We start from the raw sequence: 141,739 nt of genomic DNA, 5'->3' as shown, positions 1-141,739 counted from the left end.
TATAATAAAACTAGATAAAAGCCATTAGTTATTTGGAATTGAAGCAGATCTACTTGGGCCATCATGAGTGGAAGTAGGAAGGCCAATAAGAGATCTATAAAAAAAACCTTCATTGAGGAAGGAGAGAATCCAACTAAGATGAGTAGAAGGAGTAGAAAGACTTATGGAAAGAAAACTCCACGCCGAACCCTTGGGGGCGGAAAGGAGGCGACACTCAATCAATTGTTGCTCGCTCTATATTCTACTAGGTTACAATCGCTTAGAGGGACTAGAAAGACAACTCAACCATACCTTAATCACTCCACAAAATGAGCAACCATAAATAAAAAGGTCGTTTGGTCAAAATTCATAGTAAAATCCTAAGTTTCATTAAGTTCAAAGGAAAACATACCAAAAGCCCAATTTGCTCTAAATTTATTCAAGCATGAATCCCATGAGACTAAGATAGACTGGAAATCATCTTTCGCCCGGTCCTAAGACAATCATATGTGAAGATGAGACCTACTCTTGCCTATGTTGATCCAATATTTGTACTGTGTACATCATTCTAAATTCATATAAATGAATATGAAATCGTCTTACTGATATCTACAAAATGCCACTAAAGTTTAATGAGTAAACATTCTATTAGACTCAGTCCATCCAATAGTCTTCAGAAATCGCCCATTAATCAGAATCTAGTGGTGGAGCTTCTATCCTCCCAAACCTTTTTTACAAACACCTTTATCCCACTTTCATAAGATAGTTGAATTTACTTGAAACACCGTTTGGTATGTTAATATTTAATAACATCATCATCAATAAAGCAAATGTTGGCACAAAAACATCATTAACATCATGAAAGTGCTGGGTAGGGTTCTCAAGTTCCAGGTAGGCAGAACTTGAGCAAAGCATATATGTATCAGAGTATTAATCAATTGAGCTAATATAAATTACGATTAATTAATTCACTGCATATACATGCCAAATTAACTTGCAACTTATACAGTTGAGTCATGATGCATCACGATCATAGCATGTTTGAAAATCATTCTAAAATTGATTCTGAAGGGAAAATCATTTGTGGGGAGAAACTCCTGTTAGTAACTCCCAGTGTCAGAATTAATTCAAAAATAAGTTGTTCCAAACATGCTATGAATGAAAGTTGAGGATGCTTGAAGGAGTCAAGTTTTGCAGCCAGGGACTGTTCAAGTGAGCCCAAAATGTATCTTGGGTTAGCTGGGTGGTCCAGTCAGTAACCATTGGCAACTGAAGCTCTGGTAGCTTGTCATTCCCCAAGGGCAATTGAAGAGATGAACCACCACCACCACAAGTGCTTTTGTTGCTGTCGTTGAAAACCAATTGAGTCTGTGATTTTTCTTGCTTTGGCACTGACATTGACATAGATAGCATCATTTCTTCATTTTCAGCTTCAGCTTCAGATTCTTTCTTAAGAACAACGTCTTGGAACAAAGGAAGGGACATAATGTTTTGGTCTTCATGTGTAAAGGACATGGTGTCTGTGGATGAAGGAGGGGATGCAGGGGAAGAACCAAATTGCTTCATCTCTTCCTCCAGTGCTGCCCTCTGCTCCAGCACTTTCAAGGAAGTTGCCTTTCTATATATCTTGCATAGCACTATGTCCTGCATTCACACAAGTACAACAAATTATTAATATTTGATTATAGTACCCCCACTAATTTTAATATAATGTTTATTTGGAATTTAGAGACATGTCATAAGTTGCAAGTCTTTATTATTTTCTAGTTAATCAAACAAGAGTTTTGTCGGGTTAATAGAGCCGTCAATTTGGCTTGCAACCCGCAAGCCAACTCGGTCCAACTTGGCTTGCGAGCGAGTTGGGCCGGTCAAAATTCAGCTTGCACACACCCCAAATTGTGTATATACCTTAGGTAGTCGGCAATTGTCAGGCAAACGGTACTCATTCATGACCCAATCGGTTTTGGATCCCCTTGGAGCTCTTCCCTGGTAGAAAACCAGGGTCTTCCTCAACCCGATTATACGCTTCGGATCAGACAAGGTCACGATTTTCCGGTCTGAACCGGTTGCTTTCCAGAACCCTTTTTCTGTTGTGCGGTTAGGCCTTCCTCCACTTCCATGTTTTTTGTCCCTTGGTACAAAGAAGTACCATTCTCTTTCCCCAACCTTTGACAGACCTATATCATAGAAAAAATACACGTTAATGACAATAGATTGCAATATCATGTTTATTTTCACAAAATAACTTTTGGAGTAACAATCTGTTAAATTCTATGTAAATATGAATTAATATTGTCAAATGTGTATGAACTAACATGACATAGTATAGCAGAAAACATAAATTGAGTAGACAGAGACAGAGTAATTGAGCTATGTTTAACTAATAAGAAAATTCATTACCAGGCAAGTCCCAAGGATCATGATGATAGATGTTGAGGAAGCCAATGACGTCGAAACGAAGTTTCTTGCCAGCAACCATGTTTTTGAGATAGAAATCAAGGAGTTCTTCTTCTGTGGGGTGAAATCTGAAGCCTGGAAGTGCTGTTTCCTCAGTGATGTTGTTCATGTCTTCCATGGATGCCATGTTTCATCAATTTGCTTCCTTAATTATGACTAGGAACTGTTTAATTAGCTACTGCAAACTCACTTCACCTATTTTTTCAGTTTTCTTTTTTTTTCTTTTCCTGCAAAGAAACACAAAGAGACACTTGGAAAATCCTGTCTGTTGTGTTGAATAAAGTTGTGATGGGAGGGAATGTATTTATAAGGAATGGTTTGGTTGGGTGATTGGTGCATATGCTGAGGTTATAAGTGATTTTAATATTTAATAACAGAGCTTGTGTTATGACTTGGTCATGACAGGGATTGGATAGTACTCTTAGTTTTGGAAAGTGCATATGAATCAGAAGGTTGGTAAATTTTTATTTATGCTCATAAACTTTACTATTTTGAATTTATGGATGATAATGCCCGATCAGTCACATATCTCTAATTAGGATGGAACTTCCTGCTCTTAAAAATGGGCAATTGATCCCAAGTGAAAAAAAAAATCCTTAAATGAATTGTTTTGAATGTTGTAGTTTCCTTCATAAAATTCCTATCCTGCATAATGTAATTGGTCATTATAGATTTTGCTGAATATGTGATGGTTTAATTTAACTTCTTTTAAACATTTTTCTTGTACATTTCATTTTTTCTCATTTTTTTAATTTTGCTTAAATTATAATGTGACATGCAAAAAAACCAAAATCTGAAAATCAGAGCGGAACTTTAACATGTGTAAGTTTACAAAGCAAATAAAATTAGAGTTTAATTCATATAATTATTAAACTATTTTTTTTGGTTGTCTAAATGACCCATGATAAAGTTAGGGTTAAATAACTCACCATCCAATCACATTGGAGATAAATGAGTTGGAAATAAATTACTAAATAAAATATAGAAATTTCAACTCATTTATCTCAAATGTGATTGGATGATGAATTATTTAACCCTAACTTTATTATGGATTAATTGGACAAAATTCTTTTTACATAAAATTATTAAATATATCGATTGATAGAGAATGGACTCATAAATTGTGAGTTTTGTTTGTGTGGGAGGAGACTAGAGAGCAGGGACCCACGCGGCTTGACGAAAGTCTGAAGAACCTAGTTAATTGATGTGTGGGGACTATAACTCTTGAAGGAGACAGGGACATTTACATGTACATGTTTATGCCTTGACCTCATTTTTTCTTTTCATTGTGGACTTTTACCCGGAAATTCCTCCTACTGATTCATCATTCATGCCCATTCATGCTGTTCAGTAATTTCCTTGTGGGCCTGTAAAAAGAAATGCTCAGTACAAATTTTACTTTGCCAAAAACTATCTTCACTTTTTAGTAGAGGGGATTGGTTGTAGTATTTTGGAGGAAATTCATTGATCTCAATGTGTTTGGTAGTCGGATTCCATTACTGAATGCCAGAGATAGGGAGCTACTGCTTTGGAGATGAACACAATCATCTCATGCCAATCAAACCTGTTTCCAATCATGACCATCACCACTCTTGTTCAGCTGACGATGTCTTTCCCGTTTCCCGCGGCCGATCACCAAATTGTGGATGTTTATGTCACTTCCATACATCACATCAAGTAATTAATGGACTAACAATTAATAAGATAAGGGCACAGAGCTTGAGAATGTACTAAGCACTCATAACTACTTCGAACGTGAGCCAACTTCTATAAAAGAAAAGCTCAAGAAAACACAAGATACACACAACCTCTCCATAGCTTTTATATTGTTTCTCACCCATGTTTGAATTTAGTATCAAAGTGCTTTTGCAGGTTCCATCCACAGTTGATAGAGGAATTGCTCGTTTCTCTTCTCACAACACTTATCTGAGTGGTTGGTCGGATTTGTCCGATCACAATATAAAGAACGAAAGAAAACATATTTTACAGGAGGAAGAGGATGAAAAACAAGAAGAAAACAAAAAGTGACCTAATGCACTACGAGATTTGAACCGTGCTTCATATCTCCCTCGATCTCTCATTGGTTCGGTTCCCCGTGTCGAGATTACTTTGATCATGAGCTTCTCGATTTGCTTTTTCTTAATTGTTGAAGGGTCTTGACATCAGAGAAGTGGTTGACTTCCATGGTGAAGAAATCTTCGACCTTTATCGCCTCTTGTTAAGAGGCGAACGAGCGAGGTTGATCAGCGGTTCATGGAGGAGAAGCGTGAAGAAAACTTATATTTTTATATCTTGGAGTGACTTACCATTACCTCTGGTGGAGAAAACAAAAAAATGGGGATAAACTAGTTACTGGAGGTTCTTGGAGAGAAGCGATGAAGAAAGCGAACAAGCAAGGTTGAACCGATGGTTCGTAAAGGAGAAGTGAATGGTAAGTCAGCTCACTCTTGTGTCGGGCGAGAATGATAACGAAGAGAATTGGTGTGGCAACGATCGACGATGAAGAGGGTGAGAGGTAATGTGGTTGTCATTGACTACAGAGAAAATGGTGGGGCGGAAGTTAATGATGAAGAAGGTAAGAAGTAGAGCGGTACAACCGAGATGGTGGGAGACTATTTTCAACTAGAACCATCATTAATGTTTTACTTTGAAAACTTTAATATATTTTTACTTATCATGGTTAATTATCAACATAACCTTAATTACACCGATGAACCAAAATATAAACGGTCCACTGTAGTCTTCACTGTGATAAAAAGCACATCAATATAAATAATGAAGCATCAACAATGATTGTAATTTTGGAAAAAGCAAATCGCTTTTTATTTTCAATAATTGTTTATTTTTTGAGATAAACAATTTACGTCAATTTGTTTACATATATTTGAAGTACTTAAATTAGAGTGATCACATCACACACCACACACTCATTTAGCTTAGGGTAATTTACTTGACGATTGATAATACCAATCGAATGTGTGGGATCTAACTCTAAATTTTAATTTTTACACACTATTCTTGGATGAGGATGAAATTTTTTGATTGGGACTAAATCTTGAATTCATAATAATTAGCATATGAACATTGAATGGATAGGAAAATGAATTTTTCACACCCTATATCAAACTCTACAAAGAGATATAAGTAATGTAACAAGTGATAGAAAATGCATAGAGTAATATGGAAAATATAAGTGAATTAAAATGAAAGAGAAATAAAAATGCGGAAGAATCATTACTTGATAGTTGATTGGATATAAAGTTGTTTACAAAAAAATATGACAACACCACAAAGAGTACAAAGACTTGATTTTCAATTCAAAAGCATCTCCGCGTTTTTGCATTACTTTCAATCTTTCATGTACTACGTGGTACTCTCTCTCTCTTTCTTGCAAAAAATCAAAGGCTACAAATAAACGAAAATTTCTTTTAATGGCTATGATATTTGGCTTTGACTTGGAAGTCTCCTGCAAAGACCTTAAGAAATCATATTCTATAGGTTTTCAAGTAAAAGATGATAAACATCAGAAACATTTTCTGATTAATTACTTCTAGTACCCCTATTGAATCTTGATAGCTATTAGTCTATTACCATTTCAAACTCCTAATTAGTTGAAATTTTTGTTCCATCACACAAAAAACCAAAAGCAACTTCGGTGCTCTTTCCTCGAATTTTCTCGATTCTTGGCTGAAATGTTCCTTTTCTTATTTTGCCAAACAAGATAAATTATAAGTTTTGTCACATGCAGGGTCATGTAAGAGGTTGAATTGCAATTAAGAAAACAACAAATAAAGTAAAGGGAGTGTGCTAACTAGCATCACTTTACAAGCCATATATGTTTTGAAAGAAATTACAACTGAAGGCCAAAGACATATATATGTATATATTATCATCAAGATCTCAATCAGCTGCTACTTAATTTTATATACCGGAAAGATTCAAGTTCGGACTAAGATTCTTAGGAGGAAAGGAAGTTTCGTGGTAAAGCAATTCCAAAATAGACTCATAAAAATAAAATCCACTTTTATTTTCTTATGGTACTTAATTGCTGCATCTCGATTCTCTAGCTAAGATTATCGATCTATTTTATTATATGAAATACGTAAATCGACTGATAGGAGCTTGTTAATATATTATGCATTGTTATAAATCAAAACTCATCAATCAATATGTTGTGTGATGAGCGTTTGTTGATGGTGTTTGATAAATTTTCTCAAGTCTATAGGTAAATTGGCATAAATGTTTAAGTAGTACAATAGCTATGTAATTTAAGACATTACGAATGCAACATATTTGGATGGAAAATGAAATTGAGAGTTTTGGATCGAAGAATATTAGAGTGAAGATTAAATTTGCTTAATTATAATGAGTATTTTTGTTGTAGTTATGATGGAATATAAAAAAGTGAAATTTTTATTGAGTATTTGTGTTTATACATTGATTGTGTGGATTTGAGGGTGAATTTCACTCAAGATGTGAGAAGAGAATAAAGAAAAGTTTGAAGCTGGTTATGAGAAAAGTTTTTCTAACCTCTGTGTGATATCTGATTGTCTTAGAGTGATGCGAGCTATAACCAAGAGTGATTGATTAAATTGTTTTTCTCATATCTTTTGTTTCATTTTTTTTTTCACCATATGAATAGAAAGACAAATATTAGCTCATGATTTAGTTAAGTATTATGTTTCTCATTCGGGCACTGTTAGGTTTGTTGACGTTTCGTCTTGTTTTATCTCTTGTATTCGCTCACACATTTTACATTCCCTACTCCAATGAATTTACACTTTTACGTTAAAAAATAGAATAAAAATAAAGACTTTTAAATTCTTATCTTAAACTATTTTAACATTGATCATTTATGATTAGATTTAACGGACATGATTTATTTTTATATTCTCATAAAATACATCATTATCTTATATTTGAAATATGAAATATAAGGTGTTACCCCTCACATTATATTTTCAAAATTCAACATATATTTTCCACTTTTAGATGTCACTTTCTATATGACAACCCATTGTTAATTGCCACCACAAACCGGAAGCTGACTGACTTCCATTATATGGCACATTGGCACTAGATCAAATTGAGAATGAGTCAAACCGTGATAATTTTTTTCAATTAGTGCATAATTACTAATTAGGGTCCGTTAAATATGTGCTATGGGTACGAGGTTCGTTCTTACAAAAAAAATGAACTCCTTTCATTAGTATATTTTTTCTCAAGTTGTTTTTTTTGCCAAAGGTGCTTGGAGTAATACCCAAATGGCCTTATATTTTCGAGGCATTTATTGAACGAAATATTCCAATAGTTTTTTTTTTCAAAGAAATATCCAATAAGTAAAGTATCAACAAAAAGGACCAAATTACGTCCAACTTCTTGGACGCCCAGACGGGATGGCCTTAAAACTTTTGTTAATGGGCTCCTCACAATAAAAGATGATGTATGTTTTGATTTTGGAAGGTGTTTTTTTATACATCAGAAATAAAAAAACAGACACGAAAAAAAGAGAAAATAGCATGTAGGTGGATTCTAAAGTTTTTGGGAATGTTTAGAGTCTCTCACATACTATCTCCAATTTTCGCATATTACAATTTTCATTAAAATTTAACTAATAACTACTATTATTCTATTTCTATAATATAATTAAACTTTAAATATGTGTGTTTTAGTCAAATTTTATATTAATTAATGAGTTCTTAAACTGTATGCAATATCTTTTAACAATAATCATTTTGCAATTGAGGGAGTTTTTTTTTTTATAAGCATTGAGGGAGTAATAAACAAATTTATAAAACACATCTAATTTAACATATAAACTTATAAATTCAACTAGTTTAAATGGCAAGCTAAACATTATCTTCTATGAAAGGTTTTTGTTCTCCAAATTATGTTGGAAGCAATCTTCTGGTCACACCATCAGAATGCCATACTAGTTTTATGCCGAGAAGCATGAAGGACGAAAACAAGTGATTGAATTTGAGAGGTAATAACTTAGTTGGATAAGAACAACCAAAACCGCCCATAGAAACCACTCCATATCAAAGTGAATTAAACGTAACAAAATTTGTTTTGAGAGTAATTCATATTTCATACACAATGCGTTTGTTTTTGTTAGTTACAAACTCCCCAATGTGGTTCTAAGATTTTGATTAATGAAGGCTAAACATTCAAGGTATCTATGAAAACACAAAGAGGCTCACACTTTAAGATAAAAAGCTAATAAGAACATTTCCATTTTGTTCTAACTTATGACTAGCTTCCTTTTGTGAGAAATTTTTTTCACCCACGAGATTTGAACCCGAGGCTTATGTAAGGAAAACCAAATATGTACTACGTCTACTTGAACCAATCAGTTAGTTTTTAGTCTTGAGTTAACATATATTATTAAAAAAGAAAGAAAGAAAGAATATATGGTCACTGAGTTTTTTTTTTTGAACTTAGATTATTAAGTTGAGTAGCTACAAATGAGATTGCATTTGAAATTTACTAAGCTACTCCATGATTCCTTGGTCTTATGAGTTGGTTTCTGAGCCTCAAATATGGTGTTAATAAAATAAAAGCCTATTTGTTTATGTATACATGGGTCATTGCTCTCTTAAGTACTAGCTTGTCATGAATCATCATCACCAGGTTCCATCATCACAGGGGAAACAACCTTCTTGTGCAATTTCTGTTATCTTCACACCAGAGTCATATATCACTCCATTTTTCCAGTCAAGAGGAAGAACCTTCTGGGCCCAAACCCATTTTCCGTCATACCCTGCTGTTACCACTAGCCTGAATTGCAATGGACCTTGAGGGACCCTGCTTGTGTCCCACACTGCCCCATGGTTTCTGCTCATGAACCTCCAGTTTGAAGATCCCACCTATTAACAAAATTTTATTCAATCAATAACAAATAAAACTGTTTGAAATAATGTTCCATTAATGTTGGTGTTATGTAACTTTGCGGTTATATGTTCATGTTGTGTAATTAGTCTCTTGTGAAAATACAAAGTAAAACTGTCTACATTGATCCGGTCTTTCCCTGGACCTCACACATTAAAAAAGATTCATAGCACCGTGTTTGCTTTTTTTGTTTTTTAATGTTTTTAGTAAGGCACACATAAGGTATAGCATACCTGAGCTACATCAACACCTACTATCTCTGTTTGTCCCCCTTGATACAAAAATTTGATTGCTAAGTAATCTGGTTTTTTGCTTGATTCTTCTACTCGAACAGCCAAGTTCTGATTTTTGAATTCACATGCTACTCTGTTCCATTAAACAGAAAAAATCAGTATTCAGCAGCAAGACTAATATATATAAATGTAAAAATGTTCTACACTATGCATGTCTATGCATAACCATTTCAAACCTGACATTATTAAATTAGTTCCACTGAGCTAAAACCATAATAAAATCAACATTGACTTTTCATCTGATGCTTAATTGCACAGTTGCAGGGACATTTCACATTAAATATCTGACGTTATACATTACATTATTAGATTGATATACATATTAGACCGTTACTGTCATTTATGTCTACATGATTTCCTTAGGGTTCATAATATTTAAATATTGGTCCATATTGGTATTCTCTTTTTGGTGGTGGCAGGTGGCAAGGATTCGGTTTCAATCCTGTATTCAAGGGACCTGAATACTTGATTAAAATCGGTCGGTTCTGAATTCTGATACTTCATCACTAGATATAAGTTAAAAATCTAAGCCGATTAAGAGGGATCTTAATCGAATGATTCAAATTACATAACTATTCATGACTGCATGAAGGGAATGTGTAACCAGGATAATAATCCAAATTCCAGAGGCTGGTAAGTGGTAAGTGGGGACAAGCCAAAACCACTGGCTTGACAAGAACACAGAAAGTGGACCAATAAATGAAGCAATAAAGCAGAAAAAAACAAATGCTAACAACAGAAAAATAATTTGAAACTTATCTAAAACATGAGAACAACAAAAGTGATTTAATTTTAAGCCTACCGCTTGTATTCAATGTCAACAATGCCAAGCTTCAAAATCTGTTGGCCTTTACCATCCTGAGCCATGGCCACAAAGGCTCTGCTGCTGAGGACAAACTCAGTTTGATTATTGGGATTAAGATCAGTCAATACCACTCTGGCACCTTCTTTTTTGCACAGAGTTGGGTTCTTGCATCTTAGCTGCAGAAAATTTTCCATTAATTACACAAAATGTTCATATATACTTCATAACATTAACAAATTAATATTTGTATTTGGATAGGCACCTGATAGCAAGCACCACAGCCAGCCCCACTTTTGAAGAGGGAAGGAACACCAGCTGCAAGGTGTCCACCACTCAAGCCCAGTGCCAAAGAGTCATATCCACATGCCCCAGCTGCATATATAAAATTTCACATAACAAATTAGAAAAATATTTATAAATTAGCTTAATTTTTCTCAAAATTAATTCCGACATCTTCGAGCTTCTCACATAATTTTTTTTGTCATTATTGATTTTAACTATAAAATTAACTATAGAAAGATTTTCAAACATGACAATAATAAGTAATAACTAGTGTGATTAGTTCTTCGGTGGAAAACTCTATAATCACTTATCGCAAGAACTTATAAAGTTTAGCTCTGCTTTGGATTGTGTGTAACCATCAATCCAAACATGCTAATTCTATTTCGTCAGAATCAATTCTAAAAAAGCTAATTTTAGCTTTGGAATCAGTTGTAGAAGAATTTTCAAACATGCACGATGAATGATTGATAGGACTTACATGAAAGAGCAGAAGCTTTGGAGAAATAGGCAGCCTTGGATTGATGCGAGCAGCGATCACAAGCAGAGGCAGATGATGAAGCAAGAAGGAAGAAGAAGAAGCAGAGAAAGAAAGCCATGTTTGTTGTTGTTCTGTTTTGAAGGTAATCAATTAGCTAATGTTGTTCACATTGGAAGGAGGAGAAGCTGAGGTGTATATATATAGCAATAACATGTTACAGGTCAGCATTTTTAATATTAGATAGATAAGAATGAAAGGGACACGCACTCTATGAAGTGAACGCGGCTGTAAAAGAAACTGAATGGGGACACACACTCACCGACTCTGCATAATTTTATTAAGGTATTCTCACCATGGTCGATGTTAAATTTTCGAGATTCGATGATCATGTTAAGTGGGTAAATTTTTTTAACAAACCATCTTTTATACACATTTTTTAGAAATCAGACTATAAATTGAATGGTTAAGGAGATCAGTTATCTATATTATATGCGCTCTTATTTCTACAACTAATTGACTATGAGCTAATATTCTAAACAGCTGTGTGCAGATTGTGAAAACGTGTTTGTTTCTTGTAGCTGTGGCTGTATGGGATTGGAAGACATTCTAGTGATTTTTTTGTGTAATGAATAAAAGTGCCAGCTTAGTATTCTATTTTCTAAGATTGAGACAGACCTTGATTACGAGGGGATGATAATGTTTTTGGTGCAAAAACTTTTTCACACTCTGGGAAGTTTCTGTCCCACTTCAATTTCCTTTACTCTAGTGTCAAATTACTTTATTTTGTTCCTTCACCAATGCCCCAACCCCTTTGAAAAATTGTTCCTTCCAACAAATAATTTCTTTTAGTATAAATTTAGGGTCAAATTACTAATATAGCATGACATTTCTGGTTTTAAAAATGCTTTAGAATTATTTTTGGTTAGAAGTTAAAGTCTTAATTTGATGTTGAAAAGAAGAATTACTTTTAATTAAAAGCTACAAGCATGAACATAGAACCTGAAAAAATGGGTAAGAGTTGCGAAAATTTAACAAATTATGAGGATAAAATTAAAATTCCAATACTAATATATTAAGGAAATTTTATCTCTAGAGGGAGTGATTATCCCATTTTACCCCTAAGTAAATGTGGATTTTGTTCAAACAGTTAAATTAAAGACTATTTTTTTTTGAAAAGAATTAAAGACTAATTTAACTTTTAAATAAATGTGTGTTAAAATCTTAGATTATGTGTAAATTGTAAAATTAAATATGCACTCAAGCTAAAGTAAACTTTTTTTAACTATCTGGTATCCGATCACTTTTCAAATGCTAATTATTTCGAATTAAAGATATAGTGATCACAATTTCAAAAAAAAAAAGATATAGTGATCACAATTAAGACTTTGAATTTCTTCTCCATAATATTCTGGAATATTGTTAGTGAAACTAAAGTATGAACTATGAAGAAAATAAATACTTATTTATGGGAAGTGATCGTGAAAGATATTAAAATGCCAATTAGGTTTGGTCACCTATATATATGCCCGTTGTCAATTAAAATGGCACTTTTGTGAAGGGAACAATATCTTGGTGTTTGTATTTTGTATACTCCACTACAGCTGTATATCTTCACTCTGAAGTGAGGACCATCAAGATACTAGTGCATTTAAAAAATTGATCATATTGAAAAAAATAATACAAATAAAAAGAAGTGATTTGGCATGTTTGTTTGTTGATTTTTTTAAAGTTGCTTCCGCGTATGGTTCCCCAAAACAAAAAGGAAAGAAGCTTTGAGATGGTGGGAATAAGGAAATGATTGCTTGCTAAGCTTGTTGTTGAGTGGAAATGTAAGAACAGAGCTTACAACTCATATCTCCCATTTGCAAAATTATAGAATGCAATCCATTTCAATCATACCTCTGATTTGCTATGATGTGTTTTAAATTTGATCCTCTCAACTTCCAATCTTTTATTTAGTCATAATTAATTATTGACGGAAACCTTGAGCTATATTCCTAACTTTTCTTGATCATCAGTACTATCGGTATGTTTTAACTTTGCTTTCATTGGAGCATGCTTCTCCTCTCAAAATTCCTTTTGATGATCATAATCTAGCTCATTTGTTTTTTTTTTTTGAAAGCATAATCTAGCTCATTTGTACTGCAATGAAACGTGACGAGAGTTTGTAATAAAAGGTATCAGAACCACTTTCACTTTCAGCAGAGATCTTAGTTCCTGTAGAAGTAACTCATGATTTCTCTTCCTCTGCACCAATTCAATTTCAAGGGTCCTGTTTTCAATCAAGTGTTGTTTACGATCTACTAAACTTAAATTCAATTACTTAAAACAAATAATTAACCTGTAATACGAATGCATAAGCCAACAATATGCATTAATAGGCACAAGAAATGCCAAAAAAGAACCAAGTACAGCAAGAAACAAAAAATACCCAGGTGACAGCTCACTTGGCACAATATATGTTTACAAATTAAATGTTGGTTAAATAGCTACATTACATACTTCATTTTCCTTAAATAAGGTTTAGTGTACATGAAAAAAACCCTATTGAGATTTGAGAGTTAGATGTACAAGAATGTGAAGACTTGAAAGTGATGAACTCCTCTGAAAGATATATTTACGTGAACTAAATATTTGGATGTAAAACCGCCGTTAAATGTAAAGAGTAAAAAAAACGTTTAGCAAGGGTTTTGAAACCCTGAAAAAAGCCCAATTTCGTGGCGGTTAAGATAGTGGTTCAAAGCCATCAAAAAATGTTTTTTTTTTCATTTTTAATATAACTTGCAGATTGTGGCAGTTTTTGGCTTTCTGCTTATATTAATGGGTGGTCGGTGGTGTGTTTGGGCCAAAAATCAATTTTCATATCATATCTATTAGATTGAACCCAAATCAATTGGTAAATCTTATGTAAATTGGAAATTAAAAACTAAAGCATATTAAATTTTGAACTATTTTTTATGTTAAAGTTTTCTTATCTATGACACAATTTGTATATTTTAAGATGTGTAAATTTTCTCATGTTCCCTACTAAAAAAACTCAATTTCCGGTAACATTTTCATGTAATATGAGAATCTAATCCATATTTTAGAATATGAAATAAATGTAGAGGTAATGCTTAGTTGTTTTTCCACAAAGTATTACTAAATACTAAGGTGACAGCATGTGAGTATTCTCGCGAGGCTCATATATATTAAGTGAACATTTTTCTCTCAACAAATTTTTCTCTATATATATTCATAGTTAAACTCTTGATTAAATATTTAATGAGCTCAACTGACTGGTTGCTCGCATAAGTTAGTCTTTGGATACACGGCATTGCAATCGATATCAAGAATAACTGTCCAATTGATAATGAATTCCAGCATTGCAGTATTTGGTAACTTAATCAGTGCTCCAGAAAAGTTATATGGAGCTTGGATGCTCAAACTGTTGGTAGTCCTTGATCAACCGCGGAATAAAATCAGAATCATAGGAAAGCTAGAGTTGAAGCCTTGACTTGAAGGCCAATCTATGCGCGTAACGCGTCTATGGAGTACATGAACATTGGATGTGAAAAAGTTCACAGCACTTGTACTGCAAATCTTCATCCACACGGCCACACCACACATTCTCCTGTTTACCTTTGAGAACCAATCATCCATTCCAATATGGTTCAAACAATTCAGGAGCACATTGAAAAGTTCTCAACTACTCCACTGCAAGGAAACTAACCTTAAAAGGAAGTAAGCTAGATGCTAGTTAGCTAGACACCATCACACACCACTATTACAATACTTGATACTTGTAATCTAAACAATTCAGTTCAGTGCCTTTAATTTTCATTGCATCCAGCTGTCTTTAGTAACTACTCCACCATAGTGCATTGCTGCCAAACATTCCCACAATCCCACTCATCCAATCCCTTTCTCTCCATTTATCATTTCTTTTTCTATTTTGGGTTAAATAGACTCCCTCATCGATCTTCTTCCTCTTGATTTAAGAGTGTACATGTTCACAAGAATTTACAAATGCTAGCTACTTTTCTCAATTCCCATGCCAACACGCAAGCTTCACTTCTTAGGAATATTGCCAAGTCGATCAAGCTATATGACAATTCAGATGCATGCATTCATTCTCAAAACATAGCACAGTCCCACATCTATTTTGTAGAGCTGGAATACATGTCCCAAACTTGGGCTTTCTTCTTCATTTTTCTTGGGCCTGATTTTTTGGTTTAATTGATACTTTGGTTTGGATACAAACAAGTTGGTACTTTCACATAAGATAAGCCTTTTTGACTTGCACATTGACAAAAAAAAATGATGTTAATGGGGGATGTCCCAACTCCCAACAAAGCTCTACATTCACACAAACATCTTTTTTTTTATAGATATTGTTTTCTGTTTGGAAACGTTTGCACGTTTCTCCAACAAATGTCTTTTTTTAATTCGAATTTGTACTACCATCTTTATGTGATTCAGTTTGCTTACTATTAGACCAATACTTTGTTGGTAACCTCAACACACGCTAATGAAACAATAAATTTTAATTTAAAACTAAAATTAGCTATGAAAAAAATAAAATAAAAAATAATAATTAATAATTTTTTTTTTGAAATGGTATGGAATATTAATTAATAATGTAACATCTAACTCAATTCAAATAAACATTTTACATATTTTATAAATCTTAATTATAAAATGAAACGAACCTTGTGACTTTTGAGCATAGCACAAGATGTGTACCATAGTACTTAGATTGACATACATACCCAGGAATTTGTACCATAGTACGTGGGTACAAATACTTAGAAAAACAATTATGACATGATGGGAAGTCATACTTGAGAAAAACAATTAGCCATATACTATATGAACATGTTAGATTTAATGCATAAATACTTAAATAGTCTTTCATAATTTTGTACAACCGACATATAAGTACTGTTTGAACTTCTGTACTTTTGTTTACATTGACACATCACACAAAATTATTTCAATAGATAGGTATTATCCATTAATTAGAATTTGCAATTATTTAGGTATGTATTACTTAGGCCTAAAGCCCTCTTGAAGGTCTTAGCTGTTGTTGGGGCCAACATGTTAATGTATGGTTTTTGTCCTGCTGGGAAGAAAGAGATTGACCATCTTTAGCATTTATGGCACAATAATATTTTGTAAACACCTCAACACACCCACCCAAATTAGAAGGAGAGTTGTTCTCTCTAAACTCTATGGTTCGGAATCAATGATAAACACACACTCTAGCCCTCTGTTCTGGTATTAGAGTGCATGAATTTCTATTATATTTCTATTATATTTTTATTAAGCTTTTATTACACTTGATATTGTCTCTTTCGCTTTTAGGCTGCCATCAGGGGTAGCTCGATAGACACACAACTCTCAATATTCTTAACCATTTATTTTTATTGGGTTATTAGGTCGGACTACCATGAGTTATAGCTCGGCAAACACAAGAGTGAAAGGAATAAAAGATAAAAGAAGCATAAATGTGATACAAAGATTAGGATAAAAAAAAAAGAATGAGGTGCAAGTTTGTGTGTTTAAATATCAGAATGAATTAATAATGATTTTTGGACATTTTAATAATGAAGACACTCATTCGACACATGTAATTTGTGGCGGTTGAAATTGTCGGTCATCCTTTCTACAGGATCAAACATATATAAAATTAATTTGGGTAATATATTTTTATTTCTGGCCGCCACAAATTGTCAGAAATAAAAATTCGATCCCACCAATTCCAGGATGTAATTTTTAAAAATTGTGTACTTCGAATAAATATCACACACGGTGTATGTCTATTTTTTTTTTTTTTTGAAATTGGTGTATGTCTATATCTATTGGAATTGTTTATGTCAGGAAAGTTCAAAGGAACATATGGCCTACAATGAGACTTAGTTAGTTATCGTGCCTCAGACCAAACACACACATCGCTCCCAACCTCATTCCTGTTATGTGGTTTGTGAATGACTCCACATGGCCATGCACCATATCAGCAAAACATTAGCATATAGTGCTGTCTAATTTCATCAATATATATATATATATATATATATATATATATATATATATATATATATATATATACCTCCACAACCATAGAACACACATTCAACCCCACATTCAACACAGCCTCAATCACAATTTGCACCAACTAGTACTCAGATATTCATTTTTCAACCATGATCAATGCAAAAAGGCTAATGGAAATGGCAAGAAAGTGGCAGAAAATGGCAGCAGGGAAACGCAAGAGAATTTCATACCCGAGACACGAAGTGAACACGCATTCTAATTCAGCAACAAACAAGGGTCACTTTGTTGTTTACAGCATCGATCACAAGCGATTTGTTGTTCCCCTAAAGTTTCTTAGCACAAAAATCTTCAGAGAGCTTCTAAAATGGTCAGAGGAAGAGTTTGGATTACCTGCAAATGGACCTATCATGTTACCGTGTGATGGTGTTTTCTTGGACTATGTGATTTCTTTAGTTCAAGAATGCATCCCTGAAGATGTGGAGAAGGCTTTGATCACATTCATGGCTGCATGTCACAATGACGCATCATCATCTTCTAATTGTATTGGGCAAAATGATGAAAGAATAATTATCTATGGCTTTTGAAGAAGTATATATATAGATCATAGAGATAGCTTTTGAAAATCAGTTTTGTAATTAATTGGGAGAAGGAAACGACCAATTTTTTTTTTACTATTTTAAATGAACTCATTATAGTTCATATATTTACGATACTCTGCTTTTAGCATTTATATTTGAGACATGTCAATTGCATAAATAACATTTTTTACCCACAAATGATTTAGTCTCAATCATTTTATTTTTAAAGTGAAATTGGAACATATTATGTGAACAGGTTGAAATTGGAAAGATCCTCTCAGTAAAAACTATAAAAAAGAAAGAAAAAAAAAACTGGCATTGTCAAATTTCACCATCTAACCATTAATTTAATTTTCTGTTATTTTTGTAATTATTAAATACACATAACCTAATGGTTAGACAGTGAAACTTAAGATGGTTAAGTTTTTTTTGTTAAATATGTTTTTAATCAATGTAAAATATGAGCGAATTAGATTTAATCACTCTAAAAAAAATTCATAGCCTTTAGTACTCATCATTCCTGAAATAGGTGAAATTTATCACCTGGTTCATTTTTTGACGGTTTAATCCGCCTCTGAAATAAAAATAAATAATTTGTGGCCGTTATAAATCGTCACTATTACACAAAAACCGCCAAACAAAAGTACGATAAGGATTAACTTCACTTATTTCAATAATGTTGGTAGCTAAAATATATGAATTTTTTTGGAGGATCCAAATTACAATTTTACGGGGACTAAAACCATATTTAATCTATGAAGTTGCAGCATTTTTGTACGTTTCTCGTGTGCTAAAATCATGCAAGAGAAAGTCTTAGAAAATGTTACTAACTTACTAGAGATGATGAACTCAGATCTTCTACTCCAAAATTATTTTTAACTCCTCTCCAGCCTTACTAAAAAATTACAATTCACTATCAATTATCTAATTTTATAAAATAAAAAAAGATAAATATTGTAAAGATCTTGGGTTTCTGAGAATTGAAATATTGAATGTCTTTCCAAGCACATGAGGCATTATGAATCCGTTCAATTGACTTCAAAATTGAAGTGAAATAGAATTCTAGATCCTAGCTTGAAAAGTTCATGGTTGTTATTATTGGTCATGAATACTGGAACAAGTGGATACAAATCTGACTATATCTGAATAATTATTTTTAGGCTATTGCCACGAAATTCTTGTGTTTGGGTCCAACATTCCGTGTTTTCCTACACTTTTAATTAATTGGCCCATTACCATAATCCATAAGTCGGTGAGTGGCAACAAAGTTCTCAATTAAAAGCATGTTCTCCTGCTCAATTTTGTTCCCACTTCACCCTTAATTGTTCAATAAACTTTTTTTTTGTTATGGTTGTTGCCCACCATATATGTTCCTCACTGAAAACTTCAAATTGTTGGATCAACTTACACATAAATAATTCTAAAATATAATTTGAGTTTAATTATGAGTACTTAAAGATTTCTACATTGTGAACTTATCCGTTTTTAAAATGTGTCACATCAATTAATTAAATTAAATGTAAAAAGCTTCCTATATTTTTATAAGTGTTAATTAAGTTTCACATTTGATAGATAAACAAATGTTGAGCAATTTATGAGCGGAAAGACACACATGTTGCCTTAAGGTTTTATAGTGAATATGAGTAAATAACGTCTAAATTGTGTCATTCTAGCACTTTTAAATTTAATTAGTTTATCACAGTTGAAACTCTTCATTTTTTCTTGAGTATATTGTGCGGAAATTAAACATGATTATTAACTTACGATACACTCCCTTTTTTCTTTTTGATAAGTTTACGATACACTCCATGCGTTACAAACTGAATCATATAACAAGTGGGTATTTCCCAAATGCACCGGACACCTTTAATTTCCATATACCAAGTTGATTTGAGACAAACTCCATATATAAGCCCATTCCCTCAACAAATCTATATCTATATATATATAAAGCTCACTTGAGCTTTATGTATTAAAAGCATTAAATAAAGAAGTTAAATAATTTAAATTTCTATTCAACTTTCAATACAATGTAACTTTTGAAATATGTCAAGCTTTTTGTTTTTTTTTTACTTTACACATGCCAATATAATGTAACCTTTGAATTATAAATTATATGAAATAATTTTTTTATTAAATACATTAAATATAAAGATTGAAAACTGAAAGAAATTAACTAGAGACTATTTAGCTAACCATGCTAAATACAAATAAAATTATAAACTAAATTTTGAATTTTTTTTACATTACTCATTTACTATATATTTATTTCAGGAAAAAAATAATGAATTGTAAAAAAACTACACTAAATCATATGGGAGTACTATATATTAAATAGTAAAAATAAAAAATAGAATAAATAATAAAAAACTCACGTTCGTATCAATTGTATTAAGTATTAATTATAAATTTAAGTTACTTATAAAAAAACAGTTTATTCAGTATTAGTTAAAAAAAGTTAGAATATTAATTATCAATCATAAATTGAAGGGGAGAAAGTTAAAATAAAACTAAGTAATATTTGCATATACAAAAAATATTGAGAGTTAAAATTAATTATAGTAAATTAATATTTATTAAAAAATAATTAAAAAAATGTAGTCTTTAAATAAAAAGTGGCGCTCTATAAGTATTTACCATTAACTATAATATGTGTGCATTCGTTGAAAAAATTCTTTAAATATAATTTTTGATCTATTATATATAAGTAGAAATGACTTGAGAATGAATAACAGATTAAAATAATTATGACCAAATTTGAATTAATTTAAATTTAACAAATAATTTTTTACTCTAATAAAAACATTTTTTATTATGATGTTAAAAGTAAAAATTAATTTATTGTGGATATAAAGTGTAAAAAATATGTCATTATAATTTATTTATGATATTAAAAACTTATTACTTGATTTAATATATTTCTAACTCACATAATAATTTTCTATATTTTTAAACGAAAAAGAATTAAGACTACTTAAGCGCTAATGATTTAATATCTATTACTAGAGAGAAATGCATGCAGTGTTTAATAACAAAGCTGTTTCTGTTGAACATATATGAAACTATTACTTGGTTTGTACGTTTTGGTGAGTCAAAGGGAAGTAGAATGATTGTCCATATGATTTGGAACAATTTGCTAGAGGCTTTGAGCGTATTGAATGGCCACAAAAATAAAAGATGTCACAAACAATGTATTAGGAGCGACCGCCAGCCACTGTTTTGAAGTTTAATGTGGATAAGGAGTCGAAAGGAAACTCAGTGGTGAGTGGTATTGGTGGGTTTTTAGGGATCAAGGAGGGGGGTGTTAGGTTAGTTTGCAAAAGGACCTGGAATGTTGTGGGCTTTTGACGAATGTTCAAGTAGTGTTACACGCTTTGTTGTTTATTTAGCAATTTAATTTTTCAAATGTGGTGATTGAAAGTGATTCATCCTTAGTGGTTGGGTGAGTGTCTAGGGGAGATAGAAGGTCATGGAAATTGGAACATGTATTTAATCATATAGATCATCTGATGCCTATAATTCAATGTGTTAGTGTGGTGCATGTATTGCGTGAGAGAAACATTGTAAACAATTTTTTGTCAAATCAAGGGTGTGGTAAGGAACAACAGATATCGGTTTGTTGTGATCCAATGTCATTATCTAAGTGAGAAGGTTGTTCTCATTTTTATTGCGTTTCAATAAAGTTTTTTTTTAAATATCAATTATTAAATTTGAGTAATAGTAATTATTTAGATCTAAAGAACTCTAATTCTATTCAATCAAATGTCTCACATCCATTATTATTTAATTTATTATATTTTATAATTAAATATGTTTTAATATTTGTATATATTTTTTATAATTTGGAGTCCTAGAGGCCCATAATATTTATATTTATTAAAATTATGATAATCATATATAATTTTAAAAATATTATCAATAAACCCGTGCAACGCACGGGTACCATTTCTAGTATATATGTAAAGCTCACTTGAGCTATAACTATTCAATGCATTAAAGAATGAAAGTTAAACAAATTTCTATTCAACTTTCAATACACATCCACTTATTATTAATTATTACTTAGTGATTTTTAAACTTTTCAATTTCTCATATTTTAAATTAAATATTAATATTATTTTAATTTCAATTATTAATTACTACATGAGGGAAATTTTAAGTAATAATAATAACTGAAATTGACTAACTTTACATTAATAAAAATATTGGATTTATTTATGCTTCCTAAATTTGTTTATTTCTGCTTCCTAAAAAAATAATATTAGATAGTTAATAGTAATTTTTTATACTTCTTTTTAATTGTAAAACTTTCTAATTTGTTATATATTAAAATTAAAATTAATTTTTATAATAATTATTCATCATAGGTTGAGGAATTTTAAAAAAATAATAAATAAAACTTATTACTATTTTTTACACTACCTACTAAAATATAAAAATTACTTTGAACCTTTGTATTAAGATTTTCCTTACAAAAACTAATATTTAAAAAAAAAAATTAGTCATAGTCATTTATTTTTTTTAATTTAATTAAATATATCAAACAGTAAAATCTTCCTACATTTGCATTAAAATAAAGGAAGCAATAACAAATTTCTTTGTAATTAATATACTAAATAATAAAATAAAAAACTGAAAGAAATGATATTGTCAAAAGTAATTCAACTACCAAAATTGAATAATAATATTCATAAGCATAAAAATTGACTTGAATTTTGCATTAGGAAAAAATAACTAAAATTGAAGTTGATTAATGACAAAATAATGTGGCAATAAATAATTTAGATAAAATTGGATTGGGGTATCGGATTTGGAGATTGAAAAACCGATCAATCCGAACCAACCCAATGAATTAAGAATTTTTTTACATTAAGCTCAAACACTTTCAGCCCATTATATTACATATTTATATTTGTATTAGAGATGTTAGTTTTATTTAGATTATATGGATTATGTATTTATCGAATGTTCTGTTCTTTAAAAATGTTAGATTTTTTTTATAATTTTTCACATTTTTAGAATAATTTTCGTGCATATTTTCAAATAAATTTTTTTCTTTTCAAATCCGACCATCCGAACCGAACCAATCCGTTTGAGATCGGGTTGGTTTGGTTCGGGTTTAGAAGGAAAAACTATGAAATTCGAACCAACCCAAACCGAACATGTTTGATTGGTTCGGACATTTAAACACTCTAAATCCGATCAAATATGGTCCGATTACACCCTTAATATTTATTGTAAGTCTTTTTTTTTGGAAATGATTGAAATGTTGAACACAATTATTATTATTTATTTTAAAATAAAAAATATTTTAATATTTATGTAATAATTTAAACTATAATCATTATTATTTAATGTAAAAAATGTTGTAAAGAAACTCATGCAACACATATATGTAAAGCACGCTTGAATCATTATATTAAATAATACATTAGTAAAGATTGTACACTCATGATATTAAAATTGTGAAAAGCTTTGTATCAAACACTTATCTTACTATTTATATCTTAATTATTTTTGTCTTTTTAAGGTACACTAGGCAATGAAGCTCAACAAAAGGCTATTTAACTTAGTATTTCCTACGAGCTTTCATAACCTGCATTCTGTAAAAAAGGCTATTTAATATATGTAAAAAGGCTCCAACGAAGACAAGGATTCACCATGTATTAAACATTTATGAAAAAAAAGCTATCAAATTAAAGGATACATTTTCTAGAACATGATGTGAACAATTAACCATTTGGTAACTAAGGCTATTCAACTTAATAATTAAAGGATGTACATTTCTAGAACACAGAATCTGAATCATTTCCTAACAGTTTTCGTAATTAAGGCTATTCATCTATTAAAAAAATAACCTTCATTATATCATTATCTGGCAGTAGTGCTACTTCAAAAACTGATTAAAATTGCTTAATGTTTAAAGACTATTCAGCTACCTACATTAAATATAAAAAATACCATGTACTAAATTAAACTATGTATCTATTGTACATCTCTATATAAACAAATCACTCACACACTCAAGTTATACAAATCTTAGACTTCATTAGAGAATGACAAAAAATTGAAAATTGTCACTAGCTATTTCAACAAGTATGTCACTTTTTAATACATTAGTTGATTGAAATTGAGAAGGTTTTGATCAAGAATGGTAAGTAGTATCTTATTGACTTTAATGGAATGCCATTACCAGAAAACGTATGCATAGAAGCCTTGGACAATAGACTTATTAGAGAAGAGTTTAATAATTATAATATTCACGAATTAGAAGAGAGGCATGAAAGATGTCACCAATTACTGAATAAGCAGCAAAGAGAAAAATACAATCATGTTATACTATAGGAGAATCATTGCAAGGCTGGGGGAGTGAAAAAAATCGTGTTTGCTAATGCTTCATCAGGTAATAAACTACTTTAGAGTCTATCTTATGCTTTTCTATACTATTTTGTTCAATCAATTGAATCATCCTTACATATACTACACCTGCTAAATTTAAGTATCACAAACCCGTGCAACGCACGGGTTTAATTTCTAGTATAATGTAAATTCTACTCCAATGCATACGTATATATGTCACTTGGTTTTGCTTCCAACATTAAAATCTGGCACAATTTAAGCACCATTGAAGAAATTGTCCGCGTGGGCCGCTGATTATATAAGGAACCAACTCTTTAGCTTCCCTTACCAAAACCTCAGGTTTTCAAATATCTTGTTCTTCTTGGTTGTCCTCAATTCCTCACTATCAAAATCAACCTTCTCAATAGTCTTTACTAGCTAGCTATAGTTCATCATCAAAGGTAATTGAAAGAATGATTATTAGTACCAATAATATCATCCAAATAGCTAGGAAATGGCAGAGGCAGTGGGGAAAGACAGAGAAGGGTCAGTTTGTTGTGTACAGCATGGATAAGAAGCGCTTTGTGCTTCCATTGGTGTATTTGAAGAACAACATCTTCAGAGAGCTCTTCAAATTGGCAGAAGAAGAGTTTGGTCACTCTAGCAATGTGCCCCTCACGTTGCCTTGTGATGCCACGGTGATTAAGTATGTGATTACATTGATCCAGAGAAATGTAGCTAAGGATGTGGAGGAAGCAATGTTAATTTCCATTGCTACTTGTCGGTGCCAATCATATTTGCAGGATCTTTATCAAGAAGGAACTAGTTAATTATGATCATTTACTCTGCAGCCTCTGAAGCATTTTTGTAACTATTTTTTTATTTCTTTTTGCTAACCTATTCATTCAATAGATTTGTGTGGTGAGTCATAGAATTAAGTCTACACTGACATTCAGAAACGGTACTACATTACGGGGAGTTTCTTTCAAGTTTTTTATTTAAAGAATTTTTTTTTTAATTAATGATTTATTCACATTTTACTTTCTCTTATATTTCATTTCCAATCGTTATGTTTTTCTTTTCATCTCATTCTATTTCTTATTACTTCACATATCATATAACTCATTTTCCTATCTTTTATTTATATCTATCTTTAAAAGAGTGGGGTAAAACTATGAATAAAATATTTTTGTATTTTGTTAGGTTACTTCGACATACCTTTGGCAAATAATTGCTCTCTCCTTTATTCCTCTTTTAAGTGTGTTGGCATTAAAACATTGAGCGGCGGAGGTGGTGAAGGAAACCCAAATCTTGAGGAAAGTCATCGCTTAGTGGTGGAAATTGGAAAGATGTCGTGGAAAGATTTTAATATTTTACGGTGTAATGCATGGCGGTTCCATAAACTACTGTTGGTGCCGACGCTTAATATAGCGGCAGTTGGGAAACCGCTAGTACCTATTTCTTGCGGAGGTTTTAACCGCCGCCGGTCCTACTTATAACTACCGCTAACACCCTTTTTAATTTCTTGTAGCGATGGAAAAGGTTTCCATACATCAACACGCCAAGTTCACATTTGAGAAAGAAAAAAAAAAAAGAGAAATCTCTTTTTTATTTTTTTTTTCACTTTTAGATGTCTATATACTATATCATTGGATGTCTACCAAATCTTTCCATGGGAATTGGCAAATCCATGAATATTCCGTTTGCACAGTGGGTTCAATGCATTTGTAGAAGAGGTTGTGCAGGTAATTATGATTTGCGCACATCATGAGCATGGATTTAAATCATTTCATATGAAATTATATTATTATATGATATATATGCCTAATGTGACGATCGATCTACATTTTTTTTCTTCACATAGTGCATACAAATCGAATCAGGCTCCTTAGTTGTGATTTGTGAATTGCGAGTCGTGAGCGGTGACGCTTTGCAAGACATAAACTTGTGTACGTACTCTACTTTGTTAAAATAAAATTTTAGAATAAAAAAATAATCATGCCAACATTAACATAATCAAAGTCCAAAATATTCATCCATAATTATTATTCCAATATCCGAAGTTAAAGCCACCAGGTTACATTCAACTCTCACTTTTCCTATACATCAAGGGTTTGAATTCCCTAAAATTAGTAAAATCTAGTTGATAAACAACCCTCCTTGAGAAAATCTCCCGACACTCCTACTTAAGAGTGAGACACTGCTATCCTCCTGACATGCCACCGATGCCCTCCCCAATAGTATAGAGTTGTTTTATAAAAAAAAAAAATTGAAGTCAAAGTAATCTAAATATTCAACAATACAATCATCATAACATGAAGTCTAAATGTCAATAAGATATACGGATGTGCTGATGACATATAGTTCCTCCGTTGATATACAAAGTTGATTGTCGTCCTTTACATCGCAGAGTCTAAGACCCTCTGTAATATAGCTTAGCACTTGTCCTCCATATGGAGGCGCATCATTTGCTGCTACAGTCTCTTTCAACCACTCCTTCATTGGCTGGGTTGTAAAAATTACCAACAAGCTTTTTTTTTCTTACAAAATTACAACCAACAAAGGTTAAAAAGTTAATTGAGAAAGTAAAATATTACAATCTAACGGAAACAAGATAAAAACATAAAATAGTGCAGAAGGACGTGTTTATATATTTATAATACAATTTTAATTTTTTCTACATAAAAAATACATTTAATTTTAGAGTTTAATTATTGAGAAAAAAAATAATACACCAACGGTCTAAAGTTATTTTACACAATCTACAAATCATATTTTAAGGATGAGTCACGTCAACTAATAAATTAAATAATTAAAAAAAAAAATTTCTCATGTCATTGATTGGCTGAATGTGTAATTTTTTTTATAAAGTTACAATATAATATATTATATTGGGGATGGTGTCTCTGTGAATTTCTTGGAACGTATGTGGCTTGGGGTGAAAGGAAAAAATATTTAAAATCGAGTGCTGCAAGTAAAATCAAGTGTTCTATTACTTCAGGAAAATAACTGGATGTGTCGCGGGAGAAGCAATTGGGGAGTTGGGCACGGATAATGAAGTTGTTCTTTTCGGTTGTATCGGCGATTGGCACGACGGGTGGGTCAGTGTTTGTGTGGAAGGATAGCAAATTATTAGTGACAAGAGTGTGCAGGTGGAGGCATGGTTTGTTGCGGTGATGGTTTCAAGGCATGAAGGGGGCTTCCAAGTTTGTTGCGTTGCAGGTGTTTCGTGGGAAGGCATGATAGTGGATTTTGTTGTTAAGGCTTCTGTATTGTTTCGGTACTGATGTGCTTTAAAATTTAGGATATGTGGGGTGGTTTTATGTGCTTTTGATATTGCTAATTTGTTTTTGTTGTTGGGTGGAAGGTTTTTTGGATTTGGTTTGTTGACATGCTTGTGATCATGGTACTCTTTTTCCTTCACTAGGGTTTTTCTTAGTAAGGTTTTGATGAGACTCATTCACTTGTTATGTTCATCAATTGGGAGGTTTTGGGTTTAGGTTCTACTTCTGTGAGAGGTTTGTTTTCGGGAAGTTCTTGTTCTTTTTGTCAATAAATTTATACTTTCCAAAAAAAAAAAAGTTACAATATAATATAATAGATTCCATCAATTGTCATCATGATTAATGTTGATTTTAAATTAATTTAAAATAAAAAATGATGAGATTATTTTTGGTAAATACGTGAAACTATTTCAGTGTAAGTACATATAAATTAAATCTTTAATTATATCAATGTAAAATTATTTGAACTTTTTGTAGTATATCGAGCTTGGTGCCGGGTATATAGTCTTAAGAACCACGATTAAGGTTTTTAGAGTTGCAATAGGGTTTCTAAACTTAATTCATTGTGCTCACGTACGGTTCACTACTAGCAATATTATGGGGGAATATTAACAAAGAGAATCTACTACGAGCACTAGCCATTACTCCATAGATGATAGATCCATGTTGTTTCCATTAAGTTTGACAAAGATTGGTGGAAGAGCAAATTGTCTCATAATTTAGATTTTATGCGCACGTTTTTTAGGAAATTTGGATTTTATACACTTTTTGTAATATTTAAAATTAACACTTAATTACTCTTTAAAATTAAGAACTAAAAACAATAGATCGTGTATGATAGCAATGAACTTTGTAAAGAAAACTTGATCATGTTAAATTTTATCATTTCACCATTAATTGATTTTTTTTAATTTATTTCCTAAATTATTAAACACATAAAAATCAAGGGCGAGCAGAGACAGATTCACTAGTAAGGTAAGGGAGCAAATGCCCCACAATAATTTTTTTTTTAGTAATACGTACTACTATACTAGCTAGTACGTGAAATTATGATATAAAATATTTAATTATATCCTCACATAAAATAAACGCCCTCATAACTTCACAATTTTACTTTCAATGTCACTAAAATTTAGCTTTGTTTGCTTAATTTTAATCTGATTTCTTGACCCACTATTTGTTTCCTTACCCCGTAGATAGACCAACTTGAGTATCCACTTCACCATTGCATTAACCCCACCCCTTTTTGTGTTCAACTATTACACTCCCTTAAGCCTTTTATTTTTCTTCAATAACCTTCACAGAATTCACACTGTCTAACATGAGAAAAGATTTTTAGAATTTGATCACGAAAAGCTTCCTAATAAATAATAATCACCCTTGTTTAAAATCAAGAATTTCACATTATCACCTAGCTAGGCTAGCTAGTATATGAAATTAAGATATATAATCTTAAAAATGGTCGTTGTCAACCAAGAAGTACTATTCTTTTTCCACGAGACTGTTTGGAAAGACAATTTAAGAGAGTTTTCTTTACTATGAACATTATAAAAAATCAGATATATATGGGAGATGATAATTAATTAAATAATTGCTGAGTCACTTATATAGAGATTGACATAATAAAATAATTTATACTCCAACTTATTACACACCCACACAGTTTCTGTTTCCACGTGATGATTTAATGTTTTGCTTAAAAACATGATTAGTGTGTGACTAATTTACCTGTACCGTGCTTAGTCTCTGTCATGCAATATACTCCAAACACGCAGCCAACCTTGTTAGAATTCAATAATCAAAATTAAACTGTCCTTTTTATTATATTTAATGGTTGGTCAACAAAATTGCATAAAACTCTCCTAACTACTAAGTTGGAAGCTGTTGGGGAGCTTCACCGACGACGGACTAATAAACTACAATCACGAGTCATTCCAATCAGTCTCTTTTTTTTTTTTTTTGACTTGTTGCTTTTTTATTTCGAAATCAAGTAAATTTCAAATTGACTTCATTTTTCGCCATTGCGTGGAATGGAAAATTTTAATTTTCAAATTTTCCCGTTAGTGTTAAGTGAATTCACATTTGGGTGGTCATAACTTTAAAACAAGGGTTCTCTAAATACTGTATGACGACAATAGAAGAAGCTCGAGTAATCATTGACGAGGATCAATGACGGATCCATTTACTGAAAATTAAATATATATATATATATGTAGGGGCGGGTGGAGCCAGGAATTTCAGAAGGGGGACTGAGATCTTTGTAAGAAAATTTCAATTTTTATTAAATAAAAATTGCCAAAATTGGGTAAGCGAAAAAAAAACTAGTGAGAACAAAAAATTAGTTTGAATGCAAGAGATATTTTATATAAGCATAAGAAATATCATATTAGTTTGGGTGCAAAGATACTAACCGGCTCATAAGTATTCTGGTGAGAACAAAAAAAGACTATCTTATAGATAATTGAAGAGAAGAACCACAAAATATCTCTTCCGCACCAAAAAATTATCAACACAAAAGTCCACTAAACCTTAAAGGAGACTTTTTACAAATAGTAGATGTGCATAATTTTTATCACTTCTTTTTCACAAAACACAAACACCACAAATTCAATTTCATATAATCAGACCAATTAAGCAACAAAAAAGAGAATTGAATCAAGAAATTCAAGTTTGAACTCATGAAAATTTGAATATCCATAAAAAGTCATGCATGAGAAAGTGAAGAGTAAGAGAGAAAATTGAGAGGTTCTAAAATATTGTACTAGCTAAGCAAAATCTCATTCTTTTTCTTTTTTTTCTTTAATTAAACAAATCCAAACAAGGCAATAAGTTTTCTTCTCTTTGCCTTGTTTTTTCATTTCTCCTGCTTCTGTTTCCTTCCATTAGAAAAACACGGCTTCACTACTATCTTAATGTTATGTTTTTCAAATATTATAACTTTGAATGTGTGGGTCCCATTCCATGTGTGATTTATTAAAAAAGAAAAGAAAAAGAGGAGCTGTCGGGGTGCTGTGTGTGTAAACGGTGGTGCTCACACACTATTAAAGCATCTCCAATAGTGAGATCTTATTTTGGGACTTAATTCACTTTTTGTGGACCTAGATTGCCACATAGGATTTAAGACACTCATAAGGTCTCTATGCACATTTCACTCTAGTGGTTGAGATCTTATTTTACTTTTGACTGGACCCACAGTACCAAATATATTTATATTATTTATTTCTCTCCCTATTTTTCACTTTGATTTTTATATTGAACGAGAGAGAAAAAAAATATTATTTTATTTAAGATCCCATATTTGAGAGTACATGAGCTAAGGCACAAATCTTAGCAAAAACTAAGATCTCATGTCACCTAAGATAGCTCAAATGGTGGGATCTAATAAGATCCGGATCTTATTTTAAGATTCCAAAATAAGGACTTCATTGGAGATGCTCTTACTCTCTCTGCCTCTTGCCTAGTTACCTTTAAATGCTTTGCTTAAAAAAAATTTCTTTAGAAATTTCAAGAAGCGAAGGGTGACTAAGCTGGAAAGTCACCCCGTGCTTCCGCCACTATATATATATATATATATATATATATATATATATATATATGTAAAAAATGAAATTATAGCCCTCACAAAATTTTTATATTTTAAAATTACCTATTCAAGTTTATTGGGTGTATATATATTGTTCCCACAATTTAAATATTTTGAATTCGTCACTGATTGATATATAAGTTGGGTGGGGAAAAAGAAAGAAACATGTTACCGAAAAGGTTGGTGTAAATGTTAAATTTTTTAACAAAAAATAGTACAACCTTTTACAATAGGTCATGTTTAGTGATCCAAAAAAATTAGAGTCTAATTTAGGGATATATATTAGGTAAATCCTATTTTGAATTTAATCTGATTTTAGAAAATTATAATACTCTCTTTTTGTGCATAAAAGTGGTAATAATTTTTAATTTTATAATCGCATACAAACTATTTAAACCACTCACCACTAGTTTAATCCTAGAGACTAAATTTTGATGATATGATGCATAATAATATACTATTACTAATTTTAACATCTTTTGAATTATCCAATATATTAAATCATCTAACACCACATCATTATAAAAAAATTTCCTTAACCAAATTATGCCACAAACACAAACACAAACAGCAATAACGCTTACCAATATTTTTTTGTTCTATTCATAATAGTTAAGAAACCAATGCTCAATGATCACTTGCTAGCTAAAGGGTCAGAAATGATTGGATAAGAAAATGATATGATAAGAGAATATACTCTTATACCTCTTATCATACCTTACTCTTATGGAATGGTTGCTAATATGTCTAGTATGATATGATGTTATCATATATTGCTTGCGCAACAAACTAAATTTTACAACAGGATAAAATTACTGTTATTCTATCCGAACCGCTTATCTTTTCATCAAACGAGCCCTATATGTTAAATCATTAACTAGAAATATATCAAATGACCTTGTCATTTTGGTCAATATATATATAGAAATATCCTAGCTGTCAAAAATATATAATATAGAAATATTAAAATTTGTGTTATATATTAGAGTAGCAACAATGATATATACATACATCATTTTTTAAACACTTCATTTTCACCTCTTTTTGTTTCTACCTCTCTCATCTTATCATCTATCACATCTCATATTTTCTCTCTCTTACTTTTTCTTTTATTTCTATTTCTCTCCTCATTTCACCTCTTCCACCTCAAATGAGAGGTGCGTAAGTAACATTATTCGTTAGAGTAGCAATGAGATCAGCAAGATGATGTCATTGTTTGTTTTAGAGTGGAATCCACGCGTTAGAAGTTGAATTGAATCATCACTGCATACGAGCAAATTGCTAGAGTCTCAAGCTTCATTTCTTCTTTCCTCTTCAACCTTCAATAGCAGCCTCCATTATATTAAATATCAATATCAGTAGTATATATTATAAGATTCACATGCCAATATTCGCAACAGACCACATCACCTTCCTCTATTTCCTCTGCTCCAATTTCTCCCAAGTTTAATTGTTCTCTCCAGTCTCCACCATTATATATCATCAATTAGAAATTACTCAAAGAAGGCACATTAATTAACATGGGAGAAGAAGCTCATGAACATTTCAAATCAGAAAATGCTCTGCTTCTCTACTCTGATGCAACCTTCAAGCCCCCACTTTCTCCTCCTATGTTCATAAACATTAGTTTTCATTCACAGTCACACACATCACAAGATCACAACCCTTCTGCTTTTGAATCTCATCCTTCATCCTCAACCTCACCAATTAATGTCCTCCAGCATCAGCATCCTAAAGATGCGTGGCTTCCTCTCACAGAATCAAGAAATGGCAATGCTTACTCTGCAGCTTTCCATATCCTCTCTTCCAACATTGGATTTCAAGCTCTCATGCTTCCTGTTGCTTTCGCCACTCTTGGATGGTACGTATCTTATTAATTAACATTATGCTGATGAATCTAATTAATTAAGCCATAATTATAAGTAATCTCTCATTACAATTGTATTTTTGACACTCAAAAAGTGTAGCTAGAAACTTCACATTTACTTCAATTTTCTGTTTGTAATTCTTTTTCTATCACGTCACGTTCTATATCATGCATGTTTAGCATTTTTCTACCTTTAATTCCCTTTTCCCTCTTCCCACTACCCAATTCCTTCCGTGTACGCTTATATTATACTCCGTCATTTATGGATTTTTGTCATTGAAAAGGTGAACCATTATTTACTTTGTTGAGGAAAACAAGATATCTCAGCTTTTTAACCAAACTTTTCTTTCATTTTCACTTTTATTCAGTTACTTTGTTAATAATTCCAACTGGCAGCTGTCCAATTACACGTTTTAACAAAACTTTGGGACTCTGATCAACATTGGAGGCACACTGACCAATTCTACAAAAATTTATATGCTGAGAAAATATTGAAATACAATATAGTGTAGATATACAATAGACACTACATTTTTTCGCTATTTTTTTCTTTTATCATATGTCACATTCATTTATTTTCTATCTTCTCTATTTCTTTCTTATTCCAAATATTTATTGGATGTTTGCACTACTTGAATATCTACAAATCATTTTTTCACTTTTTAAAAAGTCATAACTATTAAATAATATAATGCTTACAATATTAAACTGTAAAAATGGTACTGAATGACTCACATTTAATTAGTTTATATTTTGCATAATCTTTATAATAATCTTAATTAATTAATTACTTGCAGGGCATGGGGGGCCATATGCTTGTCATTAGCATTTGTTTGGCAGCTCTACACCATATTTCTTCTTGTTCAACTTCATGAATCTGTCCCTGGAACTCGTCACAGTAGATACCTCTTCCTTGCCATCACTGCATTCGGTAAGAAAACACAAATTAAAACTTTCCTTTTAATTAATTTCATTGTTATGTTAATTAAACCAAGTCTGTCTATCACAACTGAAAATCGCCTACGCCTCCAACATCTTCACATATATATAGTACATGTTCATTTCTCTATTTGCACTAATACAAATATAAGGCAGATTTTGTAACTCTCAGTTCAATCTGAATTTATGTGTTAAGGTTAACTGAAATTCAAGCACTTCCATTCCATAGTACGGATTTAAACATTTGGAGTGAAATAGAAAAGAGAGTAGAAATAAGTAATAAATATGAGATATAATAGAAGAAGAGAAAGAGAGGTATTGATCAGTTATATGTCTACACTATTTGTATGTGTAAAAATCTGCACTTTAGTAAGTGACATCTCATCAAAAATTGAAACCATATCATAGATGCAATGACACTAGACATTATTTTTCTTACATTACATGCACCCTTGCGATACACTTAATCAAATTGAGTAGGCCCTATTATGTTCTCATCATGTGCATCACTGAGGCAGCAGTTTCACTTCCTGCTATGCTTTTTCACCTCATCACCATGTCTTTTCTACAACCCAATTGGACTAAAATATAGTGATACAAACACTCATAAATCCTCTAACATTAAAATTTCAACTTTAATTTATTTGATTAGATATCTAACTTCAACACTCAGCTTTGAGTTTTGACAACCTAACACTAACCATAATTTCTTATCATGTGACATATCCACCACAAGTTGTCAAAACAGAAGTTGGAGTTGAGTGGTTTTCATTGTCTGAGAGACATTATTTGTTCATGAAAGAGACTTACAATATAATGATTGTGCATATTATGAATTTGTGTAGGTTCAAGGCTTGGAAAGTTAGCAGCATTATTCCCAGTAATGTACCTCTCAGGAGGAACATGCGTGATGTTCATCATCACCGGTGGTAGGACCCTCAAGCTCCTATTCAACACACTCTGCGACAACGATTGCGACGCGCACTCGCTCACTGGCGTGGAGTGGTTCTTGGTGTTCACTTGCGTGGCCATTCTCATCGCTCAGTTGCCAAACCTCCACTCACTCACCGCTGTCTCTCTCGTCGGTGCCGTCACTGCCATAACCTACTGCACCCTCTTCTGGTTCCTCTCTGTTAAGAAGGGTAGGCCCCACGGTGTTTCCTACACTTCGTCGTTGAGCCATGGTTCTGCTGTGGATAAGATCAGTGATGTTTTGAATGCCATTGGAATCATTGTCCTCGCTTTCAGAGGTCACAATGTTTTGCTTGAGATACAGGTAACCATGCATCCCAAGTGTTTGTCAAATGTTCCAATGAAATTTCATTAGCTTTCACACACTTTTTGTTCACTGTTTTCTATCGTGTATACAAACATGAACGAGTGTTTTATTACATGCATAGGCTCTCTCTTATGGATTTCAATTTGCAGGGAACGTTACCTTCAAATATCGTGGAAACTTCGAAAGGACCGATGCGAAGAGGAGTGAGCATTTCCTATATACTCATTGCCATGTGCGTGTTCCCTCTCGCGATTGCAGGATTCTGGGCTTATGGGAACCAGGCAAGCATGCAATACTCTTTGCAAAATCATCATTTCATTTCATCTAGTTAATATTATTTTCATGAATTGGATAACCAATGATCTTTAATCTTGAATTCGTTAACTAATTGTAAAATTGTATGCATGTTGCAGATACCAGATGGAGGGTTGTTAACTGCATTCCCGCAATTTCACAGGGAGCAAGTAACGAAATTCTCAATGGGGGCAATGTATCTTTTGATAATAATACACTGTTTGAGCAGCTTCCAAGTCTATGCCATGCCTGTTTTCGACAACCTTGAGCTGAGATACACGAGCATGAAGGACAAGAAGTGTCCACGGTGGGTGAGAACATGCCTCCGTTTATTCTTCGGTGGGTTCACGTTCTTCATGGCAGTCACGTTCCCGTTCCTGCCAAGCCTATCAGCATTGCTTGGAGGGTTCACCCTGGTGCCAGTTACATATGCTTACCCCTGTTTCATGTGGTTATCCATTAAGAAACCTCGCGTAAAGGGTGTGGTGTGGTGGTTCAACCTTGCACTTGGATGCTTAGGGATGTTTCTCAGTGTTCTTTTGGTGGCTGCTGCTATCAAGGCTCTAGCTGATAAAGGCCTACACGCTAACTTCTACAAACCGTGATGATGATTTGGAGTTATAACAAGCAACTACAACCAATTACTTACTTAGTACTTGGTAGCAGTAATTACTAATTAACTTATTTTTCTATTCCAATTTTTCTGCTTGGGCCGCCTGCGAGCAGATAAGTTAATTTTTCATGTATACATAATATTAAATTGAAAATGTAAATATTCTGAGGTTTGAGCTATACTGATGTTGATTGATAATTTTACATCTACTGTAATTATCATTTTTCTCAAGTTTTATTAGCTTATAGCTGGATGAGATAGGCAACTCTGATTTCACCTGTGTAAGTAGTGAAAAAATAATAGACACATTAAGCCCCTAGAACTGCAGAAATTAACAACATTTACATTAGAATTGGCATTTATATACTTAAGAAGGCTCATGAGTATCCATAGCAGACGAGACATTCTAGTACCAAAAAGAACCCAATGGAAACATATAAAGAAGTGCGTCCTAGGAGACGATGTGTGGCAACAAACAACAAGCAAAAATTGTAGTAGCAGCTATCTTTACACGTAAAGGGGACATAAATAATCAATTAATTATCACTTGTAGACACATGAATCCTTCAAATGAAGAGGCTTTCCAAGCTTGTTCCCATGCAAAGTGACAGAGCATCTGATTCTTCGATAGAATTTAGACTTAACCAATCTTCCCAAGATGAAAGCCCTTGATCTCACTACAAATGTCAGGTTCAGCGGCAACGCGACTCTGTCCAAGTGCTCTTTAATATTTCCAAGTTCTGAGACACCACCATACAGTGGAACCTGGTGTCCCGTCACCACTACTGTTAAATTCCGGTGACTGTTCCTTCTTTGATAGAACTCCTTCATCTAATTGCCGATTTGCACCAGTGAACACAAAAGGCAGTCTAAGTTATTTGCATGAATAAGTTGATGATGCAAATGCAGATGCAGAATGTACTATCCCAGAGTGTCTAAGAAAACGAACAAATAAAGAATCTGAGGAGTTAACAAGAAAATCTAGGATAAGACTCGGCTCCATTTCATGATCATATGCCATGTTTCACTTTTGAAGGAAAAGAAAGCATGAAGAAATGCATTGGACATGACTTGATTGATTCATAGCTTGTAATTCAATACAATATAATACTTCATCCACACCCCCAATTCCAGCCACATCTTGAGAGAGATATGAAGATTATAGAGAGAAATGAAAGATATAATCAATAATGTGATAGAAAACACAAAGAGAAGATAAAAGGAAAAAAATGTGCAGAAATAAAAGAGAAAAATAAACAAGTGTGAATAAATCAAAACCAGATTTTCATATACTAAATACTAATGAATTTGTTACTACACCCAACCAATAGGATGAATTATGAAAAACAAAATTGTGTTTAATGAATATGCAATGTCATGTATAACAATTTAACACCAACAACCAATTAGAACATGCCACATAAGAAGAATAATAACATTCATTTTAAATTTTAATTTAAACAAAAATATAGAGAAGACTTTCATTATAAATGTGACAATGAGCATATTAGGACGTAGAATAAAAAAGACCTTTTAGAGCTTATTAAACGTTTTTTCTAGTATATAAGCTTCAATATATGATAATTAGTAAGTATTCAATAAGGGTCTGAGAGTGTTTGTATTTCTGTTAACACACATTTTAAAGTGCTTTTAATCAACCCATATCTTGAGTCGTTGTAGTGAATGTGCTTTTAAGTAATTACAAACACACACTAATATTGTTGTAAGACCGCTAAAATAGTAAAATCTTATTTCATTCCCAATTCTTATGAACAGAATAAAAAACTCATTGATTAGTTATCTATCACTTAGTATACTGATCGTAGGACGAAAGATGTAATGACAAAATCATTTTAGTAATTTGGTAGTTAAACAAGACTAAAAAAGTTAGTGTGTTTTTTTTTTGGGTCAATGTTAGTCTGTTGCTTAGGTTCACATATTGGGCTAGGCAAAATTGTTATTTGACTAGGCCAAAGTTTGGGCCTGTTAGTTTGAGAGTTGATCCACGCATTTTTCACTAATCCTTTACCCCGATGCAATAAAAATTCTGTGAAAACCACGTGAGAGGTACTCTGAGTGCCTGCCAATTACGATGAGCATGGCCTGTAACTTCATCAAAAGTCTGTGGGAATCCATCAAAAGCATCATCATCATCAATTCTCTGTACCAAAAGGGGAACGCTAACCAAGTAGGCACCGGGTTGAAGGTTGAAACTTTGAAAAGTACTCTCTCCCGTCCCTAATTATAAGCTAACATTGAGACTTTTTTTGTGTCACTAAATATAAGCTAACCTTGCAAAAGTTAATATTTCTTTCCATATTCACCCTTGCATTTATTGGTAGTGGAGCACCACCATTAGTAGTACAATGATGAAAAAGTGTTATCATAAATAGGGGTAAACATAGAAAGTTGTACATTTTTTTTGAAAACCAATGCATCAATTAAGGCTTTCTTAATAAGTGTGATTTTTACAACTTTAGCTTATAATTAGGGACGGAGGGAATAGTTACTAACTTACTATTGAACATTTTTTTTTTGTGGTTACAAGAGGAAGAGAATTGTTCTATTGAACATATTTAACAATAGATAATTATAATGTAATATTTAATCTTTTTAATCCCTTAAAAAATGCCATGATTTTTCAAACAGTAGTATAAAAGTTTTTGATGGGCCCGAGAAGTAGGGTGATATAGAGAGCATGGGTAGACGCAGCTTTTAGAGTTTTAGACATGCACCCCAATAAAGAGGACCAATCAAATTGAAGTTGCTGAGCATGTCTCAGGTTCCCACAGACTCTCCAATCAATGCACAATTTTGTCCCCAACCCTTGGACAATGCGAAACCTCTTTTCTGAACCAGCATTCTTCTTCCTAATCCTACCCTTTCCAAACCCTCAATTTTCACTACCACCATTTTCTTTGATTTTCAAGTTTCAAAATGCATACAACACACCACATAAGAGTCAAGTCAAACTCCCTAAAGTTACCTAACATTAATGAATTCATAAAATTGTAGTATTCTTTAATTCATAAAATTTAAAAACATGGGAGGATGAATGGAATTAATAAATGTACCTGGCCTGAGGCAACTGTGAGCTGGAAATAGCTCAGCTGAAAAGGGGTTGAAGTGACATGAACACCAAAGAAAGTACCACGATTCCTGTAAGACATCCTCACCGTTGATTTCAACGACAACATATCTGTTTGTACCCCTGACCCATCGCTCCCCGATTGTACATTCAAATTCTCAAACACTATGCTCTGCAAATTCCCAACCCCCATTTTTTATTCATTAATTTCACAAAAATCAAACAAGTAACAAAAATTCAGAATTAGAAGAACAACAACAAGGATCAGTGTGAGGTCCCACATTATGAATGAAAGGTTGAAACATTTGAAACTGAAAACCCCAAAATGCACAAGCAAGGAACATACAAACATAACTCGCTCACTTGGAAACCATCATTCCTAATCAGTTCTGACTAGGAATGACGGTTTCTAAGTGAGCGAGTTAGATCAAAATTAGTAACAAGCACTAGATACATGTGTTCGGTGAGAGTGAAAAACTGAATGTAACGTTACCTTGATGATTACACGAGGCTTGTAGCTCTTGCTTGCACCCCACAGGATCAACGAGAATGTGGTGAAGAGAAGCACGAAGAGCAAGAAGAAGCAGAAGTACAACCGGATGTTTCGCGTGGAGTCGTAAACGGCGTCGTTCTCGTCGTCGTCGTCGAGATCGTCGTCGGTTTGGTGGTGAAGCTTCTTCCATGAGGAGAGTGGTTGGTGGTTTTGGTGGCGGAGAGGAAGGGGGTTTTTGAGGGAGGCGGAGAAGCGAGAGGTGGAGGACTCACGAGAGTGGTGGATGGGGGAGGAGAGGTAGTATTGGAAGTGGTGGTGCGCAGGGGAGCCTACCGGACTTGAACCGTATGACATCTTCTCGACGTCGTGGTTGGAAGGGCTTTGGACGTAGTACAGTGGCCGCCGGGGAGGGGAACGCGGCGGGGACGACGAAGATTGCTCCATGCTGTTGCTTGTCACCTCTGAGTCCGATTTTTGATGCGTTCTTCCTCCCATTGTTCTTCTCTGTTTCTCTGTCAAACACTCACATTTACAATCAAATTTGATAACACAGGCTCTTATAAATATTAAATAGTACCAACAAAAATGTCATAAAATAATACCAATATTGCTTTTTTCCCTTTTTGTAATGGTTAATTGATGTTGATAAAATGGGAATTTCTGAATATTTTAGGAAGGTGTATTAAACAGGTAATGCTTCTTTATTAATATTTAGGACACTTCTTTGATATTTTTGTAAAAGATTCTACTGTGAAAGGATTGTTTCATTTATTTGACCTTTGGTTAGTACATTTTATAATGGCGATGAGGAAAAATGTTTTTATTTGTAATGATGGAAATTAGTTGTTTTTTTTTCAAAATTCAAAAAAAAAAAGAAATTAGTTGTTTTCCTTTATTTAGACTTTAATTATGTGAGATGTGAATTTCGTTTTAGGTTTAACAACTCAACTAATAAAGTAAGAGTTCATTTCTATTTACATTCACTAGAATTAACCTTTCTTTCATTCTTTAATCAGTTTAATGAGAGATAAAATTCTATTGAAATTTTAAAGTACTTTTATATATTTTTCATGGAAATCTAAGCACATGCACTAACTAAGAGTAATAATAAATTTAACTCATGATACTATAATATTTAATTATATAAAAGATTAACATACTATAAAAATATAGTTATATCTTTTGATGAAAAAATCAAATTGTTATACGCAATTCCAGATTGGCAAATAGTGGAGTGATTGGTGAATGGAATATAGTACTAAACAAGATGGTTTTTCCATAGTTGTGGGTCTTAATATTTGTACTTGAAGTAGATGGTTTCCTTGTTTCTGTGTGTGAACTTTGGTTTTGTTTGCACTTGTAGCCTATTGGCTATTGCCTACGCTACACTGTTCCGTTGCTGAGTAGGTAGCATACTGTTTTGAAGGATGGCTCCTAGCGATATGATTTCATGCATGTCTTTTTAAATTAGGGTGTGTCTTCTGGTTTATGTTAATGGAAACAACAATGATATATACACACCTCATTTTTTAAATATTTTATTTCTACTTCTTTTTGTTTTTATCTTTCTCCTCTTATCATCTATCAAATCTCATACTTTCTTTCTCTTACTTTTTTTTTTCTTCCTATATCTCTCTTCATTCCATCTTTTCCACCTCAAATGAGAGGTGTATAAGTAACATTATTGTAATGGAAATGAAAATAATATTAAAATAAACACATTGAAAATTTGAAATTGAATTGCTATGAGCCTATGACTTGGGAATGCAATACTAGACTAGTACACTTGGAATTAATGAGGGGCCACACGCATCATTTTTTCATGCATTAAATATACAGGTAGCCTTATTCGTGGTTTGCTACTTGCGCCGTTGGCCACGCGGTTTATAACAAGAGGAAAGGTAAACACGTTTTTTTCTACTATTGTTTTCAATTTTTATTGAATAATATCAGAAGTGTGTAATAATGATCATACAAATTCGATAATGATAAAAATGTTAAGAGAATTGTTTTTAGAATTAAATGAGTATTGAGTATGCTCTGTCAGTGTAAAATTTGTTTACACGGAATTCAATTGTATTTCATCGAATCAGAAAATATATTCTTGTTTAAATTAAAATTTAAAATAAATGTAACAAAGTCTACTATATTTTTTTTTATAAGCTAAAGAATTGCATTCAAAAATAGCACAAGGGGTGCTATGACCAAATACATGGAGGAAGAAAAGCAAATGTAACAAATACAATCTCAAGGACAATAGAAAAATAAGGCACTAGTTCCCTGCCACAAAATATCTCGCCCAAGCAATAGCTATACCACGCAAAAACCCGAAAACCAGCAGCCTCAGTAACTCTTAACAATAGCTAGGCCATGAAACTCTCCTACGTGACATACTGTGATTAATTGTCAATGTAAAACTACAATGCATATCCATTAAACTCTTGTTTTTAATGCCAATAGTTTTTGAGTTCTTGTGATGAAAGCAACTAACATCCAAGGCCTAAGCCACTAGATGTTAATTTGATTTGATTTTCAGCTGAAAATCACGTTGAACAAATTTCAAGAATGGGCATTTAGAGGGGGGAAAAGAAATCCAACACCTACCTTAGCGTTCAATTGAATTCAACTTAAAATCAAACAGTCACATAACTAGTAAGTGACAACGAACTGAAGGCATACGCCAACTGATGTCTTGAATCTCTTTCACATTTCACACATTACTTACGAATTCTCATAATAATGAATGCACATTCTCGAATTCCATTACACTACTAGTAAGTGACAACCAAAATGCAAAATTGTATATGATTAAGCAAAAGAACAATTAATATGGGCTCAAGTAAATTTACAAAGTTTCTGGGCCATCCTGATTCGAAGCAGGCCCATTACTACTGGGCTGGGCTTGATTGTTACTTTGCTCATAGAGCTTAACAAGCTCAGGATCCACATTCTCCTCGGGCTCCCAAGTGGGCTGTTCCAAATCAACCCACTTAACCAACAGCTCCAACTTCCCCTCATCCCCAACTCTCCGGCCAACCACCGCCTCCGCCACCGCGTACTCCAGCCCCGCCTCGTAATCCCTCACCAGATCCTCCGCCACAAACCTCGCATTCACCCACTCGTTTCCACCACCGTCCTTCCACCGCACGAGATACTCCAAATTCTCACCCTTCCCCCTCCGCTCCAATATCTCCTCCACCTCCGCGTACTCGAACACCGCCCCTTCCAAAACCCTAACCACCCCTTCCAGCCCCACTCTCCGCCCAAATTGCATCGGGTTCCCCTTCGGCGTCGCATTCAGCAGCTCCCTCGCCAGATCCAACGCCGTCCTCCCGCGTTTATCCTCCACCTCCGGATCCGCGCCCAGCTCCAGCAGCAGCTTCGCCACGCCAGGCCTTACATACCCCGCCGCCATGTGCAGCGCCGCCATCCCACCGGCGTTGTCGCGGTGGTCGATGTTCGCGCCGGCTTCTGCTAGCACCTTCACGCAGGGCTCTGAGCCGAGTCCAGCGACGAAGAGGAGTGCGGTGCGGCCTTCGGTGTCAACAGCGTCGACGTCGCGGTCATCGCCGGTGTCTAGGATGTTTTTAAGCGCGGCCTCGTCGGCTTTCCTTGCGGCGGTCCACCAGGGGGTTTCGTACTCGGCGAGGACGTCGTTTGCGATGAAATCAGCGGGGACCCAGGACGGCGCGTGGCCGTCTTTCCACTCGATGAGATACTCCATGGCGGTGGCGTCGGGAAGGGCTCTGCTGCCGATGATTCGTTTGACTTCGCCGTAGGATTCATCTTCTTGAGCAGTGTCATTGGGGGCTTCCTGCTGGTTTTGGAGTGCGGCGGAGATGGCGGGGAAGTGAAGGGGTTTGCGGCGGCGGATGGGGAGAGATTGGCGGTGGTGGGGAAAGAGGAAGTTGGGGTTTGGAGGTGGTTTGAATTTGAGGTGAGAAGAAGAAGAAGGTTTGGTGAGGAAAACAGCTTCCATAACTTAACTAAAAATGAAGAGTGTGTGTGTGTGTTGCTGTGTTTGTGGTTTTGATAATTTGTTGAACATGTGGCAGCTGAGAGAGATGGAATGGAGAGTTGAGTTTACAGGATAAGGAATCACATCCACTTTGTGGTTACGATTGATTGAATGTGTTTTGTTTTTTTCTCTACACTTCACTTTTGCAATACACTTTGGATATTGGCGCCAATGAAAACATTGCATGCCCTTTTACCGGAACAAGTCTGGTAGATTCCAAGGACAATCTCTATTAACTTATGAAGTATTCGTTTCCAAGTTAGAAGTTCATGTGAAAACACATTTGTTTTCGCCGGGTTCGCCACCCATTAAGACATCTCAGCCACGATGAGGATATCTCAATCGATTTTAAAAGCATGCACTAAAGCATTTGTCATAAGGTCAGGTTGAATGACTCAAGAAGAAATATCTCGTCTGGCAATGTTTTGCTTGTACATTCGAGGACCAAGACCAATGAGAAAGGGCATGCGGCTAAGCAGTGGCGGAACCAGAAATTTTGGGAAGCCTGGGCACATTTTAAAAGCCAAATTCACAGACTACAATATATAAATAGTTATAAACCACATATCCAAGAAGTCAATACAAGATAAAAAAATATGGAACATATCAATAGTGCGCTAAGTAAAATCACGGGGCAAATGCATTCTCCGAGTCTTCTTTGCGGCAAATGTTCGAAGAATATCATCATCATTAAGTGATTTAAATATCTCCCGCTCGGTGTAACATATCATCAAGTCATTGAACCACTCATCGTTGATCTTGTTGCGCAATATGGACTTGATAATCTTCATTGCTGAAAAAGCTCTTTCAACAGATGCTGTCGACACCGGCAATATCAAAGCCAACTCAATAAGTCTGTAGACCAATGGAAATATTAAATGTTTCTCAGTTTGAACCATCTTCATAGCCAAACTTGCAACATTATCACAAGTAGAAAAGGAAGCATGACTTTTCACTTGAAGTATATAAGTGGCAAGTTGCTCCTTTATTGTTCCACGGTCATCATCAGAAAAGTCAGCATGATAAATATTAGCAAGATGAGCAAGCTTATCAACATTAAACATAGAGAAAGAGTTTTTGGGGTCAAGACATGAGAAGCAATCAAGCACATTATTAGTTCCTTCACTAAAGCATTGGACCCTTCAATATATATGCCCTTTTCACTTCATCTTGAATATTCGGAGCATACTCGTTAATTTGTTTCCTACGACCTGGATCACGCACAATCTCATTTGGATTAAACTCATTGGCTGCATTTGGCGGTGGTTCTACTTCGATCTCCGGTTGCACAACATTCACATTCTCAACACTTGCTTTAGCAACCAAAAACTTCCTCATCTCTAAAATTTAATGGTCTAAAAAAGCAACAAAGAAAAACATAATTAGAAATTAGTATCAATGCACATTCTAATTTCCATAGCTTTGAAAAGCACAATTTAATACTAAGCACTTATGCCCTTACGCACTAGTAGTTGTAACATAAAAAATTCATGATAGTAAAGACATTACACAAAGTGCATTACATTATGTGGAGTGTGGAGTAGTACATCCTATAATGATATTTTTCACCTTTATATCTTTTTCATCCTATAATGAATAATGAATAATGAATGTGTATATATTACAGCACTAGCTTTTCAAATTCAAATTCACTCTATGCACTACAGCACTAGCACAAGCAAATTCAAATTACTCTATGCACTACAACTTGTAACTTGTAACATTAACAATTACAGATTGCCATGTGCTACTAATATATAAATCATAAATGCCACATGCCCACATTAGAATGCATTGATGGTCGATGGATAATCTCAAGTGGTCCAAAAAGTCATCATCTTCATCTTTAATTCTGATCCTTTCAATTATTGTTACATAAAAAATCCCAATCCTCTTATTTTTTTCCCCTTTCACTCACTCTGTCTCTCTCAAACTCTCACACAGTCACACCCACGCCTCACTCTCTGTCTCTCATCTCTCTCAAGTCTCAACTCTCAAACTCCTACAACCCCTCACATAATACATGAACATCATGTCATCATCCATTCCTCCTCTTTCTTTAACTCACTCTCTGTCTCTCTCACTGGCCACCGACCCACGCCTCACTCACTCTCACCTAGCGACCAGCGTCTCAGACTCTCAAGTCTCAACCCACATACAATCGATCAACACTTCAAGTGTTCAACAGAGCTAGGGCCAGACCAAAGCCAGAGTACAGGAAGCAAGTAATTGATGGAGTAAGCAAGCTTTACCTGAGAGGCTGAGACTGAGAGTGAGAGAAAGAAAGAGATCTGGTGAAGGGAGCAAGCAATTGATCTTGATTCTTCTTCAGTAGTGTAGGGAGCAATTGATGGAGCAACATTCATCGATCGGATTACTGGATTAGGGAGTTAGGGTTCCTTACTTTCCCTTTTCTTTTTCTAAAAAGACTTGTAATTTGTGTTTTTATCATTAAGCCCCTTAACTTTCCCTTTCCTTATAAATTTTGCCTTTTCACACTTTTTTTTTGGGCCAAAAAACTGACCTGGTCCAAAGAATTTTTTTTTTTTTATTTGAGGTAGGGCAATGGACCTACCAAGCCAGGTGGTAGGTCCGCCACTGCGGCTAAGGACCACCTGCCAAAGAAGGCTACCCTATAAATACAAGTTTTATGGTTTATAACTAGGGATGGCAACGGGTAGGATCGGACACGAGTTTTACAATTACCAAACTCAAACCCAAATCCCAGAACCCAAACCCAAACACAAACCCTTATGGGCGATAAAATGAAATCCATGCCCAAATCCATTGGGTTTCGGATTTACCCGAAACCCAAACCCAAGCCCATTAGTTACGTAGCAACTCAATCCAGAACTTACTTTCATATAAAAAAAAGTGAAATTCATATAAAGAAAAAAAAACAAATACTATTCATCATCCTCATCCATCACTAAAGTGAGACAACAATAATTTAAAGTTTACTTTCTCAAACATACAAAAGTACAATTAATCATCAAACACTAAGAACAAAGTTTATAAATATATATATATATATATATATATATATATATATATATATATATGTATGAGGGTTTTTTTTGTAATTTTATGTTTCAGGTATCTTTGGGTTCGGGTTTGGGCGGGTATGGGCACGGATTTAACTAATACCAAATCCAAACCCATAAATGGCTACAGGAACGGGTAAAACCCAAACCCAAACCCAAATCCAGTCAACTCGGATTTTGCCCGTCAAATCGGATCGGGTTCGGGCGGGTACCTATGGTTTTGGGCAAAATTGTCATCCCTATTTATAACACATTATTCATCCTTATCATTTACATGAGTTATAACTGAGTTTCTGAAACTCCCTCTCAACTCATACACTAATTTGATTGTTGAAATGTTTTCTTGCATGTAATCCTCGTTGTTTGTGGAACTTGGAGCTCTATTGTGTCCTTCCAAGTTCCAACGACATTCATCTAAGATTTGTTCAGTTTTACTTTAAGGTAAGAATTAACTCATTTCATTGAATTCTGATTATTATGTGAATACAGAAGCTGAAGGCAGCAGCACTACTTTCTACGCACAATTCCCAGCCTCAAGGAAGCGTAAGCCCAAATACTAATATTTTTGTCAGCGGCCCAGTTCCTTTAAATTCGTGAAAAGCTACTCGAAGCAGAGCCAGAGTGAAGCCCAAACCGGCCTGGTTTGATATGGGCGAACGTAGTTGTTATGTAATTGGGCTAACTAATATTCTGTACTTAATGGGCCGGGTCACCCATGATCCTTCCGGATTAAAAACCCAAGCTATAAATAAAGGCACCACCCAAGCGGTGGGGGGACCCTATCATTTTTACACATTTTTACTTATCTTGTTTACTTTGTGTTCGCTCTCTATTTCGATTAGCCCGCTCAGTGGTTCCATACCGGAACATTGGCGCCCACCGTGGGGCCGAAGGATACTTTCCTAGGCTTCAATTTTCACCGCAATGGTGACTCGATCCGGGGCGAACGGAGAGAGGAATCATGTTCAACAAAATAATGTTCCTCCCGATGTTCTTCAGCGGATCATGGACGATCTCAATGAACTTCGTCAACATAATCAACAGTTACAGAATCAACTTACTGATATCAATCAGACTCAGGGTTTACGAGAGGGCGATCGAAGAATGGCTGAGACGGTGGTGGACTTTCAACCTTTTACAGAGGAAATAGCGAACACTGCCGTCCCAGACAATTTAAAGACATTGAAACTTGACTCTTACTATGGCGATTCAGATCCAAAGGACCATTTAGTGTATTTCAACACGAAAATGGTCATTGTAGGCGCATCAGACGCGTTGAAGTGCAAAATGTTGCCATCAACTTTTAAGAAATCGGCGATGATTTGGTTTACAACTCTACCGTCAAGGTCAATTGTCAATTTCACTGAATTATCTACAAAGTTCTTGTCTCAGTTTTCTACCAGTCGTGCACAAAAAGTAACTCCGGCGACATTATTTAATGTTCGTCAAGGACCAAATGAGACTTTGCAGTCTTACATGGGGCGTTTCAATCAATTATCTGTTCATTTGGAGGATAAAATGCCAGAAATTTGCATTGCAGCTTTTGAATTGGGCTTGAAGCCGGGTGGTTTGAACAGTAATTTGAGTAGAAAACCTGTGGAGACAATGGTGCATTTGCGCGAAAGGGTACAAGGATACATCAGGGAGGAGCAGAGTGATCGGATCAAGAACAACCGCCCGAATGCAGCGGTTCCAGGGCAGAAACAGCAGTTTGAGACGAAGAAGGGAGCGGTTGCAGATCAATATTCGAAGGGATGGACCGAACGTGGCAACGCAGGGTATAACAATCGTAACCGTTATGACGGACGATTTGAGAATCGTTCTAATTTAAAAAATCGTGCTCAACCGTATGGAGTGCGTGGGCCAGGACATTCGATGACGTGGACTCGGAACCAAAATGATCGTCCAGTTCCATTGGCGGTTAATTTGACTGAAGCTTTGCACACATGTCTGGAGGCGAATGTTATTCGTTTTCCGCGACAGCCAAAGCCGTCAACGGGTTATGTAGATAAGAAGAAGTGGTGTGGGTATCACAGGATTTCAGGACACAATACTGATGACTGTTTTACTTTGAAGAAGGAGATTGATAAATTGATAAAGGCTGGGTATATGAAGCAGCTTGAAGGGCGAAGCAATTCAGATGAAGCAGGAACTTCAACAAGACGAACCGAAGATGGAAAAGAGATTGAGGAAGATGGTCAAGATAGGCAGTCAGATGGAAAAGCAAAGGGGCGAATTCATTCTATTTTTGGTGGATTTCGTGGCGGAGGAATGACTAACTCAGCTCGTAAGAGGTACGTTCATTCTATTAATGCTGTTTACTCTAACGATTGGGGAAGTTGGGCAACCAATCAACCCGATATAACGTTTACTATGCGAGATTTTGAGGGAGTACAACCTCACGAAGACGATCCAATTGTTGTAATGCTGAGGATTGCGGATTATGAAATTGAGAGGGTACTTTTGGATCAAGGAAGCTCAGCGGATTTGATTTATGGTGACGCTTTTGAAAAGTTGGGGCTCAGTGAATCTGATTTATTGCCTTATGATGGTTCTTTAGTGGGTTTTTCTGGAGAAAAAGTATTTGTTCGAGGATATGTGGAATTGAAGACTGTTTTTGGAGAAGGGAAGAGTGCGGAGGCATTTGCTATTAAGTTTTTGGTAGTAAAGTGTACTTCACCGTACAATGTACTTATTGGGAGGCCATCACTAAACAGACTGGGGGCGATCATTTCTACAAGACATTTAACGGCGAAGTATCCATTGAGTAAAGGAGGAGTTGGAATTTTAAAGGCTGATCAAATGGTTGCTCGAAAGTGTTATTCAGAAAGCTTCAAGCAGTATGGGCACATGGGTAAGAAGGCAGTGAAAGAGGGGCATCGGGTCTATGAGGTGGATTTAGAACAATCAGAAATTATTTTGGATCCTCGAGAGGGATTTAGTGAGCACAAGATGAAATCAGAAGAGGAAACTAAGGCGATCCAGATTGGGGAGCGAAACTTGAAAGTTGGTGTCAATTTAACTACAAGTCAGGAAAACAGGTTAGTAAAGTTATTATCTGAGAATATGGATTTGTTCGCATGGAGTGCAAGGGATTTACCAGGAACTGATCTGGAATTTATGTCGCAAATTGGCTTTAAATCCCGGGGCGAAACCTATTGTTCAGTTTAAAAGAAAGATGGGCGAAGAAAAGGCAGAGGCTGTGAAGGTGGAAACAAATAAGTTACTGGAAGCTGGATTTATTAGGGAGGTAAAGTATCCAACTTGGTTGGCGAATGTTGTTATGGTGAAGAAGGCTAATGGAAAGTGGCGAATGTGCACGGATTATACAGATTTGAACAAACACTGTCCTAAGGATTCTTATCCTTTACCAAATATTGATAAGCTTGTTGATAGGGCATCAGGGTTCGGAATGCTTAGCCTCATGGATGCATATTCAGGGTATCACCAGATAAGAATGTACCAGCCCGATGAGGAGAAGACAGCTTTTATGACAAATCAGGCGAACTATTGTTATCAGAATATGCCGTTTGGGTTGAAGAATGCGGGAGCAACATATCAAAGGTTGATGGATAAGGTGTTTGACAAGCAGGTGGGGCGGAACATGGAGATTTATGTAGACGACATGGTGGTCAAGTCAGAGGAAATGATGGCACATTGTTCTGATCTCGAAGAAGCTTTTGGCGAATTAAGAAAGCATAACATGAGACTTAATCCAGAAAAGTGTTCGTTTGGAATTCAAAGTGGAAAGTTTTTGGGTTTCATGATCACTAGGAGAGGAATTGAGGCGAATCCTGATAAGTGCAAGGCGATACTTGATATGCAGAGTCCAGCTTCAGTTAAAGATGTGCAGAAATTAACAGGAAGAATAGCGGCTTTGTCCAGGTTTCTTCCGTGTTCTGGGGAAAAATCAGCACCATTTTTTCAATGCTTAAGGAAGAACAAAACTTTTCATTGGACTGAAGAATGTGAGAAGGCGTTCCAAAGTTTGAAGGATCATTTATCCAGGCCACCAATTTTAGCCAAACCAGTTCCAGGTATTTCATTATCAATGTTTATTTCCATTTCTGATAATGCAGTTAGTTCAGTTTTGTTGCAAGAAAGTAAAGATGATGTGAGGATCATATATTTTGTGAGTCATGCTCTTCAAGGAGCTGAAGTTAGATAGCAAAAAATTGAAAAGGCTGCGTTAGCTTTAATCATCTCCGCCAGGAAATTAAGACCTTATTTTCAAGGCTTTCCAATTGTGGTAAAAACAGATTTGCCACTTCGTCAAGTTTTGCAAAAGCCTGATCTGGCTGGAAGAATGGTTTCCTGGGCTGTTGAGTTGTCGGAATTTGAAATCACGTTTGATAAGAAAGGTCTGGTTAAAGCACAGGTATTGGTGGATTTTGTCAATGAAATGTCTTCCTGTGAGAAAAATATGGAAGTTGGTGAATGGAGTTTGTCTGTAGATTGTTCGTCTAACGTCAAGGGCAGTGGAGCTGGAATCATTTTAGAAGGGCCAGGTGGCGTGACAGTTGAGCAGTCACTCAAGTTTGACTTTAAAGCAAGCAATAATCAGGCAGAGTATGAAGCTATAATTGCAGGGCTGAAGTTGGCGATCGAGATGGGAGTCAAGAGCATAATAATTAAAACAGATTCTCAGATAGTTTCCAGACAAATTCAGGGTGAATATCAGGCGAGGGACGCACAGCTGGCTAAGTATTTATTGAAAGCTCAAGGATTGATAAAGCAGATAGGCATAGTGCAGGTCAATTATGTTCCGCGCGAGGAGAATACAAGGGCAGATATTCTATCAAAGTTAGCAAGCACCAAGAAGCCGGGAAACAATAAATCAGTCATCCAGGAAGTTTTAAGCAGCCCAAGTATCGAAGAAGATGAGACAATGATGGTGTTAACTTTAGCGGATTCAGATTGGATAGGGCGTATCAAAAAGTGTTTGGAGGCAGAAGGTTCTGATGTGCTGACATTTTCTAAGGATCAAATTCGCGAGGCAAGTCGTTACACATTGTTAGGCGGTCAATTGTACAGAAGAGGGATTGGAATACCTTTATTGAGATGTGTTTCCAAGGATGAGGCGGAAAGAATCATGTTTGAGGTTCACGAAGGTGTGTGCGCAAGTCATGTTGGGGGAAGATCTTTGGCGGCGAAAGTGCTCAGAGCAGGGTTCTATTGGCCAACTTTACGAGGGGATTGTATGGAGTATGTGAAGAAGTGTGGTAAGTGTCAAATTTATGCAGATTTACATAAGGCGCCGCCTGAGACTCTTAGCTCAATAAGTTCATCGTGGCCATTTGCAATGTGGGGAGTAGATATTCTGGGACCGTTCACTCCGGCAGGTTCTCAGATCAGGTTTATTTTGGTTGCGGTAGACTATTTTACTAAGTGGATTGAGGCGGAATCAATGGCGAAAATAACAGCAGAAAAAGTCAAAAAGTTTTATTGGAGAAAGTTGGTTTGCAGATTTGGCGTTCCAGCAACTATCGTCTCAGATAATGGAACACAGTTCACTAGCAGGAGTGTGAAGGATTTTTGTGAAGGAATGGGAATTGAGATGCGTTTCGCCTCAGTTGAGCATCCTCAGACAAATGGTCAAGTAGAGTCAGCGAATAAAGTCATTCTCAATGGAATTAGAAAGCGCCTAGACGAAGCTAAAGGATTGTGGGCTGAAGAGTTGATCACGGTCATTTGGGCGTACAATACTACTCCTCAATCAACTACTGGCGAATCGCCTTTTAAGTTGACTTACGGGGTAGATGCTATGATCCCAGCAGAATTGCAAGATGTAACTTTCAGGGTGGCGACTTATAATGAAGAGCAGAACGACATGAATAGATTGGTTGATCTCAATTTAGCAGAGGAAACGCAAGCAGAAGTTCGTTTGAGGCAAGCAATGGTAAAACAGAGGTCCGAAAGGCGATACAATTCTAGAGTGGTTCCGAGGCAAATGAAAGTTGGTGATTTGGTTCTCCGTAGGAAGGCGAAGGGGCCTGATGATTCGAAGTTATCACCTAATTGGGAAGGACCTTACAGGATTCTGCGAGAGCTTGGTCAAGGGGCGTATCATTTGGAAGAGTTATCGGGGCGAAGGGTCCCAAGGGCTTGGAACGCACAGCATCTCCGTTACTATTACAGTTGAAGTGCAGGGTGGTTCGTTCAGTTGGTTTTGTGTTGTACAGTTTGGTTCAATGTATGTCAGTTTGGTTCAGTGTATGTTTGTCCAAGACTACGTTTCGTTGTTTCAGTTTGTGTGTGTTGAAGTTATGTTTGTTGGTTGTACCGTTTGAGACTATGTTTGTTATGTATGACTAAATTTGATGCACTCTTTTCTCTACCCCAAGCGGGAGAGTTTTTAACGAGGCATCAATTATTAATGAATAACAGGTATGCACTCTTTTCTCTACCCCAGGCGGGAGAGTTTTTAACGAGGCATAACCTTTTTAAATGATCAAGGGCGCATCATTTTATTTATTTCTTTTACCCATAGCGGAAACTTATCAACTAAGGTCTATCAATTGGGCGACGTGAGACAATTGAGAAAAAAGTAAGTCTCTTAAAACAAGAGCATTCGACCACGAATTCATAAGCACAGTCTTAAATTGGATTTAAGCTTGTCCAAACTAAGCACAAGTCTCCACGCGAGCATACTAATGAAATCAAATATTTTGACTTTGATTTCCATGAGTAACTATGTCAAAAATGAAAAATTTGACTAAGTTATGTACACAAAGGCCTTATGATTCCAAAGTAGTTGATTAAGTTTAAACTTTAAAACATTTAAAGAGATTCACTCAAGAGTATTTTACTATGTACAGTAAAATGAGAGGGTAACGTACTCAACTAAATGACGAGGGCGGACTGAATTTGGTGAAAGGTTAGTAAATGTCATTTGTGTTAAGTTATATGTTTAAGTTATGTGCTAACTTGAATAACTAAGTGAAGTTTTGCTTATATTTTCTAGTTATATGATAACTTAGATGATTAAGTAAAGTTATGCTTAGTTATAGAATTAGTTTCTGCGATAGTTGTTTGGGGTGAATTAGGGATAATGTTATTACAGAAGTTATGAAATTTTAGATTTTAGGCGAAGAAATTAAGACATATGTGGTTTTTTAGGCGAAACAAGTAAAATGTGAAGTACTCATGTAAATGCTGAAAGGAAATTCATTACGTTAAGGGAAAAGTTCAGTACATAAAAGCGAAGAAAGAAAGGGACGAAAATTAAAGAGACCGGAGGTCTTTTACATAGCTTGATAAAAAGGAAAAGGAAATAAGACTTGTCATTAATGGTTTTCTCCCTCTCCTTCTTTGGTGTTGACATTTTCTTCTTCATTCTTGTCTTCTTTTTCTTCTTCTTCTTCTTCTTCCTATTCTCCTTCCCCATCCGCGTTATCCGGGCTGATCAGTTTTCCGTCCACGATACGAGCATAGGGGTTTGAACCCTCCAAGTTGATAGCCAGGTCAGGATTGAGAAAAGTGATTTGATCTTTCGCCTTGGCGAAACCAGCTTCAAATTGTTCTAAGATAGAATATTTTAGTTCGGCCACCTCAGTTTTCAAGTTGGAATTTTCTTCTAAAACTTGGTTGTGGACAGTAGTCAGTTGGGTAAGGTCAGCTTTTATCTTCTCATTTTCTCCAGTCACTGTTTGAATGGACGTGTTGTTTTCCTCAATAGTTTTCTTCAAGTTTCCAACCTCCGAAGCCAGATCCGCGACTTTCTTGTCAGTAGCCTTTTTGGATTTTTCCAAAAGCTTCAATGTGGCTCTCATCTTCTCAACTTCTTTTTCTTTTTCTTCGATGAGCTTGGCGCTTGAAAGGCCATCAAATCCAGCAGATTCAAGATCAATCATCTTGGAAATTGCTGCAATTTCCAAACCTTTCGTCATCATGGCTTGACAAGCCTCCCTCAATCCGATCTTCCTCATTTTTTCACGGTCCGCCTCAAAAACCAAATTTGTTTCCACCAAAGAGTTGAAGTCAATCTTCAAGTCCCATAGTGAGGTTACTTCGTGGAAGTTAACTCTTCAAACTCTTTTAACAGATTCTTCCATCATGGGGGCGGAGCGCTTGATGAACAGCCTTTGTTCATTTCGGTAGCAGCACTTTTGTTCATAAATTGATCAAGAGAGGTTTGATTGGGAGTCTTGTTTTTGGCCGAAGCAGTTTCGTCAGTCCTCTTCTTTTTCTTGGAAGGGCGGTCAGTTTCAGTGCCGGAATGACTTGTGTTTTGTTCAGCGATGGATCTCGCCGGATTTCTTTTCTCGCGAGCAGCTTGTTGCTCACGGCGGAAACGGAGGATGTCATCTTCTGATAGGCGAGCCATTCTTGCTGTAATATATAAAAAGAAACAGTGTTAGAGAAAAAGAGAAGTTTGTAGGAATATCATAAGAAGAATGTAAGTTAGGATGCCTTACCAATGTATGCGCCCACATCATTTTTAGAAAGGGCGTCCATAAAGTCTGTAAGGTGTAATCCTAAGCCAGATAGAAATTGGCATTCTACACGTTCTTCTGGAGTCAAGGCGTCATCAGAAATCTTGATGATAACTTCGTACCGGTTCGTCCAGTAAAATGGGAACCGAGGACTTCCGTCATCATAATAAAAGATGTCTTTGCAGGGTTCAGATTCACGAAGTTTAAAAAATTTTGCTTTGAAGTGTTTATAGTGGCTTTTGAAAAGGGTGAACAGTCCTAGACCCCTAGCGGTAGCAAGCGAAACATATTCCCCTCTAACGTTTCGCCCACAAGTTTCAAAGAAGTAGAAAAATTTATTGCTAGTGGGTTGGATTTGCAAAGTGTGGCACAAGACCTCAAAGGCTTTTACGTAAGCCCAAGCATTACCATGAAGCTGGGTAGGGGCTACGTTCAGGAGAGTCAGGATAGAGCAGGTAAAATCTGAGAAGGGTAGAGTATATTTTAGATAAGAAAACAGGTTTTCAAAGAGAAAAGTGAAGTTTCGCCCCTGTTCATCTTTTTTCCCGAAACAACATGGTTTGTCAGGGGCACAGGGTAATATATCTAAGTGGGCATCTAGTCCGTCTTTTCTAAAATTATACTTAGTGATTAAATTTATAACAGCCTTAAGAGTGTTAATTTTAGAGAATTGTTTCTTGATTTTACTAGAGACCCATAGAGAGTCTGCAGGAGTTGGAGCACTAGGAGTAGAGATTTCTCTACGAGTACGTTTAGTAGTCATTTTTCTGATCCTGAAAATGAAATTTTAGAAGTATGAGATGAGATGGAGAAGGAATTTAGGAGTGAATTCTGGGTTATTCAAACTGGAGATTTCTGGGTAAAGAAATAGGTTTTATGCATAATGTTGAAAGTAGAAGTAAGATACAGAAATTTCAAACAAGAAAAGAGGAAAGAGAGTTACCTGGGAAAAATGGGGCTTGAGCAAGTTCTGGATTAGGGAGTTCTAGGATGTAGCGAGAGAGCACCAAGGTTGAGGAAGCAACGAAGTTAAAAAGAATTTTTGTTTTGGTGTATGGTGAAGGTAGAAAGCACAGGTAAGAGTAAAGTGAAAATAGGAGACTTTATATAGAAAGGGGGATGAAGGTGAAAGGGTGAGTTGAAGGAGGAGTGGTCGCGTGGTTTCACACGCGCATTTAAAGCGCATGGTTTGACGATTGGACAGAAGTGACGTTTCAGTCTGAAAAGTTTTGAATGTGAAAGGAGATGACTGTTGAGGATTTTGAATTTCAAGGGGCATATTGGTCCGGAAGAGGGAGCATGTGAGGGAGTGTATTTAATTTCCATGATTCAAAGAGGGCATATCGGTATGACAACTTTAGGAAAGGGTGTGAGTTTTCATATGTGGATTTTGTGTATGATTTACGATATCAATTACATTTATTTCTTTCTTAATGATTGTGTTAGTGGAGCAGTGCCAAAACGTAGCTCCAAGTTCCTAGATATATGCAAAATATTTGGTGGATATATTTATGACAGGGGAAGTAATGATGATCTTGGAAATTTGATATGATAAGTGCAAGTGAAACGACAGCTGAATGGACTCGACAGCTGGGTTCAGCGCATCAAAAGAGACAAGGGAAGAGTTAGATTAATTTGGTCATTATTTATTTTGTATAACAAAAATTTAGTTTGTTTGCCCATTTTACTTTGCGTTTTGTTTATGTGATAATCGACATAACAGTTGTGGGCTTCATAAAGACACTCTCGCCTTATTTTAAGCCTCAGTGTCTTGTGGGCTTGTGGTTTGATATGGGCGAACGTAGTTGTTATGTAATTGGGCTAACTAATATTCTGTACTTAATGGGCCTGGTCACCCATGATCCTTCCGGATTAAAAACCCAAGCTATAAATAAAGGCACCACCCAAGCGGTGGGGGGACCCTATCATTTTTACACATTTTTACTTATCTTGTTTACTTTGTGTTCGCTCTCTATTTCGATTAGCCCGCTCAGTGGTTCCATACCGGAACACAGCCCTAAGTTTATTTGAAGTCTTGCTCTCATGAATCAGTATTTTGACAACAACAAAAAAAACTCTCATGAATCAATATATAACTATATATTGTCCCAAAAACAAAATCAGTAGATTAATTTACAATTATCAGCATAAAGAAAGTTAGTAATTGGAATCTTTCAGAAGCTACAAAGTACAAACCTTATGTATGGACATTTTCTCGTTGATCCGCCTGGTACGGTTCAACCAAGGTATTCAAAATAATAAAAATCAACAAATTAAAGCAAATAAAAATAAATAAATAATATAGTAAAAGTGTCAACTATATAGTCACTTGTCCAAGTTGCAGGTTGCAGCATGTGAAAGCGAGTCATGTTCGCATGTGATTCATTTCAAATTAACTAATGATATCACCTATATACCAATCACAAAAAGTCATGAACTAAATGAAATGAAGTACTATATGAAATTTTTAATTCGTATACACAAAATTGTCAAATTCACCAGGTTGGCTTTAAACAGTCAACAAACCCATCAAACTGTCCAAAAATCCACTAGTCCCATGAAGCTTCCAGGTTCAGATCCTCATTCCTTCCAACTCCAATCACAAGAGGAGCCAAACAGCAATCATAGATTAGAATGTTTTAGAAGCGACAAAGCCATGATCATTGTTTCCGCGTACAATTATCAATACCATTGTTTAAAACGTCAAAAAAGTTAACAAAATCATTTGTTTAAGGAAGAAATTAGACACCGCGTGTCGCGTCAGAAATCGCGGCTACATAATAATTCTTCATTCCAGCCAAAACATAGCACATTGCAAACTGGATTCAGCGTAGTAAAATTGCCACACGCAGTCACCGCTTCAACTTCCCATTCCCACACACTTCCCACCGATTTAATTTATTCACTACGCAACTAACCAGTAACCAATTTCATTTGATTTTTATAATGTTGGACAATTATGAGACTAATCATCTCGAGTCTTACATATTAAAATAAGTGAGTATGTTTTTCTTAATTGATTATTTTTCATACACACAATCTAAAAATTAAACTCTCAACTAAATATTTCAGAAGCTCAACTATCTACGAGCTATGCTACTAGACCTTGTTTATTTCATTAACTTTTCAATCTTTTTATTTTGATTTTTCTCTCCCTTATCAGTATCATAAATAAAATAAACAACAACCCCTTTCATGCGTCTATCATTATTATATTCAATTGCCTGGGAGGCTTGCAACCTTCCACTATTCCGCTCTTTCATGTATATAAATGTTGTCATGTTACTCTAACTCATAACTCACTATCTATCTCTCAACAACACTTTGCTTTGTTTCATTTCTCTACCACTCTATTTAATTCATTCATTTGCACCTTTCTTTGTCAAACACAAACCATTTGCTGCTTTTGCTCTGTTCGAACTCAACATGAAGCTGATCAATGAGCCACCGCAACTACGTGCCCTGTTGAGCTTCTGCTCAACATTGCTTCTTTTGAACCTTGTTCATGTTTCTGCTGAGGACCCTTATCGATTCTTTGATTGGACTATCACCTATGGAGACATATATCCCCTCGGAGTTAAACAACAGGTTAATTTTTATCACTGCTTTCATTTCTTGTTTTGTCTCATTAATCTATATTTGTAGTCCCATGAAAGTGAAAGTATTGAAAAGTATGTAAGACATAAGTCACAAAACTGAGTTGATGCAACAATCTTCTCTTAATCTTGTGTCTTGATATGCAATTCTTGGTTGATGTTTTGCATTTGCAGGGCATTCTTATCAATGGCCAATTTCCAGGCCCTGAAATCTACTCTGTCACCAATGACAATTTGGTCATCAATGTGCACAATCACTTGCCCGAGCCGTTTCTTCTATCATGGTAACAAGTCCATAACTCTGTTTTCTGTTTTCAAAGATCTTTAATATCTTTAACTGTACAATATTTAAGAATTAAAAACGAAGAATGGTATGTGAATTGCATTAGATATCAGGAAACTGTAGTAGTGAGCCCTTTCATGAGGTTAGGAATTTAATCAAATTAGCATATTTTAAGCATTCCTATAAAACTAGCAATACTTGATGCACACGACTCAAATTTATCAGTCACCTTATCTACGTGAGTACACATACATACGGTTCTTCTAAAATTAGATTACTTCACTTTTTGCCTAACTTTCTAGTGCATTAATTGAATCATATTAATTAGCAACGTATCAAATGTGCATACAGAGTTATTTGCAAGTCATGGCCTTCAAAAGAACCTTATGGCACAGCTTCAAAATGTGTTGTACATAGTACTTACGGCAAAGTTTTCTATTCTAATTGATTTACCTTTTTCTTTGCCAGGACAAGTGTCCTAGCAAATTTGTGTATTAGAAGCCCCTATCCCTAATTAAGCTAATGGTAGATTAAGGACCCGAATAATAAAGCAAACTCTATTTCTCTTTTTAGCTGTCACCTGGTCCTTTTATTCAATTCACACACATGACAATAACAAAAGCAAAAAACATAGTTTTTATAAACAAAAAAAAAAAGCAAAAAACATAGCTGGGATATAATAAATGTGCCTCCCTCCCATCACTTAGGTCCTTTTTAAGTCATGTCACGGGCCAAACTTACCCAACTCCAAGCCCACCTAACCTAACCAAAACGTGTTTGGATTCATGAGCGTCTCCAATTGTACTAATTTTTTTCACAAGTGAGGTTCATACCTGCTTTGCACAGGTTATAAATCGTAAACAGATGTTTGCACTCACTTTGAGACAAAAACGGAATAAATTTTCTTATAAATTGAGATAAAAATCGATCCAAACACGAACTTACTAACCCTGAGAATAGTGCTTATCAATGCAACAGGAACTTTATTAACTTGAACAGAAGTTTGCATAATAATGAGTTGATAAACAAAATACACATTATGAAGCTTAAGACCTTGTCTTGCATTCTTGCTGATTTGTTTTGATATGTAACAGGAATGGTGTTCAGCAAAGGAGAAATTCATACCAAGATGGAGTTTATGGAACTACATGCCCCATTCCTCCTGGCAAGAACTTCACCTACAATCTTCAAGTCAAAGACCAAATTGGAAGCTTCTTCTATTTCCCATCTCTTGCTTTCCACAAGGCAGCTGGTGGCTTTGGTGCCATCAAAATCCTCAGCAGGCCAAGGATTCCAGTTCCCTTCCCAGAACCAGCGGCTGATTTCTCCCTTCTTATTGGAGATTGGTACCAGATTAATCATAAGGTAATTGTTATTGGAAAATGATCATGAGTGACATCTGCACATGACATCTAACAGACAAAGAGTGAGAAAAGAAGAAAACAAAGAGAAATAATATATGTGATAAGTAGTTGGAGATAGAGAGAAAAATGTGGTGTATGTGGGGGTGTGACTTATTGTTCTTCATATTTCAAATTTCGATTTTTGTTTGAGCCCTTTTGGTAAATTACACATTTTATTGAAATATGATTAATTATGTGAATACAGAAGCTGAAGGCAGTTCTAGATTATGGACACAGACTTCCATCCCCTCAAGCTGTTCTTATTAATGGCCGTGCAAATGGTACAACATTGGCATTTGAACAAGGTATGTTATGTTTTATTGTTTTTCATTATCATCTTCCATAATATATGTGGATTTTTTTTCTTCCTGTTATTTACCTATAAGATGCTGATGTTTGTTATATCTTAAATGACAACAGGGAAAACATATAGGATTAGAGTATCAAATGTTGGACTTCAAAACACTCTGAACTTTAGAATTCAAGGCCACACCATGAAATTGGTCGAAGTTGAGGGAACTCACACTGTACAAACAACTTATTCTTCAATAGATGTTCATGTGGGACAGTCTTATTCTGTGCTTGTCACAGCTGATCAAGCACCTAAGGACTACTACATTGTTGCTTCCACACGTTTCACCAACAGGGTTCTCACAAGCACTGGCATCCTTCACTATAGTAACTCCCAGCAATCAGTTTCAGGCCCAATTCCTGGCGGACCAACTACTCAGATCGATTGGTCCCTCGAACAAGCTCGGTCAATCAGGTAATTCTCCTACTACAATTAATTCTGAAGCTAAAATCAATTCTTGGGAGAAACTTCTGTAAATGCCTCATGAGTGCGAGAATTAGTTATGATGAAAGAGAACCTGATCCGATTATCATTTGTTTACTACTTGGTAGTTTTATTGATCACATTTCCATGTACAATCAATGTCCTAACTATCACATATTTGAATTAATGAAGCAATTCTGACACTCAAAAGCTATTAGTAGAAGCTTCTCCCTATAATTGATTTTAACTTTAGAATTAAATGCAGAAAGATTTCCAAACATCCTATTAGTAGCTTTCACATTGTTCAACAATTGATGTATTGCAATTCTCAGGACAAACTTGACTGCTAGTGGACCAAGACCAAATCCACAAGGCTCCTACCACTATGGTCTCATAAACATCAGCAGGACAATCAAGCTAGAGAGCTCAGCAGCACAAGTCAACAACAAGCAGAGATATGCAATCAACAGTGTTTCTTTCACACCAGCTGACACTCCTTTGAAGCTAGCTGATTACTTCAACATTGGTGGTGTTTTCCAACTTGGAAGCATCCCAGATAGCCCTTCTGGTAGACCAATGTATCTTGACACATCCGTCATGGGTGCTGATTTTCGAGCCTTCGTCGAGATCGTGTTTCAGAACCATGAAAGCATCGTCCAGAGCTACCACATTGATGGATACTCATTTTGGGTTGTAGGGTAAGAAATTTCCCACGATATAATTTCCATCAAGCTTTCCTCTTTTCACTTTGGATCACTGGAATTTTAAATTGGTGTTTCAAATGCAGAATGGACGGTGGCGAGTGGACACCAGCGAGTCGTAACGAGTACAACCTCATAGATGCAGTGTCAAGGAGCACAACACAGGTTAGTACATGTTTAGATATCATATCATCTCAATTCATAAGAAGAGTTACGTATATTTATTTTCCTCGGAGATTACTGCTAATGTATGTTTTCACTGATATATTTTGTGTCTGATTTCAGGTATATCCTAAATCATGGACTGCAATTTACATGGCACTAGACAATGTGGGAATGTGGAATATAAGGAGTGGATTTTGGGCAAGACAGTACCTTGGGCAACAGTTCTATTTGCGTGTGTATTCACCAGTTGGTTCAATCAGGGATGAATATCCAATTCCAAAGAATGCTCTTCTTTGTGGCAAAGCTGCAGGTAGAGCAACCAGACCACAATGAGAATGGAACAACTTGTATATCAAGGGACTGACTCGGTCTCATTCTTTAGGAATTCATTTCTAATTTCTTTGTATTATTACTACATAATCACCATCATATAGTTATGATGAAAGTTTCTCCTATTGTTTTATTTTTTTAATTAAATAATTTTTCAAGATGTAATGATGTATCAGCAGCATGTTGCTGCTTTAATTTATTATAATGAAATATTGCAAACTAGTTTACTATGATTTTATCATCTTTTTCTCCGCATGTAAATGGCACTTTGGCTGTGACGTCAATGTAATTTCTATTGGCCTAATTAGCTTAAGCGTGGTTCATGTTATGATGTAGATGTATGAGCACAAGAGTAACAAAGCCCGTTTCACATGTTTAGCATTTTCCCATAAGATATGAAACTAAATCTAAGTAAAGAAATCTTAAGAAGAAGTTGATTAATTTCTACACAACCGACAACCAAATGATGCTTTATATAGTTGTAGTCATGCATTTAAAGTCATTAATGCTTGAGCTAATTGGTCTACGTGTAATAAATAACAACCTATCATGTTTTAAAAAAAGAAATGAAATGTCAAAATGCATTAATGACTTCAAGTGCATGACTACAATTATATAAACACACATTTCGGTTGTGTAGAAAGCTAGAGAGTTTTCGAAGATCTTAATTGAACCAAATTCTAAACTAGCAACCAATTTTATGTATAAAGGCTGCCCGATGTCTAATCCTAATGCTTCTTTGGTTAGAGAGATCAATTCTCTAATTGGTCAGAACCCTAATATTCACGGGAAGCACATTTTTAGCGAAACAAATGTCTTCGTGAAGAATGGGCATTCTATGTTGGATAGGATAAAGATTTATGAGGTCCTTCCATTTTTTGTTTGATTCCCTTTATGTTTGAGTTAGTACTTGGTTAAGGAACTAGTGTTCCTCTGTTTTGCTGGGCTTGTAGCCCTTTATTAATCAAAGACAAAAAGAGGAACATTAATCACATATAGTCTAAACTATGGAGAAAAAAATGCAATTAATCCAATAAGATGAATCTTTCATCGTTAATCTGGTAAGTAAAATACAAAAAGCATTGTTTGCTTGTGGCTAATGACACATTGACATTTGCAAAGGATTTTGATGACGCAGAAGATTTACTGTGGCTGTGGAAGAAGAATCGGTACTTGTTGCTGTTTTGTACCAAACACGTTCTCCCACTGTATCACTCTACCCCTATGCAGTATGCAACATTATGTAATAATAAAACAAAAACCTTTCAACTCTCCTTCAATTCATCTCTTTCCCATAGCTGGCTGTTGCCTGTTTGGCTATACCTCATCTGCTCCTCCTCCTCCCTAAGACGCTAACGTGATAAAATTTGGAATACTTCCACTCCACACAATGTCAGATTTGTCTGCGCCATGCCAAATATTTTCCCTTTATTTAATTATTTATTACTGTTTTCTTATATATTAACTCATCCAAGGTCAGGTCCATGACCATTCTCACGGAACCTACAAGCAACAAGCAAAACAGGGTCCCACTCCCACATTCCATCAAATTAAACAACTATTTAGAATGTGTTTAGATAAGAATTAAGGGTAGTTTCTATGAGCTCTGGCCACATACTGAGTTAACAGTAATGACTAATTCTCAAATTGCGGTAGCTCAAGCTAAGCCATACAATATATGTATCATTTTCATGAACTATGATTGAACCTCAACATGATAGTTAAAAGATAAAGTAAACTAACCATTAATTGAGAAATTTTCATTCTAATTGATAAGAAAACTTTTGACATTCTCTCCTACACATATCCCGATGCACAGTTACCCGCCGTTTGTTACTGTGTTCCCGCACGTTGATTTCCCTCCACCATCATCCCATATCAACGGCTTCTCCCTCAAACCTGGCCCACACACACCCAACCAAATCCCTCCACGTCACCATGCTCGGAAACGACGGTGTCGGGTTCTTAACGCTGCTCTAACGGAAAGACAAACCCTGCAAACGCCGTTTCTTTTTCTCTTTTGCCCCCATCAAATCATCACCACCACCACCACACAGACACAGACACAGACAAAGAAAACGAATGTTGAGTGGAAGAGAAGAGAACGTTGTAGCGAGTTAACTAACTCAGTGAGTGACTCAGTGCTGCAATGTGTGTGAGATCTCTGTGAATTTTGCTGTTGCTACTACAATGGGGAGTGTTTCGTCTGAGGAAGGTTCTGACCGATGTGGGAGCTACAGCTTGAGCGCTGACGTCAGCGAATCCGAGAGCTGTAGCAGCTTCCGCCGTTTCGACGCCGAGGGGGCTTCCAGCTCCGCCAACCTCTCTCCGCCTCCGCTTGCCGCCTCTCACTTCAACTTCCCGCCGCCGCAGGTGATGTTGCCGGTCATCGGTGGCAAGGATGTCGTCGTTTGGGATCACAAGCGTGACCTTGACTTGTCAGGTACTCTCTCATAGCCTCATTGACTCTTCCTTCTCTTCCGTACAATTGCAGATTCCGAGATTCGCTCTTCAATTCACGCTGAGTGAGGAGCGAGAGTGTTGAATTTGAAGAATGAACAGTTTTTCTGTTTTGTTTTTGTTTTGATTTGTTTTTGCAGAAGTGGAGATGATGAAGGAGAGGTTCGCTAAGCTGCTTCTAGGGGAAGACATGTCTGGTGGGGGAAAAGGGGTCTGCACTGCGCTTGCTATCTCGAATGCAATCACCAACCTCTCTGGTTTGTTCTTTTCCTTGCTTAATTTGGAGTTAATCATCAAATTAGCACTTACTAAATGTAGATTTTATAAATCAATTTAGTAGTTACATCTAGCATTTTAAGAATTAACAGAATTCTCATGACTAATTTGTGAAGGTCAAAGAATTTGGTTACCCAAATGGAAATGCGATTTGGTTTAACTACTAATTAACTCTTTACTTGTTAATTTGGGGATGTTGTATAGTTTAATGACTAATTTAACTATTTACTTGTTAATTTGAGTGTAAAAGATGTTAATCTTTGTGTGGGTGGGATTTTAATGGCAGCAACTGTGTTTGGCGAGCTATGGAGGTTGGAGCCACTGGCACCGCAGAAGAAAGCCATGTGGAGAAGGGAAATGGAATGGCTTTTATGTGTAAGTGACTCAATTGTGGAGCTTGTGCCGTCGGTGCAGCAGTTTCCTGGGGGTGGAACCTATGAAGTGATGGCTACGCGTCCTCGTTCTGATTTGTACATCAATCTCCCGGCTTTGAAGAAGCTTGATGGGATGCTGCTTAGCATGCTGGAGGGTTTTCATGATACTCAGTTTTGGTATGTTGATAGGGGGATTATATTGGGCGATTCCAAGGATTGTGATGAGTATGGTAGACCTTCGGTTCGGCAAGAGGAGAAATGGTGGCTTCCATCTCCTAAGCTTCCACCAAACGGCTTGTGCGAGGATGATAGGAAGAAGTTGCAGCAGTGCAGGGATTGCACCAACCAGATACTGAAGGCTGCCATGGCAATCAATAGTTCTGTTCTTGCTGAAATGGAGATTCCTGGTGCCTATGTAGAATCGTTGCCAAAGGTAATGCTTTGTCGTGCAAACAGGAAATAAAATTAGTTCATTGCCATATTTCTGTATGCACTGGGTTCTTAATTTTGGTTTGGTCAATAACTTCTAATATATGAATGTCATGCTAAAAGTGGTAGACAGACATCAACTCTAATGCATCTTTGAGTTGCACAAACCTTTAATTTTGTGAGATATTTATGTATAGAAGTGCTGACTACTGACTCGTGGACTTGACACCCCCTGCCTCTGTTTTATCTTTGGTTCAAAAAAATAGATTGAACTAGAATTCTGTTATGGCTTGATATTTGGTAGAATTTCTTGAAAATGGGCTAAAATTTGCTGAAAACTGAAATGCCTTGTTCATTTGTACAACTACAAATGCAGAATGGGAAAGCTTGTCTAGGGGATATAATCTATCGGTACATAAGTGCTGACCAGTTCTCATCAGAATGTCTCCTTGATTGCCTGGATCTTTCATCAGAGCACCACACTCTGGACATAGTTAATAGAATTGAGGCTGCTGTGAATGTATGGAGACTGAAGGACCATAAGAAACATCTAAGTTCTGTGAAAGCCAGACGGTCTTGGAGTGGGAAGGTTAAGGGCCTTGTTGCTGATGGGGAAAAGCACCATTTTCTTTCCCAAAGGGCAGAGACACTTCTACAAAGCTTGAAACACCGATTTCCAGGACTCCCTCAAACAGCACTAGATATGGCCAAGATACAATACAATAAGGTGTGTGTTTTTCTTGATCTTTCAGATCTTTAGTTTGAATTGAACTCCCCACTTGTTCTGTTGGACTATTAAGTTTGGTGTCACTGCTTGTAATAAAAGTTGAAGTAAATTAGCTAATAGTTTGTGTCAAGGCAATATGGGATATCTTAGGTGAATCAGATTGGGGCAATTCTTTTGTTAGTTGCAGTTAGCACTCAATTTTTGGCCAAAAATAAATCCTGGCAATGGTATAACTATAAAGAACTAATAGTTTCATTCCACCTGTAATTAGTAAAAGAATATAAAGAATTTCCTTACAAATAGATCAGTTGTGATTCCTCAGTTTAATGGTCATTATTGATGATTGGTTGTGGCATGTCAATGAGATCAATTACAGTCTATAGCTTCTGTCTCTAGATGTTACCGACTCTGGGCTTTATAAGTGGTTTATGATTAATAAACAGTTACTGAGGTTTGCCACTGGGAGAAGGGGGCTTAGAATCAACTGAATAAACTTCATAGAATTTTCTTTTTCTTGCAGGATGTAGGGCAGGCTATTCTTGAAAGTTATTCAAGGGTGATGGAGAGCTTGGCCTTCAACATAATGGCCAGGATTGATGATGTCCTTTATGCAGATGATACTGTAAAACGATGTGCAGCTGCAGATTCTATCCCTCTGTTCAGCAGGGGCGGTTTTGGGGGTCTTCCCATGCAGAAGCGAATGTCTCCTAGCCCCTTCTCAATTCAACACAGCCCATATGCCTCTCCATTTGCAACCCCATCATTCTGCTCCTCCTCTCCTGTTTCCGGGAGCCCTTGCAGTCCGCGGAGGACACGTGCTGTGAAGAAGAATGCTCAGGCAACGGAATCAAAGACCGAAAAGTTGGCAGCTGCTGATTTTGAGAGGGTATGGTCATATACGGGAAACCTGAGTGCAAGAAGAGCAACTGGTGATGCTCCAGAAAGGGACTGAATTATGCATCCTGAGCTAGTCATCAATCATCTTTAGATGTCTTCTAAATGCGGATCAGGCTAAAGCCTCTGGTCCTGTTCCCTGTATATGCGGGTCTAATTTTTGTATATTCGTAGGTAGCACGAGTAGGATTATGTTGAAAGATTATTAGCATGTTTGGATCAGTTTTTTTTCCTTCAGAATCAATTTTGGAATCCAGAAGCTACTCACATAAGCTTCTCTCCAAAAGAGATTTTGGCTTTAGAATCAATTGTAGAATAATTCCAAACATGCATTATGCCAATGGATCATCAGTTAAAAACGTTTCCTCACTAGTATAAAAGTCCACTTTTCTATAGGTCAGTCCTGTTGCTAAGATGGTCTGCTATAAATGCTAAATAGAGTTCTAGACTATATAACCCATACATGATTCAGCAATAGTCATGTGCCCTTCCTTTACTTCACTGCCATGACAGTCATTAATATTGTCCGGTTGAAACAGGTATAACAATGAATCCCATGTCCCAGAATGTACTGTTTTAATCGGAAAACAATAATGTGAAAAATGTTAAAATAGCAACTAGCAACTAGCAACAATTCTCCAACAAGCAAACCTTTTGCACAAATGGTCAACACCCAGAAGAGTTACATCAGGCTTTATGTTTCTATACTTCTATTGGGGTGTGAAGTATTTGAAACTACTTGGTGTCTTAGTTGGTAAACTTGTACTGCTGAGCAAGCTCTTGTTGAAGGATTATATTAAATATTAGTAATGGAGCTGGAAATATAAATGCAAGTGATGATCTCAAACTAATTAAAAATGGATTGAAATCAATGTAAGTATTGTAAAGCCATGTTTTGGGTTAGGACTGGGAGGTGTGAGTTTACTACTATGATTTGATTTGTCTAAAGTCCATTAATAAAGATTTATCTTTTTTTAATGGGTTTTCCCTTATCACAAAATGTTGTCTCATTTCTTGTCCCAACCAATAAAATTGTGATACGTCAATTAAAAAAATGTATGGATGTGACATTTATAATTTACATTTAGGTAATAAGACATTAATAAAGCAGGGTAGATGTTAGGACCCAATTGCAAGGTGTGGGACTTGAGTCCCCACATTGGAAGTATGAGATTCTAATGTGGGGTTTATAAGGCCTTGGGCTCTCCAACTACAATAGCTAGCTTTTGTGGTGTGATTCTCCCAAGGTTCTTATCAATTGGTATCAGAGCCTTCCGCCATCTCTCTCAGTCGCAAACGAGCGGCGCGGGTGGTGACGCCGGCATTGCAGTGTTCGCCTGGGACTAGTCGAGGGGCTAGTGCACAGCCAGCCCGCGTGGGCGCCGGGGCTGCGGAGCGTGGTGGGATGTTAGGACCCAATTGCAAGGTATGAGACTTGAGTCCCACATTGGAAGTATGAGATTCTAATGTGGGGTTTATAAGGCCTTGGGCTCTCCAACTACAATAGCTAACTTTTGTGGTGTGGTTCTCCCAAGGTTCTTATCAGTATAAGGCACCATTTAGTGACATGGATCTTGATCCATCCAATTCCTTGAAAAGCTTCTCTATGTACGTACGTTATCTGTGACTGTGAATGACTTCACCTACGAGCAAGCATATTATGTGCCAATAAAACCGGAACATATGACTACTTTGACTAAACAACGGTCCCTCAAGTGTTGTAACTTGTAATAAAAGATAACATTTGGGGGTGAGTAGAGGACTTGGCTTTGAAGGGTTTTCGCTTGCAAATACCATTTTTGGACATGAATTCTAGATTTCTAGCATGCATCAGTAGCAGTCAAAGCAGATTCTACAACACTTGTTTGAGTAGACTTCTTATATGATCCACCAATTTCATGCCCATCCCGTGAGTTAAACATAAGTTGTACGTATGGTAGATTAATAATTATACATATAGGATAGGAGGCAGGCACCTAATAAATTAAAACTTGCAAAATCTAGATAATTAGCTATCTAATTTAAGTAGCAGTGTAGCATGCTACTTACTGACTATTTATTAGTGCTACCTTTGACTAGCTTTGCCGCCCAAGTAATACAATGAATGAAAGATGCCATATATAAACACATGGGATGGGAGAGGCTAAGCTAAGTTTGTGATAATATAGCCATAAAAAATCATTGGACTCTGTTGATTCTAATTATAGTGTCTATGGCACACCACTTGTCATCATTGATAAGTGATTGTCTTCATTGATAAGTAATATTTATTATTAGCTTGTCCGTTTAACTATATGTCATCTCTGATGTAGATTGCTTCATTGATTGGACCCCTGCCCTTTAAATGCAGCGGGCTCTAGAGAGGTAGGGCATATGTTCAAAAGAGGACAAATGTATTTAATTTATGGTTATGTATAATCAAGTCAACTGTTTTCAAATCATGTTCAAAAGCTCTAAGATTCTAATGACAAACATAATAAACAAATTTGATTTGTTGGTAAGTTTTTAGCTACAAAGCCAAAACCTTGGTAATATATATACAAAGAGCTCAAGAGAATTTGCCTATGGTGAAATGCACAAAGGAATCATCTTCAGTCAAGTTTCCTTCTGACCAGTCCTTTGAGAAAGTCAAAGCTGAAACCACAGTAGAAAATAAATTTGGATTTCAATTGATATCATAATCAGGTCATGAAACAGCATAGTTTGAAATCTTCAACTCATGTATAAATAAATGTACCATATAAACAGATCATGTTTCTGATAATTATGTGAGTGTTTGCCTTTCTGATAGAAAGATAACCGTGCATTTTTTTGTTCTACACATATTTTGGCTACAACTTAGACTACGTTTGATATTAGTTGGCACCGGTGCAAACTGATGTTAGCACTCACTGAGACAAAAAGGGAATGAAATTTTTTTTACGGATTAGGATGAAAGTCCGTTTACATTACACTAAATTGATATCTAAACACACTTAATAATGCAATTAGAAGAAAAAGATATATAGTTCATTACCTATTACCATCTGGGTGGAGCTCACACATTTGATTGTCCTCGCCGACAGCCAACAAGTATCCTGAGGACGTCAAACCCTATGCAATGAAAATAATATAAAGTAATTTTCTGTTTTACATCATCTACCAGCAAAGATGATAACCGAATTCAAACCATCAATACTACCATAGGAAATGGCTGGTAGATCATTTACATATATTGCACTCTTTCTTTGATTTAACAATTTCGGTTTTGAATATTTCTAAGGCTTAATTCCATTTTGGGCCCCTGATCTTTCAAAAATGGGCGATCTGGGCCCCCTGTGTTTAAACGTAGCGGTCAGACACCCTAAAGTTTCAAAAAAGTGCGTTCCAGGTCCTTCTGTTAGTGTCGTTTGTTTGACCAAACGGAGCCAGTGACGTGAATTTTCTTATTCATTTTAACATTAATTTTTTTACACAAAAATTCCCCCCCCCCAAATCAGAAACACGATTCTCCCCAAATTGTAAAGCCTTTATTAATTAAAAAAATTCTAAAATTTCATCCCCAAATTGCAAGAAAATCATCAGATTTCATCACAACCAGATTTCCAGATTTCATATATTGATCAACTATCAACCAAGGACCTCCATTAAAATCCCGCTTCAGATCATCCAAGCTTAAAAATCATATCTCCAAGCCAATCACTTCCATGTGCTATTCAGGTGCCACAGACAATGAAGCCTAATAGTCATGAACTTGTGACCCACCATTATATCCAAGAGCTTGACAATCACAAACTGCCACCGTGGAAGGAAGTTCTTGCGCCTTACTTCACGAGAGAGGATAAGTTCAAAGCAAAAGGGATTTGGCTCGCCACGCACCTCTGCTTCCAAGGGAGGAAAGGATGGGAAGGGAAGTTCAGATCTTTCTCCTCCTGATTTCGATTCCATGGCGTGAGAGAAAGAAGAAATTGAAACGCTGTTGAGGCGGAGAGATGGCGAACAGAGCAGATCCAGAAGGCGTTCCCTCACCACCACCACCATAACGACATCCCCACCGTCCCTTACACCCCACTCCGCTGCAAGTCATGCTCCTCCCTCCTCAACCCCTTCTGCATCGTCGACTTCACCGCCAAGATATGGATCTGCCCCTTCTGCTTCTCCCGCAACACTTTCCATCCTCACTGCGCCCAAATCCAGAGGAGAGAGAGATCGAGAGAGAGAGAGCGAGAGCGAGATGCAGAGGAGAGAGCGAGACCGAGAGAGCGAGCGAGTCTGAGAGATTTGGGGTCGTGGGGTGGGGTGATGTTGGGGTGAGGTTGAGGAAGCCATGGAAGGAGGAAGGAGGAAGAAGAAAGAAGAAGAAAGAAAAAGAAGCGTGAAAGAGAGATGAGAGGGGTAATTTTTTGGGTAAAAAAATAATCTTAAAATAAAAAAGTAAATCCACATCACTGCTCCGTTTGGTCAAACTAACGGAACTTAACAGAAGGGCCCCGATCGCACGTTTTTGAAACGTTGGGGTGGCTGACCGCTACATTTAAATACGGGGGGCCCCGATCGCTCATTTTTGAAAGATCAGGGGCCCAAAGTGGAATTAAGCCTATTTCTAACTTCAACAAACAATAATTAATAGCATAAGTTGCCTATTCATCCAAACTACAAATTTTATATCAAATGTAAATTAGATATTTACTTTATCCAAATTTATAGTAAGCCAAGAGAAAGTTTTCATCTTGTCATACCTGAATAGTTACAACATGTTCGATCTCCTTGTCCTCGTTTTTTTCCTGCACAGTAACTCTTTGTCCACTGGATGACATTTTGAAAGTATAGCTTACTGTACAGCTAAACCATTCCACATATATGCAAAAAGAAGATTTTCTTTTTTTCCAAATAAAAGCATAAACAGGGTGATGAGTAAAACAATATGTTTAATTAAAACTTCACTTAATAACTAGGGTTAACTATCAGATTGGTCCCTGTCTTTGTTTCGCCGTCTGAGGTAAGTCCCTCCCCGGAAAATTTATTGTCTTTGGTCCTCATGTTTGAAAAACTTTTGGAGCGGATCCTCGCCGGAGCCCGGGGCTCCGGCGAGTAATGAAATGGCATGCTGAGTGGATTAACGGTGCTTATGTGGAATAAAAAAAATTAAAATAATAAACACATCAGAAAAAAAAAATTAAAGCCCAAAACTTTTCATAACTCACAAGTTAACCCCCAAATCAAAGAAACCCAAATCCCTAAATCAGAAGATTCAAACCCAGTAACACTAAACCTAAAATCCCAAAATTTCTATTAAAACCAAATTCAGATTTCTCATAGCACCAACAGAAACCTAACAAATCAAACCCAGCAACACTACACCACTCTTTCCAGTTTGCACCGATTTCCCACTCTCCCACCACCGATTCCCCACTCTCCCACCACCTCCACTCTCCCACCACCTCCACTCTCCCACCACTCACTCAAGAGCGACGAGATCGAGATTGACAGAAGAGGAAGAAGTCGAGAAAGAGGAAAGAGCGCGCGGGAGGAGAAGCGCTGAACCAGATCTTCGTCGCCTTCGTTCATGCTGTTCATCATCACCGTCATCTTCGTCGCTGTCGGCGGCGACGGTCTGAGACGCCAGGACGCGAGAGGCACCATGTTGTGGCGAAACGACGTCGTTGTAATGGGTTCACGGGAGGGAAGACTGAAGGTCGAAGGTTTTCTTCATCTCCTCCCTGTTGGAATTGTGGTTTGGGGTTGTGTTTCAGGTTCGACGATCTGTGACCTCTGTATTGTGTTGTTGGTGCTCTTCCGGCTGGGAGCTGTGGGAAGCGTTTTTGTTTCTTGCTCTTCTTTTGCTAGTGTTTTTGTTTCTTTTTCTTTCTCTGAGATGTAACTGGGTTTGTGCCCCCTTTTATTAATTCAATTTTTGCCCAGATTATTAGTTCTATTTTTACCCAGATGTTGCCCAAGTTATAATTTTTACCCAGATCTTGTACGGTGAATGATGTGGGTGAAGGGGTAGGAAATGGTTTTTGGGGGTTTGATTTTCTGGGGTTTTGTTATTTCTGGGTTTGGGTTCTTGTTTTAAGTTTGAGGGACATGAAGAACATGGTGAGGGGCTTGATAATGTGGCCCATTGCTGCATAGGTGTCTTACTGCATAATTATCGGTTTATGCATAATTTGGATTGACTCATGATGCATAATTCTTGCTGTGCTAAACTTGGTTTCTAATCTGATGTCCCTTGACAGCAGCGTTTGTGTGGGATTGGATTTTTGTGTCTGGTGATGGGCTGCTGGTGATGGGATGCTGGAAGTATATTGGTTTATGTTGATTTTCTGACTTTAGGGATTAGGAAAATGGGGAAAGTTGGGGTAAGGGTCATTCGGGAATTAGAAAAAAAATTGGGGTTTTTTAATTAATTTATTTTCCTATGTGTAAAAGTATTTTTTTATAAAAAAATCCATGTCAGCTCACTTGTCCCACTCAGCATGCCATTTCATTACTCGCCGGAGCTCCGGGCTCCGGCGAGGATCCGCTCCAAAAAAATTTCAAACACGAGGACCAAAGACAATAAATTTTCCGGGGTTTAGTATGGGTTAACTATCAGATTGGTCCCTGTCTTTGTCTTGCCGTCTGAGATAAGTCCCTCCCCGGAAAATTTATTGTCTTTGGTCCTCGTGTTTGAAAATTTTTTGGAGCGGATCCTCGCCGGAGCCCGGAGCTCCGGCGAGTAATGAAATGGCATGCTGAGTGGGACAAGTGAGCTGACATGGATTTTTTTATAAAAAAATACTTTTACACATAGGAAAATAAATTAATTAAAAAACCCCAATTTTTTTTCTAATTCCCGAATGACCCTTACCCCAACTTTCCCCATTTTCCTAATCCCTAAAGTCAGAAAATCAACATAAACCAATATACTTCCAGCATCCCATCACCAGCAGCCCATCACCAGACACAAAAATCCAATCCCACACAAACGCTGCTGTCAAGGGACATCAGATTAGAAACCAAGTTTAGCACAGCAAGAATTATGCATCATGAGTCAATCCAAATTATGCATAAACCGATAATTATGCAGCAATGCAGTAAGACACCCATGCAGCAATGGGCCACATTATCAAGCCCCTCACCATGTTCTTCATGTCCCTCAAACTTAAAACAAGAACCCAAACCCAGAAATAACAAAACCCCAGAAAATCAAACCCCCAAAAACCATTTCCTACCCCTTCACCCACATCATTCACCGTACAAGATCTGGGTAAAAATTATAACTTGGGCAACATCTGGGTAAAAATAGAACTAATAATCTGGGCAAAAATTGAATTAATAAAAGGGGGCACAAACCCAGTTACATCTCAGAGAAAGAAAAAGAAACAAAAACACTAGCAAAAGAAGAGCAAGAAACAAAAACGCTTCCCACAGCTCCCAGCCGGAAGAGCACCAACAGCACAATACAGAGGTCACAGATCGTCGAACCTGAAACACAACCCCAAACCACAATTCCAACAGGGAGGAGATGAAGAAAACCTTCGACCTTCAGTCTTCCCTCCCGTGAACCCATTACAACGACGTCGTTTCGCCACAACATGGTGCCTCTCGCGTCCTGGCGTCTCAGACCGTCGCCGCCGACGGCGACGAAGATGACGGTGATGATGAACAGCATGAACGAAGGCGACGAAGATCTGGTTCAACGCTTCTCCTCCCGCGCGCTCTTTCCTCTTTCTCGACTTCTTCCTCTTCTGTCAATCTCGATCTCGTCGCTCTTGAGTGAGTGGTGGGAGAGTGGAGGTGGTGGGAGAGTGGAGGTGGTGGGAGAGTGGGGAATCGGTGGTGGGAGAGTGGGAAATCGGTGCAAACTGGAAAGAGTGGTGTAGTGTTGCTGGGCTTGATTTGTTAGGTTTCTGTTGGTGCTATGAGAAATCTGAATTTGGTTTTAATAGAAATTTTGGGATTTTAGGTTTAGTGTTACTGGGTTTGAATCTTCTGATTTAGGGATTTAGGGTTTCTTTGATTTGGGGGTTAACTTGTGAGTTATGAAAAGTTTTGGGCTTTAATTTTTTTTTCTGATGTGTTTATTATTTTAATTTTTTTTATTCCACATAAGCACCGTTAATCCACTCAGCATGCCATTTCATTACTCGCCGGAGCTCCGGCGAGGATCCGCTCCAAAGGTTTTTCAAACATGAGGACCAAAGACAATAAATTTTCCGGGGAGGGACTTACCTCAGACGGTGAAACAAAGACAGGGACCAATCTGATAGTTAACCCTTTTAGTATTATGACGATATATTTCAGAATTCAGATTCAGCTCTTTCATGCTTAAAATTATTGAGGATAAAAGGAAGAAGAGCTAGTAACTCAGCTTTCCCAGTGAAAGGATAAGAATAAAATTATGATAAAGATGATAAACAAATGCTTTTTTTTTTCTTCATCCCATCGACAATAGATACCAGTCAATTCTACGAAGTCGTAACATTCATGTCATCGCTCAAAAAAAGTTACTATAAACTACAGATGAGAGTACTGTAAAAACTCAAGTTACCTGTGCAACCATGTCTTATAATATAGCTCCTCTAGTGTTTGAAATCCTGCATTCAACATAATGGTGAAGCTCAGAATTACCTTAAATGTCATATACAGCGGTATAGAGTATTGGGTATCCTTGGTTACTAAACTAACCATCACACTACTGTATTTAAGAAAATTCAGAAGTCTGGAAACATCTTAGTAGTAAAATTTTAACTGGAAATACCATTTTGGTTGTTTATTTTTTATTTTCAAGTCAGTGTCTGTTTTTGTCTTCCAAAGATGCATGCAACAACACATTGATTATCCATATCAAAAGCATTATATTGGTGCTTTCGTGATAACTAAAAGCCATTGAGTTTTGGGAATAAATCCTCTAAGGGGAAATTTTCAAGCATCACCAATCCAATGAGATAATTAACAAAATACCTTGATTTGCAAATAGACCATAAAATTTCTCAAATTTGTTACAGAAGGCTGCCAAAACATCTTCTCTTTGAAATTGGTAAGCTCCCACATACAATTCTCTTAGAACTGTGTTTAAGGATGTCGTTGGCTTCTCATTATTGACATTTAAGCCTATTCCTGTGAAAGCATTGCATTTATTATGACCTTCATCATGAGGCATAAACTTTGAAATCATTTTACTCCTACCGAAACAACAATAATGAAATTAAAATCTCTGCGGAGAACAGGGATTTACAAGACAAGTTTAGCTAAAACAAGTACAAGGGATGTAGGTGCGAACCATTACAACTGCATAGCATTTGCTACTCAAGAAAACATATTACCTGCACTAATATTGAACTTCTTTGATTTATAGGTTGAGGTGCAAAGAATTCCTCCAACTTTAAAGCCATTTAAATAAAGATCATTTGGCCACTTGATTTTAACATCAATGTAGGGTAATTCCTGGAACGGCAAGTGTAGGAATTACAAGCAGAAAATAAATTAAGAGTGTGACAAATTATGCCTGTTTGAAAATCATGCTTACATTTTTGTCACAGATATCCTTGATTGCCTCAGTAATAGCCAGGGAAACCACATATTGTACTAAGGGAACGACTCGTCCATCCTCCATTTGCAGAGTAAAAGAAAACATGAGGCAACCTAATGGAGACTCCCATACATTCTTTGACCGACCTAAAAGTTGAAATGCTTAGAGCAACTTTAACATGAACTAATGAAAGTTAAAAAGGACAGAGAATCATAGTAACACTAGATGTCACACAAACCTCGTCCCTTAGTCTGAACATCAGCAACACATACCCTCAAGCTCCATTGCCAGGGAGCTTGAGGGTGTTACTGGTCTTAATTGCTTTAGCAGACTCATTCTCTGCAAGTGATTTGCCACATAGAACTAGCAAACTGCAGTCCACAGCTGAAGACGCCATGAATGTGGATGCTGAAAGATGGTAGTTGCGAACTCTCCTTGTGGCGGCTAATAACGAGTGCCTCTTGCGGTGGAAGGACGGTGGTGGTGATGAGTGGGTGAAGGCAAGGTTCGCGGTGGCGGAGATGGTGGTTGGCCGGTGGGTTGGGGATGAGGGGAAGTTGGAGATGTTGGTTAAGTGGGCTGATTGATTTGGAACAGCCCACGTGCAAGCCCAGCCCAGTGATAATGGACCTGGTGCGGTCACTTCGAATCTTGATGGCCCATAATCTTTGTAAATTTACCGGGGGGCATATCGAACACTGTCTCGGTCGGTTAAAGACGAGTCACTTCTCCTCAAAAAATTGTGTGTTAGATTATTGTTGCGGATATGAGGGTTGTGTTGGTGGATGATTTGTAAGTACCTCTGCAAACGACTTATGATCCTGTAAGCATATCGTGACCCGTAGTAGTGACCGGAGCCGAACTCACTCAAATTTTCTTTAATGAAAAGATAAAATAAAGAAAATATGAAATTTGGAAATGAAACACATGCATAGATATCATTGACATTAAATTAGAAATTATACATGCAATTCTCTAAAAAGAAAATCAACACTCCTCAAACAAGTGAGAAAGTGATTATTTCTTTTCCTTAAACCTACACTAATTTATTTGATTTTGGTAGTCCAATGCACACTGGCAATGAAATCATGAACCTGACTCTTTCCTTTTACACTTGGAACCTTAAGAGAATCATTTTTCATTTCAAACAGCATTACTAGACACAATCCTCCTATGACCCAAAGCCAACGTTAAGATATCATATTCCCCATCCACCCACTCAAATTTCTCCTTTGGCATGTTCACAGAGACGCCATAATAGATTATACAGGCCAAGAAAGGCCCAACCCAGAAAACCCAATGCCCACTCCATAGTGAGCCTCCATGAAGCAGTGCTGGGCCTAAGCATCTTCCTGGGTTTATCCCCACACCTGCATAACCAGCCCTTCCAGTCACAGTTATGGACACAAACACTGCTAGTGCTACAGAAGCAGATACCACCACACACACCATTGGCAACCCCAACTCCTTGGACCTTTTCTTGTCAAATGCCACTGTGATACCCACAAACAAAACCACAAACGTGCAAGCAAATTCCACCAACAAAACACCAGCATGTTGCTGTAAACTAGAACCAATACTAACTCCATCTTCACCAATGGAACAGCCTCCTAATGAATATGTGTGTACTAATTTTGGGTCCATCACAGACTTGAGCATGTAGAAACCGATGATCGAGCCAATGCACTGTGCTAAGACATAGATAAGAGCACGAGCAAGTGTCACAAGACCTTTTAAAGCAGCAATGAATGTGAAAACAGGGCTGATTAGTCCACCGGAAAGCGGCGCCGCCACCATAAGAAACAAGAAGGTGATGACAAAGACCGCAAAGGGGACAATAAGCTTTGGATCAACCTCATGTGAATCCAGGCACGCAATAATTGTACTTATCAGAGTGAACATTAGACAAGCACTTGTCATTAACTCTGTCAGCGCTGCTTTCCACATCTGAAAGATGACGGTGTTAGAAATATAATATAAAATTATTCATGTGTTTTCACCTAACCGCCTAAGTTTTAAGAATAGTTGGTTAATAACATATATAATATTTTGATTGTGGTAACATAAAATCCAAAACATGTAAGTTTAAAAGCTATACTTTGTAACTTCTCACCCAAGTAATCATGTAAATTATCCTGAACTTTTTAATTGGTTGTGTTGTGTTAAGAAAGAGTAAATTATCCTGAATCATGTAAATACTCCTGCAAAAATTCTTCTATGAATAGGAAGCGTAGTACTCTTGTTCAAAGTTCAAAGATGAATTACCTCAATTGAGTAAAATTCATGAGCACCAATGGAAGCAAGAAAATTGGGAGACTTCTTGTCAACCATGCTGCACCTTGCATCATCAATGTCAACTACTCTGCAATCAGTTGGATCCATAACTAACTATCACCTCAATTTGCAGTGCAGAAACATTGAGCTGGTGGCTTTCTATTTATTGAGGAAGCAGATAGTTTCAGAAACGTAATTATTTAAGAATCTCTTTAATTTAATCAGAGCGCACTTAATTCGACACGGGGGCAAACGCATCTTTGGGATTAAACGATTTTTGAATAAAAGCAATAACACTATATATATTCCTCTTTAATCTTTATACTATACTCTCTCCGTCCCCATTTATAAGTCACATTTTTTGAGTTTTTTTCCCTAATTATAAGTCACTTTGTGATATCAATGCAACATTTAATATTTGTTTCAAATACTAACCTCATATTTAAGATGAAAGAGGTAGTTATATTTGAAAAGTTTTAATTTGGAGAAATTCTAAGGGTGACATTGGAAAGACCATGTTTTTGTCTTACAAATTTATTGCTTTTAACTATTTTTCTTAATTTAAGATAAGTAGTTAAAAGTGACTTATAATAGGGGACGGAGGGAGTATTTATATAGTAAATTCTGTGGTACCTTGAATTTTTTTTTGGGTGTGGTACCCGTATTAAGTAATTTAATAGATTATTATCATGTTATTCAAGGTAAATACTACATAGTTAGATTTTACTTTACTTATCAATTAATTTCCTATAATAGACAAAATAAGTTGCGTTGGTAAACATATCAAATGAGACGGGTAAACTTTCTTCCGTGTTTGATATGTTTTTAAGATGGATCAAAATAAGATATTGTAATATTTTTCAAACTATTTATGGTTGTAGAAAAAATGTGGAAAAATTATAGCAGAACGTAACACTTATTGAAAAATATTTGAGACGGACAAAAATATTCATAGTTTTTTTTTTCAAAAATAAAAGTGCACTAATCACAGTTTTGAGAACAAAGCTAAAAAGGAGACAAATGAGGCAAGGGCAATTAGTAACAATAAAAAGTCAATCACCCGACGACGATTAATTAGTGACAACAAGCTAAAAAGCTATACGACAACCAAGAACCAAAAAAACCAACAAAAAAAAACTCGATACAACAAAAACTAACCCAAAAGCTAAAAATATTCAAAGTTTATAGTTGAAGCATTTTTTTTTGGTACATCAGAAAATATAGTTGAAACATTTTAGTTATATAAAAATATTTTTATAAAATAATATGAATTATATTACGTGTTTAACTATATTAACAAATTATATACGTGTTTTTTTTACATAAATTGAATTTTTTTATAAATTTAGTGGTAATATTATATTCAAAATACAAATATTAATAATAATTTTTTAACTTTTATGTGATATTTTTGAATTATCATATGTTAATTTAAAAAAAAATTATCATATGCTTAAGATAATTTTTGTAAGAAAAAGTAAAACAATGAACTCAACATGGAGCATATATATGTGAGAGAAGTTGTATAAAATTATCAAAGGAACGTCGGTACGCCATTGTTTGTGCGTGCATATTGGGAAGTTGAATAATGCTTGATAAGGATACATAAACATAACATGAATCACCAAAGTTCGATCGTTGTCAAAGACAGACAAAGTGTTCTTTTTACTATTTATCTGTGCATGCAACAAGTCGGTGACTGTAACAATATTCATGTGCGATGAGAGCCAGTCATCGCTGCAATCAAAGTGTTTGAGAAAGAATGACAAGGGCATGTAATTCGATAGCTATGTATCACGGTTTTCAAATGATTCTTAGCTAGCTAGCTAGCTAGATAGATACATATTCCCTCTGCAAGGAACACCTTAATTTGTTACATTTAGGGGATGGCAAAAGTCGGTAGAATTTCATGTGTGATAGAGAAGCTTATTTAATTTGGTGTAGCTTTTGTCATTATCGTCCCTTTCCAAGATACATAATATTCCCTCTGCAAGGAACAACTTAATTTGTTACATTACCTTCTCGGCAGAAATTCACAAGTGTGAAAGGAGAGCTTATTTAATTTGGAGTAGCTTTTTGTCATGATGATGAAGTCAAGAGCAGCCTCCGGTTTGAGTATTGTATGAAGAATTACAATGAGAAGAAAAAAATATAGTTAAGGTTAAAAAAGTCTTTCCATTATATTGTGTTAAAAATTATATTTGCACTAAGAATTTGAAGTCCTTCATAAACATATTTAATTTGGGATTATCTAAAAGCATAATATTAAGGTTCGGGAAGAAACTAAAGGCATGCAGGTACTAAATTTGGGAAGAAATTTATTTTGAGAAGCAAAGTATGAAGGAGAGAAAGAAACTATCAAAGGCAATGCTCACAAATGGTTAAGTATAGAAAATAGAGTGCGACTTCTCAATTAAGGCTTTCCCGATGAAAGAAAATTATTGCTATTATACTTGAAAAGTATGAATCGAAGATATCAATATTTGATGCAAGTGAGAGTATTAAACAATACTATTATTTACACGTAAAATAAATAAATGTATTTAAAAAATCAAGGACTTAGGTAATTAATACCATTTTTGTCTAAGTTTAATTTAGTGGTATACAAGCAACAAAATTATGTTATTTTAAGACCTTAAAACTACTTTCATCCTGTAGCATCTATCTATCTATCTATCTATCTATCTATATCTATCTATCTATCTATCTATATCTATCTATATCTATCTATACTATATATAAAGGGAGAGTTTTTGCAATCTTGAGGGTAACTTTGTCATTTAATAATTATTACACTATAATCTAATTATTTACATGGGTATTTAAGTAAAAATACACATTATTTTCTAAAGATGCAATCACTGCCGTCCATTCTAGTGCAACCTCTCATCTTCTATCAGTTTCTTCTATGCCTTGAGAACACTTTATGATTTAACAATGTATTTATCTTTCACTATTCTAATTGTTACAACTTTTCTAATTTAATGATTTTATGACTTTTCATTTTCCAAAACTCCTCTTCATAATTTCAATTTATTCTAAAATGAAAAATATTCAATAATTGGATTGAGGAAGAATATTGTTGAAACTTTTCACATTCTTCATGGTTTATTTTCCATGTATAAATACTCTTCATATGTTTGATTTGTCTGCATCTTTTCAATCTCATCCACATTTTGAGCTTTAGAGTTGTTTAAAGTATGCATGGCTTCCAGCAATGACTGCATATCAGAACTCAACTAGCTTATGTTTTAGGTTTCAAGTTTTGTAAATCCCTGCACAAAACATCAAAGGGGTTTCCACTTAATGTTCATGTTCTGTTTTGTTCTTTATTTTTTTCTTTAGATTTTTTGTAAGGATGTAAGATGTCAGGATTTCATGAACAACGACTTGAATTTGGTTGAAACCTTGATATTTTTAATGTTTCGAGCCTATAAAATAAGGGAAACTCATGTTTATCAATTTCATTTTTATATGATTTACTTTTTTATATCTGTTCTTCTTGGTTCAAAACAATTCAAGAGGTATGTATTGAGTGATCAAATTTTGAGTCTTTCTTTTCTTTAAATTGTATCTTTTTATCTGAGGTCAATTGTTGTTGCAGATCCACTCTATAATGCATTAGTGCGGATATATTCGTTTCCTCTTAATTTTTCTTGAAGAATTCAGTATATGGCTAAGAGAAGCTTTTGTAAACATCCTCAAGGGGCTGGCCACACCAAACAAATTGGTTTCTAGCGGCCCAATTATTCATTCATATCACCATTTAACATCTGAATTGTCACTGGATAATTTCTAACAGGTATTTTTTGTAAGTGATATCCATTTCTTTTTTTTGCTTTCTTTGTTCAATTGTGAAGTTTTTTTGTTTCCTTGAGTGTCATTCATATATTTTATGTCAATTTTTGGCATTCTTTGTCCAATTGAGAATGATTGTTTCTCAACTTATTTCTTCTAAATGAATGAACGTATTTGCTTTCGGGGAAAAAAATCCATATAGATTTTAGACCTATATAACACGAAGGCATTTTTGTATAAGAAACGGATGAAAGGACAAAAATTAATAAATTCTCTATTTTAGAGGGACTAAAATCAATGAAAAATTAAATGGGGACCAAATTCAATAATTAACTATTTTAGGAGACAAAAACCATTTAACCCTAAAATAAAGAATATATATTTAAAATTAAATAAATAAAGTTTTAAAACTTCATATCAGTTATATATCTATTAATTAACATATTTAAAAGTAAAAATATACACATAAAATTATTTTTTATATATTATACATTAAATTGTTTAAGTTATACAAAACTTAGAAAATTAAAAACCTTAAAGATTTAATTTAAATCACACTTCAAAGTTTATAATTATGGGACAAAAGTATTTTCATTTCTACAATCTCAATCAGATGTAGATGTGGTTACTATTATATTAAAGTTATAAAATAAAATTACAAAATTACTATCCTTTTATTTTTTAGAAAGGAAAAAAATGTATTAATCAGAGCTTTGAGAGCAAAGCTTAAGAAGATACAAAATATGCATTTTTAACTTGGTACTTCACTTTCTTTGTAAATTAAAAATAAAAATGTAATTTTAAAATTAAAAAAGGAAAATTGATTAAAATATAACGAAAATAAGTCTTAAAGATAAATATTAATTAACCTATTTAAAATATATATCTATATCTATCTATCTATCTAATATCTATATGTATATCTATATTTATCTGTTTATCTATATTTATATCTATATAAAATATAAAGTTTAACAACATCGAGAGTAAAATAGTCTATCAATAAACAATGTTTCATATATATTTTTCTTACCTATGGACTTTTAAGTATTTACACATATTATTTGATATGTGATTTTTCAGAACTGTTCGATAATTAGCAGACTTTTAATCTCAGTCGTTCGATATTCCCCTTGAACTTCCTCTATCAATGTTAGTATATAACTTTCTACTATTAAGCTCAAAATTATTTTAAAAGAATTTATTATTATTTAATTTATATGAGTTATGGAATGTCATAGGTCAAAATTAATATTAAATATGATATTAGTTATGAATTCCATAAGACACATTTTATTAGTCTAAATTTAGATTTGTTGAAATATTAATCAACTAATAATTAATATTAATAAAAAAACCATAAAAGTTAAAGATCAATCAACAAAAAAACTCCCTAACCCTTCCTCTTGATCTTCCTTCATCAATGTCACTATATGTACTTATGCTATTAACTACAACATTAATATAAAAAAAACTACAACATTATTTTAAATAAATTTAATATTATTTATTTCGTATGAGTTATAAAACTTAAAAATAGAAACTTAATATTAAATAAGGTCTTTAAAAAAAATCAATTATATCTATAAAGTACACTAAATTGTTATATCAAAAGCATCAATTATATAAACAAGGACAAACGACACAAAAAAAAAATACACTCATAAAAAACCTACGACAAAAAATATACAATAAAAAACATAAATTAACACTTCGATAAAAAAATCTAATTATCAAAAAAATGTTTTTTATACTCATTTTTCATATTATAAAAAAATCATAAAAACACAATACAAAATTAAAAAGAACCCCCCGTGCAACGCACGGGTCAAAAATACTAGTTCAAACTAAATCAAAGTAACCACAATAGCATTTTTTTCTTTTAGTGTTTAAGTTAATTTTTAAAAACGTGAGACGAACAAACTAAATTATCCATAACAACTTAGAAGAATAATGCTCTGGTGATTAATAAGTCATCCAGAGACAACCTGAACGTTTAATACGTACCCTGATCAGAGTATCAATTCTAACAAAAAGAACAACAAAACTAAAGATGAAATTGCAAAAACTTGAGATAAATATTAGTCACAAATTAGATTTAATCATGTGCCCCGTCATGCCACAGCAAAGGTTTTTTCTCTTTTGTTTCTCTTCTTAATTTGTTTGTACTGTTGTGACCGGACTGGACCTATTTGGGGGATGTTCCCAGTATCTGGTTTATTTCAATAAAGTCCCATTGATGCTTAAAAAATTAAATGTGTGTCGTTAACTATTTAATTTAGAGTGTGTTTGAATAGCCACTTTGAAAAGAAAACGTAAATTAATGAACTTTTCAATATCCCAGCATCTGGATTTGCGGTCATGTTTTCTCTTGAACAGAACACTTTGCTTTTCTAATTTTTTTATCTATGAGAAAGCCAAATAATGAAGATTGTTTTCCAAACATATTCTTAATAATCATCATTTTAATTCTTAATTCAACACCTAATTAGTAGAAAAGACATGCACTTATTAGCAAAGTGCCCGCAATTCTTTGAGCTGCATATCTCCAATATTCTATGACTAAATTTGTCTACACATTGATAGTGGAGTAAATTAATGTAGAAAACAGAGTGGTGCACAAATATCACATGTTACAATATGCATCCGAGAAGCATCTGTGATTTTTGCACGTTAAAGTTTTGGTCTAAACTCTAAAGCATTTCTCAGCTCCCTCTTGCCTAAAAACAATACAGTACTTGTTTTCTTTCCTGCTGGATAAGTGGATTAATTATTTATGGGTTCCATATTGAGGAACCTAATACGTATGCACAAAAGTGTATGAACAAAAGTGTTTTTTTATGAAAAGTTTGGGTAAATTCAGCTTTGTTTACCACCCAGGGTCATGTAAGTCTTTATTACCATATGTCACTTACAAAACTACAAAAGTACTTACACGTCACCAATCATTAGAAATATAATATAAAATTATTCATGTTTTATTTACCTATATAACAACTTAAACTTTTGAATATATAATTGATATATTAAAACTTGAGAAACTTACTTAACCCAACAGTTATATTGGAGTTGAATATATACAAGTGATATATTAATTGGTTATATCACAAAAGGAATAGTATAAGACACCAAACATTAATCATATTGTAGATCAATAGAAACTTCAATTCTAATTTTCATGATTCGATTTCAGTAAGAAAGACTTCATCTATTACAATTAAAACATGTTTGTGAATTTTTGAATTATTTGTTATATAACTTTAATTTAACATATTAATTTTGAAATTATTTTATTTATTATTTAATTTATTATTTGTTATACTATTTAACTTTCTATCAAACTTATTAATTACAGCAGTAGGAATCATTTTCGTTCCTATACAACTATGAACTATGTATGCATATGGTACACTTAAGGTGCATGTGCTTCTAGATCAGCACTTAAACATGTGGCATAATTGGATATCACATTTCTCTATTGGCGAAATTAAGGTCAATATTATTCTTTTCCTTTATCACTGATTAGCTTAATTTCAAGATTCGAACTTCTAATCATCACGGAGTTCATGCATGGCTACTATTAATTAGGTCCTCATGCCTTTAATTTATACATTATTTGGATTCATGGAGACATGGAGGAATTCTTTGGAACCTTTGGAAATGGCGGAATTCTTTTGTCTTTGCACAGGAGCCATGGCAGCATGGAGAGGTGTTGCAGCGGATTTTAGTTGATGTCCAGGAGTTCCGGAGATGGGGGAGGATTACATCGCAGGGAGATGAAGTGCCCCGTCTTGGCGGAACGTTGGTGTCTCTTTACACTGATGGAAGTTGGCAGCCACGTGAGAATAAAATGGGGAGCGGTGGTTTTATCCGAGATGGGATAGGGAGATGGGTTTCCAGCTTTGCTAAGTCTCTAGGTGCTAGAAGTGCTTTGAAGGCAGTTCATCTCGGGCTCGAGCACGCATGGGAGCTTGGCTTTCGTCCTTGGCTTGCTCTGTTGATTGTTTGGAGGTCCAGCAGGTGCTAACTAGCAGCTCGGAGGCTCATGATCATTGGTATCGTGATGAGATTTTGGCAGTGCGCGCGTTATTGGCGAGAGATTGGACAGTAACCATTGCTCATGTTCCTCGCGAGCAAAATATGGTTGCAGATGCTTTAGCAAAGCTTGCTGCTGGTGAAAATTGGGATTGGAAGGTTTGGAGCACGCCTCCATCATCAGTGGTGCCCCTGCTCTGTCAGGATGTAGTTGCTTAGTTGTTTCTTTCTTTTTTATCTTCCCTTGTAACCAAAAAAAAATAAAAATAAAGGAAAGCGATTAGGAAATATATAGGAATAGGAATAGGATTCTAAAGTTTCAAAATCTCCCTTTGCGTTTAACACTGTTTGAATTAATTAATATTTTCTCAACTCGATCTTTTGAATATAATATTTTTGTCTCATGTTAGCCGGAAGGGCTTCATTGAAGTTCATTATTGATAAATAGTTAAATACTTTATTTTGATATTTAAAAGATGTGAGTGAGTTACTTTAATCCCCGGAAAATGAAAATTGTTAATTTCATTACTGGAAAATTAAATTATAATATTTATCTATTGATGGCTAAAATGTCAATTTATTCAAAAGTGATTTTTAATTTTCTTTCAACTCTCTATCAAAGTATCAAACTAGAGACTACATGCAAACTACTATTTTTCTCTTCACCTAATATTTTATCTACACACTAATATTAAGTGAAAAAAGTGTGTAAGCTGAAAATTTCACAAGACACCTGCAGTGGTGGGTTTTTACTTTTTACTACCATTTTCCACAAATCATAAATATTGTCAGAATCTTGAAATTTTATGCACGAATCAATGCTCAATATTATACTCCCTCCGTTCCTATATATAAGTCACAAATAACTAATTCTCTTAGATTAAGAAAAGTAGTTACTAGTAATAAATTTGTAAAAAAAATGATTTATTTTCCTAGATTACCCTTATTTACTTTCTTATGATTTTCTCTTTCCAAATTAATACTTCTAAAGTTTATCATCTCTTTCATATTAAATATGAGGGTGAACTTGGAAAAAATTATTTAATGCTTCCTAGATATTAGAAAGTGACTTATATTTTGTAACAAAAATTTTTTAAAAAATGTGACTTATAATAGGGAACGGAGGGAGTATCAGTTCAACCTCTATTACGTGATGAGTTCTAATTACCCTCTAAATTAATTTTTATATTTTAATTATTAATTTATTTATAAATAATTTTATTAGTAGAGTTAAAATTAGTAACCCTTAGACGACCCCTTCTAGGAGAAATTTACTATAATTTACTTGCAAAACATACTTTTTTCAATTGAAGCAGTTGTGTACTCCCTTCAAATGTAGTACATGTGTATTTCATTCTTTTTCTTCTTCTTTTTTTGTCAAAATGACCTCTAGCTAGTTCGAAAATCTCAAGTACATGATTGGAAGCCTAGAAGCTTTGTTGAAGATCCACATTCCCAATTAAATGAGATAAGGATAAGGATGATTATTCGGTTTCTATTATTCTGTCATTGATGCCACTCTTGGAGGTTCAAGTGTTACCTCTTCCACCCACGTGTCATGTACGTAGCAGCTGATACATACTTTTTTTCTTTCTCGAACACTTTTTCTAAAGATAAGAATCATCAATTCTTCTATTCTGTGACTGATATCAAATGTTAGCCATGCACCCTTAATACTCTAGCTAGTTGATTAAATATACTCAAAAACATATTGCAATGGTAGCAATTTTGGCCAACCTTTCAAGACAGCTAGAGTCGCAACTATATATAGATATATAGATGTCAGGATTGGCGTATGAAAGTCTTAGAGATGATTTGTTTATCGTTAGAAAGGATGAAAATAGGAAAATAACACATTTTAATTATTTAATATACTTTTTGTTAACTCAAAAAAATTTGTCATGTCGTTTTCATATTTTTCTAAGAGTAAACTAAGCACCAAGTTTTACTGTCCCCATTGCATATATACAGATGTAAATTGGTGTGTGCATTTGCTATATATGAAGTTTGATTGAAATGGTCCCCAATTATATACTCATGTGTAATAAGTTTGAGATAGTTGAGTACATATTCAATTCATTGGACTAGTAAGTTCATTAAATTACCTCTTCCCTTACAAACATTGACTTCAAGCCCAGCAAAGCCTTCTGTTTGAATATCACTTATTAAAAATTAAACATTCCATCAAGAAGCTTGAGGCAACTTTACTACATCAAATTCTCCATCCCCAATTCCTGAACCCTCCTTTGGCAAGTTGACAGAGACAACATAGTATATTATGCAGGCCAAGAAAGACCCAACCCAAAAAACCCAATGTCCATTCCACACTGAGCCTCCCTGAAGCAGTGCTGGGCCTAGGCACCTTGCTGGGTTCAGGCCCACACCCGCATAACCGGGCCTTCCGGTCACAGTTATGGACACAAACACGGCGAGCGCCATGGCTCCGGCTACCACCATGCACACCATTGGCAAGCCCAATTCCTTGGCCCTTTTCTTGTCAAATGCCAAAGTTACACCCAAAAACAGCACCAGAAATGTGCAAGAAATTTCCAACAACAAAGCATCATACTCTGTTATTGCAGAATTTACCCCATTGCCACCAATTGTACAGCCTCCTAAGGAATATGTGTGTACCAATTTTGGATCCATCACACACTTGAGTACAAAGAAACCAATTATCGAGCCCACGCATTGTGCGAACATATAAATGAGGGCGCGAGTTAGAGTCACAACACCTTTTAGAGCAGCGATGATTGTGAAAACAGGGCTCATGTGGCCCCCTGATAAGGGAACTGTCACAATTAGGAATAGGAAGGCTATGATAAACACTACAAACGGAACAAGGAGTTTAGGGTCTGTTTCATGTGAGTCCAAGCATGCAATGATGGAAGTTGTCAAGGTGAATACTAGAGATGCAGTAGCTGCCAACTCGGTCATGGCTGCTTTCCATGTCTGGAATTGAGAAAAAAAATTAAAAGTGAGGGAAATTATTTCATATTGTTTTAGATGTTTGTTTTTACAATGTGTATAAAAGTGAGGGAAATTATTTCATATTGTTTTAGTCCATTTGCTACGTTCATTGTGGCTAAATGTTCGAGGATAGAAGGGTACATACCTCATTTGCTGGAATATTCATGGTACGAAGACAAAAAATATGGTTTTTAGCTCTACACAATTTCCCCCCAAGAACAAACACAATGGACAAACATTGGATCTCCATTACAAAAATAAAGGACTAATATTGGATCAGTGCAATTAAATCATGAAAAGAAAACTTGCCAGTTGTTAAGCAGTAACTAGTACAAATTCCATTTCAAAAAAAAAAAACAGTTATGATCATTTTCATGCTCTACAGTTAACATAAAATTTCCGAACCCCACTATCTCCTTGAGATGAGGTAAATGTAAGTCTTTTATATGTGTTCTATAAACCTAATAATTTTCCCTGTTTTAGATGGAGCACTATTCTCCCACCCTAAATAACATAATATAAAATTTTATGGAAGAGACGTCCAAAATTTTCTAGAATTGGGCCGGTCTAATCAATTTGGATGCAACAGATCATTGTAATTTTAGACCAAGTTGGGTTGAACTATAATTGAAATGAACCACTAGTTCACCAGTAAAGCCCAATATTCATTAAAAGTCATACTAGTTTTTAAGTATTTCTCATTTATACTGTTGTGTTTAACATTTTTTTTACACTTGGAATAAAATTTTGTTAATATGATTGAGTCAATCAGTAATATTTACTTTTAAAAATATCATAAATAAAAATATGCTACAAAATTGTTGTCAATTTGTATGCATTTGTGATGATAGACTAAGAAATATGCTGCCAGAATTATTATTTTTATCACTGCACAGCTTAGAAAACTGGCATTGTTTAGCATCATAGTTACAATCATGCGCGCATATACTGTTTTGATACCCACTTTGAGACGCAAAAAAATGATAAGATCAATGTTTCTAATCCTTGCGTTGCGATGCAAATTGCTCACCCTGTGTGAATGATCTTTATTTCATTGTGTTGTCTAGAGCAATATATTTGTCTTTTCCCCCCATTGGTTGGTTCTTTCATACTTGAGTTGAGATCGTAGTAAGTTTGTTATGTCATCACAACTTCTAGAAACTATTTTTGTCATACACCTGACTACAACTTCAAATTGTGGTGGTTTCACAAACTGTATGTGTTTCAGTGTCCGCCAAAAGCGGTGTCCACCAATCACTTTTTGCCTAAGTATTTAGGCCCCATTTGGAAGATCTTATTTGAGCTTATCTGATAGCATAAGCTCTTATGTCAGTGTTTGGGAGAGCTTATGCAAACACCTGTCGTAAGCTGTTTTGAGCTTATTTTCATAAGCTATTCAGGATAGCTTATGAAAAAGAGCTTATGATTATATATAGCTTATTTTTAATTTATTTCAATAAAAAATTTAAAATAGCTTATGTGCACTTTTATCATAAGCGCTTATGACCATAAGCGCTTAATTAAGCTGTGTTTCCAAACAGGGCCTTAGTATCAATGGTTCATAACAAATGTAACAAAAAAAAAGGTTCATAACAAAGGCATGTTACGTGGTCGTGTGTGACTTTGACCCGGTACATGACCTAAATAACTCTTAGTAAAATCAATGAGGACTTTGCTCTAGACATGTGCTTTCAAGGACTAATGTTGAGGAAATTCACCATATGATGCTAACTAAAATGAATATATGAGACCTAGAAACTATGCATGTATTGAGTTACCTCTGATCTGAAAATCTCATGTACTCCAATGGAAGCAAGAAACTTTCCCCTTGAAGCGTTCTTTCTTTCATTGGAAGTTTGAACATACCTCGAAAGTTGTTCATCCGCCACCTGAGAGTTAAAAGAATTCATGAGTCCTAGGTTTTAAGAAAAGAATAAGGATGTGTTATTTGGCAACTGATGTTATTAGTCATATATATATAACAAAATGCTTTCTATAGCACTTGGCCTGCAAGCTATAAAATCCAAAGTGTATGTTCATGTGCTAGCTCTTCCAACACGGTCAATTTTGTGCTTTCTAGTTCTCTCCAACTTGAACAAAGCCAATTTTTGGACCTATGTAACCTCTGATTTCTACAATGAAGCATTCCAAACTAAACTACTAGCTACTCTCTTTTTTGTCCAAACATGTTTGGATCAAACACTACCCTCACATCATGTGAAAATAAAATTTCAAAGAGCAGTATTGTGATGCATATAGATAAGTAATTCATGTACAAGCAATAGCATGCTCACTCAACTGATACATGAAGAAAAAACCCTAAAAGTCATACAATAACCCCTAAATCCAATATTCGAAAGAGACACCAATTGACTGAATTCTGAGCAGATTTCTTTTTAATCAGCGCTCCAATTTCAAACAACTCAACCGGCTTTGTCGAACTTGCAATCTAGAGAAACCAATATTGCAGCTTTAGCAGCACCGAAAGGAGTCAAACCGGCAACATGAGAACATGGAAAGGAGAGAACGACTTCTTTATAACCAATACAAACAGCACAAGAAAGCGGAAGAGGGAGATGGATGCGGCAATGGTGGAGATGGTAACGGCTAAGGCGGCAGCGGAAATGGCGGCCTATGAAAAAAAGCTTCGGCCAAAAAAATGGCAGATCAATACACTTTTATATTGTTGCTGTTGTTATTATCCTTTTTTATAAAACTATATTTTGCTGCCAAATTATATACTCTATCCGATTTTATGTTCCATTTATTTTTTTAAATTCATTTTGCAGACTATTCAGTATTAATGTATCAATTGCAAACAAATCATATTTTATGTCAAAAAAATTTAAGCATGTTTTTTATGGTATGGGCAATCTTTTTCTTTCAATAATTAGGAAATAGAATTGCGAAGTGCAAGCCTTGGCTTTGGAAAGACTACTATAGGAACCTGGAATGCTTATTTAGAAATTTGGTGCAACTATAACCAAAATCAAATCCCAACCTCTTACAAATGACTAGTAATACAATCAATATGAATGACTTACCTCCAACCAACCTATACATTATCTACCATAACAGTTGCACACTTCATGTCTCAACTATTATAAACTTGTCATGCCAAAACTCACCCAGCAATTGAAGTGATATAGACAAGCTTGAAATCCTATATATACTCTATTAGTCCTACTTTCTTAATATGTGAGTGCTCTGAGCAACATTCAATTTGAAGGAACCTAACCAAAGAAGAAGTATGGGAAACCAAGATACTTGGAAAGGTGTCACAAAGCAGGCCAATCCTGGGAAAGCTACTATATTGGCTCTTGGCAAGGCTTTCCCTCACCAACTTGTCATGCAAGAGTATTTAGTTGATGGATATTTCAGGGACACTAACTGTGACAATCCTGAGCTCAAGCAGAAACTCACTAGACTTAGTAAGTATATACACATCTCTCATTTCCCCTTTTATATGTGTATATAGACTTCATTCCAAAATGATTTTTGTATAATTTGTATGGTATATACCATCTTTTACATTAAACTTAGGTGATTCATTTCAAGCCAGCTTCTCTTCCATCAGAATCAATTCTAAAACCCAGAAGTTATTCACAGACGCTTCTCCCCATAATTGATTCTGAAGATTCTGGCTTCAGAATCAATTACAAAAGAGTTTCCAAGCATGCACTAAGTTGCACTGGCAGATGTTTGTACTTATTAGCACTAGAATTGAAGTGATAGAAATGATACCTTGCTAGCCAATAGTTACTTTTTAATACTTGGTGCATATTTAGAGATCTTTCTAAAATTGATTCTAAAGAAAGAAACAATTCTCGGGAGAAGTAGCTGGGTGTCAGAATTAATTCTGATGAATTCCAAACATGCTATTAATAGGTTCCCTTTCTGTCTTATAGCATGTTTAGATGAGCTTTTCTTTTAGCAGAATCAATAATGAACCCCAGAATCTACTCACAGAAGCTTTTCCCCATAATTGACTCTAGTTTCAGAATCAATTGTAGAAGGGGTTCCAAACATGCATTTAATAGTAATGCTATATCCATTATTATCACTTTGGCTTTATGTGGTATAAACAGGCAAGACAACCACAGTGAGAACAAGGTACGTGGTTATGTCTGAGGAGATACTGAAAAAGTACCCGGAACTTGCGGTTGAAGGCACCCCCACTGTAAAGCAAAGGCTAGAGATATGCAACAAAGCGGTGACAGAAATGGCAATTGAAGCTTCCCAAGTCTGCATCAAAAGCTGGGGAAGAGCTTTATCAGACATAACCCATGTGGTTTATGTGTCATCTAGTGAAGCTAGACTACCTGGTGGTGACCTCTACCTAGCCAAAGGACTTGGACTGAACCCTGATACTAAACGAACCATGCTCTATTTTGCGGGTTGTTCTGGAGGTGTGGCTGGCCTAAGAGTTGCAAAAGACATAGCAGAGAACAACCCGGGAAGCCGAGTGCTGCTCACTACTTCTGAAACTACAATCATTGGGTTCAAGCCACCAAGTGCAGATAGACCCTATGATCTTGTTGGGGTGGCACTTTTTGGGGATGGTGCTGGTGCCATGATAATTGGCTCAAACCCAGTATTGGAAACTGAGAAGCCTCTCTTTGAGCTTCACACAGCAGTTCAGGAGTTTTTGCCAGACACCGAGAAGAAAATAGATGGCAGGCTGACAGAGGAAGGGATAAGCTTCAAGCTAGCAAGGGAACTTCCTCAGATAATTGAAGACACTGTGGAGGGGTTCTGTGAGAAACTAATGGGTGTCGTCGGGTTCCAAAACAAGGAGTACAACAACCTGTTTTGGGCTGTGCATCCAGGAGGGCCAGCAATCTTGAATCGCATTGAGAAGAAGCTTGATTTGCTGCCAGAGAAGCTGAATGCAAGTAGAAGAGCTCTCATGGATTTCGGCAACGCAAGCAGCAACACCATTGTTTATGTGCTGGAGTATATGATGGAAGAGGGGCTCAAGATTAGAAAGGGTGGTGAAGAAGATCCTGAATGGGGCTTGATACTTGCTTTTGGACCTGGGATTACTTTTGAGGGAATTCTTGCTAGGAACTTGGGTGCTTGAACTCCCGAGAAAATATGATGCAAGGTTTACTAGTATTATAATTATTACAGCAAGTGTTTATGTGACACTTGCACTATCAAAAGCAAATTCAAGGCTTTGATGAATGAAAGTAGAAAGGAGGTATAAAGACCCTTATAAGGTAAAACATCTTCCCCTGTTACAAATTATAATGCTAAGAACAGCATAAATCTTGCAACTGAATGATTATCAAATTGGATGTAACTAAAAGTCAGAACACAAAATTATTTAAAAAGGACAATCAGATATAGGCAAAACACCTTCCCTGTAAAAATAAAGTTCATATTTCACTCGTTAACCAACAAGATATACAATTCCAAAAATATGCCATCTACGTTATGATGGTCACCAGCACATGCCAGAAAACAAGAGACCCTCTAAATTTGCAAATGAATCACAGAATTAACCAATGCAAATAATTACATGTTTTCACCTGAAGAATCCAATCAGCACAGCTCAAGAATCTCGTGGTGCCCAGTGCAAATACATAGTGAGCTGTGAATGGCTCAACAATCTGAAAATACAAAATGAAACAAATTCAGAAAGAAAACCAATAGGTTCAGATCCTATACATGTAATGTTGGATAGAGATCCATAAGTTACAAAATTACACTTTGGTGTTCTTCATGACTCGAAGTTGGGGTAGTACTGGAAGTCTGGAACAGCTTCTAGACATACACAGAATGCCCCCTAAACAGTTTGAGAAAGTTATCCGCTTATGTTATCTTTTTGAACCACAGAAAGAAATCTGACTCACTTTATTTCTACTCAATAAATTACTTCTAAAGCAATGAAACGTTAGAAACACAGATCACTAAACTAAAGTGCATATTTGGAAAAATAACTATGTAATTAAACTCAAAAAAGAGAGAGAACAGTATGTCCTCCTTCCAGTCCCAACTGCTAGTAACACATATTTTGCACTCCAGGAACTTGGAAATGAACATGTTATGCTGTTGCTGTGCACCAACATCTCACTCACATGAAGCCGTGACTGCAGCTGTGGATGCAGAGAAACAAATAAAAGAAGCATCTCTTGTATAAGGTGTATTTATAATTTATAATTCCTTACATACATTTGCACTAGGTGAGAGAAGTTACACAAACTGAATTGTCAACTTGTCTGGTTTCAACCAATCTACAAACAACAATAACAATACTTGCTAGTGTTTAGAATACAATGCACTTATATACTTCCTCTATATATTCCCCTCCTCAAATGATAATACACTATAAAAAACAATAGAAAAAAAAAATGAAAATATTTCACATTCATAAACACACAAATTTACATTACTGATAACATGTTTGGATCAGATTCTCTTCCTTGCAAAATCCAACTCTCAAACATAGAATATGAGCTTCTCTCATAATAGATTTTGGCTTCAAACTGGATTACTAGTATGTTTAGGAGCTTCGAACTCGATTACTAGTAAGTTTGAATAGGTGGTGGTACAGAATCCAAACATAGAAGCTACTCATAGGATAGGAGCTTCTCTCAAAGTTGATTTTGGCTTCAAACTTGATTACTAATAAGTTTGAATTTGTGGTGGTACAGAATTCATACATGACTCCAGATATAGCTTCCCCGGAAGCGATTATGGAGCTTCCTACTGCAAATCTAAACACTCTAATCTCTATACACAACATGGTTCCAAACATACTACAAGTTGGGGTCCCTAGTCATCATCATCTTCCTAGGAGGAAATGGGTGTGTCTTGAATTCATTCAAGAAGGACTTATGCAAAAGCTTATCAGCCTTAGTGAGTCCAGTGAGACCAACAGCATCAGGGTCTTGAAGAATGGGATTATGCAGAGGATTCAAACCCTCCAAATTGGACCTCAACATCTTATCCTTCCTCAAATAGTCACCCTTCTTATCAAACCAATCACCCCAACCTTCCCTCAACGGCGAAACCATCTTCCCCACCTTCAACAAAAGCGCATCCTCCACCCCCTTCACCTCAATCGCCTTCATCCTCACCCGTTCCTCCACCGCCACATCATCCGACCCAAACGCACCCCTACCGGAATCCTCCGCCACCGCCGGGAACAACCAAACTTCCTCGTCCCACTGCTCCATCATCGAGCGCTTGCTGAACGCTCTTCGGATCACGCCTTCCACGTGGTAGAAGAAGTACCCTGAAGCGTTGTTCTGCTCCTCTATTGAGGGATCGTCGTCTTCTTCCGCGTCCGTGGGTTGTTCCTCCACCACGTCGAGCGCGTCGATGGTGTCCTCGCCGCCGGTGGCGTCGTCGTTCGCGGAATCGGAGAGGAGGGAGTCGTAATTCACCTCGTGAGAGGGATAGCGTCGGTGTGGGGGGATGTAGCGGAGGAGGACGGATACCGAGAGCATGATGAGAAGCGCTGAAACGACGACGCAGGCGAAGCCGCCGTAGCGGGGGCGTCGCCGGGACCGGAGATTTCTCAGCATTTTTTCTTCGTCGGACGGAAAATTCGATTCGATTTTTTCTATAATGTGAATTGAAATTAAAATGAATGTTATTGATTTTTTTATTCAATGTGCATTTTGAAGGAAACTGAACAAAAAATGTGACATGAAATAAAAAGCTTTTGAAAACAAAAATTTATATACACCTTTCATATTTTTATTATTTTAATTTTATTTGTAACGTGACATAATGGAGAATTATGCTTGCATTTTTTTTTAATTTAATTTTTCAGAAAAGAAGGGAAAAAAGCTCAACCAATCAAGTTGCAATATACATTAAAAAGATAGAACTGAAAGGAGTAAAGCCAAAACTGAAGAATCTATCTGCATGCTAATCACTGTCTTGATGTAGCATATGGTATGGATGGTCTTTTTCCTTTCAATTAGGAAAACTTTCGTGTACGTTTTTTTGTAACTTCAATGCTAATTAATTAAAGGATTTGATTTGATGGATTTTAGACTAAAGGTGAAGTGTGTGACAATCTTAGACGACAAATGACTTCAACATTTCATCTAAGCACGGTCATTAATCTCAACAAACATTAGTGCAATTTAAAGAATATTTACATTTCAATGAACTCAACGTGAATCCAACACAACACTGATCCACATTGAACATTAGTAGCTTGAGATAATGATATGAAACCATGTGTAAAACATGCACTTATGTGTTCAATTAAGTAAGCTAAAGATGTCGCGGAAAGATTTTTAACTGAAAACCTGTTTAGGATCAAAATCACTCAAATCCAAACATAAATTTCCACTTCAACAAACCATTTTTCATCAAATATAACAACCTTGACTTGTGCTTGTGCCAGTATCAATTTGCACAAAAGCAATTACAAACAAATATGACTTGTGCTTGTGCCAGTATCAATTTGCAGAAATCAGGCATTCTTGGGCTGCATTTACATGCTGACATGTGAAATGCAATAAGTGCTTTTTGGTTTGTATCCAAACGGATAGTTAAATTTGTTTTGTGAAACGCATCTTACACGGAATAGACAGAGATCGCAGAGTCCATATTTTTAAGGTAGGTTTCATTAGAACTTAAGAACGTGAAGAAGTCATAACAAAAATGAATCCAAAAGCCTAAGCAAATAGAGACTCTGCATTTCCAACTATAAATAGCCGTATCTCAAACATAAATATATTTAGTTTCCTTCATCCCTAACTTTACATTTCCACCAAGGAAACAACTGTGAATGTACTCTAACAATGGGAACCAACCATGATGCCTCATTAAGTTAATAGTAACTGTGGGACCGCACCAAAGCAGATCTTCAATCACACCACTCCAGAGGGAAGACGAAGAACAAGCTGTCCCCCGAAAACACTGCAATTATCATAAGGACAAGACAAGAGTTAAGCTGGAAAGATCTTGAGACACTCTCAGCAAAAGCTGCTGCAAAATGAATGCATGAACAAGGAAAAAGAAAGAGCTAGATCATGAACTATACTGACCTTTTGACATAATAGTAACAGAAATCTGCTAAGATGAAGGTTTGGACAATTTCTGAGATAAGCACCATTGATGGCCATAAACCATACCCCAAGGCAACCAACAAATGTCCACGAGTATCTAAAACCTGTTGCAACAAATAGTTAGGAGACCACAATTGAAGTGTGTTTGGATCTCAGTTGAGTGCAACGTGAGTGGGTTTTCATCCCAATCTATAATTAAGTGTTCCATATGCACTAGTACCAACAGATATTAAAACATAGGCTAAGAAATCCAGTAAGCTATACGCCAAAAAGAAACAAGCTAAGAACAGATAAATATTCTAACTGAATGACTATTAAATGGGATGTAAGTATGTAACAAATTTAGAATCACAACAAAAAAAATATTCAAAAGCAAAATCAGATGCACGCAAAACTCATGTCCCGTAAAAGCTCTGCTAGGAAAGATGGCTCAAATGCTCAATTATACTATTAAAAATGAAAAAGAAACTCAAATTTGTAAAATAAAGTTTGTATTTCAATCCTTAACTAATAAGATAGATAATACCAAAAAAGCCATCTTAGTTATGATGATCACCGGCTCATGGCAGAAAACAAGTAACCCCTAAATTTGCAAATGAATCAAGGAAATGACTAATGCAGTTAAGTGTTTTCATGAACATACCTGAAGAACCCAGTGAGCACAGCTCAAGAATCTTGCAACGCCCAGTGCAAATACATAGTGAGCTGTGAATGGCTCAACAATCTGAAAGTAACAAACAAAACAAATTCAGAACAAAAATAAATAGGATCAGATCCCATAAATGTAAATGTTGGAAGGAAGGAGATTCAAAGGTTGCAAAATTATACCTTTGTGTTCTGCATGACCCTCAGTTGGGGTAGTACTGAAACAGCTTCTAGATATACACAGAATGCCCAGAAAATCCTGTTCAATATATGATGAGAAGTTGACGGATGAATAAGCAAGGCTAACACAGCACATGGTATCACCTGCATCATATTTCAAAAGAAGAGTACATCAAAGCTGACTCTGATGAAAGGTAAACATACAAGTTACAAGCAATAAGTGACAAAATCATGAAATTATGAAGAGGAATAATTTAAACCCTTCAAGAAAACAGACAAAGTAGAGGACAGAAAGAACGTACGGGCATATAAAGAGATGCATTCAAATATGATCTGTAGCACTTTTTACTTTGTCATAGCACAAAGATTTATAGAAAATCATGAGTAGTTTAACAGCCCAAACCAGCACCAGAATTAGTAACAGAACCCTTCGCATGATATCTTGTAATCATGTAACAAGGAATTATCTTCCCATGTCACTCTACAGAACAAGATTATTTTAAGTCTTATTCATGCAGAAGAACATTTGCCTTGGTATCATAAAGCTAACATGACAAATTCAACATAACAGGAAAACTAGAAAACAACTTTAGTAAAAATATGATATTTCAGTATTAGCAACAATATATTTCAACATATACAAGATCTCACACGTGACATATTGAAGTTGAGAGATACTTCACAGTTCATAGATCATGGTTACCATCTAAAGAGACCATACAAAATATTCAAACTAATCATGTTAAACCTCAATCTCCACCACAAATGAACAAGAAAAAATGTTTTACCAACAAGTCTTAATAAAAGGATGAAAGGAAAGATGGTGCACTTGAGCTTACCACATAGTATATTGCAAAGTTATCCTTCTCCTCCATGTAACTAGCCTTCAGTTTAAAACGAATCATGTAAATAACCCACACTGTAGTTGCGAAAGTAGCAAAATCCAGCAGGGTGTGTATGTCATATTCCATGACAAAACTACAGTACAGCCTAACAGCTAAAAACATAGCTGTTAATTCCTGGGATTTGAGTGATAACCCTGTACAATACATCATTCAAACTATTAGCAAACTGGTATACATGTCTCCATCTCATCCCAATAACAAAAAACAAGACACTGATCAAGACCCTCACACACACAAATTAAATCAACCAAAAAGTGCCAACATGATTTGATGCTTAGCCCAATTGCCCAAAAAAAAAGAAAAAATAAAGAACTTCCCAAAATTCAATTTTTTGTTAAGGAAATCTAGATGGGTAAAAACCTAAAGAAACTAATCCCCAGAAATTGATCTTTTTACATACCCATGTTTTATTTTCTTGCCCTAAGCAAATTTACTGTTTATAAAACTAAAAAGGAGAATCTTTTAACCTAACATACCCAATTAACAAAACCCAGGAAGATCAAAGAAAACAAACAAAACACGCAAGAAATTGCAATTACAGTGCAACCAAATCGATGCAAAACAATGGAAATTTTGAGAAAGATTGTTAGGGTAAATGGTAAAAGGGGGAAATTGGGGTTACCGGCACAAGTCTTCTCCTTCATGAGCTTATAGATGAGAACGGAGATTCCGAGGGAGTGGACAGCTTCAGCAGCAACGAAGAGGTTATCGTGATCGTGAACGATGAAGCGAAGAAGGACGAGAGCGGCCATGCCGGAGACGACGGCGAGGAAGGCCTTGACCTTTGGGGGTTGGCGCCTGACCCATGTGGCGACGGTGTGGATCGACATTCTCTGAGGCCTCATGGTGAGCGAGGTTGCTGCAGATTGTGAGCGAGGTTTCGAGTTCCCAATGCTCAAACACACAAAGAGACACACTCTCTCTCGGTTAAGATTGGAACACGAGATTTGAGAGAGAGAGAGAGAGAGAGAGAGAGAGAGAGAGAGACAGTGAAATGCTAAGTTGAATTGAAACGCGCATAAAATAAAATAAAATTACAATTATTTTTTTCAGTTTTTGGAAAATAATATTTTGAAAATGTGTTCTTAGAAAATATTTTACATATTATGATCAAAACAGAAAATAAAAGTCATTTTCATTTTTAGTATTTTCACTAAAAATGAAAATGTGCTAAGCCACCAACACTACTACCATCTTCATCGAAGCCACCACTACCACATTCGTCATTGCCACCACATTTATCGCCACCATCCCCATCAACTAGTGACATGAAAAGTGGTGGTGGTGGAGGTTGGTGGTTGTGGTGGAGGTGTTGAGGCGGCGGCAGTAGTGAGGGCAACAATGGGAGGTTAGGAGCAGTATTGATGGTGATTGTAGTGGTGGTGGTGGGGTGATAGTGGTGCAGTGGCAGAGGTGGTGATAATGGCAGTGGCAGAAACGACGACTAGATAAATGATTAATTGTACACTTTTTATTTTTAAAGAAATTATCATTATGGAAAAAAATGATTCGGGAATAGTTTTTATTGGAAGTAGGTTTAAATTCATTGAGTAATGATTTCATAATATTTAATTTGGTTCAATATTCATTGATTGAAATTTTTTAATATTAACTTAAGAAACCAGGGAAATTATTAATTTATAATATCCATTGATTGAATAATTGTTTCAAAATATAAGTAATATTGACTTAATTTTAATTTACTTTCAAAAAAAAGACTTATTTTTAATTTAATATATAAGCTTAAAATATGAAATATTAACTTAAGTGATAAAATATAAAATTTCTAACTCACTTATCTTAAATATCATCTGTTAACATAATATTAGGGTGGTTTAACTCAAACTTTACCTAGGGTTATTTTGATAACTTCACTCCATGTAAAAAGGATGTATGGCTTATAGAAGAGTGTATGACGTGGCATGCAAAGATTAAAGAATAAAAACTCAAATTAAATGTATAGATGTGGATTTGAAAAGTTGTATATTGATATTATACACTTCTTAAATAGATAGATTTGAAGATAAAATTTCATAGGTAAATAACAGTGGTCTAATATATTGATTGGCTCCATGGCCCTGCATAAAATTAATTGGTATTTCATGGAAGAAATCAAGAAACTGTTTTTTCAATGAAAAAGACATCAAGAAGAAACATGATCAATGTGCTACTCAAACATAGAACTTAGAAGGGTTTAGAGTTCACAGAGAGAAATGAATTATGTACAAATTTTAGATCACATTTGCAGTGTGATGAAGCCTAACTCTGAAAAAAATACATTCATGTCTAGTGCCCTTCTAAATCTCCATCTAAATTGCAACAATTAATTTTTCTCCCTGCATCTAGCTTTACATATATTCCACCATTCTCTAAGAACTTCTGCATAAAGCACTTTGCAATGTTTGGGGTAATGCCTCTAACAAAAACCAGACTTGGAAACTTGACACTTAAAAAGAAGCAGAACCTTCTTCTCAGTATTCTCTACCTCGTCTTTCTTCCTTTTCAGTTTTAATACCAAAGTTTACCTAAAGAAGCCGTTGACTTTGTTCCTCTAAGTTCAGGCTTTTGCTTGTCTTCCTCAAGGGCCACCATACCCAAATGTGATGGATCATCCACCATCATCCTTGCCACCAAGTAACCAGCAATAGACCAAGTTTGGCTTTTCCGCGCCTGCTTCCCAATGTACCTACCAAGCTTTCCATCATAATATTCAGGCCAATTGTCCTTCTGCAACCTGGTTTCAGCTATCTCAAGCGCGCGTCTCGCAATATGGGGCCGTCCTGTCTTGATAGAGGCCGCAGCAAGAAGCCATATGAGGACTGTAACCACCATACAGAATTCAATGTCATCATGTTACCAAAGAACTTTATGGAGTACCAGTATCTCAAAGTTAGTGCATAACTAGATAACCTAACATGCATTCCCTATTCTTAATCTAAATAGAGTTTAAATATTTATACACAGCAAGTGTAAAACTTCTTTAGACATAAAATAGCCACATCAGAATACATACTCAAACAGTTATGTGCCTTTTCTGGTGGCGAAATTAAAACCTATTGATTATTGAATGTCACATTGTGTATAAATTAAATTCATCTAAATAATAGATTCACTAATCTTTTCCAATAAAAAGTGCTGTGTTCACTAACATAGTTACATGCAAATGGTGGCAGAAGATTAAAAATACCTGGCCAAGATCCTCCATTGTGGTAACTCCATCTTGTGTTTTTTGGGTCACATCCGGTTATGATTCGCCACTCATGGTGTTCAAGGGCTGGATAAGAAACTTTTACTGGCATCTCGCCGATTAAGTCCTCCCACCGCGCTTCTATGAGATCCATGATTGCAATGGATTGCTCAGGAGTGGCCAAGCATGACAGAATTGCAATGCAATTTCCAAGGCAAAACCAGCGGAAATCCATCCTTGCAGGACTGACATTCCCAACAAAGTAACCACCATGATGAGGCATGAAGTCAAAAATCCAATTAGGTAGAGAATCAGGAATGACATTGAACTTGTTAACTGCAGTGTGCGAGTACTCTTCTGTTTTATAGCGATACACGTCATTAAGTTGCTTCGAATCCAGCCAAAAATAGCTTCTCACATGATAGCTTAAGGCATGTAACCGGTTCTCAATTCGTTCCACAAACTTTTTCCCCTCGGCATCTTGCTTCAGCAATTGCAAGGCACACCTTAAAGCCATGAAGAAAAGTGCTTGAATTTCAATTGGATACCCATAAAGACCCTGAAACCATAGATCAAAAAATGATAGTAAGAAACATTGGAATTGTAAATTATGATGGCCTATCAAATCTTCCAGAATCACTGCTACTCCCTAAAAAATTACTAGGAGTAGCATCTCTTAGAATCCAATTCTCTGTCTATTCAAACATACACTTCCTAGATTTCAAATTTTCTGCAAACTCACCATTCTACGATCAATCATGCAGCATCCATCAGCACATAGTAGAGTTGGAAACGTGTCGAATCCCTCTGAAAGGCATAAGTTCAGAATCAAGCGCATACCCTTCTGACATTCAGGCAGATCAGCCAAGGAAGTGTCTCCAGTGGCTTTTGTGTATGCGCGAAGTAATATGATCCACCAGAATCCAGAATCAACAGGAGCAACCCTGCCTATTGCACTCCCACCAAAGTCTGCTTTCAACTTCTCTTGCTCTTTTTGTGGATCATGGAGTACTTTAAAACTTGCTGGCATTACACCTTCTGATAGATCAAAACAATCAACTATTTTCTCTGATGATTGAAGGTGAAGTGTCTCTGTGATGAAATTTTTTACAATGCCAAATTCCTTATTCATCAGAAAAGCCAAAGCACTAGGGACAAAGTCTCTTACAAACACCTGCACAAATATAATTACGATACATTAACTCTCCACAGAAACCCAAAAGGGGTAGATGTATAATGATCAAAGCCACACATCTAGGTAAGTAAAGAAGATGAAAATGAGGGATACAGAGAAGAAAGAAAAAACTCCTACATTTAGCTAAAGTCTAGCTTGTGTGTCTGGATTTGATTCAACATTTAATCTCAAGTGTATCTAAATCCATGAAAAGTGTAAACCATAGCTTTATTGTATAACAAACAACTTGGAGAAGGAAGAGAACGATGAACCTAACCAAGCTATTTTCAGAATCACACTATCATTACCTAGTGTTTTAGACAAAAGTTGAGTAAAATTTTCAAACCACAAACTCCATAGACAAGAAATAGAAGCATTTAGGAGATGACAACATCCTGGTACCTGATCATAATTAAGTTTCTCATTAGAATTATCCAAAGCTGCAATTGTACCTACTGGCTGGCCACGAAATGTTACTAAGGATTTCCTCAGAGCTTTCCAACCTTCAGATATTATTGGATGTGGATCCAAATCCAATGTCAATAATCTCGAGGTATTCACAGAATGAGCAAGATGATCTGCTGGGAGAGAAAGCCCTGAGGATAGTTCAGTAGCAAATGACTTGTTGGATTTTTGAACCTTGTCCCATGCTGTTGAGAAATCCTCAGGTTCTTCCTCGTCGATATCTGCCAGAGTACATGATGCTTCTGTACTTCCAATATATCCTTTCTGTTTGTGAGAACAATCCATGTGAAAGGAAGATATCTCCCAAAAAGCTTAATTGGGACAGAGAGTACTCTAATTGCACTAGTAATGATCAAATCCTGCAATTAAATCATCACAAAACAAATGCTATAAAATTAACATAAATTTGAACCATGCTCATGAGCTGCTAAAATTCTTTGTAGTAACACGAAAAAGCACAAGAAAAAAATGTATAATGATTTCAAACATGCATAGTTTTATAGATTCCAGAAAGCAGATAAATATTCAGAAACTCAGGCATCATTCTTTATATCAAAATGAACTTTGTTTCACTTTTAACATACAGGTTCCCTAAATGGTAGCATGTAAGTATCATGAATTTCTTATGATTATGAAATAAACCTCACACCTTTAATTTCAAGTGGTTTTTAATTATCTCATCAGGAAAAAAAAAAACAAAAAAACACAGTGGTACATCCATGCATCCAATGTTGTAGATGCAGCAAGCAATAAGCATGATCAAGAATTCAATCATGAATAGACACAATCAACCTTGATTCGCATTCTCCCTGACAAAATTCACCTTGCATTCAGATTTTTATCAATATATAGAAGAGGAAGAAGCAGCTAGCAATGAGGAAATAAGACGATTACCACATCAACAACAACAAGAAGAAAACAATATCTAATTGAACTATTTCAGCGTAGTTTACTTTTGAAAGACAGAAATTGAGAAAGAACACACAGTTGAGGGGAAAGGGATCAAGAATCACGCAGTAAAGAGAGTGCAGGAGATTCATCATGCAATGAAATGCAAGCAAGAAAGTTTCAGGGGAAACGAAAAAAGAAAGCATTATGCTTATGCATAAACATGAAGCAGGGTAACAGGTACAGAATGATAGGATGAAGAAAGCAAACCCCAGAACCAGAAGCAGAAGCAGTTGAAGAGAGAGAAAGTATCTCTGACTCTAAGAAAGTAGTTGAAGAAGAAGAAGGTTGTGACTTGTGAGAGTGGTGGCGGGACTTCTGTAATGCTTGCTTTGTAATCGAACGTTACATTTGCCTTTTCTATCACCCCATGGCAATATCATTCATCTGAATAATCTTCACATATATTACTCCAAAATAAGATATTAAAATTACTTTAATTTTTAAAGAAAAAAATTAAGGAATAATAAAATTAAACTACAAAATTGTAACCACAAAATGTTTTTTATGCAACAAAATGTATTAAATTTAGTTAATGATAAAATCCGCTCAACACAATTTCCAGAACGACGAATAAAAGAAAGTTCGAAACAATCAAAAGATAAAACTAAGTATCTACAATCATTAAGGACTGAAATAATGAAAGAATTTTTCGTTTATCGAGCACGACGTCGCGCCTCAGGCAGCTACAACACAATATGTCTATAATCACATCTACTCAGCCTAAATCAGAGGTCATAGAAAGTGTCCATCTAAAGTCCATCACTTCCGCAAATAAGGGAGACGTAACATCCAACATATAAGTAGAAGTTGTAACTAACACCTCCCAGCTGTGATTCTGAGCAACGCAACCCCGCCGCATGTTGAATCATTTCAATTTCCTTTTTGTTGGACATGTTTCGCTTAAAAATTTGCATTGACAAATAAATAAAATTGAAAACTGAAAACTACCCAAATAAATTCTTAAAAATAACTATAACAATAATTTTTTGAGTGAACATAACAAAGAGAGTTGAAATGATAATATTAGACAATGGCAATAAGTAGGTGATATTAGGAAAAGTGATTGAATAACAGTAATAACAATGGTGGTTTTTTTTGTGTGGTTACAAATGGAAATACAATGGTGGTTTTAGTACTCATTTGAAATAAGAAAAACAAAATTATAAAATTTAGATATAAATAAGAGATTAATTTCTATGCGCCGACGGTGTAAATAAGTTTTACACCATCATTCAATCACATCCCTCCATTTTGTTAGCTTACAATTAATTTTGAATTTAAGAATATCTAAAAATAGGAAATGGAAGGTTGTGATTGAATGATGGTGTAAAACTTTTTACACCGTCGGTGCATAGAAATTAATCTCTATAAATAACTACATATATTAAGAATTTTATACTTGTACATAAAAAAAAATTAGAGTTTAATGGATATGCACTGTCAGTGTAAAATAGTTTTACACAGACATCCAATTGAATTCCGCCAAATCAGAAAATATATTATTCTTTTAATTAAAATTAAAGTCAAATGTAATTATCTCTCCTATGTGGCATGCTTTAATTGGATGACTGTGTTTACACTGTCAAGTGCATATCCATTAAACTCAAAAAATTATAACCTAAGTATGTGACAATTATTTTATACACACATATAAAGATTGATTTTAAGACTCCAAACTCGACCAACACATACAAGTTTCGCGCATTGTTCCCCGCCGCCGGAGGCTCAGCCGCTTGCTCCGCCGAACCCCGACTTGCACACAGCTCTCACGTTCTTCCTATGGTGGCTCAGAGAAGACGATAAGTGCAGGTTCGCGGTTTCTTTCATCCTATGTGCACAAAACTGAATGGTAAAAGAGCTTAAACCCTATAAGGTTTATCATTGTTTGCAGAATTCAGAAACCCTTGGAATCTACACTCAATGATGGTTGATTCAGAAGCAAATGTGAAGATGGAAAATCGTAAGCGGAAGCGGAAGGAGAAACTCCATGACCAACCCCAAAAACCTTCCAAACTACACCGTGTGGATTCACCTCATAAACCTCAGGACACTGGTTCTCACAGTCCCTGGAACAACCTTGAATTGATACTGTGCATCAAAGACAAAGACATTGATCTTCACAGGTTATTTTCTGTTTTTTAAGTTATATTTTTAATCTTGTATTATGGAATATGTTTTCAAATATCAAGTGATTGAATGCTTGTAGTGTGTGTGAGCATTCTTATCAATTCTTAATATGTTTTTCCTTCTCTAATTAGCTTTGAATGAGATGCTGACACAGTTTTTGTTATCCATTTTCCACAATGAGTGTGTGTTAGTGCAGAAAGGTCAATCAGGCATTTAATTTTGTGCATTCAATTGTGGATGGTGGTGCCGACGACGCTGGTCAGCATTGTGAAACTATAAAGCTGCCAAGACTACTGTATTACCTTAATGATTGGATCTTGACAGTGTTGTTCCCTCCAAATGGGAAGGAAAACTGGGGTAATGGGAAGACACCTCAGGTTGAGGGAATTGAGGCATATATGGATCTTCGTTGTTGGAAAATATTCAAGTTCTGCTTGCAAGAGTCTTTGAAGTTTTCTGTATCTTTGAACATGTCCCGGAACCTCCTACAGACTATTCAGTTTATTGCCAGAAATGCTTTGTCGCTACTGGAGGACTCATCGATATGTTCAGGAGAACTTCATGTATCCGATGAAAGGTCTAAACTGTATGATACTGTTCTTGATTGTGTTTCATCCGTATTCTCATCCCATGGTGGGTTGTCAAATGAAAACTTGGACTTGTGGGTTGAAACAGCAAAGGTAGCACTCGAACTTGTCCTTAAAATGTATAGCAAGAACCTTGATGATAGCGTTGTGGGTACTTTTGCACTGCCCTTTTTGTGGTCAGTGCTTCAACCATTCTCCAAATTTTTAATGGTCCATCCAGCTAGGAAAGGATTTCATAATTTCGTGGATAAACTTCTCGAGCCACTTTTGCATATCTTGGGTGAGTTGCATCTTCGGGTTAATGGAAGCGATCCCATTTGGATGGGGAGATTAACGAAGGTGGTGGAAGAAGTTCTTTCCCATGGACTTTTTCATCCAGTTCAAATTGATGAGTTTTTAAGCTTACATGGTTCTGAAAAGTATGTTGCTTCAGGTGATGATAAATCAAAAGACTCAAAAGGAACTATTAAGAGCTATCATAGACATTTATTTGACGTGCTGAACAAAATTATTGTTAGGAAGAATGCTACGGCAATGGGAAGCTTAGGCTTGATATTTCGTTTGTATGTTAATTCCGCAAGAAAGTTCAAGGGAACTTCAGTTTTGTATGAAGGGAGCAAGACAGTGGAGAACACGGATGCTGTAAGGCAACCAGTGCCAGGAGAAAATCATAGCTCAAATAATATTTTTGCAGACACTCAAAAATCACTTTTTAATTTTTTTGTACTGATTATGGAACCTCTTTTGATTGAGATTAATGCCTCTCTCCAAGCTAAAATGGATGCGGAGCTCCTCTTGCTGGATCTTTATGGTCTACTCAAATCTATCAGTAATTTGCTTACTAGTTTTATGCAAGAGAAAGTATACGTGAAAACAGAGGACACGTCTGGAGGATCTTACCTTAATTTCTTGAAGAAAATATTTAATACACTGATAACTAGTTCCACTAGTGTACTCTTCCTGCCCAACAAAGATACAACTCACATGGAGAAGGAAAGATACATTTTATCAGCTAATGAGATACTAGTTGGTATCGGACATCTTTTAGAAATTGAATATGAGGTTATTGGAGAAGATTTGGTGAATTTATGGGTTATTATGCTGTCATACTCTGCCATCAATTGCAATTTGATGAAGGATTTTGGTCAATGCTCATTAGCTTCCACTGTACCTGCCTTAGGGTGCCAAATAATTAATCTCTACAGCCAACTTCGCCAGGTTTGTTTCAAAACTCTGATTACTGCTTAACTATATAGTATTGCTGATATTTGAAGGTTTTGCATATGCTGTACATTCTTGGTGGCTTTATTATTTAGTACTTATTTACTTAGTCTAATTATAAGTATGACCATTCGGCGAAGGAGAGGGGAGGTCTTTAAAAAATTGTTATATTCACGGTTTTATTCATATTATGTCATTTTTTATCTACCCCTCCCCTCTTTAGATGGATATCAGGCATGTCTTTACATATTTAAAATGATGCAGGTGAAAATTGCTATTTTGGCATTGTGCAAAGCAATAAGGCTTATTATATCTCATGAGGGTAATGCTGAAGAAATTTCTTCTAGATCCTTGAAATTTTTGTCTAATGAAGTTTATTCAGAATCAGTTGAAAGGCTCTTATCTTCACATAAATTCATCCATGCTATTTATAAAGCCATCGAATCTATTCCAGAAGGACAAGTGAGTGGGTGTATCAGGCAGTTATCAGATGATATATCAGAATCTCTTCAGTGGATGAAAGATTGCTCTCCGTCGGTTGATGGGAAGTTACAAAATTTTAATCTGCACGCCGAACTCTTGGGCAGAGGGTTGTCTAGACTGTATTGTTTAGTGCTTGATTCAGTCACTATAACCGAAGGCAATAGTAATCTTCTTGGAGTTGCTCTCAAAGAATCAATGGCATTATTGCGTCCCTACTTGAGTATTCTTGTTGGACAACAATCAGATACTATTTGCAAGTTCTTGTCATCTGTCATTGGAAAGTCTGTTGAAGTGGTTGGGAAGGGAAAGGTTTTGAAGAAGTTCGGTAGGTCTAGTCAATGGGTCTTTGTGTTCTTTTTTCAGTTGTTTGTGTCCTGCCGGAGCTTACTTAGGCAAGCAATCAGCCTTATGCCTCCTAGTTTATCAAAGAAGATGTCTGCTGCTGTGGGAGATTACACAGCATATTCTGCTTATGAGTTGATGGAGAAGATTGATGAGATAGACATTGATTTTTTCTCATGGATTGTTCAACCTTCTTCTTCCCTCCTTGCTGTTATGCAATTTATTTCTGACATATATCTTAAATATAGCCCGGATGATTCTTTTCCTTTGATCTATATATTTCAATCCATGGCTCTTCAAAGGCTTGTTGACTTGAATAAGCAGATTATGCTGTTCAAGTATTTGCAAAAGAAGAGTTACAGATCACGAATCAAGGCACTGAAGGAAGAGGCTGCTGGACTTACTAATTTTATTATGGAAAACTTATCATGTATATATCAATCCCCAGTCTTTGTTTCTGATGATGTAACTTGTGAAGATGTAGTTTCTCTGGCTCCACAAAGCAATGGATGGAACCAAGGAGTTTATGCTGCCAACAAGAATTCATTGCCAATAGCCATTTGGTCAAATCTTTGCAAAAATGTCGATACTTGGGGCAACCATGGTTCCAAGAAGCATTTGAAAAAGTTCATCTCACATTTACTCCGTACTTCCCTTCAATGTTTAACGAGCAGTTTTCCAGAGCCTGAAATGCGTGTAATTGATGAGTGTAAGCTGCTCAAGAGAGTCACTTTGCCACAAATATCTTTAGACCTTCTAAGTGATTCACTTTTGTATGAACAAAAAGTAAGTTGCTTTGATTATACACAATTTTGTATCTTCTCTCTCTTTCACACACACACACACACAAGTAAACTAGTAAAGAGTTTCACATTAATTTGTTTCAGCTTAGTTCTTCTTATACTTCTTTAGTTTGTTTCTGTTTAATGCTCTAATGCGATACTTTCAGTTAGAAACAGTGAGATCTATATCGGTATTTATTTCATGCTGTTGCTTTAGTTTGCCCACAGGAATCTTCCCGCAATATTTTGCGGCGTTCTAGAGAAATATGTGCTGCCGTTATTTAGTAGTATCACAAGTGAGAGTGCCAACCTTCAGTCATCGCCTAACTGGGCTGAGTTTTCAAGTGCCCTCGACATCTCCACACTTGTTGATGAAAATAAAAAGGTTCAAGTTGATTGTTCTGGAGTTGAAAAGTCAATTGCTCCATCATGTGACAAACTTCCTTCAGATACCGGCAGCAGAGTCAAGACCTTTCCTATGGCTGTCAAAAGTTTTACAGATTGCAACCATTTGCTTAATCTCTTATGTTTGATGCCTGATATAAATGCAAGATCATTTTCACAAGTTGTGACTTGTATTTTCAATCTTGAACGGTACACTCTTCTCTCTTGGATAATACTGTCTTTTGTGTGTGTTTATGCAGGTAAATATGAGGTTATATTAATTCCCGTAACATAGAAACTAAGGGAAAACAGAGTGCATAAGAGCTAAACAATGTAAAAATGCCAAAAAAATTGTCTAATATCTGTCAATATTATAGATGGAAGCTCCCTCGGCCATAAACACAATCCTATGACATAATTTTATCAGTTGCTTCTATTTGAATAGCACTTTGAAACTGAACACGACTATTGTTCACCTATTTTTGGCAATAAGAAGACATAAAATCAGTAGACCTATTTTTATGTATTTATGTCTTCAAAAACAAGAAATTGGATGAGAACACAAAACTATCTCTCTTTGCATTAATTTTCAAATTCGTTTGTGATACACTCCTTGCTGAGAGGAGAAAGAAATCCAAATAGCTGCATAGATAAAGATTTCTGTTTGCTCCTGGGATTTCTCTGAGGCCCAAAGAAATCCTTGGAGCATAATTTCTGAAACATTTAACTGATTAATTCTCATTCTATGTCTGCTAACAGGCTTCTTGTCAGTGCCTTGCTTTATGTTCGGAGCACAGTGTACCAGGATTATTATTGTGAGTATTTGAGATTATTTGTCTCTTGCCGGAAGGCCTTAAGGTATATCTTCATGGGATTTTGTGAGAAGGCAGACACTATCCAATCCTCATCAAACTCAATAATTTCCGGAAGTTCATTTCCTGCTTTATGGCTTTCAAAGTCATTGTCTGTGATTGTTGGGATTCAAGAGACAATGTCAGCAGAAAATATTGCTCTATTTGAGTCCCTGATGTTTTCTTTAATGGATCACACATCATATGCCTTGTTGGGCTTAGGAAAATATCAAATTATTCATGTTTTTTCCACCAATAAAGAAGCTGAGATGACTTGTGAAGAGATCTGCAATCAAAAAAATAGCCATGCAGAGAATCATTTGTCTTCGCCTTCTCAGTATTTAGATTCTCCCAAGCTTGAGGCATTGAAATGTTTAACCTTTGTGGCTGAGAATTTGAAAGGGCAGATACAAAGCTTGCTGGTTTCTCAAAAGGATATCCCCTGCTGTGTCAATATGGGATTTGGTCTTACTTATGAAAGCATTAATAGATTGTCTTCTGCTGTTTCGTGCTTTAGCGGAGTTTTGTGGGGCCTAACATCTGTCATGGACCAAACTGATACAACAGATAGTGATCATAAAGAAGGGTTGATGTGGAAAAGTGAAAATGCCTCTGAACTATATCGCTGCATATTTTCTCTTATAGAAGTTATTGATTTTTTTGTAAGCAAACTGCTTATTGAAAATAATCAGCTCTCGAAAAATTTACATGATAGCCAGAGTTTTGAAAAGTCCGTCCTCAATTTATCTCTTTTGGATACAAAGTATTTGTCACCTGAATGCTCAGTTTCTAGGGCTAATAGCTTGGCTGGCACACAACAAGAATCTAAAGCTGCAGCTACTTGTTCTACTTCATCAGTAACTGATGATGTCTCCAAAAGTGCCAATGAAAATGAAAATGAAAATTCTGTCGCTAGTGTTTTGGCTAGGGTTGATTCCCCTGAGACACAACGTCTGAATAAGCCTTTGTTGCAAAGCTTGGTAAAAGGTGATCACCCTGAAGCAGCTTTTTTCCTGAGACAACTGTTAATTGCTTCCTCATCCCTTTTGAGACTAAATTTGCATAAGGATGATTCTTCAATGCGTTCAAGTTCTGTGCGTACCTTTATTGAAATATCACGAGTCTTGTTATTAGAATTCACAGAGATGGCTGTGGCCCCTAAACAATCGGCTTTTCTTTTGCTAGATGGTGCTCTCAGCTATATGAGAGAGTTAGCAAGGTATTTTCCTTTGACTGATCCTACCTTGTCCATGAAAGTATATACAGAATTGATAGAGATTCACATGAAGGCAATAGGCAAGACCATATTGTTGCAAGGAAAAAGGGCAACGCTAACCTTCCATGAAAGACAGTCAAGTACCAAGACACTTCATAAAGGATCATTTGAAGCTGACTCTTCCGAATTTTTCTGCTTTTGCTTGGATGAATTTAAAACTAGACTGCGGATGTCATTGAAAGCATTTATAGAGAGACAATCAGAGTTGCATCTATTGTCTACTATACAGGCCATTGAGAGAGCTCTAGTTGGAGTACAAGAAGGATGTACAATGATCTATGACGTCAACACAAGTAAAAATGGGGGAGAAATTTCATCACTTGTAGCCGCTGGCATTGATTGCTTTGACATGATTCTTGAATTTGTTTCCGGTAATAAGAACATCTGCTCATTTCATTGTTTAATTGATGTTTGCAAACTGCATTCTATCTTTGGTACCCTTTTAGTCACGCCTACAGTTAGTGCATTAGTACTATATTTTTTTATTTACTTCAGAAAATTTGTACGAATGTTAAATGCTATAGTTTACAGTTTTGCTTTAATTTTTTGTAAAAAAAAACAATTCTGCACACTTTAGGTTATGAAATCATGTCTTGATGATATATTGAATAATTATAATAGGTTACATGCTGTTAATGTAAAATGTGGTTTGCTGATGACAGAATATGCTGGGTAGTGAATTTATAGAGGGTCCCTACATGAATCACATGACATCATAATGTCCTATAAACACACGATAAGATTCCCGTCTTATACTATTATAAACAACATAGCAAATTATTTATTATATTGTTTCCTTCTGTTTTCTAGAATAAAGCTAGGTAAACTCAGTTCCTTTATTAATTCAGTTGATTTGTTAATTTACCCTAAACGCTCACTGATATAGTCTATGGCATTGCTTTTTAGGAATTGTAACATTATCTTATTGCCTGTAGCTTTCATATTATGATGACCATGTTTTCTACGCACAATCCTTAGTGAACGTAAATTGACAAATATTGGGATTATCTGATTGGCACTAATTGCCTGTGATCGACTTGCCACTATTTTATCAATATATTGCAACTTGCAAGTTTGATCAATGCAAAATGTTGAAAAGGAAATGCATATCTATTTATTATTATTATTAATTTATTATGACATTTTCCCCCCTTTTTAAGGTCGGAAAAGCTTGAAGCTGATTAAAAGACACTGTCAGAGCTTAGTAGCTGCTGTTTTCAATATTATTGTGCATTTACAGAGCCCACTTATTTTCAATGTGAAGTTGACATCTGGAACAGTGGGCAGTACTCCTGATCCTGGGTCGGCCATTCTCATGTGTGTTGAAGTACTCGTTACGGTTTCAAGGAAACTTGCTCTATTCTCGACAGACGTGTGGCATGTGGGTCATTTGTTACATATCCCTGCTGTGCTCTTTCAGAATTTCCATCAGCTTAGAAATTCTAAAGCTTCTGCTCCATCAGATTCATTTATGATTTCAGAAGAGCAAATTTCTCATCCAGCAGAGAGAGTAAATTCATGTCATGTAGATCACCAGTTCTCAATTAACCTATTTGTTGCATGTTGTCAACTATTGTGGACTGTTATAAGGCATCGTCCAAGGTATGTTTCATTTTTTCATCTTTTAACTCAATGTGACCAAAGTGCAACATCACATATGATTGAATTGATAAATATAGCCAGTTTTCTATAGAATTAATATTTGATGTATTTTCATAGCATCTTTGTGAAATCTTCTGCCTTTTTATTATAACCCCGACATTTAGATGTTACTGTATGATATTTAATCAATTCTTATGCATTCTTCTTGTTTTATACTTTTTCCCAGCGAGTGCAAGCAGTGTGTTGCCCATCTTGAAGCTTCGGTTGCTGGTCTTCTTAATTGCTTGGAGACAGTTTTAGACAACCAATCAATGGTGAATAAGGGTTGCTTTTCTTTACAAGTAGAAGAGGGGGTGAAATGTGCTTGTTTTCTTCGAAGAATTTATGAAGAGGTATGCAGGATCCATATTAGTGTGGCTATACCTTTTAAATGTGTAATTAACATCTCTTGCATTGAATGTTAGATTGTTAGTGATCTGCCTCTTAACTATTCCTTCTGTCCTGCTTTTCAAATCCAAAATTTATTTTAGCCCAGTACTCCCCCCTACTCTACTAGTTTAGTACTGGATGCTAGATAGAAAGGCTGACCACCGGTCGGCGACTAGGTGGTGGCATAAGATCCTTCTTTGCTTGCCTAACTCAAGTAGAAATTGCTTTTTACTCTTGCCTCCTGTTAATATTAATTGACTGAGGTAGCAGGTTTTCAGGGGGGTCAAATTTCAAACTATTTAGTTCACGTAATATTTGGTAAAACGGAAATATACCTTTGCCTATATTAATACATTGGAGTTTGATCCTGTTTGATAAGTACAGAACTTATTGAAATAGAAACAAGAGAGTTTCCTCTCATAAGTCACATACAAGTCCTGGATCTTCGAGAGCCAGTTTTCTCCTTACTAAATTACTTCTGAATTTCCTGATAATTAATCAATCCGACACACCCTATTTATAAGTACCCACATTAAGTTTTCTAAAAGATAACTGACACAAGTTACATAACTAGAAATACTGACTCAACCATAAAATAAGACTCATAAATAACTGACTCAACATAACTAACTCAGACCAGAAACTGACTCAATTGTTCCCTGCTGCACCCGTACCCTTCCTGCGGCGGTAGACCTTTATAATTAGGGGTTGCTCCCTATCACTGTTATTGATCAGTTCCTCTTGCTGCCTTTTGTGGCAGACTTCCGTGAGTAGACCAGTAATTGGTGGTGCTAATTATGGATTTTGAAATGGATGCAAATGTCCCACCTTGGTCATCACATGAAAAATCTAGTTATCAATCTAGTTATAATTATTTGGTTACAGAAGAAAAATGACTAAAATAAATTTTGGCCTTAATTTAACAAATAATTATTTATTTATTATATTTTATAGCTTATCCCTTTTATTTTCCTTTTGCCTTACCCAGTTTGTTCTTTTAATCATGATGCAGATAAAACAGCAAAAGGATATATTTAATCGGCATTGTTCTCTGTTCTTATCCAACTACATATGGGTTTATTCAGGATATGGACCGAGAAGAAGTGGTATCAGAAGGTTGTATATTAGTTTTGTTGTTTACTCGTTTCTTGGCAAATTTTACAGGTTGGGAGATTACATATTCCACCATGCAAGGACTCCCCTTTTTTTCTATTTTTTTCATGAAACTATGTCCATCTCAAAATACCTAGAGCAACCCATCTCTATGAAGTCTCCCTTGCCCATATTTTGATTTTAATAACAATTAAAAATGTAAATGAAATTTGGTATGCTGAGTCGTGGACTTCTTTAAAAGTGTAGCCAGTGCTCATAACCATTAGCAAATATTAATAATCTGCATCATTATTTTCAGAGAAGTAGATGAAGCTCTAAGACCAGGTGTCTATGCTTTGATAGATGCTTGCTCAGTTGATGATCTCCAATATCTTCACACTGTTTTTGGAGGTAAGTAAAATTGATTTAATCAGATATTCAGATTTTAAGAAATAAACAAGAGGAAGAATCTAATCTTGTTTTACTTTTATTTTTTCGGCAGAGGGACCTTGCAGAAATACCTTGGCAAGTCTTCAACATGATTACAAACTCAATTTTAAATATGAAGGAAAAGTGTGACCTTGAAATCCTGTTGTTGGTAAATTTTTGTGCCCTCTCATTTTATCCCCACATAGAACGCTTTCCACTGAGATAGATAACTTGGATGTGTCAACTATCATTCGTGGAAATCCAACTATTTTTATGGCATGTGTATTGTGACGTAGCCAGATCGTCAACACCTCCCATCCATAGCGGGATACTTTTTTTCTTGTAGATGCTCGCATCATATATTTATGGCATACCCATCAATTGGGGTGTGGAAGAAACATTAAACCAAGGAACTGTACTTGCCATTGACATAACTATGTTTAGCAGTAATTAGTTTAGTGCTTTACTTTAGTAGGTATCCTTGATCTGGTTGTTGTATTTGCTAATCCTTGTTTGATTATCGCTTAAAGTAAATGGCTTGTTAAGTAATCCATTGTCTTTTGGGACAATATGGTGCTTATGCTCATTCAAGTGACAAGCATTAGCATTTCAAAGTGTACAGAAACTTGCTTACTTTGGCTGGTATGTTGCTAAAGTGGGCACCGACACCTTATTTCCTGTAGGGGACGTTTTGCCTAATATGATTGACGTTTAATATTGAAGCTTTTTACTCCCATTTTTTATGGATGGGAAAGAGCCCCAAAATTTTGAATCATTTAATTGTTTTTATCCTATATGGTTTTTTTTTTAGATAAGCTTTTTCCTATATAGTGAAAAGGCCAATTCCATGAATCACGAATGAGTTCGGTATGTGACTTATTCTATGACCTTTTGGTTAATGTAAACAATTAACCTTTGTTTATGTTTGCTTGTGAATGATCAAATACGTGTCTTCACTATATAGATTTTTCTTTTATGCTATAAAATCAGTCTTGGAACTTCAGTCCAAACGCCAGCTCAATAAAGCTTTATGACGCTGACATAAAATAAGATTTGTCTTTAATTTTATAATAAATTAAATTTCCATGATATTAATCTCCAAACCCTCCCTTTATTCATATCTTCTATAGTGTTATATTGACCCCACATTTGGCTGTGTTTATGATAATAATATCGTCTTTCTTACGGAATTATGATATCCTAAAAGATAATGTCAAGAGGGCAACTACCAAATGTGTGAAGGACAACAATGTTGTGATTAACATATTGGTTGTTGAGATTCCTCACTGATTTATAAAATTCCAAGTGGATCTGGGCTGAACCTTCCTTTCAATTGTATATGATCGTAGTGGATAGTGAACCCCTTCTATAAATTTTTCTTCCTATTTCCTCAGGCCTTAGGATAATCACTTGATGGGTTACTATTATTGTAAGCCCAGGGGTTATGATACTGGCACCCCAAATGTAGTTCTGATCTTGGCAGTGGCCTTGGTTCTTCTGTTCATCCCAAAGCTCTTTTCAGGTGAAGCAGAAGAGGAGGAGGAAGAAGAGGGTATTTCCTCATCTTTTGTTGTACCAATACTTGTATTACTGATCGTGCTTTTGCTTTCATGGTTGGGAACTCCAAGAAGGAAGGTTTATGCCAAGCCACCATACTGTCACTGTATGCATGCCTGCCATTGTTACTGGTAGTGTTTTTCCAAGAGCAGGATGTGGATGATTGATCGGTACTTTGTTCTATGTCATCCTAAAATCTCAGGCCATTAAATAAGATACTGCACAGGAATAGAGTGAGCTTGTAATTTATGAGCTTTGTTCCATTGCTTCTAGTGAAAACTAGAAGAAAGATTTAATGATACTAATGTGTCACCGGACATCAATTATATTTTTCTTATTTATTATACTCTTATGAGTCTCACATCATAATTGAAGCATGTGATGTTTTATAACGATTGAATTTTGTTGTTTGCTTGCTTGCTTTAAGGTTTTGGGATTCTGGACGGTTAGCTGAAAATCAACCATGTAAATGTTATGCTCTTGGTTGATTAGAGTTTGCAAGGAATGAAGTCTTCTTTTTTATTGCAGAAATTTCTATCCTTAAGCAAATAGAATCAAAATTGTACGATCTACAAGACAAGAGGTTTTTATGGGTGAGCTGTGTGAGAAGAAATCGTGTGCTGTTCTGATTTAGATTGTTAGAAGGTTGCTGATAATCTTTTGAGGCTATTGAACAAAAAAAAAACATGAATAATCTGTTGAGGTTATGACTAGTTTTTTAATGCTTTAAGTATGAACACCCAGATTTTCCCTGGGGAGTGCATTAATTGTCTTCCAAGAATTTGCTCATTAATCCACAGATTGAGGAAACAAGATCCGGAAGAGTAGGGAAAGAAAAAGGAGATATTATGGAGTTTATTTTTATATTGTGTATAGAAAAATACGGTTTGTCATTTTCCGATGTATCAAAAGAAAAAGGAAAATACGGTTTGTCTTTTTGTAAAAATGAAAGGTAAGTCTGACATCTCCTTCAACCTTGCGACCTCTTGAACCTCCCGCATAACAAAAGTTTTATAGTAGTAAGTCTATCCTTTGCTTTTGTATATGAAAATCCGGCAGGTTTTCAACGGCCTGATTTCGTATTAAAAATCTTTCACGGCCAATTTTTTCTTGCCAAAGTTACTCTTTTGTACATGTTTGGAAATAATAATCAATTATATAAAGTCAATTTTACTTTTTTAAAATCAATTATAACCGGTAAAATTATGTTTGGATGTACCAATAAAATTGATTTCACGGGTCAAGTATCAATTCTGCTTGCCAAAACAAATACTACCTCCGTTCCTAAGAAAAAAAAAAGAAACGCACATATTAAAAAGTGTAATTAATTTTGTTAATTTTCATAAAAGTAATAGAAAAACATCAAGTAATAGAAAAATTTTAGTGGACGAATATATATATATATATATATATATATATATATGAACATTTTTTTCTCTAAAGTTGTTAGTTAATAAGGAATGAAGGTAGTAATTATTTTTGCATTAAACACAATCAGTTATGAGATTTTACACATGATGATTTCATAAAATTATCCAACAAAAATCACTTTTTTTTTCATAAAGTTATCCAAATATAAATTTAGTAGAATTGTCCAAAATCAATTATGTGAATCAATTTTCCTGATTGAGGTCATCCTGAATATTAACAAAAAATAGTAGATATATAATGGCTCAAGTAGGAGTGGTAAAATGAGTTTGACCCGCTGGATTAGCCTGTTTGGCCCGTCTTTTTTTTAGATGGATTGAAAATTTTGACCCAAGTATTCAAAGTGGGTCAATTCAATCAACCCACATTTAAGGGAGCTAATTTTAAATTTTAGTTTTTTTCATTGCACAAAAAAATTGGAGTAACATTTTTTATATTTTACTAATTGCACAACTTTTTTTCGATATATTCTTAAAGTGGGATAATAAATAGGTTTAATCCAACCCACATTTTAACGGGCTAATGACGAGTCAGGCTCATTCTATCATGCAAGCCTATATTGCCACCCATGTCGACCATCACTCATTTTACCTTACAGCTGCTACTGCTAGTATAACCCCACACTATCTTCAATGTTTTCAGTCTAATTCGGTGTCAGCATTTAAGTGGACTAAGAACACTAGCAGAAAATAATTTCTAGCAGCAGTAGTACTAGTGTCTAGTGGGGATGCATTTGGAGGAGAAAGTTGACAATGACAACCAAATTGCATTTAAAATGACAAACGGCGTTCTTTTAGAGGTAATCACTTTTTTTGTTGGTCGTACAGTAGTAGGTGCAATCACTTTAGTAGGAACCGGACGAAAGTGACGTTAAAGAAATTCATTCATTTGATATCAGCATTATTTCAGTCGGTATCATTTTACTTATAGCAGATAAGGATCATCTTCATCTATAACCTGTTCAACAAGTCATTTATGGCTGTAACAAACATGATACCACAATTGATTTTATAGGTATGCAAACTGCACAAGTAATGTCCTATTTGTTAAACAAGTTAAGCTTCATGGACTTCATTATTTTATTTTATTTTCCAACATAGATAGATATCTTGATGAATTTAATCTAAAGTGAGAGAATCCTGTTTGAGAATCACTATAAAATAAGTTATTAAAATCATTAACTAAAAAATCAATGACGGCGATCTTGCACATGTCCAACATATTATGATGTTCTTTAAACTACTAACTATTAATTTTTAAACAATGGTTATCATTACTTACTTTTTCGACACTTTAATAGAGTCAAATTTATCTTATATAAGAGATAATTATGTTCAAGCCGTATACATTCACATTCTAGTGAGACTACTTCTCATGTTGGCCGAAACTTTCATCATGGGCATTTATATTTCAACCCACCAGGTCAAAATCAAAACTTGAGATAAATAAATAACATTGTCTTGTAGTGGAATGTTGTGTCACACAATTCACCCTTTTCAGGAAAGAAATCCCTCCACCCCTTCTTTAGCATGTTATACCTGCTAACTAACACACACAACACAAGCTCTGATTTTTGACTTGCCCTTTATCTGAATCCCCTTTATCTATCAGTTCCAGAGATCAAACAGTGGAAAATTTGTCCTTCAAGCCTCTCAGTTCTGAACTCTGATACCCTCTAAAAGACCATCAAATTCAATGGCTTATGATAGAAACAGAGGATCCTCTGTTATGGAAGGGTTCACTCTGAATCCCCTGCCATATCCTGTTCTGTTAATCTTAGCACTGATCTTCATCTTCCTTGGAATATCATGGTACCTTTCATATGAAGAAGTTGTTGAAACTGCTCAAGAACAATTTGGGTGGGTTCTGTTTGCTACTCCAGTGGTGCTAATACTTTTAGTTCGTTGGCTATCTTCCATGGAGAACACAGATTGGTTCTCTGGTTTGTCTCCATGGAGTGGGCGCGGGAGAATCTACGAAGGCTCATCAGAAGGGAGCTCTCCATGGGGTGTGGCTGCTTTGATTGTGGTGGTGCTGATAATGGTGCAATTTCAATCCAACTTCCTTGAAAGCTGGTTTCCTTGATTTGTATCTCTTATTTTAAGGCATGTTCGAGTCAGTTTATCTTTTCTCATAATCAATTCTGCTGCGAGAAGCTACTCACTTCTCCCTAGAACTGATTTAGGCTTTAAAATCAATTGTAGGAGAATTTTCAAACATGCACTTAACTGGTTTGTTTATGTGTAGGGTTTGGTTTTAATTTTCTTAGCTTTGTGATTTTAAGCTAGTTTGTGTTAACTATGAATCTGTGGAAGGAAATCCTGTGATTATTGTAAATATACAGAATGAGTAAAGGAAGGTGCTAAATGAATATTTATATTGATAGTGTTTGAGGTGCTTTTGATATGTATATTTTCTTCTAAATGATGGCAAAGATGAACCTGAGAATTTCACAATTTTTTAGTGGAAATTTGTATGATGTATCACGTTATATTTGATTAAACAGAATTCGATATCAGACAAAAAAGAAACTTGTGGAGAGTGATAACCTAACCCAATACTAGGCTGAAAAGAAGGGGAAGAAATGCAACTGTCATGACTCATGAATATGCTTGTCCTTCTGTTATAAAACTATGGGATTCCTCCAGGTCTTCTTAAAGGCTTGCTTATTCTCACTAGTGACTTGTCCTGCTTCAATAAATCTCACTAATCAACAAGTGCATACTAATGAAACAAGACCAAGTCATCGAAATGTGATGCAAACCTCACTTCAACTAAGGCCAGGTTTGGCAAGGTATATGGCAGAAGGCCCAATGATCTGTCAAAAGGCCTGTAAAGGAATCCTTCTAGAAGTTAGGACCACTAGGTGAGGTGAGGCACCTGTCACCTGATGGGGAGATGGGGACCACTCAATCATCATAGGGAATATATGTTAGTTATGGAGAGAAGGATAGGTAGGCAGAAATTGGACTAGGACTAGGAGAGCAGAGAACTCTCGAATTGCTCTTATTCTACTACTGCATTTTCTTTCTTCTGCTGTAATTTCCCTAATTCACTGCTTCTGGTTGTTAATCCCAGAGGATTCAGTGTTCTAGTAAATTTCAGTTATTCTTCCAATTGCTTTTCTCTGGTACCTAACATTGGTATCAGAGCTCCCGATCCTGAGGGAGCTTGTATGGTGGTGACGAGAGCTGCGATGGAATCCAGAGTAGATGATCTCGAGCGATCCGTGACGTCGATGAAGGAGATGGCGACGGAGCAATTTGAAGAACTCCGAAGGCTCATCATGAATCGCGAGCGGAGGCGAACTCGAGGACGTTCCAACACACCCAGATTCCGGCAAGCATCGCGTGAGAGAGATCGCGAAGCTTCTTCGCATTCCGGGTCGCGAACCGGGTCGCGATTTTCTGACCACAGCAGAGAGCGATTTGATCATCCTCATCGTGTCCATTTGCGAGCAGTAACGGGAAGGAGGGTGGATATCCCGATGTTCGATGGGAGCGACGCTTATGGGTGGATCAATCGGGTAGAGCGCTTCTTCCAACTCAGTCGAGTCGGAGAAGAGGAAAGGTTGGAAATGGTGATGATCGCCATGGAAGGAAAGGCTCTGGGATGGTTCCAGTGGTGGGAAGAGCAAGCTCCGGAGCGAGCTTGGGAACCTTTCAAGCATGCCTTGATTCGAAGGTTTCAACCCACCTTGGTTCAGAACCCATTTGGACCTTTGCTTAGCATTAAGCAGAAGGGTAGTGTCATGGCCTATAGAGAGAGCTTTGAAGAAGCTGCAGCTCCGATGAGAGGTGCTGATAGGGAGATTCTGAAAGGGGTGTTTCAGAATGGGTTACAAGAGGAGATTAGAGCAGAGATGAAGTTGTATCCTGCTGCTGATTTAGCTGGACTGATGGATAGGGCCTTGTTAATAGAAGAAAAGAACTCTGCTCTCAGGGGAGGAAAGACCAAGGAAGAAGACAAGAGAGGATGGAAGGATAAAGGAGGGATTGGTGTCAAATTTTCCAGTAATGGGGAAAAACATACAAATTCTAGTTCAAGCTATGTTGGGAAGAACACTGCTGGGGGGCAAGGACAGGAGGGCAAGACCACTCAATCCAAAGAGAGTAATGAGGGAAGTGGGAATGAAGCTAAGGTTCCGGAGAGGAAGTGGAATGGAGGGCAAAGACTATCACAAAGTGAATTGCAAGAGCGAAGTAGGAAGGGATTGTGTTTTAAATGTGGCGAAAAATGGGGAAAGGAGCATGTGTGCACTAAGAAGCATTACCAATTCATCCTAATTGAAGGGGAGGAGGATGAGGAAGAGGAGGAAATCTTTGAAGAAGCTGAGGATGGGGAGTTTATCTTGGAGGGCAAGGTGCTACAACTGTCCCTCAACAGCAAGGAAGGGTTAACCTCTAATCAGTCTTTCAAAATCAGGGGAAGAATAGGAGGAAGGGAGGTGTTGATTTTGGTGGATTGTGGGGCTACTAGTAATTTCATTTCTCAGGAACTAGTTGCTGAATTGGGGCTGCAAGTGATTGCTACCACAGAATATGTTGTAGAGGTGGGAAATGGGGCCAAGGAGAGGAATTCAGGGGTCTGTAAGAACCTCAAAATAGAAGCACAAGGGATCCCTATTGTTCAACATTTTTTCCTACTGAGTCTTGGAGGTACTGAACTGGTTCTGGGTATGGATTGGCTGGCAAGTTTAGGCAACATTAAGGCCAATTTCAAGAACCTTACCCTTCAATGGGAGGTGCATGGTAGGAAGATGAGGCTGCAAGGAGACCACTTCAAGAGAGAAAACAAGCAATCCATGAGGAGTAGCAAGAAGCTTCAGAGGAGGGCAACAAAAGAGGAATTCCTTGCTTATGATAGTATGTGTGCAACCAACAAAAAGGAAGAGATGATTCCTCAACAACTTAAGGAAGTGTTAGTAGAATTCCCTGAGGTTTTCAAGACTCCATAAGGTTTACCTCCTAAGAGGAAATGTGATCATGTTATCAGGTTGAAAGAAGGAGCAGCCATTCCACATAGCAGGCCCTATAGATACCCATTTTATCAAAAGAATGAGATTGAAAGGCAGGTCAAGGAGATGCTGAATTCTGGCATAATCAGAGAAAGCACAAGTCCATTCAGCAGTCCAGCAATCTTGGTTAAGAAGAAGGAAGGGACATGGAGATTATGTGTTGACTATAGAGCCCTTAACAAGGTTACTGTGCCTGACAAGTTTCCAATTCCCATAATTGATGAACTGCTAGATGAAATTGGAGCAGCAGTGATTTTCTCCAAGTTGGATTTGAAATCTGGTTATCACCAGATCAGAATGAATGAGGAAGACATTCCAAAAACTGCATTCAGGACTCATGAAGGCCATTATGAGTATCTTGTGATGCCCTTTGGGTTATCCAATGCCCCCTCCACTTTCCAAGCCTTGATGAACCAAGTTTTGAGGCCTTATTTAAGGAAATTTGTGCTAGTTTTTTTTTATGATATTCTCATCTACAGTGCGAGTGAAAAGGAGCATTTTGATCATGTGAGGGAAGTCTTACACACACTTCAAGTCAATTCCTTGGTGGTAAACCAAAAGAAGTGTTCTTTTGGGCAAGAAGAGATAATTTACTTGGGACATGTGATTTCCCAGAAAGGTGTGGCGGCTGATCCTGACAAAATCAAAGATATGCTGAACTGGTCTGCTCCTAAGGAAGTAAAGGCTTTGAGAGGGTTCCTGGGTTTAACAGGGTATTATAGGAGGTTTGTGAGAAATTACAGCAAGCTCGCATACCCTTTAAATCAGTTATTGAAGAAGAACAATTTCATTTGGAGCAATGAAGCCAATCTGGCTTTTGAAAAACTGAAGGAAATTATGACAACTGTACCTGTATTGGCAGTCCCTAATTTCAACAACTCTTTCATTCTGGAAACAGATGCCTCGGGCAAGGGATTGGGAGCAGTGCTCATGCAAGAGGGGAGGCCCATTGCCTTCATGAGCAAGACACTTTCAGCTAGAGCTCAAGCTAAGTCTGTCTATGAGAGGGAATTGATGGCTGTGGTCTTAGCAGTACAGAAGTGGAGGCATTATTTGTTAGGACACCACTTTGTCATCCATACAGATCAGAAAAGCCTAAGATTCCTTGCTGAGCAAAGGGTAATGGGAGAAGAGCAGCAAAGGTGGATGTCAAAATTAATGGGGTTTGACTTTGAAATCAAGTACAAACCGGGGGTTGAAAATAGAGCAGCTGATGCTCTATCCAGAAAGATGCAATTTACAGCTATTTCTTCTGTCCAGTGTGAAGAATGGCAAGATCTAGAAGCTGAGTTGTTGGCTGTTGACAAGTATAGAGAGATTATGCAGGAGATAGCAACTCAAGGTCATTATCCTATGGGGTATCAAATGAAGAAGGGAAAGCTGATGTATAAGGACAGAATTGTGATCCCCAAAGGTTCTGAGAAGGTTTCAATCATCCTTAAGGAGTTCCATGAATCTGTCCTAGGTGGCCATGCTGGGGTTTTTAGGACATACAAGAGGATCTCTGCACTTTTCTATTGGGAAGGAATGAAATTAGACATCCAGGAATTCGTGCAAAAGTGTGAGGTGTGTCAAAGAAACAAATATGAAGCTCTCAACCCTGCGGGGTTCCTTCAACCTCTGCCAATACCATCTCAGGTATGGTCTGATATCTCCATGGATTTTATAGGGGGTCTTCCTAAGGCTATGGGGAAAGACACCATTTTGGTGGTAGTAGATAGGTTCACCAAGTATGCACACTTTATTGCCCTCACTCATCCCTATACTGCCAAGGAAGTGGCTGAGGTATTCACCAAGGAGGTGGTGAAATTGCATGGTTTTCCAGCTACTATAATATCTGATAGAGACAGGGTCTTTTTGAGTCATTTTTGGTCTGAATTGTTCAAATTGGCTGGTACTAAGCTGAAATTCAGTTCTGCATACCATCCCCAAACTGATGGTCAGACAGAAGTGGTTAATAGGTGTGTGGAAACCTATTTGAGATGCATGACAGGAACTAAACCAAGGCAATGGCCTAAGTGGTTGAATTGGGCAGAATACTGGTACAATACAAATTACCATTCTGCAATTAAGACTACACCCTTCAAGGCTTTATATGGCAGGGATCCCCCAACTATTGTTAGAGGGGATATGGCTCGAACTCCAGTGGATGAAGTTAGTAGGATGACCACTGAAAGGAACCTGATACTGGATGAACTCAAGGGGAACTTGGAGAGAGCACAGAACAGGATGAAGCAACAAGCCAATAAACATAGAAGAGATGTACAGTATGAGGTTGGAGACATTGTATACCTCAAAATTCAACCATACAAACTGAGGAGCTTGGCTAAAAGGACAAATCAGAAACTGAGTCCTAGATATTATGGGCCTTATCCTATTGTAGAGAAGATTAACCCTGTTGCATACAAGTTGAAGCTTCCTGAGGGGAGCCAAGTTCATCCTGTTTTTCACATATCCCTCTTGAAGAAGGCAATGAGTGGAGCAGTGATTAGCCAACCTCTTCCTAAGGTTTTGGCTGAGGACTGGGAATTGAAAGTGGAGCCTGAAACAATTGAGAACTTCAGAGAAACAGCAGATGGGAACACTGAGGTATTAGTGAAATGGAAGGAGCTGCCAGAGTTTGAAAATTCTTGGGAAGAACTCACTGTTTTGAAGGAACAGTTCCCAGAATTTCACCTTGGGGACAAGGTGAGTTTTCAAGGGGGGAGAGATGATGCAAACCTCACTTCAACTAAGGCCAGGTTTGGCAAGGTATATGGCAGAAGGCCCAATGATCTGTCAAAAGGCCTGTAAAGGAATCCTTCTAGAAGTTAGGACCACTAGGTGAGGTGAGGCACCTGTCACCTGATGGGGAGATGGGGACCACTCAATCATCATAAGGAATATATGTTAGTTATGGAGAGAAGGATAGGTAGGCAGAAATTGGACTAGGACTAGGAGAGCAGAGCACTCTCGAATTGCTCTTATTCTACTACTGCATTTTCTTTCTTCTGCTGTAATTTCCCTAATTCACTGCTTCTGGTTGTTAATCCCAGAGGATTCAGTGTTCTAGTAAATTTCAGTTATTCTTCCAATTGCTTTTCTCTGGTACCTAACAAAATGATCCATAGATATTAGCATGCATTAGCCTAATTTTGACTTTAGTTTCAATTTTGAAATAATTCACAAACATGCACTGAATCTATGAGTGAGAAATACACGTAAAGATCAAGCTACGTTTTCCACAAGTAAACTTCAGTAAATAATAAGAATAACAATTTTATCTATGTAATGTATATCAAGATATTTGGATGCAAACTAAATAACACTTATTGGAGTTTATCTTGATAGGCTAGTTGGATAAGTTTATTGAAATAAATTCAAGATAAATTATAAGTAAGCATATTCGTATAAGTGTCCATTCATAAGGTAATCAAAACAGTTATGAAAATAAACTAAATTTTTCTTATATGTAGAGCTTACTGAAACAGTTACACAAACAACTATATTAAACGATAAGCTTAAATAAGTTCTCCAAAACATGAAATCTAATGTCTAGAGAGGTCCAAACCACTTGGAATGAAATGAGGATTGATAAGAAAGTGATAGCAGTAACAACAGCAGCAAGATCACTACTTTCCAAGGAATCACTGGTAGGATTGACTCATGATATGAATTTGTGAAGTGAAAGTTGAGCTTTCCACTGGTGGAATATGCAACCAAGAAGAGCATCAACAAGATCGGTGACAACAAGAGGAATAACTGAAACTCGATTGCAGAGTTATGCATCTGAGACTTGTAGCTTTTGTAATGGGAGAGCCACAACAAGCTAATGACAATGCCTAAAACCACGAATAAATGAAGAGTTGGTGAAAAAGAAACAGTGGCCATGGTTTGCCCTGTGCATCCTTCCTTCCATTCTACACTCCTCTTCTTGGTGGAGAACCATCCCATGAAGTGCAAAGCCAGTGCAACGTCATCATTCAGAAATCACCTGGAATATACATAAACAGCACCATGTCCAATTATCAGAATCCCTAAATTAAGATGCATTCCTACGAGTATGTGATAATCAGATAAATTATACAGACAATCATGTATAGTGTAGAATAAGAAATGAAGAGAAAAACAAGTTATGTCTCTTAGTCCCTCGATTCAAGCGATAGTAAGGTGCGTAATAATCAGTGATCTATCTACACAAGACCGATCCATTTCATTGTTAATTTGTAATCAGCATGTATAACAGCATAAGAAAGCAACACAATGTCTTCTCAATTCTTAAGAGTTAAGACCATGCGAAGTAGTAATATCCCAGAGTATAATCTTGTCATGTCAGAACCCCCAAGCCAAATCACTATCATCATCGATAGTTATGTGAATTTTACTAGCAATAAGCCAAAGGTTAGTATTAAATAAATAGCTTCCACCAAGCAGAAAATTATTCACTGCTAAAAAACAGCTCCTGAAAATAGAGATACTAGTACTTTTACCCGTGCGATGCACGGGGATATTCATTTTTGTTTTTGTGTGTGTTGTTTTAATAAAATGTCTGTGTTTTTTTTAAGATATTTTATGGATTAAAAGAAATAAATTTATTTTAGATATAAAAAATCATAAATTTGTATGTTTTTCTTTACTGAATATTTGTTTGTGTTTTTTAGTTGCTATTTACTTTTTATCTTTTGTACTTGTTTTACTAAATGCTCGATTGATGGCCATGTAAGAACACTTGTTTTGACAAATATATCCACATCTTTTTTAATGACTATCCTTGACTTTTGTTTATTGTCATGGCAAAAGAGAGTGTTATAGGAAATTGTATCCTTTAAAATTTAAACGAAATTCTCCAAAAGTGATCACTGAACCTCTCCTATTCAACCCATATACATCTAATGATACGTTAAGAGTTAAAAAAGGAAGAATTCTCAAACAATTAAATTATAAGAGATTTAATGTTGAAGAAGTAGCATTTCGGAAACGTCTTTCTCTAAATTAAGACTATACCTTAGATATATAGTCTTCAAAAAATAGCCTTCTAACATAAATATTTCTTATATCAAAGCTTAATGAGGAGTGAAGACCTGTGATAGAACAAAGGGATATAAACTCCAGCTATATCCTACATCATGATAGGGACTTGGAAGGTAAATTGAATTTCAATGATAATACCCCCATAGATATTTGATCAAAGCCTGAGATTGTTGCAAAATATAATTGAGTAACACTCAATGCTTATCCCCAACCAAACAAAGTGCTTCCAAACACAGTGCTTTCAACTTTCTCATATGATACCTCCACTATATATATATACTGTTACACACATCTAAAGGAAATTTTGTTCAAGGTAAATATTTCAACTCCATAGCAATAAATATAACCATATAACTATCATGTTACCCTCATGCCATCTTTTGAAACATAAAATTCCAAGATTCGGGTGGTTATAGTTACTTTTTGCACAACTTAGTTCTTTAATAGGAAGACTTTTCACTCAACAATGCACATGAACTTGAAATATTTTAAATACCAATGTTCTTGAGAGTTGTTTGACTTTTTTTTTTCTAAATTTCTGGAACAGTTCAGAATAAAATAAATATATAAAAAGAGAAATAATAATAGTGGCAATAACAATGATGAAATCAGAAGGACATAAAGAGAATTTAGAAATGTGGGCAGTAAATCAACTATCAAATTGAGCTTAAAATACAATATAGCACTACAATCTACAAATGTGTTGAAAAGCAAGTAATTAATCAAACATACGTCCAAACTCTAAAGTTTCCAAAAGCTAACACATCATTCTTTTGTCCTACTAACCAAGTTTGGCCCCTTGGGCAATAACCTCAGAACATGTTCACATCATTTCCTGCATCAGAATCTTCAGGGAACTACCCATCATCCACCTCTATTTACAATTATATATTCAGCTAAAAACATGCTCCAATCTTCTTCCCCTTCAAGCTATCTTTTCACCAACTAAACACCTATAGAAGAATATATTTATGAAGTTGAGTGGGAAATATACAACTACTACATTTTGCAGAACATTTCCTATGACAGTAAAAAATTTCAATAAGGGTTAATTAGTTGAAAAATTAAAATCATATTGAAATAAACACTTTCACAAAAAAATGCAAATTAATAAATCGAAAAATTTACTTTGATATGTCTTCAAAAAATAGCAAAAAACTCAACATCTAATGGCTAAACACCGTATACCTGTGGTGGCTAAGAACCATACCCATTAGGCCATTACCATCATCTTTTCCATTGACTACCTCATCTTGAAGACTATGGTCCATGTATATGCTTCGAAAAGGATAGCAATGTCAACCAAAGCTGCAATAATGCCAATGAAAGCAGGAAGAAATTGATCTCACTTTTAGAGATGCGTTTCGCTTAGCTCTTGTGCAGGTTACCCAGAAATTATGAAGAGCTGCATCTAAGGAGCTTCATAGAACTTGGTCAAAATGAAAAAGAACAACTACTGCTTAGCTTCTCACACAATTCATAAATTAGACTCAGAAGTCAAATTGAAAGATTGAAGCAAGGGAGATATTAAACAGAATTAGTAACAGACATATTGAGTCAATAATACCAATAAGAGCACCCGTATAAATCATTAATATCCCTAAATGAGGAGGAAAACTACAACAGAAACTCCACATAAACAAAATCAAATGACCACAAAAAAATCAACTCTGCATCCAAAAACTGAAAATGGGGAACAAAGGGGTAAGAAAGAGTCTGATGGAAACTCTGATAAGAATAAAATAGATGACAAAGCCAACAACCAATTTTCTAATGATGTATTTCCTTCTAAGGCCTAATCAATTGAAACGATGGAAGCAAATGATACCCAATTTGTTCAAAAGTTGAAACTTCAAGGATTCAGAACAATTTATTTAAGAACAAACAGAGATGGGAAATCCAAATAAAGAATGAGTTCATATAAATTACCAACAGCACAGGCGAAAATCAGGATTTCTTGCCCCTTGTCTTTAACAATCTCGTTATCCTCATCTCCACTCTCGCAATTCGAACCTGAAAATGTACAAAAACCTCAACTGTAACCACCAACAATCTATAACACATATCGAAGAGTAAGAGGCACACAGAGTAAGTTCTATTAGCAGTGATTACTTACCGGAACTGAAGATAACGATGAGAATTTTGTTCCCTGTTCACAATTTAGAAATGGAAATTGTGGGTCAAAACTTAATGCAGAGAACAGAACATGCAAAAATAGTGAAGGAAAATAACAACTGATTTGTAACCTGACCTGAGCGGAAGACAAAAACGACGCAAAAACAATCTCTTTCTTCCCAAAATCATCAATCGCTTCTTCCGCTCCCTGTTTCACCATCACCATCGTAATTTCCTGACAACCTCACAGGCTCACCTATCTTATGATCCGCATGAGATGCAGATACCCTTTTCTGATCCCTCCTCTCCCTCTTGTGCGCCTGGGACCATTCAAACTCTGCCCTCGATCCCTAACCCTCAATGGTGATTGGTGGCTCCATCCCCGGCCATGAAAGACGTCGTCTCAGCCGGAGAGAGTAGGTGAACCTCATCGGGGTGTGGCAGAGACCACCTGATTCGAGTCTGCCATCGATCATATACCCTCCAATGATTTCAGAACGGAAAATCATTGAAATTATAGTAGCGATGCATTAAAATTAAACTCCCAATCCATTAAAATTGGAAAGGATAATAGATAGATAGATAGATTACTTTTAAATATAACAATGTCATAAATACTTTTTTATTATGTACCTAAAATTTAGTTTGGAAGAACCTAAAATTTGAATGTAATTTTTTTATTGAGCCAAAAATAAAAATATAAAAATGATATTAGTTTTAAAACATCATTCTTCACTCTATCATTTTCCTGTATGTGTGAGCTCTTTATCATAGAAAAATGAAATTCTTTGAATATTAATTGGATTTGACCGGTCTGTGGTACCTGCTTATTGAACTCCTTACTTCTGTGCTCTTTGAAGAGGCCAACCCGCGAAAGTAAAAATTCCCCAACAAATACTGTCAATTACATCAAATTTTGCCAAAAGGGAAGAAAAATCAAGTAAGCTACTGCTGAAGGACTTACATTGAAAACTCCAGAAATATAAAATCTTAATATTGGTGTTTAGTAAAAGCTCCCATTAGAAGAACTTACATTGAAAACCAAGAATCAAAAAGCCTTTCTCCACCTTCATTTGTAGTTCTTGAAGTGACTAAGTGGCACATAGGTGCATTTGATTTCCTTTCCCCATAGTGTCAACTGAAATGAGCACAAAATTCACAAATCTCACCAAGTCCATATGAGAAAGAATGAAAAAAAAAAAGGAAAAAAGGTTTCGATTTGCCATCTGAAGACTGAAGACTGATGCGAGCACACAATCAGAATATTTGCCCACTGGTAGATTTTTATATCAACAAAATTAAGGAAAAATACCACTTTCAATGAGTAGCTCCTTTCTCATTCAGGGCTGGCTATAGCAAGAATATCAATTCTTAATGAGTCATCTTCTTCCTTTCATCAAACATTGTTTTCTCTTGTCTGATTTTTGAAAGCTTCTATGTTCCCCTTCTCTTTCACACAATCTTATAAGCAAGTTTGGATTTATCAAGAGACCTAGCAGCATTAAACACAACACAGTTAAAAAGCCAATTTTTTTAACGTGTTCACAAACAATCACAAAGCATATCAAATCACATGGAATATTATAAAGCAACTTAAAATCAAAACCAAAAAAGATATCTTGCAAACAGGTCCAAAATAGCTTGGAATGAAGATAGGTTGGTCTATATATATATTGAATGGATCTCTGAGAGAATTTGAGAAGCAACATATTGATGATTATGGTGCTTGAATTGCTCGGCCAAATGTGCGATCAAGGTCTAACAACAATGTAGGTTACCTGAAACCAAAAGAAAAATTAAATAACAAATTATAACAATGAGAGTGATAGTACGACCATCAATGACCCATGTATTTTGTATCTCCTCGTAGAACATAACAATATACTTTTTTAACAATTAATTTGAAATGAGATATTTTTGATTTCCCAGTTACATAGTTTGTTATGAGAATTTTGTAGAGCAAATGCCAGAAAATTGAACTTTTCAAAATAATAGATTCATTGAATAGTGACATTTAGTTGGAAAAAATCTGCACCGTTTGACCTGAAAATAATGCAAAATCAAATAACTCTTTTTTTTGGTACATCGGAAAAAAAAAATCCAATAACTCTGAAGTGAAGAATTAAACTTGGCTTTCAATTGTACCAAAAAAAAACCTTGGCTTTCAAAAAAGAAACTAAACTTGCCATAAATTTCGTTAAAAAAAATTTTGCCATAAATTTAAAATGATTTTCTTAAAAGAGTAACTAACTTTTAAAATTAATAGCATGTGTGGTTTGTTGTGGTCACATGTAGAATTGAGAGCATACGTGTGAATTTAATTTTTTTTTCTTTAGTGTATTTTCCAAAGTAGAATAGTATATTCCTCAAATAGTGTATATTTCTTAAAATTACCTTATATTTTGAATTTTGAAATAGTTAGTGTATAATAATTATCAAGTTTACATATTGAAAATGCCATGAATTTTGATAGCTTGACACGTGTACCTAAAAGTATGGAAGCTCTAGATTGCTGACACGTAAGATTCTGATGACTCTCAAACTATATAATACTAGTATGTATACCCGTGCCGATGCACGGGGACATATTTCCAAGTATACAATAATTTTCTTTTAATATATAGAATTATTTATTTTGTATGAATTAACAAAAAATCTAAATATAATTTATTGTGTTTTTAATTTTTTTATGATATAATAATACAATAATTGTATGATTTTTGTTTTTATCCTTTTATTTTTGTTTTTCATATCTCTAAATAAGATGATAGAAAATATGGATTACATATTAAATTTACCCGTGCAACGGCACGGTGGCATATTTCGGAACATATTAAAAATTGTTTTTAATATAAGGATTAATTTTTTTTATATATAAATGAGGATTAATGTGTTTATGATGTAAGAATATAATAAATTACATGATTTTTGTTTTTTTATTGTTTTTTTCCTATCTCTAACTAATTATACACAATTTATAACATACGGAAAATGTGATAGAAAAAATGAATCACATTAAATTACATTTTTTTACACTATATAATTTTGATTTCATAATCCCTAAATAATTAAAAAAAAATATAAAGAATGCAATAAATAGCTCATTCGGAGCATTTGAAACAAAGGCTTTCAAATGAGGATAGGCGGAAAAAGATGGAGAAGCTTTCATATAATTTGGGAATTTTTCTCTCTCTCTCTCTCTCTCTCTCTCTCTCTTTCTCTCTCACCTTTCTCTCCCTCTCCCTCTCCCTCTCTCTCTCTCTCTCTCACCTCTCCCTCTCTATCCCTCTCCCTAGCTCTCTCTCTCTCTCTCCCTCTTCACCTCCCTCTCCCCCTCTCTCACTCAATCCATAAAATTACAATAAAATTTGTTTTTTTGTTATTTTTAATTAGAAATATTTTAATGTAAACGTTCTTTCCCATCGGATTCTATTTTCAAAATCAAATTGTAATGCTTCTGTATATCTACTCCTAACAATATAAAAAAATCTAGGAAAATTATAAAAATTATATTAAAATATTTTCTATTAGTTTCGACTTGAAGGTATTTTCATGCAAAATGTTCCTCATCGTATCAACTTTTTACTATGTAACCTAAACACCAATAAATATAGAATATATATTTTCAATCCCCGTGTGACTATAGATTTATATATATTTACTTCTTAAAATTTAATATTGATTATTTTTAACTTGGAAACATTTTAATGTAAATGTTCTTCCCTGTGAGATCCTCATTTTCACAATCAAATTGCAATGTCTTGTATATCTACTCTTAAAATTACTTTAAAAGTCTGAAAAAAGAACTAAAATAATAACAACAAAATATTTCTATTAGTTTCAACTTGAAATTATTTTCATGAAAAATGTTCCTCCTCGTATGAGCTTTTTAATATGTAACTAAAACATAAAAAAAATTAAACTATATATCTTCATTTATTCCAATTCTCGTCAAAATTTTCCTATATATATAGATATATATATATATATATATATTATATACCTTTAAATTATGAAAAAAATTTATAAAATTACACTTTTTTTATTTTCAACTTGAAAATAATTTCATATAATGTTCTTCCCCGTGAGATTTTTTTTTTCAATCAAATTAAAATGATTTTGTATATCTACTCTTAAAATTATTTAAAAGTATGGAAAAAGTACTAAAATTTTATCATAACATTTTCTTTTAGTTTCAATTTAAATTATTTTCATGCAAAATGTTCCTCATGTAGGAGTTTTTTACTATATAATTAATAAGTATAGAATAAATATGTTTATGCTTCTCTAATTCCCCGTGGGAGCCTTATAATCATAAATTATAGTGTTTATATATATATCTACTCCTAAATTAAGTAAATAGTTTCGGAAAAGTACAAAATTAAATTAAACCATATTTTCTATTAATTCCAACTTCACAGTATTTTCATGTAAAAAATTCCTACCCGTATGAGCTATTTAATATATAATTTAAACATAAATAAATAAAAGGTATATATGTTCATTTATTTCAATTCCCGTCAAAATTTCATATTTTTATATACATTTAACTTTAAACTTATGAAAAAAATCTAAAATTATATCAAAGTGTATTGTTTGTTATTTTCAAATTGAAAATATTTTAGCATAAATGTTCTTCTGCGTGGAATCTTTATTTTCACAATCAAATTTAAATGGTTCTTTATATCTACTTTAAAATTAGTTAAAAGTATGTGAATATTACTAAAATTATATACAAATATTTTCTATTAGTTTCAACTGAAAAATATTTTCATGCAAAATGTTCATCATGTAGGAGATTTTTACTATATAATTAATAAATATAGAGTAAATATGTTTATTTTTCTCTAATTCCTCGTGAGAGCCCTATAATCACAATCAAATTATAATCATTATGTATATCTACACTTGTATTATTTAAAAAACATATGAAAAATTACTAAAATTATATTAAATTTTTTTATATCATTTTTAACTTTATAGTATTTTCATGCAAAATATTCTTCATTTATGAGCTTTTTACTATTTAATTAATAAATATAGACTAAATATGTTTATTCTACTCGAATTCCCCGTAGGAGCCCTATATTCACAATCAAATTATAATGCTTTTGTATACCTACTCTTAAATTATTTTAAAAGGAATGAAAAATTACTAAAATTATATTAAAAATTCTCTATTAGTTTCTCAGTTTCATCTTGAAAGTATTTTCATGCACATTGTTCCTCATGTAGGAGTAACTAACTTTTAAAATTAATAGCATGTGTGGTTTGTTGTGGTCACATGTAGAATTGAGAGCATACGTGTGAATTTAATTTTTTTTTCTTTAGTGTATTTTCCAAAGTAGAATAGTATATTCCTAAAATAGTGTATATTTCTTAAAATTACCTTATATTTTGAATTTTAAAATAGTTAGTGTATAATAATTATCAAGTTTACATATTGAAAATGCCATGAATTTTGATAGCTTAACACGTGTACCTAAAAGTATGGAAGCTCTAGATTGCTGACACGTAAGATTCTGATGACTCTCAAACTATATAATATTAGATTCACTGCTTTAAACTGCTACTATGGTCAATAAGAAGTATATCAATGAATCATGATGCACAGTTTATCCCAAGGATCTTTACAGTTCTGCTCTACCGATTACAAAAACAAATAAATGCAATTGCGAGAATTAATACCACAAAAATCTAATAATCCAACTTCATCGAAGTAGCTACAATCCAGAACACAGTACCCACAAGCTCAAATCAAAACTATCATCAAACATGAAATTATTGCATGGAAACTATACAGACCAGCAAATAACAAATCGAAACCATCTGCAGCAAAGTAACTACCTCATTTGTTTTTCGCACAGTGAGTCTTCATCTTTGAAAGACTGTGGGTTGTTGCATCCCCAGCCACACAGACTGCTGTGAATCTGTGATGCAACGCTCAGCCTCTAGGGCGAGTTGGGCGGCCCCCTTTGCAATAGCCGTGATCAAGCACTTTCGACCTAATCCCCTCAGCAATTCTTTCAGTCTTCTTAACATGGGTCCTGCACTCCTCTCCAGAGGGGTGAGAACACTGGCATTCTGAACTGTCATGGAAATCATCTTCCCGATGTCATTCTGGGCCTTGAGAGCTGCTTCGGCTACCTTGTTCGTGGAGATCACAACATCGTTAGCGCAGTTGCGGAAGTTACGTCAGTGCCCCAAATTTCAAGCTTGAGAACATCTTCGAGTGAATTCTTGGCCTCAACAGCAAAGCTTCTCAACCTCTTCCGCAGCTGCTGCTGCCGCCACTGCGGTGGTAACTACCACCAAGGCAGCCTCAGAGGCCAAGAACTCACTTCAAGATGTTCTGAAGCTTGACGAAATTTGGGGCGCAATGGGCACATCACGGCCGATTTCAAAATCCCAGCCAGCTTCAGGTGGAACTCCACCTTTTCAAATGAGCCTGGCTCACACCCAGACCCACACGGCCACACCCAAACCAACAGCCGCCGCTCTTCCCCACGCAAAGAGGTCACCGTCTCCATCTTCGGAGAACCGAGAATGCTGAGTGGTAACGTAGATCAGGATCGAAGGAGGGAAGAAACCAGTCGGCGTGCCAGGAACGTGTGTGAGATGATTCGATCGAAACCCTAACGCAAAGGGGAAAAGAGGTTTATGCTTGCTATCAGGTTTTCTAAGCCATTTGTATTGTGTAGTATAATTTTTCTAATTTGCAAACTAATCCCTAGCCCTTTGTACTCTTTACATTGAAGTATTCTTAATTTTTTTTTTGAAAGAGGGTAGATATATTAGAAGTGCACAACTAGTAGTGAAGTTTATACATGGAGTATGTGTTTGGATCAACACATTAGCATAAGAGTTTTAGCCTAGTTCATCTTAGTTTTGATTCTTGCAATACCCTCTTTATGAGGGAGTAGTTTGTTTTGTTGTTTTGGGCCTCTGGCCCCGCATGTAATAAAAAAAAAACATAAGAGTTTAATGGTTAATCCAACACATATGATTTTTCAATTAGAAATTAATTCATTTCTTTTCCTTAGAATAATCGGTGTTGTATTCATCAATATAGTCATCTTTGAGAATCTGGTTGGAAGAACCTTCTTCAATCCTTAGATTGGGAGTCTTCTTAAAAGCGACGTTACATTCGTTAGCGACCGTGACAAGAGAATCCAGACCGCCCAATTGGGTCTGGAGGTTGGCATTATTCTTCTCCTTGGCTTGCATGCAGAAGGGCGGTGAAGCGAATGAATATCGACAAAAAAGAAAGGTAAATGCCTGAAATTTCTAGAGTCTGATTGATTGTTGGGTTGTGTGTCTTTTACAAATTCCATTTCCCTATTTATAGGGGTAAAACTCACCTAACTTACAATTGTTGATAATCACGTACCACTAACTCACGCTCTCAATCCTTACACGCCCTTTTTTGCATTCTTTATCTGCTCTTCTAATTCAAACTGTTGGGTTTCACTTTCCTCGTGACAATCCAGCTCCAATAGATGGGATTAAGGCCTGCAAGTTGATTCATTTTCCTTCGTGACACCCACCTCTTCAGGATCTAACTCATTAAATAATATCGGGACTTTTAATGCTTTTTCGGGCTCTTCCCTAATCAACCTCGCGTGATGAAGTTTTCTGAAACTCTTTGCCACCATCAAGAAGAAATTTAAATTCCAAGCATGAAGGGGGACTCTCTTCACCTTAAGAATTTCTCAGACAAGAAATCACGTGCTTCTTGCAACAAACTGTTTTTCTTCTTCACTTTCAAATTCGAGCAAAACTTCACTTGCCCCCAACTTTTTCACCCCAAGGGAAGTTAGTCCATTGCTCCACAAATTATACTGAATGGTTTCAATGCTCTGAACACTCTCAAGAGTAGCGACAACTGTTCTTCTTATCCACTCTCTATCTTCCATCTTAGAATGGTAGACAAAGTTATAGTCTTCCTCACTAGAGATGGTTGTTTTTTCCTTTGCGACCCATTTTCTTCCTCTTATAATGAAATTCTTCGCCACCTCTTCTACGTTATTCCATCCACTCTCCCATCTTCTGTTGTGATGACAACTCCTGGGGTATTTTGCTTTCTTTACCAGTAGATAGCCATCTCGAAACTTCAGGCTATTCTAACGTCAGATTGCCTTCCACACCTCCTCCGCCTTCCATATCTGACAAAGCCAAACTTGGATCTTCTCCCTTTCCTTCTGCTCATTTGCACAAATAAACTGCTCACCCTACCTACCTTATTGAAGATGTTGTTTATGTCTTCTGTCTTTACATTATCAACAATACCATCAATAAAGATGGAGTGTAAAAAACTTAATTAAGTGATTGTTTATAGGCTAGTTGGATAAGTTTATTGAAATAAATTCAAGATAAATTATAAGTAAGCATATCCGTATAA

General features: G+C 35.6%; 18 protein-coding genes, 1 long non-coding RNA gene and 1 pseudogene across 22 annotated transcripts; 9 read left to right on the top strand and 11 right to left on the bottom strand.

Moving 5' to 3' along the window:
• Positions 1–781: 781 nt before the first annotated feature.
• LOC130747731 (NAC domain-containing protein 6) lies at positions 782–2,772 on the bottom strand. The gene is made up of 3 exons (XM_057600746.1): positions 2,380–2,772; positions 1,888–2,156; positions 782–1,623 (listed from the first exon to the last, which is right to left on the bottom strand). Exons 1-3 carry the CDS (start codon positions 2,561–2,563, stop codon positions 1,132–1,134), a joined length of 945 nt encoding a protein of 314 aa, XP_057456729.1. The 5' UTR covers positions 2,564–2,772; the 3' UTR covers positions 782–1,131.
• Positions 2,773–8,848: 6,076 nt separating this feature from the next.
• On the bottom strand, positions 8,849–11,367 carry LOC130747730 (expansin-like A2). The gene is made up of 5 exons (XM_057600745.1): positions 11,186–11,367; positions 10,688–10,797; positions 10,423–10,601; positions 9,561–9,693; positions 8,849–9,305 (listed from the first exon to the last, which is right to left on the bottom strand). Exons 1-5 carry the CDS (start codon positions 11,301–11,303, stop codon positions 9,063–9,065), a joined length of 783 nt encoding a protein of 260 aa, XP_057456728.1. The 5' UTR covers positions 11,304–11,367; the 3' UTR covers positions 8,849–9,062.
• Positions 11,368–17,297: 5,930 nt separating this feature from the next.
• Positions 17,298–17,988, top strand: LOC130743073 (auxin-responsive protein SAUR68-like). The gene has a single exon (XM_057595183.1). The coding sequence runs from the start codon at positions 17,371–17,373 to the stop codon at positions 17,803–17,805; it is 435 nt and encodes a 144-aa protein (XP_057451166.1). The 5' UTR covers positions 17,298–17,370; the 3' UTR covers positions 17,806–17,988.
• Positions 17,989–32,339: 14,351 nt separating this feature from the next.
• On the top strand, positions 32,340–36,200 carry LOC130747728 (lysine histidine transporter-like 8). The gene is made up of 5 exons (XM_057600743.1): positions 32,340–32,866; positions 33,670–33,803; positions 34,657–35,087; positions 35,240–35,371; positions 35,504–36,200. The coding sequence occupies exons 1-5, from the start codon at positions 32,526–32,528 to the stop codon at positions 35,987–35,989; spliced, it is 1,524 nt and encodes a 507-aa protein (XP_057456726.1). The 5' UTR covers positions 32,340–32,525; the 3' UTR covers positions 35,990–36,200.
• A 137-nt stretch (positions 36,201–36,337) lies between these two features.
• Positions 36,338–40,122, bottom strand: LOC130747729 (uncharacterized). Its single transcript, XM_057600744.1, has 3 exons — positions 39,579–40,122; positions 39,072–39,257; positions 36,338–36,828 (listed from the first exon to the last, which is right to left on the bottom strand). The coding sequence occupies exons 1-3, from the start codon at positions 40,071–40,073 to the stop codon at positions 36,541–36,543; spliced, it is 969 nt and encodes a 322-aa protein (XP_057456727.1). The 5' UTR covers positions 40,074–40,122; the 3' UTR covers positions 36,338–36,540.
• Positions 40,123–42,268: 2,146 nt separating this feature from the next.
• LOC130747727 (signal recognition particle 43 kDa protein, chloroplastic) lies at positions 42,269–43,773 on the bottom strand. The gene has a single exon (XM_057600741.1). The coding sequence runs from the start codon at positions 43,555–43,557 to the stop codon at positions 42,424–42,426; it is 1,134 nt and encodes a 377-aa protein (XP_057456724.1). The 5' UTR covers positions 43,558–43,773; the 3' UTR covers positions 42,269–42,423.
• Positions 43,774–45,368: 1,595 nt separating this feature from the next.
• On the top strand, positions 45,369–50,114 carry LOC130745080 (uncharacterized). The gene is made up of 3 exons (XM_057597224.1): positions 45,369–45,985; positions 47,130–48,502; positions 50,081–50,114. Exons 2-3 carry the CDS (start codon positions 47,565–47,567, stop codon positions 50,112–50,114), a joined length of 972 nt encoding a protein of 323 aa, XP_057453207.1. The 5' UTR covers positions 45,369–45,985; positions 47,130–47,564.
• Positions 50,115–58,354: 8,240 nt separating this feature from the next.
• LOC130747726 (L-ascorbate oxidase homolog) lies at positions 58,355–62,561 on the top strand. Its single transcript, XM_057600740.1, has 8 exons — positions 58,355–58,663; positions 58,846–58,955; positions 60,049–60,319; positions 60,563–60,662; positions 60,778–61,123; positions 61,465–61,830; positions 61,920–61,998; positions 62,119–62,561. Exons 1-8 carry the CDS (start codon positions 58,502–58,504, stop codon positions 62,329–62,331), a joined length of 1,647 nt encoding a protein of 548 aa, XP_057456723.1. The 5' UTR covers positions 58,355–58,501; the 3' UTR covers positions 62,332–62,561.
• Positions 62,562–64,355: 1,794 nt separating this feature from the next.
• On the top strand, positions 64,356–67,888 carry LOC130747725 (rop guanine nucleotide exchange factor 1). Its single transcript, XM_057600739.1, has 5 exons — positions 64,356–64,771; positions 64,929–65,045; positions 65,351–65,871; positions 66,244–66,594; positions 67,115–67,888. Exons 1-5 carry the CDS (start codon positions 64,519–64,521, stop codon positions 67,544–67,546), a joined length of 1,674 nt encoding a protein of 557 aa, XP_057456722.1. The 5' UTR covers positions 64,356–64,518; the 3' UTR covers positions 67,547–67,888.
• A 2,028-nt stretch (positions 67,889–69,916) lies between these two features.
• On the bottom strand, positions 69,917–77,521 carry LOC130747723 (biotin--protein ligase 2-like; annotated as a pseudogene).
• Positions 77,522–77,895: 374 nt separating this feature from the next.
• On the bottom strand, positions 77,896–79,408 carry LOC130747722 (aquaporin PIP2-7-like). Its single transcript, XM_057600738.1, has 2 exons — positions 79,250–79,408; positions 77,896–78,931 (listed from the first exon to the last, which is right to left on the bottom strand). The coding sequence occupies exons 1-2, from the start codon at positions 79,364–79,366 to the stop codon at positions 78,128–78,130; spliced, it is 921 nt and encodes a 306-aa protein (XP_057456721.1). The 5' UTR covers positions 79,367–79,408; the 3' UTR covers positions 77,896–78,127.
• A 9,649-nt stretch (positions 79,409–89,057) lies between these two features.
• LOC130745079 (probable aquaporin TIP1-2) lies at positions 89,058–96,195 on the bottom strand. Its single transcript, XM_057597223.1, has 5 exons — positions 96,145–96,195; positions 95,774–95,830; positions 95,596–95,676; positions 91,840–91,950; positions 89,058–90,043 (listed from the first exon to the last, which is right to left on the bottom strand). The coding sequence occupies exons 1-5, from the start codon at positions 96,193–96,195 to the stop codon at positions 89,276–89,278; spliced, it is 1,068 nt and encodes a 355-aa protein (XP_057453206.1). The 3' UTR covers positions 89,058–89,275.
• LOC130747721 (type III polyketide synthase B) lies at positions 94,170–95,587 on the top strand. The gene has a single exon (XM_057600737.1). The coding sequence runs from the start codon at positions 94,185–94,187 to the stop codon at positions 95,142–95,144; it is 960 nt and encodes a 319-aa protein (XP_057456720.1). The 5' UTR covers positions 94,170–94,184; the 3' UTR covers positions 95,145–95,587.
• A 630-nt stretch (positions 96,196–96,825) lies between the features above and the next one.
• On the bottom strand, positions 96,826–97,596 carry LOC130745078 (uncharacterized protein At4g19900-like). The gene has a single exon (XM_057597222.1). The coding sequence runs from the start codon at positions 97,594–97,596 to the stop codon at positions 96,826–96,828; it is 771 nt and encodes a 256-aa protein (XP_057453205.1).
• A 1,041-nt stretch (positions 97,597–98,637) lies between these two features.
• LOC130747720 (uncharacterized) lies at positions 98,638–101,820 on the bottom strand. The gene is made up of 6 exons (XM_057600736.1): positions 101,452–101,820; positions 100,764–100,963; positions 99,928–100,068; positions 99,743–99,823; positions 99,079–99,203; positions 98,638–98,950 (listed from the first exon to the last, which is right to left on the bottom strand). Exons 1-6 carry the CDS (start codon positions 101,672–101,674, stop codon positions 98,902–98,904), a joined length of 819 nt encoding a protein of 272 aa, XP_057456719.1. The 5' UTR covers positions 101,675–101,820; the 3' UTR covers positions 98,638–98,901.
• Positions 101,821–103,125: 1,305 nt separating this feature from the next.
• LOC130743071 (probable alkaline/neutral invertase F) lies at positions 103,126–105,998 on the bottom strand. Its single transcript, XM_057595182.1, has 4 exons — positions 105,593–105,998; positions 104,759–105,190; positions 104,017–104,575; positions 103,126–103,648 (listed from the first exon to the last, which is right to left on the bottom strand). The coding sequence occupies exons 1-4, from the start codon at positions 105,938–105,940 to the stop codon at positions 103,338–103,340; spliced, it is 1,650 nt and encodes a 549-aa protein (XP_057451165.1). The 5' UTR covers positions 105,941–105,998; the 3' UTR covers positions 103,126–103,337.
• Positions 105,999–108,263: 2,265 nt separating this feature from the next.
• On the top strand, positions 108,264–120,114 carry LOC130747719 (uncharacterized). The gene is made up of 11 exons (XM_057600735.1): positions 108,264–108,415; positions 108,498–108,729; positions 108,930–110,538; positions 110,806–112,152; positions 112,366–112,742; positions 113,292–115,030; positions 115,820–116,261; positions 116,488–116,653; positions 117,703–117,806; positions 118,102–118,193; positions 118,285–120,114. Exons 2-11 carry the CDS (start codon positions 108,527–108,529, stop codon positions 118,359–118,361), a joined length of 6,156 nt encoding a protein of 2,051 aa, XP_057456718.1. The 5' UTR covers positions 108,264–108,415; positions 108,498–108,526; the 3' UTR covers positions 118,362–120,114.
• A 2,777-nt stretch (positions 120,115–122,891) lies between these two features.
• LOC130747718 (uncharacterized) lies at positions 122,892–123,573 on the top strand. Its single transcript, XM_057600734.1, has one exon. The coding sequence runs from the start codon at positions 122,892–122,894 to the stop codon at positions 123,279–123,281; it is 390 nt and encodes a 129-aa protein (XP_057456717.1). The 3' UTR covers positions 123,282–123,573.
• An 819-nt stretch (positions 123,574–124,392) lies between these two features.
• On the top strand, positions 124,393–126,153 carry LOC130745077 (uncharacterized). Its single transcript, XM_057597221.1, has one exon. The coding sequence runs from the start codon at positions 124,393–124,395 to the stop codon at positions 126,151–126,153; it is 1,761 nt and encodes a 586-aa protein (XP_057453204.1).
• Positions 126,154–129,580: 3,427 nt separating this feature from the next.
• LOC130747717 (uncharacterized) lies at positions 129,581–133,906 on the bottom strand. 4 transcript variants are annotated; one of them, XR_009022467.1, is made up of 4 exons: positions 133,475–133,906; positions 133,340–133,372; positions 132,010–133,236; positions 129,581–130,186 (listed from the first exon to the last, which is right to left on the bottom strand). It is a non-coding gene; the product is annotated as an uncharacterized LOC130747717 (long non-coding RNA). The 4 variants fall into 4 exon arrangements; XR_009022468.1 differs by lacking the exon at positions 129,581–130,186 and having other exon boundaries at positions 131,829–132,652; positions 133,153–133,236; XR_009022466.1 differs by lacking the exon at positions 129,581–130,186 and having other exon boundaries at positions 131,852–132,176; positions 132,412–133,236.
• Positions 133,907–141,739: the final 7,833 nt, after the last annotated feature.

The sequence above is a fragment of the Lotus japonicus genome, chromosome 3 (assembly GCF_012489685.1).
Source record: "Lotus japonicus ecotype B-129 chromosome 3, LjGifu_v1.2".
Taxonomy (NCBI): domain Eukaryota; kingdom Viridiplantae; phylum Streptophyta; class Magnoliopsida; order Fabales; family Fabaceae; genus Lotus; species Lotus japonicus.
This window is presented reverse-complemented; position numbering and strand designations above follow the sequence as displayed.

Coding starts and splice junctions, on each gene's coding strand:
- LOC130747731 (XM_057600746.1), bottom strand. CDS start 2,563: ATGGCATCCATGGAAGACATGAACAACATCACTGAGGAAACAGCACTT. Junction 2,157..2,379: donor TGATCCTTGGGACTTGCCTG/GTAATGAATTTT, acceptor TCTATGATATAG/GTCTGTCAAAGGTTGGGGAA. Junction 1,624..1,887: donor ACAATTGCCGACTACCTAAG/GTATATACACAA, acceptor GTGTGAATGCAG/GACATAGTGCTATGCAAGAT.
- LOC130747730 (XM_057600745.1), bottom strand. CDS start 11,303: ATGGCTTTCTTTCTCTGCTTCTTCTTCTTCCTTCTTGCTTCATCATCT. Junction 10,798..11,185: donor CAAAGCTTCTGCTCTTTCAT/GTAAGTCCTATC, acceptor TTATATATGCAG/CTGGGGCATGTGGATATGAC. Junction 9,306..9,560: donor TAGGTGTTGATGTAGCTCAG/GTATGCTATACC, acceptor TTTTGTTAATAG/GTGGGATCTTCAAACTGGAG.
- LOC130743073 (XM_057595183.1), top strand. CDS start 17,371: ATGATCAATGCAAAAAGGCTAATGGAAATGGCAAGAAAGTGGCAGAAA.
- LOC130747728 (XM_057600743.1), top strand. CDS start 32,526: ATGGGAGAAGAAGCTCATGAACATTTCAAATCAGAAAATGCTCTGCTT. Junction 35,088..35,239: donor ATGTTTTGCTTGAGATACAG/GTAACCATGCAT, acceptor TTCAATTTGCAG/GGAACGTTACCTTCAAATAT. Junction 35,372..35,503: donor TCTGGGCTTATGGGAACCAG/GCAAGCATGCAA, acceptor TGCATGTTGCAG/ATACCAGATGGAGGGTTGTT.
- LOC130747729 (XM_057600744.1), bottom strand. CDS start 40,073: ATGGGAGGAAGAACGCATCAAAAATCGGACTCAGAGGTGACAAGCAAC. Junction 39,258..39,578: donor AGCCTCGTGTAATCATCAAG/GTAACGTTACAT, acceptor GGGAATTTGCAG/AGCATAGTGTTTGAGAATTT. Junction 36,829..39,071: donor TCACAGTTGCCTCAGGCCAG/GTACATTTATTA, acceptor ATCGGCAATTAG/ATGAAGGAGTTCTATCAAAG.
- LOC130747727 (XM_057600741.1), bottom strand. CDS start 43,557: ATGGAAGCTGTTTTCCTCACCAAACCTTCTTCTTCTTCTCACCTCAAA.
- LOC130745080 (XM_057597224.1), top strand. CDS start 47,565: ATGGTGACTCGATCCGGGGCGAACGGAGAGAGGAATCATGTTCAACAA. Junction 48,503..50,080: donor CAACCGTATGGAGTGCGTGG/GCCAGGACATTC, acceptor ATGCATATTCAG/GGTATCACCAGATAAGAATG.
- LOC130747726 (XM_057600740.1), top strand. CDS start 58,502: ATGAAGCTGATCAATGAGCCACCGCAACTACGTGCCCTGTTGAGCTTC. Junction 61,124..61,464: donor GAACAAGCTCGGTCAATCAG/GTAATTCTCCTA, acceptor TGCAATTCTCAG/GACAAACTTGACTGCTAGTG. Junction 61,999..62,118: donor TGTCAAGGAGCACAACACAG/GTTAGTACATGT, acceptor GTCTGATTTCAG/GTATATCCTAAATCATGGAC.
- LOC130747725 (XM_057600739.1), top strand. CDS start 64,519: ATGGGGAGTGTTTCGTCTGAGGAAGGTTCTGACCGATGTGGGAGCTAC. Junction 65,046..65,350: donor TGCAATCACCAACCTCTCTG/GTTTGTTCTTTT, acceptor TTTTAATGGCAG/CAACTGTGTTTGGCGAGCTA. Junction 65,872..66,243: donor ATGTAGAATCGTTGCCAAAG/GTAATGCTTTGT, acceptor CTACAAATGCAG/AATGGGAAAGCTTGTCTAGG.
- LOC130747722 (XM_057600738.1), bottom strand. CDS start 79,366: ATGGATCCAACTGATTGCAGAGTAGTTGACATTGATGATGCAAGGTGC. Junction 78,932..79,249: donor ATGAATTTTACTCAATTGAG/GTAATTCATCTT, acceptor GTCATCTTTCAG/ATGTGGAAAGCAGCGCTGAC.
- LOC130747721 (XM_057600737.1), top strand. CDS start 94,185: ATGTCTGAGGAGATACTGAAAAAGTACCCGGAACTTGCGGTTGAAGGC.
- LOC130745079 (XM_057597223.1), bottom strand. CDS start 96,195: ATGCTTCTTTTATTTGTTTCTCTGCATCCACAGCTGCAGTCACGGCTT. Junction 95,831..96,144: donor AGCTGCAGTCACGGCTTCAT/GTGAGTGAGATG, acceptor GTGTATGTCTAG/AAGCTGTTCCAGACTTCCAG. Junction 90,044..91,839: donor ATGAGATTTTCAGATCAGAG/GTAACTCAATAC, acceptor TCTCAATTCCAG/ACATGGAAAGCAGCCATGAC.
- LOC130745078 (XM_057597222.1), bottom strand. CDS start 97,596: ATGCTGAGAAATCTCCGGTCCCGGCGACGCCCCCGCTACGGCGGCTTC.
- LOC130747720 (XM_057600736.1), bottom strand. CDS start 101,674: ATGAGGCCTCAGAGAATGTCGATCCACACCGTCGCCACATGGGTCAGG. Junction 100,964..101,451: donor GAAGGAGAAGACTTGTGCCG/GTAACCCCAATT, acceptor TGTATTGTACAG/GGTTATCACTCAAATCCCAG. Junction 99,824..99,927: donor GGGTCATGCAGAACACAAAG/GTATAATTTTGC, acceptor TGTTACTTTCAG/ATTGTTGAGCCATTCACAGC.
- LOC130743071 (XM_057595182.1), bottom strand. CDS start 105,940: ATGGATTGTTCTCACAAACAGAAAGGATATATTGGAAGTACAGAAGCA. Junction 104,576..104,758: donor GCATGATTGATCGTAGAATG/GTGAGTTTGCAG, acceptor CTATGGTTTCAG/GGTCTTTATGGGTATCCAAT. Junction 103,649..104,016: donor CAATGGAGGATCTTGGCCAG/GTATTTTTAATC, acceptor TGGTGGTTACAG/TCCTCATATGGCTTCTTGCT.
- LOC130747719 (XM_057600735.1), top strand. CDS start 108,527: ATGATGGTTGATTCAGAAGCAAATGTGAAGATGGAAAATCGTAAGCGG. Junction 112,743..113,291: donor TGTATTTTCAATCTTGAACG/GTACACTCTTCT, acceptor GTCTGCTAACAG/GCTTCTTGTCAGTGCCTTGC. Junction 117,807..118,101: donor AGAAGAAGTGGTATCAGAAG/GTTGTATATTAG, acceptor CATTATTTTCAG/AGAAGTAGATGAAGCTCTAA.
- LOC130747718 (XM_057600734.1), top strand. CDS start 122,892: ATGGCTTATGATAGAAACAGAGGATCCTCTGTTATGGAAGGGTTCACT.
- LOC130745077 (XM_057597221.1), top strand. CDS start 124,393: ATGGAATCCAGAGTAGATGATCTCGAGCGATCCGTGACGTCGATGAAG.